Here is a 144,179-nt window from a genome sequence, read left to right as displayed (position 1 = left end):
TTTATCTTGTGGTCTTAATTCATAAAGTCATAACCCAACCTCAGTGGAAAAAGCCTGCTTGAATTTACCTTATCTATATCCCTCATAATTTTGCATACCTCTATCGTCTTCCCTCAAACTTCTTCATTCTAGGGAATAAAGTCCTAACTATTCAAACTTTCCCTCAAGACCCAGCAACATTCTTGTAAATTTTCTCTGAACTTTTTAAATCTTATTTACATTTTTCCTGTAGGTAGATGATCAATACTGCACAGAATACTTCAAAGTAGACCTCACCAATGTCTTAAACAATTTCAACATAACATTCCAACTCCTGTGCCAAAAGATTCCTTTGTGACCCTACTTATCAGTGATGCCATTTTCAAGAAATTATGGATCTGTATACTCAGATCTCTCTGTTCTACCACACCCCTCCGTGCTCTATCATTCATCATGCAAGTCCTACCCTAGTTGGTCCTCCCAAAGTGCGTCACCTCACAATTGTCTGCATTTTTCGAACCACTCCAGATCCCACTGCAAGCTTTGATAGTCTTCCTCCCTTTCCACTGCACCCCCAATCTCGGTGTCATCCACAAATTTGCTGATCCAGTTGACCACATTATAATCCAGATTATTGATAGATGACAAACAGACCCAGTACCGATCCCTGCAGCACACCACTAGTCACAGGCATGCAATCAGAGAGATAACCATCTACTACCACTCCATGGCTTCTCCCGCAAAGCCAATGTCTCATCCAATTTACTACCCCATCTTGAATGCTGAGTGACTGGACTTTCTTGACAAGGGGTTCCCAACCTTTTTATGCTATGGACCAATACCATTAAGCAAGGGATCCCCAGAGCATGTATTGGGGACCACTGATCTTGACCAGCCTCCCATGGAGGCTTGTCAAAGGCCTTGCTAAGGTCAATGTAGACAACATCCATTGCCTGCCTTCATCAACTGTCCTGGCAACTTCCTTGAAACTTCCTTGAAAAACTCTCTGATTGATTAGATGAAATTTAAACACGTGCATAAAGCCACGTGGACTATCCCTAATCAGTCCCTGTCTATCCAAATACTTATATATCCAGTCCATTAGTAATAGTACTATCTCTTCTTTCAGTTAGTCCTGATGAAGGGTCTCAGCTCAAAACATCAACTGTACATCTTCCTATAGGTGCTGCCTGGCCTGCTGTGTTCCACAAACATTTTGTGTGTTGCTTGAATTTCCAGCATCTGCATATTTCCTCATGTTTGCATTTTTAAATACCATCTGGGAATCTCGTTTGCATTCACAAACCTCCTTTCTGTTCCCCTAACCAAGAAATCTCCTATAATTGCATCTCACCTCTTCTTCTTCCATCCTCGCTCCTGAGCCACTGAGCCAGAGATCTGACTGCTGTGGCTTTCCTCCCCCACCTCCCCCCAACAGTATCCAAAGTAATACACCCTTTGTTGAGGAGGATGGCCATGGGGGTACTCTGCACTGGCTGCCTTCCCCTCTCCTGACAGTCACCCAGTTTCCTATGTCAGGCACCTTGTGTGTAACTACCTCCCTGTATGTCCTATCTATCAAGCCTTCAACCTCATGAATGATCTGGAGTTCATCCCAGTCCAGCTCCATCTCCTCAACATGGTTTGTTATCTGCAGTTCAATGCACTTCTAACAGGTGTAGACATCAGGAGTACTGGATGTCTCTCTGCCTTCCCACATCCCACAAGAGGAACATTCCACTATCCTGCCTCCCTACTGATCTAAATGTAAATAGAAAATAAAGAAAGAATAAATAATGAAAAATATCTATCTACATCATATCCTCTCCTAAGTCTCAAAGACCCAAAGCCCTGACTCCTGACTCCCCACTCTAACACTGCCCACTGCCCACTGCCCACTGCCCACTGCCCACTGCCCACTGCCCTCATCATACAATGGACTCTCCTACAATGGCTGCTCTGCATAAACCTAACTTCTTTTTATTGGCCCTTGCTAAGTGCCAATTATCCACAATCCAATAACTCCTCAGGAACTGTGGCATGCATAATATGCTGACTGCCTGCCTGCCTCTCACTTCTTTGAAACTCTCTCTCCCTCTATGCAATCCAATGTCTCCTCCTTTTGTCTCAGACTTGTTTCCATCAATTCCATTTCATACAGAAATCAGGCATGGATGTCACAAAATGGATATTGAGAGTCTCCATTCATTCAAAAGAAATACTCACAAGACTGCAAATGTCTCTGGATTTACCAAGCATCCTGTGGTGGAATGGCATTAAAACAAGTGTTTATGAATAATTCAGTTGTTTGAGTGAAGAGTCACATTTTGATAGATTTTATAGGCACTTTTGCACTCACTCTTAAGTGACTAAATAAAATATTCATATACAAATTGCAACTTTGCTTCCTGTACTAGCTTTGTGACACCACAGGATTCTGTTAAAATGGGCAGTCAAGAGCTGAGCCTTTAGACAGCAGATGCCAGCTCCACCTCATATTCCAGCCACTATCTTCTGAAACAGACCATCCACATTGCCCCATCGTGGGTCTAAATGTGCTGCTGGTGATAGACAGTCACTGAAGGCATTGAAGAAACGTGAGCAAACATGGACCAGCAAATTTACCCTGAGGCTGATCAGGCAATGATTATATATTGGCAGTGGTAACAAAGAAGTGAAGACTTTACTCTTTAAAGTTTAATATAACACTTTGTGCAATGGCAGCTCTTTGATAACGTCCTCGAGAGTTAGATCTCATTTGGTGAGCCTGTTCTAAATTGGAGTTTGCCATGAACATTAAGTTAGAATTTAAATTAAACAGAGAGTTTATTAAAAGTAGTTAAGAGAAATTTGTGATGCACAACTAGAGCTAACCCACCAAGTGTGTTTCAAGAAGGCCCTCAGCATGTACCTAGTACTGGCTGAATTCATGCCACTGATCAATAAAGTTATTTGTTAGTTCTACTTCAAACTTACCTGCAGCTCTGAACAGAAAGATAGATTGGTGTTCTGTATTTAATATTTCAGTGATATTTGTGTAATATTGTAAATATATCATTTGATTAATCATTCTTTGTTTAAATAATTCATTACAGGTTATGTGTAATAGTAAGTGAATGACATATGTAATCACACTGCGTGTCATAAGTGCATGCCTTGCTTAAAGTAAAATCAAAGTCAGACTCATATTCCTGGCTCCCCTGTTTTCCTTTCAATTAGCTCTATGTTTTGGAGTTATAAAATGTAACGTTGGTGCTGAGGAAGCTTTGAAATAAACATCAAAAAGCTACCTGTCTGCTGAAGTACAAAGAGACATTTGAGTTATAAAAAAGCACAGCGAGATAGTCAAGTTAAAAGAAAGCATCGTGCAACATTTGAGTTTAAAAAAGACAAAAAATGGAAGAATTCACAGGTTCATAAACAGAGAGTATCAAATGATAATAAATATAAATTTTTAAATAAACTGAAATGGCTGGCTACATCAGAAAGATGGAACAAATCAAGCAATATATTGAAGCAAATGAAATAGCCAATGGAAAATGAGTGTCAGTCTTGCTGAATATATTGGGTTAAAAGGCATACAGTTTGTTTAGAGGTTTGACTGGGTCAACCAAACCAGCCAAGGTGAGCTTTGTTGATATTGTGAAAGTAATTTTTGATTGATTCTTACCATTGATTAATAATTAAGCCAATATTGATTGCAAAAAGCTTCAGGTTTCACATGAAAAATCAAAAAGAAGTGGAGTCAATTTCAATGTACAAGGCTGAATTGAAGAAGTTGTCTGAGCATTGTCAATTTAATAATGGGCTTAATAATTCACTAAAAAAATTTTATAATTTGTGGAAGCTTACAAGAAAGTATTCAAAAAACAGTTCCTAACTGAAACACCATTTAAATTTAAAAGGGAAATTGAAATAACTGTTTCAATGAAAACAGCAGAAAGAGATGGCATTGAGTTGCAGTCAGGAATGGAAGTGAATGGGAACAAATTTGAAATGTCTAAACAGAAACAGAAACTGGCCAGAAACAAATTGTGTAAGTATTGTAGCATTGGCTTACATACACCTGACCAATGCAGATTTAAAGGCAAAATCTGCAGAAAATGCAGTAAAGTTGAACACATACTAAGAGAATCTCAGGCAGATAAAAATTGACTCCACAGGGAAGAGAAATAGACAAACAGTCAAGTTGCAGTTTCAGAAAGAGCATTAATCTGCATGCTATTAATGAAAAAATCTGATAATGATGAGGGTGACACAAGACTGAGTTGCCTTAAGAATTACTAAGTGAAAACTAACAATAGACAAGCAATATGCCTTACACCAGAAGTGAACAGCAAATTAATTAAAATGGAATTGGACACTGGCTCAGCTGTTTCAGTCATTCCACCAAATGAGTTTGAAAAGCATTTCAAAGATACTGAACTGAAGCCTGCAGATATCTAATTAAGAACTTATACTGGAGAAAAGACAACCCCTGTGAGAATGACATTTGTAACAATGAAATGTAATAACCAACAAGCCACATTAGGTCTGTTTTTGATAAAAGCAGGTGGTCCAGCTTGTGGGGACGTGAGTGGCTGAGACAACTACAACTTGACTGAAGACCCATCCACCATTTGCATGCAATAGAGTCAACCAAAAGTGAATTGAGAAAAGTACTGGATGATGCCACAGCAGCGTTCAAGGATGGCATTGGAAAACTCAAACATATCAAGGATAAATTATTGTTAAATGAAGATGCCACAACCAAGTTTTACAAAACCTGTCCAGTTCCTTATACCATTAGTGGTAAAGTAACCAGTGAGTTAAAGGCTAAAGGAATTCTTTCCAAAGCTGAGTGAAGCCCAGGAGCAACACCAGATATCCCAGTATCAAGAAGAATGAAGCTGTCAAGATCTGTGGAGATTTTAAGGTCACCATCAACCCAATACTGAAAATATATCAATGACCTCTACCCAGGATAGAGAAAGGCAGCGTCCATTATTAAGGACCTCCAGCACCCAGGCCATGCCCTTCTCTCACTTGTTACCATCAGGTAGGAGATATAGAAGCCTGAAGGCACACACTCAGCAATTTAGGAACAGCTTCTTCCCCTCTGCTATCTGATTCCTAAATGGACATTGAAGCTTTGGACACTACCTCACTTTTTTTTAATATATGGTATTTCTGTTTTTGTACATTTTAAAAAATCTATTCAATATACGTAACTGATTTACTTGTTTATTTATTATTGTTTTATTTCATTTATTTTTTTTCTCTCTCTTAGATTATATGTTGCATTGAACTGCTGCTGCTATATTAACAAGTTTCACTTCACATGCTGGTGATAATAAACCTGGTTCTGATATCTTTGCAAACCTTTCTGGAGGCAAATGCTTCAGCAAAGTGGAGTCAGCTGAGACCTATCTATAGATGGAGAAGGAAGAAGAATTGGAAGTGTTTCTCACTATAAACACTCACAATGGGCACCTGCACTCTGGCAGAAAGCTATGGACCAGATGCTACAAGGCAGCCCAGGAACTCCGTGTTATCTGGATGACATCATTGTTACTAAGGATGACCAGGAACATCTTCAAAATCTCAAAACAGTGTTCAAAAGATAAGGCACATTCTGAAGCACAAGGATTATACAAATGTGCTTGTATTTCAGGCAGTGGTGTATGCCCTAAGGCCAAGGGATGTGTCATAGTTGCAGTCATTTGTAGGATTTGTCAATTACTATAACAAGTTCCTGCCAAACCTGGCTTTTGTGCTTCACCCTTTCAACTCATGACTACAGACTGGGAAGAAATGGCAATGGACAAAGCAATGTGGGTTGACTTTCCAAAAGGTAAAGAGTGACATCAGACACTGTGCTCACACATTATGATCCACATTGTCCAGTGAAGTTTGCCACGCAGTGCTTGGGATGATAGCACTTCCAGAAGAAAGGTGTCCAGAGCTGTCAGAATCACTTCCGACAGTCCCAGAGTCAACTGCTACAACCACCATAGCTGAGGCCCCAAAACCTGAGACTGCTCCTTGTCAGCAAAGTTGACATCCCACAAGAGCAAGAAATCCTCCGCAGCAATTAAATCTTTAGGCCTGAGAGAGACAATATAAAATTTACTGTGCTGTGAAAGTGTATATTGTTTACACTTCCGGTCTTGACTTCTGGTCAAGATGGCATCTGATTAAATGGATAGATGATGAAACCATATATTTCACTTCTTTTATGTCTCTTATGTTTGTTTTTCAACTTGAATGTGATTCTGGAACTGTTGGATCCTCTGATTTGCAGTTTGGAGATAGCTTGGGTGTTTCAGCGCTCTGCAGCCTCTGAGGGGATTCCGAGGCACAGGCAATCTCGTGGTGAGGAGGCTGTAAGCTGATGTTAGACTCCATTTTGCCAATTAAAGTGTCCATTGTTCACCAATTAAAGCGACAAAGGAGATTGAAATGCTGGCTGCCTAACTGTTTATCACTGGTGAGATCGCTTTGCTATGGAGTAGAGAAATTGCCTTTTTAATTACTGATGAGATTGTTCTGCACGGAGAGGGAAAACTGCTTTTTAAATCACTGGTGAAATTGCTCTGCACAGAGAAGAAAATTGTCTTTTTATCACTGGTGAGATTGCTCTGCATGGAGAGGGAAGACTGCCTTTTTATCACTGGTGATATATATATATTATTGCTGGCCCTTTAAGTAACATGGTTTAGTGAAAATGGTTAGTCAAGTCTATCCTGTGAATAAAAGGGAAACAAATTTGAATTTTATGTCTTGTATAGTTGTATATTATTTATGGTTTTCTTACAACCATTATGTATTTAATGCTACGAGGGATGATTGATAAGTTAGTGGCCTAAGGTAGAAGGAGTCAATTTTAGAAAACCTAGCACATTTATTTTTCAACATAGTCCCCTCCTACATTTACACACTTAGTCCAGCGGTCATGGAGCATACAGATCCCTTCTTTGTAGAAGTGGTCCACAGCAGGGGTGATTGATAAGTCCGTGACCTAAGGAAGTAGGTGATGAGTTATACAGCTCTCGTTACTTGCACATGTAATTCAACTCTGAGTGATTATGCAGAAAGTTTGAAGTTATTAACTCATCTCCTTCTATCTTAGGCCATGAACTTATCAATCACTCCTGCTGTGGACCACATCTGGAGGTCCAAGATGCCAACTTCTACAAAGAAGGGATCCGCATGCTCCACGACCACTGGACTAAGTGTGTAAATGTAGGAAAAATAAATGTGCTAGGTTTTCTAAAAATTGACTCCTTCTACCTTAGGCCACGAACTTATCAATCACCCTTCCTATGTGCTTGTGATACTGATGCAAGTTAGTTTTTCATTGCAGCTGTGAATCCATGTATTTATGCAGGTGACAACTCGATTTTGTGAATTTCATTATTGTTAACATTACTTGGGCAAATTTCATGCGGCAAACAAAGAAACTGCTGACAAGTTAGAGGACAGTTATCTTCATGATGGTAACATACCCAAAGGTTATGCATTATTGTTCTACTTCAGCTTAAACATATTTATGACTGAAAGGCATCAGCCTTCTTAAAGTTGTGGAGAGGAATTTAGTGACACAGAAGTCTTCTTGAGTCTGCTCGCTCAAGTTTCATTTGATAATGGTTTGCACTCAGGTATGATGCATGAAACGCAAATCACAATAACAAATCATACCGGGAATCATCAGCCAATAGCAAGTTTCTGGTTTGTTGTGATGGCTGACTTATAACCAGCCGAGCAAACTGCCTTGGAATGAAGCCAAAATGGTAACTGCCAGGATGCACTAGGCACAGACTTGCAAGATCACATGAACAGAACTAGATCCATTTCTTCATTCAAGGGGTGGTGCTTCAGGATGCCTGCTGAACACGATCAACTTCCAGACAATGAATCTATATCCAAAGGGTACAAATATGAAATTGTTGGAATAGAGCCAGAAACAAAATGGAGAATCTTTTCTTTGACATTGAGCTCTTCTGATCTGATATTTGAAAGCATAATGGAAATAAATTCATTTGTAACTTTAAAAAATGAATGAAAAAAGCACATGAAGATGACTTGTTATAAATCTAGGAGGAAAGACCTGTGGGTACATTAATTGGATAATGCTACCCAGAACTCGTTTTGGCAGGCTTAATGACCTCCTGTCATTCATAATTCTATGATTCTATGAAATGTTTAATTTGTCCAGCTGTAATTGCTGCTATTGAGGGACATATTATTTAAAGAGTTCAGTGCTTTTGGGTCCAGAATAGATCAGTAGTCATACTTCATTAAAATAAAAACATGTATTGTAAGAAGAAGAATGTTGACTGGTAGATTGCTTGAGGCATGAGGTGTCAACAAGATTGCTCCTGCATTTTGTAGTTTCCCAAACCTCAACACTAGCAATTTGTTCAATGACATGGAAATTGTACTCTTGTTTGAAAAGGTGCATTTGGCTTGCTGTTCTCTTTTATTTTCAGATCCTGAGGAGCAGCCTCAGTAAAATGATCAAGTGCAGTTTCTTTATTTTTCTTTGCATGGCAATCAACACAGGTGAGGATAATTTTATTGGCAACTGTTAATCATTGTCAGAGCAGGGGTGATTTCATATTGAAGTTTTCTGGAAGTGTATATCCCAAATTGGTGGTAGGAATGGGATTCTGTGATACCGAACTGGGGATACCTGTCAAAATAATGGGTAACATACAAGCAATTGTACACCCAAGACATATCTACTTTCGAACGCTGCACCTGAGGTTGCAAGGGATGGGGGTTTTAGAGAAATAAATTAGTGCGTTACTGCAGCCACAGACATTGCGGGATAGACAGATGAGACCAGTAGTTTTGAAGGGAAGGCACAATGGGAAGAGGTGCGGATGGAGAAAGGTAAGGTCAACAGCCACCCCGAATGGGCAGTCTTTTGAGTTTTCCATAACACTCCCAAGCTGGTCTTCTTTCACATTATAACCCTGCCTCTCTCACTTTCCACCTCCGACGTTTACGCCACCCTGAGCAGGGTGAATGCACGGAAGGCAGCTGGTCCGGATGGAACACCTGGCCGTGTGCTCAGAGTCTGTGCAGGGCATTTGGCTGGGGTCTTCACGGACATTTTCAATCTGTCCCTGGCCCAGGCAGTTGTCCCCACAAGCTTCAAGATCGCTATCATCGTGCCAGTGCTGAAGCATTCCACTGCCACGGGCCTGAATGACTTCCGCCCAGTTGCACTCACCCTCATCATTGCAAAGTGCTTTGAGAGAGTGCTTCTATCACATCTGAAATCCTGTCTGCCACTACCCTGGACCCCCATCAATTTGCCTATCGCACCAAAAGGTCAACAGAGGACGCTATCTCCACGGCATTTCACTCTGCCCTGACCCACCTGGACAGCCCCAAATCTTATGTCAGAATGCTGTTCATTGACTTTAGTTCAGCATTCAATACTGTGATCCCCTCCAAGCTGATCGCCAAACTTCACCAGCTTGTTATCAGCTCATCCCTCCGTAATTGAACCTTGGACTTTCTGACTAACAGACCCCAGTCTGTTAAGTTAGACAACCTCTCCTCCACCCTGAATATTGGCATGCCTCAAGGCTGTGTTCTGAGCCCTCTTCTGTACTCCCTTTTCACCTATGACTGCGTTCCTGTACATGGTTCTAACTCCATAATCAAGTTCGCAGATGTCACCATGGTAGTTGGCCTGATCAGAGGGGATGATGAGACGGCCTACAGGGACAAGGTCCAGCACCTGGCCACGTGGTGTGCCGACAACAACCTGGCACTTAACACCCAGAAGACCAATGAGATTATTGTGGACTTCAGGCATGCTAGGAGCCACACTGATGTCCCCATCTACATTAACGGATCTGTAGTGGAGTGTGTATCAAGCCTCAAATTCCTTGGTGTCCACATTTCCGATGATCTCACCTGGTCCTTGGACTCCTCCATCCTGATCAAAAAGACGCAACAGCACCTTTATTTCCTGAGGACCATCAAGAAAGCTCACCTCTGTCCCAGGATACTGATGGACTTTTACCACTGTACCATTGAGAGCACACTCACCAACTGTATCTCAGTGTTGGACCGCAAAGCACTCCAGCAGGTGGTGAAAACTGCCCAGTGGATTATTGGCACCCAATTGCCCACCATTGAGAACATCTACCATGAACACTACCTGGGCAGGGCGAAAAGCATTATCAAGGATGCATCTCACCCTAACCATGGACTTTTTACTCTCCTCCCATCTGGTAGGCGCTACAGGAGCCTCCACTCCCGCACCAGCAGGCACAGGAAGAGCTTCTTCCCTGAGGCTGTGACCCTGCTGAACTTCATATCACAGCGCTAAACAGTACTGCACCCATATTGTACTGTCTCAGTACATTTATATTTGTATGCTGTAGCACTTACTTTTTGTTTGCAGTTATTTTGTAAATAATACTATTCTTTTGCACTTTTGGTTAGATGCTAATTACATTTCATTGGCTTTGCATCTGTACTAGGCACAATGACAATAAGGTTAAATCTAATTTAATCTAATCTAATAAATCAATGGAATTGCAAATGACATGAGCCTATTAATTTTCAACTAATGCATAGTGGTCAGTTACCTGGCCTGTATAAGCTTTGTTCATTTCAGTCTATACCAATATATTATCCTCTGCCTTTGTGAGCTTTGTCTGTGTACAGGACTACATTTGGAATCACACCAAAATATAGTTTTTGAGCGATGGCAATATTATAGTAGGTGATATGGAGATAACAATGGGCAATAAATGCTGGCCATGCTAATGATATACTGATTTTACAAAATAAATACAAAAGCAAATACATAAATCTGTTTAGCTGTGGCTAGTTTAAAGCAAGTTCTAATGGTCCCTGTAAGAACAGTTAAGAACAACATTTGTCCCAAGGAGTCCATGCAACAAGCAACACTCAGCTATTGCAGTATGTATTCTGCATTGGTGATAAAGATCTCTTCCTGTTGACAGGGTGATGTTGGATAAAGATAATCGGGAAAGGAGTATTAGATGAGAGGGTAAGGGCAGTGGCCTTGTAACAATCTCGACTACTTGAGAACTGCCCACATGGGATCTCACCATTGTTCAGCCGAGCATTTTGCCAAATTGAAGATATAGCTCAGTAATTAAAATAAAAAAATCTAATTTTTGGGAATGAGCATGAGAGTTCCAACATTTCTCAATTCCTTAGGACATTGATTCAATAGAAGGGACATAAAATGGAAATTTGGTGATTAACATAAACTAAGACAAATCATGAGACATCACCTTTGGTACACACCTTCCATTAACCTTTGACTCCAAACAACTATAAACCATATTGTTTTTAATCTTGGCATAACATTTAACATTAAGGTACCACAACTATAGACTCTGTTGCAGGGTCAATGCGACCTCATAGGCAATCTGCGCAGCAGATTCAGCAATTACACTTGTGAATGCAATGTCAGCTAATTACTATTTCAATATTATGATATTTAACTCCCTTCTTTTTGTTGTAGCACTTGTCGAGCAATGTTATGCTGCCTGTTTACATTCAGCCTTGCCTGATGCTGGAGACTAGCGGTATTCATTTTATACTTGATATTCCTTTCAGCCGTAGTGCTAGTTTTCTTTTTGAAAGTTTAGTTAACAGCCTTGTTTGTCCACAATTTGTTGTTTACCTCCCCTTAAAATCCTGTTGGCATTAAAAGTCTATGAACTATTGATCCACTTCCATGTGTCTCTCTCTGCACCCTGGCCAGTTCTGAATGGTGTGTCAGCAGAAACTGCAGACACTTGACATTGATTGTTTGTGGTGAGCTGCTGAATCGTTGCTGCGAGGGATGATACCTGTTTCTCCAGATGAGACCGGGCTTGTCACCACGAGATTATCTGCCTCATTGCTTCAATAACTTCACCCAGAACAGAATCAATCACCTGTAGCTTGTCCCCTGCCTGACCAATGATACTCAAGGCCAAGGTCAGCTGTTCTCTCTCTGCTGGGTCCATCTTTGTGTGGTGAAGATTTGCTGCCAGAGTTCGGATATGGCCCAAGTGTGGAGACTGAGATACTGAAGCAGGTTTAATGCAAACGGAAAGAAAAACATTAAACACTGGGTCAAACAGGGCCATTAACTAAATCTCTCAAGTGGAAAACTAGATGCCAAAACTGTGGCTGAAAGGAATAATTAAGTATCAAATGAATACCACTAGCCTCCAGTGTCAGTCAACTTAATAATCCACTTTCTCAGGCAAGGCCAAATGCAAGCAGGCAGCCCAACGTCGCTGTGCAATGCTCAAGTTTCAATAAGCGTTACAACAAAAAGGAGTTAAATACCACCATAATGAAATGGTAATTAGCTGACATGTGCATATTCACAAGTGCAATTGCTGAATCTGAATCTCCACTCACTCTCTCTCTCTCACACACACACACACACACACACACAACCTCCTGGTAAGACAGGGTGGTATGATGAAGGGGATACTTGATCAGTACTGATCATGTGACCTGGATTCATTAAAGTGGAAGTTAATAGATAGAAGTTGACGTGAAATGGTATGCATTAATAGTCAGAATCAAATCAGAATCAGGTTTAATATCTGTGGTAAACTATGTATACCTGTCTGGACACGCCCCTCTGCTGACTGCTCCTGTAACAGGAGCAGTTACCTTACCTCTAACAGGGACAAGTGTGTGTTTGGAGCCACCCGACTTGCTATCCTTAGGTGTGTCGTGGAAAACAGAGTCATTGGCCCTGACCCCGACCGTACGCGATCCCTGTTAGAACTCCCTCTTCCCACCACCCTCAGAGCCCTCAAACGGTGCCTGGGCTTCTTTTCCTATTACGCCCAATTGGTCCCTCACTACGCAGACAAGGCCCGCCCCCTGGTCAAGTCCACTGCATTTCCCCTCTCAGCTGAGGCCTGCGCGGCCTTCAGCCGTATTAAAGGGGACATTGCCAAAGCAACGATGCATGCGGTGGACGAGACCATTCCCTTCCAAGTAGAGAGTGACGCCTCCGACTTCGTGCTGGCTGCTACCCTCAATCAGGCAAGCAGGCCAGTAACATTCTTTTCTCGTACCCTTCAAGGCTCTGAAATTCAGCACTCCGCGGTGGAGAAAGAAGTCCAGGCCATAGTGGAAGCTATTAGGCACTGGAGGCACTATCTCACTGGCAAAAGGTTCACTTTGCTGACCGAACAGCACTCAATTGCGTTCATGTTTAGCAACCAACAGCGGGGCAAAATCAAAAATGATAAAATTTTGAGGTGGAGAATAGAACTCTCCACCTACAACTATGATATCCTGTACCAGCCTGGAAGGCTCAATGAGCCCACTGATGCCCTATCCTGGGGAACGTGTGCCAGCCCGCAGCTCGACCAGCTATATGCCCTCCATGCAGATCTTTGCCACTCGGGGGTCACCCGACTTTACCATTTTGTGAAAGCCCAGAGCCTGCCTTACTCCCTTGAGGAAATCAGGACAATGACCAAGGACTGTCAAGTCTGCGCTGAGTGCAAACCGCACTTCTACCGTTCTGAAAAGGTGCAACTTATCAAGGCCACCCTCCGCTTTGAGCGACTGAGTGTTGACTTTAAGGGCCCGCTTCCCTCCACCAACCGCAATGTCTACTTTCTCAACATTATCGACGAGTACTCACGGTTCCCCTTTGCCATCCCCTGCCCCGATACCACTGCCACGTCCGTCATAAAAGCCCTGCGCCAGCTCTTCACTCTGTTCGGATATCCCTGCTATATCCACAGTGATAGAGGGTCCTCGGCTGCGCCGGTACCTGCTAGCTAGGGGTATTGCTACTAGTAGGACCACAAGCTATAATCCCCGGAGGAATGGACAGGTGGAGAGGGAGAATGCCACTGCGTAGAAGGCCACACTCTTAGCCCTTAAGTCAAAGGGATTGCCAGTCTCTCAATGGCAGGAGGTCCTCCCCGAGGCACTCCACTCCATCCGCTCCCTGTTATGTACATCCACCAATGCCACCCCTCATGAGCGACTCTTTTCTTTTCCCAGGAATTCTGTCACTGGGACCACCCTACCGGCTTGGCTGACGTCCCCAGGGCCAGTGCTGCTCCAGAAACATGCGAGGAGCAATAAATACTCTCCGATGGTCGAGAGGGTTCACCTACTTCATGCGAACCCCCAGTATGCTTACGTGGTCTTACCTGATGGGCGGGAGGACACGGTCTATGTCTGCGACCTGGCGCCCACAGGAGAACCAGACCCCTACCCCGAACACTCCACAGTGACTATGAATCCCATACCCACCGATGTATATACCCATGAGACACCGCACATGCCAAGCCCTACACAGACTCCTCACGACACTCCCATACTGAGCGCCATGCACACGCATGAGGGATTACTGACACCTAACGGGCTGGCACCTCAAGTCAGGCCAGAGCCAGCACAACCATCATCACCAGTGCAATTACCACCGGCACTGGTGTAATCACCACCGGTGCTACGTAAATCGCAGCGACAGACTCGACTGCCTGATAGACTTAACCTATAAATATACTTGTAAGAAACTTCGCCCCTTGGGGACTCTCTTTTGAAGCACAGTGGGGGTGAATATGGTAAACTATGTATACCTGTCTGGACACGCCCCTCTGCTGACTGCTCCTGTGGCGCCTCCCACAGACCCCTGCATAAAGGCGATTGGAGGCATTGCTCCTCCCTCAGTCTCTGAGATGCCGTGCTCCCTTTTGCTGTTAATAAAAGCCTATTGTTCAACTCCCATCTCCGAGAGTTATTGATGGTGCATCAATATCACAGGCATATGTTGTGAAATATTGCTGTTTTACAGCAGTACAGTGCAATACATAATAAAAAAAACTGTACATTACAATAAAAACCATATAAAAATAGATGTACTAAGTATGTAGCGCAAAAAAGAAAAAAAAAGAGTAGTGAGGTACGTTACGTGGGTTCATTGTCCATTTGGAAATCTGAAGGTGAGGAGAGAAGCTGTACCTAAAATGTTGCGTGTGAGTCTTCAGGCTCCTGTATTTCCTTCTCGATGGTAGTAATGAGCAGAGGACATGGCCTAGGTGATGGGGTTCCTTAACGATAGATGTCACCTTTTGAATGTGCCCTCAGTGCTAAGGAGGCTCATGCTCGTGACCTAGCTTCCTGAGTTGGCAACTTTCTCCAGCTATTTCCAATTGTGTGCAGTAGCCCCTCTATACCAGATGGTGATGAAGCCCATTAGAATGCTCGCCATGGTACATTTGCAGAAACTTGGTGATATACCAAGTCTCTCAAATTCCTAATGAAATATAGGCACTGGCGTGCTTTCTTTCTGATTGCATCAATATGTTGGGTCCAGGATGGATCTTTAGAGATGCTAACACCCAGAAGCTTTGAACTGAGCAACATTTCCACTGCTGACCCATCGAAGAGGACTGGTGTGAGTTCCCTTCACTTTCCATTCCTGAAGTCCATAATCAATTTCTTGGTCTTACTGACCTCGAGTGCGATGTTGCATTTCATAACAAGATGTTCCCAAACGATTTTTAGCTAGTGGTAGTGAACTGGAAATTAATGCAGTCCTTGCCCCTCTAAGTCTGAAGAGGCGACAGAGGATGTGATGCGTCAGATCATGAAGATTGGAGATACTCTACTATAGAGCTACTTAGTCCTAGCAAAATTCGTGTGCGGAGCCACAACACATCTCTCTGTACAACAGATTCTGGAAGCAGCGCTACCTCAACAGGACAGACTGTCTCCAGTAATCAAAGACATCCTGTGAATTGTTATTAAGTAAGTAGAAGAGAAAGGAAATTATAATGGAATCTGCCATATATCCATCCTGAAATCTGAATGCACTTCGATAATCCTACAGTCATTGAAATATAACACAGAGGTAAACTATAAAGGAACACAAAACTGATCAATCTAAAAACATACATAAAGATGCAGTATTTATTTTAAGCTTCACACTTCCTTCCAGCCAGGCAATAAACATTTTCCACCCCCAAGTCAGGAAGCCGAACACAGTTCCTCCATGCCCATCCTTAATGGCCATTGTAATTTGCAACAATTGCTTTGTCTAGAAATGCTTCATGTGTATGAGCTTGACTCCATCAAGAGTCAAATCTGGGAAGGAGGCCAATGACTGCAAAAATAATTCACAGAATCTTCCAGGTATGTATTTATACTGATAGGTTAAAATTGCAGTTATTGTCAGCAAGAGACCTATACCATACCTCTCTGATATATATATATATCCTCATGTTATAGAGTAATAGATCAGAGCCATCTGTAACTGATTCTGTTATGGTGTAACAGAACCATGCTTACTAATAAATAGTAACAGTGTGTGTGTGTGTGTCTATAAGTACTGTTCCCATCAGTACTGTCAGTACTGTATTGAGTGGTACACAATGACAGACCTGTGAAGAGCAGTACTGTACCTCTGGATTAACGGTTCTGTACCCCAGTCGGATACAGTGGCAGACCTGCTATACCCAGTCTTATACTGTGACAGAACTGAACTGCAATTACCTCTCCTGTATCCCAGAGTTATAGTGTCAAATCTCAACAAACAACCCTGCCTGTGTTTTAAACATGGGCCAGTGTCTATCTGTACATTGCACTTGTGTCCAGAATTGGACATAGATGTAGCTTTGGAGTTGGGACCAGAGAATCACACCAGTCCCAGCAAGCTTTCTGGATCTTTGGCTCCACACCCAATCTGATTCTGGTTCTTGCTTTTTCTACAGAACTTCTCTAGTGCTTCCATCTTCCCAATGATATCACCTTTTAAAGGAATTATTCAACAATAATAATGCATGATGTGTTTTCAAATGACTACTGTTGTAGGAAATTCAGCAGACAGTTAAGAAGAAGTTTGTTCTATCATGTAATAAGATCATGGGTTTATTTCTGATTTCCCTGTGCAGAAATATCCATGGTAATTAATATGTCACTCTTTTGTTGAATAAAAATCTGTCTAACCTGCTTCAAAAATTCTTAAAGACTCTGCTTCCATTGCCCTTTGGGAAGGGGAGTTTAAAAAGAAATCACATTCCTTTGCCTTAACTTTATCTTAAAAGATGACCTCCTATTTTTAAGCAATAAGCTCTAGATCTTGATTTTCCACATCCTCCATAACCATCCTGTCAAGATCCCCCAGAATCTCTTCTTCTTAAACCATATCCAGAAGAACTGACACCAGGAAACAATGCTACCAAAGGCAACATCCTTGAGAGAGATCACAAAGCAATTCTTTTCATTTCTTTTACATCTTTTTATCTCAATATGGCTCTGCTACTGTTAGAGTCTGCAATCTACATTCTGCTGGGGTGATTTCGGGCAGATTGGGTGATCTGCCACTTTGCTGTCTTCAAGAATGTTCTGCGGGGCTGCGACCAAGGCTAGAAATTTAGTATCTCGCTGATTAAAGCGCTAAGGAAGATTGAAATTATTGAGGCAAGCAACATCCAGCACCATCTACTAGCCTCTCGCTCATTGCTGCCCGAGGAAGCAGTCTCCCACTAGCTGCTCCTGAGAGAAGGTCCTTACACTCGAATTCTCTCCTTCTCCCAGGATAATGTCAGCGGATGAGGCCAGAGCAAGGTTCAGTTGACGTGGATTGTAGATTTGAAATCCAATTCGGGTTTATGATGTGTTCTGATTTCTAGTTCTAGTCACCCTTTTTTGTTACTACTTTTGGTCAACTTTTGACTAGGGTGACCTGCAGATAATGAACACTGAGCTGTACTGTTCTGAAATATACCTTTTGGTTTTGTGTTTTTATATTCTCTGCTTTTGATCCTTTTTTTGTATGGAAGGATTGTTCTAGACAGAGTGAAGAAGAGATTCACCAGAGTATTCCCTGGACTGGAGAGCTTCAATTATGGGGAGAGGTTGGATAGACTGGGTTTGTTTTCTTCATAGCATCCTTACGTCCTCTTCATAGCTCATTACCTTTACTTAGATTTAGTTGTATTTTCAGAAAATTAAATAATCACATCTTGAGTACCTCCATCCAAGACATTATCTAGGTTCTTGTCCTGATGAAGGTCCTCAGCCCAAAATGTTGACTGTTTGTTCATCTCTATAGATACTACCTAACCTGCTGGTGTGTGTGTGTGTGTGTGTGTGTGTGTGTGTGTGTGTGTGTGTGTGTGTGTGTGTGTGTGTGTGTGTGTGTGTGTGTGCGTGTGTGTGTGTGTGCGTGCGCGTGCGCGTGCGTGTGTGTGTGTGTGTGTGTGTGTGCGCATGTGCGCGCCCCTGGCAGGTATGTTTCTGTTTATAATTTTCATCCATATTGGACATTTTCCTACATAAAATCCATTTGCCAGATCTTTTCCCACTTCTAACAAATTCCTATTACTTAGTAGCATCTTTCTGTCCTCTTTATAACTTATTTTCTTTTCCTTCTTTTTGCTGTGTTATTAGAAAATTAAATAATCAGATCCTCCATACCTTCAGCCAACTCCTAACCTGGTCCTTGTTAACAAATTTGTATTCCCATCCATTAGTCAATTCATCTGTCTATCCAGTTGTCAAACAAGACTCACTTCAGGGCATCTCCTGTTGCTCTGATAAAAGCTCCTTCATTGTCTGAAATTTAATGAATTTGTCACCTCAAACTCGATTCCCAACCATCTGTTCTCCAGCTCCCTATAATGACTGAGACCCAGCTAAAAGACCTGCTTCAGTGAAACAGTGGAGATGTCAGAATGGAGTGACTCAGCCCAGGCTGCCATTTAGGTACTGAATACTGATGACATCTAACAGAGTATTATGTTGGAAGAGATGGGAAGATTCAGTATGCCCTGGCCAGGATTTATCACTCAGACTATATCAAAGAACTTTGTAAGCTGGCTGCTTATTTCATTTTGGTTTATGGAAGATTGATCAACACACATTGGCTGCCTTGATAACAGGATTTATACCAGAAATACTTCAATACCTGTTAAAAGCAATTTGGATTGGAGAAGGTATGACAGAAAAGTTAGATAATTGCCTCTCTCCTATTATTGTTCTGTCAACAGTATTCTGGGGATCTTCAAAGCAACACTTGTTAATCCTCTTCATCAAAGGAAAAATGTATTCAGAGTGAACCAGGACAGATAACACAGGAATGCACAAGAAAGTAAATGAAGAGCATCTGCCTCTCAAGCATGCTGACCATCTGGTATAATCACAGTTGATTTTCCCTGGCTCTCTCCACATCTTTTGCTTCAGTTCTTAATATCACAATCTTTCAAAAAATATCTACCTTCACTTTAAATACCTCTACTTAGTTACCACTATGCTCTGAAAGAGAAACTTCCAGAGATTAACTACATTTTGAGAGAAGAAATTTCTGCATACCAGTCTTAAATGATTTTTCCCTTTTCTTGAACCTATGACTTTTAATTGAAGGTACCTCAACTAGTTCAAAGTACAAAGTAATTTTATTATTGAAGTACATATAAAACCCTGAGGTTCATTTTCTTGGGGGCACTTACAGTAAATCCAAGAAGCACAACAAAACCAGTGAAAGACCGCACTCAATAGGACAGTCAAACAACCAATGTGCAAGTGACAACAAACTGTACAAATACAAAAAATTATATAGATAAATAAACAAACAATAAATATCGATTAACATGGGATGAAGTGTCCTTGGAAGTGAGTCCATAGGTTGTGGTAACAGTTAGGCGATGGGGCTAGTGAAGTTGAGTGCAGCTATCCCCTCAAGAGCCTGAGTTTGAGGGATAATAAATGTTCCTGAAACTGATGGTGTTGGTCCTGAGGGCCCTGTACCTTATTCCTGATGGCAGCAGTGAGAGAAAAGCGTGGCTTGGGTGCTGGGGTCCTTGATGATGGATACTGCATTCCTGTGACAGTGCTCCATATAGATGTGCTCAGTGGTGGAGGGGGCTTTACCTATGGTGGAATGGGCAGTCTCCATTGCTTGTTGTAGGATTTTCCATTCAAAGGCAATTGTGTTTCTACATCAGGCTGTGATGCAACTGGTTAGTATACACTCCACCACAAATCTGACCCAGAAGTTTGTCAAGGTTTTAAATGTCATTCTGTGCTTTCTTCATAATTGCACTTATATACTGGGCCCAGGACAGATCCTCTGAAATGATAACACTGAGCAATTTAAATTTACTGATCCTTTCCACCGGTGATTTCCCTGATGAGGACTGGCTCATGGACCTCTTGTTTCACCCTCCTTAAGTCAATAATCAGCTCCTTGGTCTTGCTGATATTGAATGAGAGGTTATTAGAAACAGAAACAAAGAAAACCTCCAGCACAATACACTACAAAGCTGTGCTGAACATGTCCTTACCTTAGTAATTCCCTAAGGTTACCCATAGCCCTCTATTTTTCTAAGCTCCATGTACTTATCCAGGAGTCCCTTAAAAGACCCTGTTGTATCCGCTTACAACACCATCATTGGTAGCCCATTCCACGCACTCACCACTCTCTGCATAAAAAACTTACCCCTGACTACTTCGCTGTACCTACTTCCAAGCACTTAAAACTGTGCCCTCTCATGCTAGTCACTTCAGCCCTGGAAAAAAGCCTCTGATTACCCACATGACCAATGCCTCTCATCATCTTATACATATATATTGCTGTGGCACCACTCAGCTAGTTTTTCAATTTGGTTCCTATATGCTGATTCGTCACTACTTTTGATTTGGCTGATGACAGTGGTGTCATCAGCAAACTTGAATAAAGCCTTAGAGCTGTGCTTAACCCACAGCTGTAAATGTAAATTGAGTAGAGCTGGGGGCTAAACACATAGCCTCTGGAGCCCCTGTGCTGATGGAAATTGTGGAGAAGATGTTGTTGCCAATCTGAACTGAATGGGGTCTGCATGTGAGGAAATCAAGGATCCAATTGCACAAGGAGATATTGAGGCCAAGGTCTTGAGGCTTATTTGATTAATCTTGAAGGAATGGTGGTATTGAATGTTGAGCTGCTGTCAATAGAGATCATACTTATGTATGCACCTTTGCTGTCCAGTTATCCCAGGGTGGACAGAAGAACTAATGAAAACATCTTGATATGTAATCTGTAAAGCCCCTTTAGGATTTATTTAGTTCAACAAGATCACCCATCATTCCTTTAAAATTTCAAGAAATCAAAGGTTTGCAGCTTCTTTAAAGTTCTCCCACTGTATATTTGCTAATCACAGGAAGCTAGAACATGGATCCCGGCAGTGTAATTGGAAGGAAATTCCAAGAATCATAGATGGTGATGAACAATTGTTGTTGAGGTATTTTAAAGGAAGAGTGAATAAGCTTGCAGGTCATTTGTGAGTCCAAGTGAGAGAAGAGAGTAGATGGGTAGTGGTCAGGGGGAAATGATGTGAGAAGCTAGGAGGTGATAGGTGAAGAAACAAAGAGCTGAAGAACAATTCTGATAGGAGAGAACAGCAGGACAAAGGGCTAAAGAAGGAATCCCTCCTCCCCCAAACCCTACCCACCTGCCTTCCCCCTCTCACCTAGACTCACCTATTACATGCCAACTTGTCACCTCACCTTCACCCTACCCTTTTATTATGGCTTCTAGGCCTTCCCTTTCAAGTCCCGATGAAGGGACTCCGACAGAAACGTCAACTCCAACTTCCCTCCAAAAGATGGACCAAAGGGCCTATTTCTGTTCTGCAATGTCCCGTGGCTCTGTCTTTCCTCACTTGCTTAGTTCTTCCAGCATTTTTTGTGTTTTGCTCAATGTATTCAGTATCTGCAGAATCTATTGTACCTCAATTTATAAATCGAAAGTGCTGGCTGAGGTCAACTTACCTACAAATCCATTGGAAGAGGTGTTCTCAGTATATTAACATTCTGTTTGAAGGTACAAACCGTTAAGAAGTGAGAAAGATTTGGCTCATTCTCTTGACTCTCAGCTATCATGTTTCATCAACACGAGTCCACCACCATTTACAAATGTCTTTCACAGGGTAGTTGGGTCACAGTGACATTTACATTGTGAGGCACAGTGCTGGGTGACCATGACATCAAGCCTGCCAGAAATATCTGGCATGCCACTGGGGATAGGTGACATTGACAATGAGTGTCAGAAATTCCAGCCCACAGTACTGTAGCTGTGTGCTGTAGGAAATTTCATGTTTATTTTTCCAGTTGGCAAGCTAAGCATTCATTGATCATTCCTAAAAAATAAATTTTACAATTCTAACTAATGCCTGAAAAGAGTGACTTTTTGATAGTCAATCACATCAGTAACCTGCAATCATATATAACCCAGACCGGATAAGGACAGTGAGCTTCCTTGTCTGACAGACAAAGTTTAAAATTTAAAGTTTAAAGTAAATTTTTCAAAGTACATATATGTCACCATATACAATTCTGAGATTCATTTTCTTGCAGGCATTTACTGTAAGAACAAAGAAACACAATAGTATCGATGTAAACTGCACACAAGATGGACAAACCAGTGTGCAAAAGACAATAAGCTGTGCAAATATAAAAAGGACATGGATGTTTCCATAACAACCAGACGATAATGCAATCAGTCAGTGCTGAGGCCCAGGTCTTGAGCTTATTGATTAGTTTTGAGGGGATGATAGTATTAAATGCAAAGCTGTAGTCAACCAAGAAGTCCTGATGATGCATCTTCATCATCCAGATGGTGCAGGGTTGAGTGAAGAGCCAGTGAATTGGCATCTGCTGTTGATTGTGACAGAGGCAAAATGGAGCAGATACAAATCACTCCTTAGGCAGGAGTTGATATGCTTCATCATTAACCTCCCAATAGATGTAAATGCCACTGGATGACTGTCATTGAGGCAGGTTACCAAGCTCTCAATAGGCACCTGTACAATCGAAACCTGTTTGAAGCAGGTTGGTGCCTCAGGCTGCTGAAAAGAGAGGTTAACGTTATCAGTGAACACTCCAGCCAAGTTGATCAGCACAGGTCTTTAGTACTCAGCCAGGTAACCCATCTGGGCGGGATCATTTCCGAGGTTTCACCATCCTAAAAGACACTGTCACATCGGCCTCAGAGACTGAAATTGCACAGTCATCGGGGGCTGTGGCAGTTCATGAAGATGCCTCTATGTTTTATTGGTCAAAGCAAACATAAAGGGCATTGAGCTCATCTGGCAGTGAATCTTGTTGTTACATATGTTGCTTGGTTTTACTTTGTGGGAGGTGAGAGCATTCAAGCCCTGTCACCAAAGCCGAGCGTTTTTATGTGAGTCCAGTTTGGTCTGGATTTGCCACTTTGCCTCTGAGATGACTGTCTGAAGGTCACACCTCGATCTCTTGTACTTTACTTGGTCGCTAGACCTTAACGCCACTGATGTCACCCTCAGCAGATTGTCGATCTCTTGGTTCATCTAGGGTTTCTGTTTGGGGAAGACTAAATGATGTTGTGGGGACCCATTTGTTCACGACTGGCTTTATGAAGTCTGTGACAACTGGAACCTATTCGTCAGACCCTCTTGGCGAGTCCTTGCATGTGGCCCAGTCCACTGACTCAAAGCATTCCTGTAGCCGCTCCATTTCCTCCCCTGAGCACCTTTTTATTGTTCTTGCTTCTGGAGCCTTACAGTTAGCCTCTATGCAGGCAGAAGGAGGTCAGCCAGATGGGCAGATTTCCTGAAATGCCCTCTGGGGGTGGACAGTAGGCTTTCCGAATTCTACCATAACAGTGATCATGTGTGTTGGAACCTCTTGTGCTGCAGGTGATATGTTGATGATAATTGGGAAGAGATTTCTTCAAGCAAGCCTGATTGAAGTCCCCAGCAATGATTTGAAAGGTGGAGTAGGCTGTTTTTGGTCTCCTTATCGCTGCACAATACCTTGAGTGCCTGCTTAACATTGGCCATTGGCGATATGTAAACTGCAGTCAGGATCACAGAGGAGAACTCTCTTGGCAAGTAGAATGGGTACCACTTAGTCATTCCAGTTTGGGGAACAGAAGTGCAACAAGATCATTACATCTAAGCACCACCGGGATTTTCTCATCAAAGTGAGATCCCCCATCTTTTGTCCTCCTCGAATCGGCAGCCCAATCAATCTGGTGTATCAAGGAGGCCTCAGGTTTTACCAATGTATCTCAGTATCCAAAATGAGGCATGTCTTCATGAAATACAGAACACAGCAATCTTCCCTCTAGATCCTTTGCCCTTTTGTCCAGTGATGGTACATTTTCTAACAGATACTGGGTAGAGGAAGTTTTACAACTTGCCATTTTAGTCTGCTTGGAATCTCCTCTCCTCCCATTCTTCTGGCCATGGCAATATACAGTACCTTATCTGTATTCCTGAGTGTCAATTCCAACAAGTCATTTAGGATACAGTAAAATTGCTAGTTTGTTAATTCAGTTTAAAAGTATGTAACTTAAAGGGAAAATACTGGCTGCAGATTGCAGTGATAGTAGCTCAAAAGAGGTATATCGAGAAGTTTTACTTGGAGCCCACAAAATGTCACTGTGTCACCAGTGCCATCTTGACATGTAAGAATGAGGTAATTTTTTTTCCCCGGAATTAGTTAATTGCTGATTTTAAATGCAACCTTGGTCTCTATCATGTTCTGCCAGTTACCAGGTCTCCTAGACCTCCAACTTAACACAAGATGTAAGGCTTCAGAAACACCACCGGGCAACATCCTTGGTCATTGAGTGTCAGCTGGGTGCTGTTTGTAAGGAGTACTTCTGCCACCTCACATGGATTACCTCAACCAACTGGACAACAGGGCAAAGGATCTAGAGGGAAGATTGCTGTATTGGGGGGATATGAGAGATTGCTGTGTTCTGTATTTCATATATGGCATAAGAGAAATACAGATATATGGTAAATCTAAGGAAAATTGACCGGGACATTTGGTGAAATGTTTGGTGACAGTTTGGTGAAACACTTTGAAATGATAGAATTTTACCAGAAACATGGTGATAAACATAATCTGGTACTTTGTGCATGATACACTTCTGTAAGTTACCTATAATGTTTCCTTTCTGAGTGCGTGTATATATATATATATATACACACACACATACACATACACATATATGGATATATACAATATATATAAAAAATATAAATATATAAATCTATATATTGATACATCCTGGCCCAATTAAGCAGCTGTCCCAATTAGCTAATGTTTCATGGAAATAGTTTAAAAATTTTAAAAAATGACATGAGTAACAAATACAGAACCAATTAGACACTACTAATACTATTACAGTACTTTTAAAATGATAGTTATTGATGGAGCAATTCATCGAGTATACGCAATGAACAAAATCAGCACAGACACAGTGCAGATAATGGACTGCCTTCGTACAATGCTATTGACAATTGGATCCTCCAAATCATCACTTTCTTTGTAACATTCAAATTGATTGTCAACATCTACAAATTATTCATAGTTCCTAACCTGTAGAAAGAAAGACATCGTTTTATTTTCATTCACAGCATTTTTGGCATCTCCAATGCTTGAAACCACAGTGAGAAAAGCAGTTTTGAATTGTCTTATTGGTTATTTTTTGTCAGCTATCAATGACATAAATCACTGCTCTTTATACACACACACACACACACACACACACACACACACACACACACACACACACACACACACTATATGTAATTTACAGAAGTAAAATGTATTTCTATTTCTTAACAGAGCTTGCCAGGCAAACACATCTATAAAATTGTTAAGTATTTGAGTAAATTCTTTTTGCTGTTGATACTGACCTCACTGCAGAGACACATCTTGACTAAAGGATTAGACCTGTTGTCTTCATTATTTAGAATCTACTACTGTCTTGGTTAGAACATAGAAAATGGAACAATGTAGCATATTATGAGCCATTTGGCCCACAGCATTATGCCAGCCTTTTCATTCACTCCAAGATTAATCTAACTCTTCCCTCTTACATAGTCCATAACTCTCCTTTTTACTTTCATTTATAAAAATGTTCCTGATGCTCTAGCCTCTACCACCATCTCCCAACAGTGTATTCCAGGCAAATATCACTTGCTGTGTTAAAACCTACTTCTGACGTTTCTCTAAACTTTCCTCCACTCTTCTTGAATGTACGTCCCTTGGTAATAGCCATTGCTGGTCTGGGAAAAAGGAGAGCTATGTTTCTCTACCTCTCATGATCTTGTACACCTCCTCTATCAATTAAGATTTTACTTTCTATTCACATTTCAAACATAAGCTCACAGCTTCACTATCCTCACACGTTGTACCCCCACTCATGTGTGTTCATGCCCTTCCAATAGTTCCCATGGCTTTAGAATTTCACTTCACAGTACACAACATAAGATTCTTCTCTATGGAATCCCTTAAATCCATTCAATCTCCTTTCCCTTCAATCATCTCCCAGGCTCAATTCACATCAACTTGACTGAATAGGTCTTATGACAGGGCTGAAAAATCATTGTGACCAATTGAATTGGAGGGTGGGAGGTTAAAATAATTGAAAGGATGAAATTTGTCGTTGAGTTGCCAGTGCTATCGTTATGTGTGGGAGGATATCAATTAGATGGACTCAGCAGCATAAGTTTGGTTCCAGTGAGAGTTTATGATTTTGCACACATCCAAGATGGGGCTGCAGCAGAACTCAAGATCTTGTCTCTTTCTGACTGCCGATTCTACATCAGCACTCACTAAGTAAAACAGTGGAATGAGCTACAGAATGAATTGGTGGACAGGCATGTGAAGTAGAGAATCAGACAGCTTCCCCCCCCCCCGCCCCCCCCCCTCCCCCAGGTTACTGTGCAGAGAACAGCAGCTTTTATAACGAAGGGTAAAATCAAAGTGTCAGGTTTAAAAGAAATCTTGGATATACAGTGTTTGTGAGCTCTTTCAGATCCAACTGGTGGGTGGTACATACAGATATTACAATTAGTGCTGTTAATTCTGGTCTTCATTGTGGCAAGTTCTGTGCTATTTTAATGCAGGTATTAACACAGATTAATTTGTACAACAAGCCAACATCAATGGGGTGTTTTTCTTTAATATTCCAGGAAAGAGCCCAAATTTTAATAAACTTGGCCTGATCATATTGCCAAATGTGTACAGATACAGAAGGGAACTTAACTCTCCTCATGTTGGATTTAATTCTGAGCAGTTAAAGGTATTATGTAAACAGAGGTTTTGTAACACTGTTGTACCTGGTGGTTTCAGCCTGAAGGGTATCAAAGTAAACAGGGGGCACATTACCAATTATGAAAACTGACAGGCCTAAGAATTGCAGTCTACTGTGAACAACGTGCTGGGATGACAATGGAATCGAATAGTGGAACTGTCATTTTCGATATTGTGTTTGACTCATCAAAATTCGTCTGTAACTGCCTCGCCCATTGGCCATTTAGTACTGACAATTAATGAAGCAGGTAACTGAAGTGGAGCATTTACTGTTCTTATAAAAAGTATTCACCTCTCTTGGAAGTCTTCATGTTTTATTGTTTTACCACATTGAATCACAGTGAAGCAAAGTTAAGATGGCACTAAACAGCAACTCCTTTGCTTGCATCTTTGGAAACAGCTCTATTTCCATCTTTAATCTGTATTTTTCCCTTTTAGGGTTCTTCTGAAAACCCTGACTGGGAATTACATACTGACTTTGGTTCTTTGCAGGAATAGGACCCATTCTTGGGGTTTCAGGACTGGCCGTTGCTTGGCACTCCAAAGGTTCAGCCTAAGGTTCCAGCTCGGATTTGGAAGCCTAAGATCTCGGGGCTCTGGAGGCGGGTGGATCAAGGGTCAGTGTCATGGCAGGAGACGTGTGTGTCGTCGGGGAAGTTGGAAAATCTACTGCTGTATGCCTGAAGACCTGGGATCTTTATGATCTTCCAGCACAGAGCTCGAAAAAAGCAACATAATGGACTTTCTAACATCATAAACCAACAAGTTGTTTGTTATGTCTCCCCTCTCGCTGGGAAAATGGAGTCACCTCCTTCTCCCTTATTAGGGAGAGAGAGAACCTGTGGTATGTCGAATGCTGGGTGAAACGCGAATTCTTTAGGGTAACTGCAAGTAGGTGTCTTTGCTATTGCTTTGCTCACTCTTGAGTGCTTGGTGGCGGGTGCCGATGCTTTTTTTGCCAGTGGGGGCAGGGACAATTGTTGCTCAATGCCGCTTACACATGGGAGGGAGGGGAGCTGGGGGGACTTTGGGGTTCTTATGTTTAATTTTTGTTCATTATTTGGATCACTTCTCTGTTTTCGTGGATGTTTGCGAAGAAAAAGCATTTCAGGATATATATTGTATACATTTCTCTGATATTAAATTGAACCTTTGAACCGTGGACTTAATTTGGCGTTTTTCATACTGATCGACAGTAAAGACATGTCAAAGTGAAAACAAATTATTATAAATAGGTCTAAATTTATTACAGTTATTAAACTCAAGATAATTGATTGTATAATTACTCACCCCATTCAAGTCAGTATTTGGTAGATGCACCTTTGGCAGCAATTACAGCCCTGAGTCTGTGTGGATAGGTCTCTATCAGCTTTGCACATCTGTACACTGCAATTTCTCCCCTTTCTTCTTTACAAAACTGCTTAAGTGCTGTCAGATTACATGGGAATTGTGAGTGAACAGCCCTTTTCAAGTCCAGCTACAAATTCTCAATTGGATTGAGCTCTGGACTCTGACAGCCACTCCAGGACATTAACTTTGTTGTTTTTAAGCCATTCCTGTGCAGCTTTGTCCTTATGCTTGGGGTCATTGTCTTGCTGAAAAATAAATCTTCTCCCTAGTCATCGTTCTCTTAAGACTGCATCAGATTTTCCTCCAGGATTTCCCTGTATTTTGCTGCATTCATTTTACCCTCTGCCTTCACAGCCACCACCATTGCTTCACAGAAGGGATGGTGTGTTTTTGATGATGTACAGTATTTGGCTTATGCCAAACATAGCATTTATTTTGATGGCCTAAAAGTTCAATTTTGTTTTCATCAGACCATAGAACTTTCTTCCAGTTGACTTCAAAGTCTCCCACTAGGTTTTTCAAAAGTGGCTTTCTCTTTTGGGCAATCTCCTATAAAGCTGTGACTGGTGAAGCACCTGGGCAACTGTTGTTGCATGCGCAGTTGCTCCCATCTCAGCCACTGAAGCTTGTAACTCCTTCAGAGTTGTCATAGGTCTCCTGGTTGCCTCTCTCACTAGTCCCCTTCTCGCACGGTCACTCAATTTTTGAATATGGCCTGCTCTGAGCAGACTTACAGCTGTGCCATATGTTTTCCATTTCTTGAAGATTGAATTAACTGTACTCCAAGGAATAATCAGTGACTTGGAATTTTTCTTGTATCCATCTCCTAATTTGTGCTTTTCAATAACCTTTTCATGGAGTTGCTTGGAGTGTTCTTTTGTCTTCATGGCGTTGTTTTTGCCAGAATACTGACTCACCAGCAGTTGGACCTTCCAGATACAGGTGTATTTTTACTACAATCATTTGAAACACCTTGACTGCACACAGGTCTCCAAAAACAGATCTCCATTTAATTAATTATGTGACTTCTAAAACCAATTAGCTGCACCACTGATCATTTGGTGTATCATATTAAAGGGGGCAAATATTTATGCCATCAATTATTTTGTGTTTTATACTTGTAATTAATTTAGATCACTTTGTAGAGATCTGTTTTCACTTTAACATGAAAGAGTCTTTTTCAGCTGATCGGTATCAAAAACAGCCAAATCCAGTGTAATTCAATGTTGTAAAACAATAAAACATTAAAACATCCAAGGCTGAATACTTTTTATAGGCACTGTAACTAAACATCCTCTATTGAAGGCAGTCATGTCCCAACTATCAACTGTGGTCTTCATATCAATAGACCAACCATAATTTTATATGCTATTTAATTTTTAATAGCAGCAATAACACATTGAAATAAAATTTAGAATTAATTGTTGTATAATTGGGGTTATTAGCAAAGCCATTACTTGTTGTCTGTCCCTAATTGTCACTAAGAAGGTAGTCATGCGTCACCATCTTGAACTGCTATGGCCCTTTCATATCAAGGGGCTCCCACAGTACCGTAGTGCAGGAATACCCAACAATTAACTGCATCTTTTTAACGTAACACTATTATAGTACCAGCCACCCAAGTTCATTTCTACTGCAGTTTGTGGGGAGTTGGTGCTTTCTCCATGTGACTGCATGGATTTCCAACTGGTGCTCCGGTTTCCACTCACATTCCAAAGATGTATGGTTTAGTAGGTGAATTGGTCACATGGGTGTAACTGGATGATGTGGGCTCATTGAATGGCCTGTTACTCTAACTAAAATAGCTATAAATAAAAACAACATTGGAGGGCCACTGATACATTTCCAAGTCAGGGTAGTGTGGAGGGCAACCTGCAGGTGGTGCTGTTTCATTGCCCCCAGTTTTTTTAAAATATTGAATCGAATTGACTTTATTTCTTATGTCCTTCACATACACAAGTAAAAATCCTTATGTTACATCTCCATCTAAATGTGCCATTTGCAATCATAGTAATTTATAATGATTTATAATAAATAGAACAGTCAATGTAATGTAGAATACACTCAAGTCAGCGTGAGTTCATCAGTCTGATGGCCTGGTAGAAGAAGCTGTCCCGGAGCCTGTTGGTCCTGACTTTTATGCTGTGGTACTGTTTCCCAGAAGGTAGCTGCTGGAATAGGTTGTGGTTGGGTTGACTTGGGTCCCCAATGATCCTACGGGCCCTTTTTACGTACCTGTCCTTGTAAATGTCCTGAATCATGGGAAGTTCACAACTACAGACGTGCTGGGCTGTCCACACCACTCTCTGCAGAATCCTGCAATTTAGGGAGGTACAGTTCCCAAACCAGGCACTGATGGAGCCAGTCAGGATGTTCTTAATTGTGCCCCTGTAGAAAGTTCTTAAGATTTAGGGGCCCATACCAAACTTCCTCAACTGTCTGAGGTGAAAGAGGTGTTGTTGTGCCTTCTTCACCACACAGCTGGTGTGTACAGATCACGTGAGGTCCTTGGTGATGTGGATGCTGAGGAACTTGAAGCTGTTTACCCTCTCAACCCCAGATCTATTGATGTCAATAGGGGTTAGCCCATCTCCATTCCTCCTGTAGTCCACAACCAGCTCCTTTGTTTTTGTGATGTTGAGCGAGAGGTTGTTTTCATGACACTACTATGTCAAAGAGATGACTTCTTCCCTGTGGGCCACCTCGTTATTGTTTGAGATAAGGCCAATCAAAGTAGTGTTTTCGGCAAATTTAATTAGCAGGTGGAAGCTGTGGGTGGCGATAGAGTCATGGGTATACGGGGAGTAAAGGAGGGGAGCCCTGAGGCGCTCCTGTATTGAGATTCAGAGTGTTGGAGGTGAAGAAGCCCACACTTACAACCTGCTGGCAGTGTGCAGGAAGTCCAGGATCCAGCTGCACAAGGCAGGGTGAAGGCCGAGGTCTCTGAGCTCCAGGTGTCCTCCATGTGGCAGAGGTGGCGGGTTGGAAGGTGCTTTTGAAGTAACCTGGGCAAGTGACTGCAGCTCACTTTGTGGATGATTACACTACAGCAACTGTGGAGCCATTTAGGAGCATTGCATTGTCCTGCATGGTGCCAAGGTATTTGAGAATTTTTACTGTTATAAGTATGCAGGCAAGTGAAGGGTATTCCACCATGCATCTAACTTGCACCATGTGAAAAGGCCTTGGACTATCAGGAAGTGAGTCACTTGCTGCAGAATTTTCAGCCTCTGACCTGCACACGTAGCCATAATATTTATGAGGCCAGTCCAGTTAGGCTAACGATCAATCATGCTCCTCAAGATATTGATGATGGTAGTCTCAGGGATAGAAATGCCATTAAGTGACAAAGGTACACAGTTAGAAGTTCTCTTGCTGGTGATGGTCACTACCTTAGTTTTGCAAATGGTACTTGCTGTTCATCTGCCAAGGCTTGAATGCTATCAAGTTCTTACTACATGCGAGTGGCTTCATTTGCAGAGGAAGTGAACAGTGCACATTCGTCAGCGGACATCCCTATTTCTGACCATAAGATGGAAAGAAGGTCACCAGTGAAGCAGCTGAAGCTGGTTGCTCCCAGGAAGTTGCTCTGAAGACTCCTCTATTGTTATAGCTTAGCATGTTTGCCCTCTTAAAACTACAACTACATTACCTTTGTAAGACTCCAACCAATGGAGGGCTTTCACTGTGATGCCCATTGACTTGAGTTTTACTAGAGCTTCTTGCTAAAATGCTTGGTCAAACACTACCCTGGTGGCACTCTGGATTTCAACTCCTTAGTGTACGTTTGGACTTAGGCTATGATGAGACATGGAGCCAAGAGGGTCTGCAAACTCTCACCAGGCATTAATGGACAGAGACCATTACCTTTGACTTGAAGGCACTGTCTGCAACATCTTCCATTATTTTGCTAGTGATTTAGGGCAGTCTGTTTGGATGATAACTGGTTAAGGTGTATTAGCCCAACTTTTGTTTACACAACTTACTGGAAATTTTCCACTTGTTGGGTAGCTGTCACTGTCATTGCTCTACAGTAACAGCATGGCTGATGGCACGGTTAGTTCTGAAGAACAGTCTTCAATACATCAGCACCCTGCTTAAGCAATACTTCAGGAGGTCATCCTAGTGCTCTTGATCACAAAGAATGAACAACTAATCCAAAACCCTCCCCTCCGCAGATGTCGAGAGGCTACCTGTGTGGGTAGGAATGAATGGAGTAGCTGTTCATCACTGCAATATATATGTATCTCACACTAGAACATTTTCTTTACAAGAATGGCATTTATTTGTTCAAGCGTCATAACAGTTTGGTGACAGGGCCAGGCTGTCCTTTCACACAGTTAAATAAAGTGTGATTGAGGAACAAGTATAATTTTCAAGATTCCATTGAATCAATGATGGTGTCATCCTCTCCAATTTCTCCCAGCTCCTCCAGCTGGATGTGATGAATCTGCTATCTCTTCCTCTCTATGCTTGGCTACTCAACTTTTCCTAACCCAGGGATTCTATTTCAGTGGTCACAAGCTCAAATGAGAGGGGAAACAGTTCCGTTCCCCTGTGTCAAACGGCTGCACTGCAGAATGCTTCCTCATCAGGCCTCCCATGCAACTTTTCCATAACATAAGATCATAAGATATAAGAGCAGAAGCAGGCCATTTGGCCCATCAAGTCTGCTCCACCATTCAATCATGGGCTGATCCAATTCTTTCAGTCATCCCCACTCCCCTGCTTTCACCCCATACCCTTTGATGTCTTGACTAATCAAGAACCTATTTATCTCTGCCTTAAATAGACCCAATGACTTGGCCTCCACGGCGGCCCGTGGCAACAAATTCCACAGGTCTAGCACCCTCTGACTAAAGTAATTTCTCTGCATCTCAGTTATAAATGGAAATCCTTCAATCCTGAAGTTGTGCCCTCTTGTCTTATAACCCTCTACCATGGGAAATAACTTTGCCATACCAAATCTGTTCAGGCCTTTTAACATTCAGCATGTTTCTATGAGATCCCCCTCATTCTCCTGAACTCCAGGGAATACAGCCCAAGAGCTGTCACACATTCCTCATATGGTAACCCTTTCATTCCTGGATTCATTCTTGTGAATCTTCTCTGAACCCTCTCCAATGTCAGTATATTCTTTCTAAAATAAGGAGCCTAAAACTGCACACAATACTCCAAGTGTGATCTCACGTGCCTTATAGAGCCTCAACATCACACCCCTGCTCTCATATTTGAGACCTTGAGAAATGAATGCCAACATTGCATTTAGCTGGAGGCTAACCTGTAGGGCATCCTGCACAAGGAGTCACAAGTCCTTTTGCATCACTGCTATTTGAATTCTTCTCCAGCTAAATAATAGTCTGCCTGTTTATTTCTTCCACCAAAATTCATGACCATACATTGTCCAACATTGTATTTCATTTGCTACCTCTTTGCCCATTCCCCAAAACAATCTGAGTTTCTCTACAGGCTCTCTGTTTCAACATTACCTGCTTATCCACCTACCTTTGTATCATCGGCAAACTTAGCCACAAATCTATTAATCCCATAGTCCAAATCATTGACTTGCATCGGAAAAAGCAGTGGTCCCAACACCAAACTCTGTAACCAGCAGCCAGCCAAAATAGAATCCCTTTATTCCCACTCTGCTTTCAACTGACCAGCCAATACTCCACCCACACTAGTAACTTCCCTGTAATTCCATGGGCTCTTATCTTGCTAAGCAGCCTCATGTGCGGCACCTTGTCAAAGGCCTTCTGAAAATTCAAGTCCACTGCGTTTACAGGATCTCCTTTGTGTACACTGCTTGTAACTTCCTCAAAGATTGCAGTAGGTTTGTCAGGCAGGATTTTCGTTTCAGGAAACCATGCTGGCTTTGGCCTGTCTTGTTATGTGCCTCCAGGTACTCCATAATCTCATCCCTAACAATCAATTCCAACAACTTCCCAACCACTGATGTCAGGCTATCAGGTCTATAGTTTCCTCTCTGCTGCCTCCCACCCTTCTTAAATAACGGAGTAACATTTGCAATTTTCCAGTCATCCAGTACAATGCCAGAATCTTTTGAAAGATCATCATTAATGCCTCCACAATCTCTCCAGCTACATCCTTCAGAACCCGAGGGTGCATTCCATTAGGGCCAGGAGATTTATCCATCCTCAGACCATTAAGCTTCCTGAACACTTTCTCAGTCTTAATTTTCACTGTACATACTTCACTTCCCTGACACTCTTGAATATCTGGTATATTGCAGATGCCTTCTACTGTGAAGACTGATGCAAAATACACATTCAGATATTGTTCCTATATCTACCCTCGACTCTCTTTTACTCTTTATTTATACTTTTAAAAGCTTTTAGTATCTTCTTTGATATTAGATACCAACTTCAACTCATAATTCATCTTTTTCTTCTGAATGACCTTCTTAGTTTCCTTCTGCAAGTTTTTCAAAGTTCCCCAGTCCTCTGTCTTCCCACTAGTTCTGGCTTCCTTGCATGCCCTCTCGTTTGCTTTTACTTTGGCTCTGACTTCACTTGTCAGCCGCGGTAGTGTCCTTCTTCGCTTTGAAAATTTCTTCCTATTTGGAATATATCTCTCTTGCGCTTCCCTCACTTTTTGCAGAAACTCCAGCCATTGCTGCTCTGCTGTCCTTCCTGCAAATGTCCCTCTCCAATCAACTTTGACCTGTTCCCCTCTCATGCCATTGTAATTTCTTTTATTCCATTGAAATACTGACATACTGGATTTTATTTTTTCTCTCTCAAATTTCAAAGTGAACTCGATCATATTGTGATCACTGTTCCCCAAGGGTTCCTTAACCTTAAGCTCCCTTATCACTTCCAGATCATTTCACAACACCCAACCCAGCACAGCCAATTCCCTAGTAGGTTCAACAATGAGCTGTTCTAAAACACTATTCCTTAGGCATTCTACTCTCTCTCTTGAGGTCCAGTACTGACCTGGTTTTCCTGATCCACTTTCATGTTAAAATCCCCAACAATTATCATGACATTGCCCTTCTGACATGCCTTTTCTGTCTCCTGCTGTAATTTGTAATCCACATCCCATCTGCTGTTTGGAGGCCTGTATACAACTGCCATTAGGGTCCTTTTACCCTTGCCATTTCTTAACTCAGCCCATAGAGACTCGACACCTTCCAATCCTATGTCTCTCTTTCTAATGATTTAATATTATTACTTATACACAGAGCCCACCACCCCCTCTGTCTACTAACCTATCTTTCTGATATACCTTATATCCTTGGACTTTCAACTCCCAATTGCAGCCGACCTTTAGCCAAATTTGAGAGATAGCCACAGTCATATTTGCCAATCTGTAGCTGAATTTCAAGATCACCCATTTTATTCCTTATGCTGTGATCTTTCAAATACAGCACTCTCAGTCCAGTATTTGTTGCTTTCTGTTTTAACTGCATCACACCTCTATTGCCCTGTAACTCATACCGCTGGCTTTGATCAAGCCTCATCTCCTGCCTGTTCTTTCTATAATCGCTGTTGCTTGCTATCTTTGATTTACTTATGTTTTCCCCTTCCTCAGCCCTATCATTCCAGTTCCCATCCCCCTGCCAAATTAACTTAAACCCTCCCTAACAGCTCTATTAAATGTGCCCGCTAGGATATTAGACCCCTTTGGGTTCAGGTGTAACCCATGCTTTTTGTATAGGTCGTACCTCCTCCAGAAGAGGCCCCAGTGATCCAGGAATCTGAAGCCCTTCCCCCTGCACCAGTCTCTCAGCCACACGTTAATGCACCTGATCATGCTATTTTTGCACCCGCTAGCATGCGGTGCAGGCAGCAATTCTGAGATTACTACCAAAGAGGTCCTGCTTTTCAGCTTCCTACCTAACTCCCTGAATTCTCTCTTCGGGACCTCTTCCCTTTTTCTACCTATGTCATTGGTACCAACATGTACCAAGACTTCTGGCTGCTCACCCTCTCCCTTCGGAATACTCTGCACCTGATCTGAGACATCCTGTACCCTGGCACCTGGGAGGCAACACACCACACAGGTATCTCTGTCAAGCTGACAGAACCTCCTATCTGTTCTCCTCACTATGAAATTCCCTATGACTACTGCATTCCTCATCTTCCTCTTCCCCTTCTGCTCCACAGAACCAGGCTCAGTGCCAGAGACTCGATGACTGTGGTCGTCCTCTGTCAGGTCATCCCTTGAACAAGTCATGTGTGATCTTGTTTTTACCAGGTCTCAGCATAGCAAAGCTGTTGACATCCTAGATCTCTCTATAAAATTTTCCAAAAATCCTGATAAGTGTCTATTCCATTTGGATTCCTGTTCCTGGGAATAGACCCTCAACACTAAGCACATTACTAGTGTGCACAGCTGGGATGTCATCTCATCCCATAGCCTCGATTGTAGCCACTTTTTCATATTTTATGGAGTGAGTCAATTTTGGTGACGGTGGGGATGTCAGGAGGAAGTTGATCCTTCTGACTGTGGTTGGAAACATTTCAGCCTTTTCTTTCTCATTCTTATGCTGGGCCCTGTCATCACTGAGCATGGAATGGCCTTTGAGCCCCCTCCTCTTATTAGATGTTTAATAGTCCACCAGTATTCACTACTAGATGTGGCAGGACTGGAGTGCTTCATTCTGACCTATTGGTTGTGAGATCACTCAGCTCTGTGCACTGCATGCTGTTTTTGTTGTTTGGTGCTCATGTAGTGCAGTGCTGTAGTTTTACCAGACTAGCACCTCTTTGCTTGTAGATATTGGTCATGGTCATGGGGCTGTTCAGTGTAGAAACTGGCTCTTTAGCCTCTGTCTATCTGAACCATCTACACTAATCCCACTTTTCATCGCACTACACCCTACTCATTCATGTACCTGTCCAGGTGCCTGTTAAGTGTTGTTTCTGTCTGCCTCCACTAAGTTCTCTAGCAGCTCATTCCATGACATCATTATCGGCTTGTAAAGACAAGTCTAAGTTTATCCCTTGTGTCAATTTGCTTGCTACTTGCCACAGACACCGTGGTCAGGTAACTATGTCCTTAAAGGATTTGGCGAACTTGGTCATGGTGCAACTAAGCCCTCTTTTGAAGAAATTTTATTCTGCACACCACTGTTGTAACACACAGTTACTTGAGCTGCCGTCAGCTTGAGCTGATCCAGCTGTTCCCCTTTGACCTCTCTCATTAACAAGGCTCATAGAACTGCATCTCCATTGTTTTTTCTTTGTTTATCACACCATTCTCTGAAAATTCTAAAAACTATTATGCACGAAAATCTCAGGAGATCAGCAGTTACTGAGATACCCAACCACCTCATCTGGCATCAACCAGCAGTTCATGTTCCAAGTCACTTAGACCACACTTCTTCCCCATTTTGATATTTGGTTTGAACGACAAGTAAATCTCCTTTTGCATGTTTTTGTGCAATGAGTTGCTGCCACATGATTGGCTAATAGGTATTTGCATTAATGCGCAGATGTACCTAATAAAGTGGCCATTGACTCTATATAAAGTAATGAGAAACACTGACAGAGTAGACTGTCATGGACTTTTATCCTGGAGGGAAGCTGTCAAGTAATGGAGTTTAAAGATTTGCTAGGAATTTGATTACATACAAAAGTGGTAGGTGTCTAGAATATCCTGCCAGGAGATAGCCTACAGGGGTTTGTGAGTATGTGCCTTTTGGAGCATCCGCGCCCACGGGGACGGGTTGAGGGAGGCTTTAAAGCAAGGCTGTTTAGTTCGAATAAAGTTACCTTGACTGCAGTGTCTTTATTTTAGCGCTGCGTGTAGCACATCGCTACAACGTGATTTTTATCGCTATTAATATACATCACCACTGCCACTGCCTGACACCCGCCAGTGCGCGCTTTCTTTTAATTCTTCGATCCAAGATAGGCTAACTATGGAGTAACCTTCAACCCAACGTCTTTTTTTCGGAGTTCAAAATGTTTTTGTTGCATGCAGAAATGTAATTTTGTTTTCTCTGCAGAAGTTCATCAATTTCATAAATGCAACACATTATAGTTTGTTTATACATGGCATAAAGGCAAAAAAAACCGTTGTATGCAGTGTTATTTCATTTTAAATGTCAAACGGGTTTCTTTGCTCCCAGTGTTTTCTTTTCTGTGGGAAATGGGTCCATATTGGCTCTTTCAGTGGTAAACGTTACCGACCCCTGGTCTGGACTCTCTCATTATAGGAAACATCTTCTCCACATCCACTCTATCTATGCCTTTCAATATTCAATACAAATTATTGACTATAATGTGAAAGAACACTAATAGTCACTATCAGCCAACCAGAAAAGTCCCCCTTTATTCCCACTCATTGCCTCCTGGCTGTCAGCCAACCTTCCATCCATACTAGTATGTTTCTTGTAATACCATGGGCTCTATCTTGCTAAGCAGCCTCATGTGTAACACCTTGTCAAAGGCTTTGTGAAAATCCATGTAAACAACATCCACTGACTACCCGTATCCATCTTGCTTGTTATTTCCTCAAAGGATTCCAACAGATTTCTCATGCAAGATTCCCCCTAAAGGAAACCATACTGACTGGCCTATTTTATCATGTGCCTCCAGGTACCCCAAAACCTCATCCTTAATATTGGATTTCAACATTTTCCCAACCAGTGAAATCAGGCTAATCCTATCTTCTGCCTCCCTCCCTTTCTAAAGAATGGAGTGACATTTGCAATTTTCCAGTACTCTAAAACCATTCCAGAATCCAGTGATTCTTGAAAAATCATTACTAATGCCTCCATAATCTCTTCAGCTACCTCTTTCAGAACCCTGGACTGCATTCCTTCTGGCCCAGGTAACTTATCTACCTTCAACCCTTTCACTTTCCCAAGCACTTTCTCCTTAGTAATAGCAACTACTCTCACTTCTGCCCCCTGAGACCTGCAAATGTCTGGCGTAGTGTTGGTGTCTTCTACAGTGAAGACAGATGCAAAATTCCTATTAAGTTCATCTGCTATTTCTTTGTCCCCCATTACTACCTCTCCAGCATCATTTACCAGTGATCCAATATCCACTCTTGCCTCTCTCTTTCTCTTTATATAGCTGGAAAAAAGCTTTGGAATTCTCTTTTATATTATTAACTAGCTTACCTTCATATTTCATCTTTTCTCTTCTTACAGCTTTTTTAGTTGCCTTCTGTTGGTTTTTAAAAGCTTCCCAATCTATTAACTTCTCACTAATTTTTGCCACATTATATGTCTCATATTTCCTTTAGAGTATTTCTTCTTTGGGATATATCTATCCTGCGCCTTTTGAATTGCCCCCAGAAACTCCAGCCATTGCTGTTCTGCCATCATCCTTGATAGTATGCCTTTCCAATCAACCTTGGCCATCTCCCTTCTCATACCTCTAATTCCCTTTACTCCACTGTAATATTGATACACCTGCCTTCATCTTCTCCCTCTCCAACTGCAAGGTGAATCCTATCATATTATGATCACTGTCTCCAAAAGGGCTTCTGTACCTTAAGCTCCATAATCAAATCTGTTTCATTAAAAAACACCCAACTCCTAGTTAGTTCAACCATACACTCTAAAAAGTCATCTCATAGCTATTCTACAAATTCCCTCTCTTGGGATCCAGCACCAACCTACCATATCCACATACGTAATGAAATCCTCCATGACTATTGTAACATTGCCTTTTCTATTTCCCCATAATATTCATTGACTACTGTTCAGAGGTCTGTATATAACTCCCATCAGAGTCTTTCGCCATGTAATTTCTTAACAGTACCCACAGGGATTCTATACCTCCCGATCTGATGTCACCTCTTTCTAAGGATTTGATTTAATTTTTTACCTACAGGGCCACCCCACCCTCAATGCCTACCTGCCTGCCATTTTCATACAATGTGTATCCCTGTATGTTAAGCTCCCAGCTATGATCTTCCTTCATCCACGACACAGTGATACCTGCAACATCATACCTGCTAATTGCATTACAAGATCATCAACTTTATTCTAAATATTGTGTGCATTCAAATATAACACCTCAGTCCTATATTCATCACCCTTTTCAATTTTGCCCCCACTTTGCACTTCATCTTATCCCACTGACTGCAATTTTGCCCTCAAATTTGCATCTCCTTTCTCGCAGTCCCATTACACAATGCATCGGCTTGTAAAGCAACTACCCTGTCCTCAGTCCTAATACTCTGGTTCCCATCCCCCTAAGTAGTTCAAACTCTCCCCAACAGTTCTAACAAACCTGCCCATTGGTCCCCATTGGGTTCAGTTGTAACCCATCCTTTTTGTACAGGTCATAACTTCCCCAGAGGAGATCCCAATGATCCAGAAATCTGAAACCTTTACCCCTGCACCAGTTCCACAGCCACTCATTCATCTGTACTATTATTCTATTCCTGCCCTGAATATCATGCGGTGCTGGGAGTAATCCAGAAATTGTTGTCTTGGATGTCCTGCTCTTCAGCCTCTTTCATGACCCCTACACCCATCGTGTAGGATCTGTTCCTGCTTTCTGTTTATATAATTGGTGCCAAAGAGCACTACAACCTCTGGCTGTTCACCACCACGCCTTGCCCCACCCCACGAGAATCTTCTGTAGCTTTGGGATATATCTATCCTGCGCTTTCTCAATTTACCCCAGAAAATTTAGCACCCTAGCACCTGTGAGACAACACACCATCCTGGTATCTTTTTCACAACCGCATAATCTCTTGTTCATTCATGTAACTATGGAGTTTCACTCTACCTGACTTTACTCTTCCCCGCTGAACCTTAGAACTGGTAACAGTGCCACTGGCCTGGCTGCTACTGCTGTGCCCCGATAGGTCATCACATCCCCACCCTGCCAGCAAAATCCAAAGGGGTATACTTGTTGCTATGGGGAACTTTACACTGACTATATCTCCCTCTAATTGTCCTGGTTGTCACCCATCTACCATCTGAAGCCTGCACTTTGGGTGTGACCACCTCCATAAAAGTCTCATCTATGATGTTTTCTGCCTCATGAGTGGTCATGAGTACATTCATCTCCAGCTTTATTTCCTTGACTTGTCAGTTGGATGCACTTCCTGCAGATGTAGTCAAGGGAGACTGTCAGGTATTCTGAAATCCTACATCTTACAGGAGGAGCATTCCATTGCCTGAACTACCATCCTGTCTATACTTGTTATGCTGTACATCTAACTTCTCAAGCTTAACATTATCTCTCTGTTCTTGAACTCAATCCCACGGTTGATGAAGGCCAATATATCGTATGCCTTTTTAACCACACAGTCAAGCTGTGCAGCAGCTTTGAGTATCCTATGGACTCAGATCCCAAAATCCCTCTGATCCTCCACACTGCCAAGAGTCTTACAATTAATACTAAATTCTGCCATCATATCTGACCTACCAAAATGAACCACTTCACACTTATCTGGGTTGAACTCCATCTGCCACTTCTCAGCCCAGTTTTGCATCCTATCAATGTCCCACTGTAACCTCTGACAGCCCTCCACACTATCCACAACACCTCCAACCTTTGTGTCATCAGCAAATTTACTAACCCATCCCTTCACTTCCTCATCCAGGTCATTTATAAAAATCAAGAGGGAAGAATCTAGAACAGATCCCTGAGGCACTCCACTGGTCACCGACCTGGGTGAGGTTGATCCCGTGCTGTATTGTTCTATGTTTTATGAACTGTGGGAAGGTAATAGTTAATGATGAAGAAGAGGTGTCCTTGTCCATGATTGACCTGATGCCATGATTATTTAATAGGAACTAGATTCAAGATTGAGGGACTGTATGGCTTAACTTTCTGTTTGCGTAACACTGTGCCTTCTGCCTCTAGTACCTCTTGGTATGACAAAATGGAACTAGGAGTATGATGGAGGATCTGGCATGCTGTCTGTCAGGTATGTATTTGCAAGTACATCAGTCTATTGCTTGACTGATCAGTGGGGCAATTCTCTCACTTTATGCAGTATACACCAATGGCCAGATATTTATGATGAAGATAGTGCTGGTTTGGCTAGGCAGAAGCAACCTTATAACATTGTCAAGTTTGAATTTGGAGCTTAGGTTAATCCCTGGTTGTTCATCAAGTCTTGTTCTTTGTGCATGGTGATGATGGAACAATAGAGTGGTTCCCTAGCCACATTGTAGAACTATAGGTATAGGTAGAAGCAGGCCTTTTGGCCCATCTAGTCCATGCTGAAAAGTCAATCAGAAGGGATGGTCTAGAATCACAATAAGCCAGAGCAGATAAAGAAGAGATTTCCATTTTTGAAGGCTATTGTTGATCACCTTTAATGCAATTTGGTAATATAGGAGCAGAATTAGGCCATTCAACCCATCAAGTCTGCTCTGTGATTTCATTATGGCTGATTCATTTTCCTTTCAACCCCATTCTCTTGCCTTCTCCTTTTCACTCCCTGACTAATTAAGAACCTAACAACCTCCACCTTAAATACACCCAATCACATGGCTTCAATAGCCACCAGTGGCAACAATTTCCACAGGTTCACCACCTCTGGTTAAAGGAATTCCTCCTCATCTCCATTCTAAATGTAAGTCCCTCTATTCTGAGGTTGTGCCCTCTGGTCCTAGACTCACCCTCAATCCACTCTACCTAGGCCTTTCAACATTTGATAGGTTTCACTGATAGGTGTGATATCTCCTCCTCAGTCTTCTAAGTTCCAGCGAGTAAGATTCCTAATGGAAAGGATTCTTAAGGATAGGATCTACAAGCATTTGGAGAAGTACAGTCTACTCATGAATAATCAACATGGCTTTGTGAAGGGAAGATCGTACCTCACGAGCCTGATTGAGTTTTTTGAAGAGGTAACACAAGAAATTGATGAGGGTAGGGCAGTGGATGTGGTCTACATGGACTTTAGCAAAGCATTTGACGAAGTCCCTCATGAGAGACTCATCCAGAAAGTCATGAGATAAGTGGATCCTTGGCTGTTTGGATAAAAAATTGGCTTAAAGGAAGAAAGCAAAGGGTCGTTGTGGAAGGTAAGTATTCTGCCTGGAGGTCAGTGACTAGTGGAGTGCCGCAGGGATCTATCCTGGGACCCCTGCTATTTGTGATTTTTATAAATGACCTGGATGTAGAGGTGGAAGGATGGGTGAGTAAATTTGCAGATGACACGAAGATTGGAGGAGTTGTGGATGGAGCTGTAGGTGGTCGAAAGCTACAAGAGGAAATAGACAGGCTGCAGAGTTGGGCAGAAAAATGGCAGATGGAGTTCAATCCGATCTGGACAAGTGTGAGGTGATGCATTTTGGAAGGACAAACCAGAAGACTGACTACAGGATTAATAGTCAGTTACTTAACAGTGTTGATGAACAAAGGGACCTTGGGGTTCAAATCCATACATCCCTCAAGGTCGCTGCACAGGTTGATAGGGTAGTTAAGACGTCCTATGGGATGCTATGCTTCATTAGCAGGGGGATTGAGTTCAAGAGTAGAGAGGTCATATTGCAACTCTACAAATCTCTGGTGAGACCGCACTTAGAGTATTGTGTTCAATTCTGGTCACCTCATTATAGGAAGGATGTGGAAGCTATGGAGAGGGTGCAGAGGAGATTTACCAGGATGTTGCCTGGAATGGAGAACAAGTCAAATGAAGCAAGGTTAGCAGAGCTGGGACTTTTCTCTTTGGAGCGTAGAAGAATGAGAGGGGACTTGATAGAGATCTACAAGATTATGAGAGGCATAGATAGGGTGGATAGTCATTACCTGTTTCCCAGGGCACCAATAGCAAACACCAGAGGGCACATGTACAAAATTAAGGGAGGGAAGTTTAGGAGAGTCATCAGTGGTAAGCTTTTTTTACACAGAGGGTTGTGAGTGCCTGGAATGACTTGCCAGGGATGGTAGTAGAGGCTAAAAACATTAGGGGTATTTAAGAGCCTCTTGGACAGGCACATGGATGAAAGAAAAATGGAGGGTTATGGGATAGTGTGGGTTTAGTACTTTTTTAAGGATTATATGGGTCAGCACAACATGGAGGGCTGAAGGGCCTGTACTGTGCCGTAGCGTTCTATGGTTCTATAGTACAGGCCAGAGCTGTCAAATGCTCATCAAACGATAACACATTACTTCCCAGAATAATTCTTGTGAACTTCTCGAGAGGCAGCACATCCTTTCATAGATAAGGGGCCCAAAGCTGCTCACAATACTCCAAGTGAGGCTTCACCAGCACTTTATAAATCCTCAGCATTACATCCTCAGTTTTTCTGAAACTAGCTGTTTTTCCTCCACAGTTCTAGATAGTTAGCTGAACTTATATTTCACAATTGCTGTGATGGGATTTGATTTCAGTCTTGGGTTACTAATCCAATAATTTTGGCACTGCACTACCCTACTACATGGACTCTAAGAAGTGATGGGCCCATGGAAACCATCACTTATATAGATTAAATTATATTATCAGTTTTCTTTTATTTACTGTATCTAACTAACACACAATTACGTCTTTTCAAGTAAAAATTCCATCCTATGCTTTAAACTTAACATCTCTACAGAATCCGCTGCAATTGCTAATACTTACCAGGATTTTCTTCTACAAATACATTTCATATACATCTAGTTCTATATATTCTATACCACACTTCTTATTTCAACATAATTGTTGCAATAACTCTACATAATTCAAATGCATCAAAATCAATTCATCTCTAAATTTCAACTGTAAATGATAGACTTAATACAGGCTCATGGTTTCCCCTTCATTGGGATTAAGGATGACTCATTTGCACTCTGGTTCTGTGAGATTTAAGTGACTGACGAGGAACTCAGGATCTGTGGGAACTGCAGACTCTTCCACAGACAGGGAGAAATCCAAAGGTTGAATCAGTGGGTGGTTTAGACAATAGACAATAGACAGTAGGTGCAGGAGTAGGCCATTTGGCCCTTCTAGCCAGCACCGCCATTTACTGTGATCATGGCTGATCATACACAATCAGTACCCCGTTCATGCCCTCTCCCCATATCACTTGACTCGCTATCTATAAGAGCTCTATCTAACTCTCTCTTGAATGCATCCAGAGACTTGGCCTCCACTGCCTTATGGGGGAGAGCATTCCACATATCCACCATCCTCTTGGTGAAAAAGTTTTTCCACATCTCTGTTTTAAATGACCTACCCTTTATTCTCAAACTGTGCTCTAGTTCTGCACTCACCCATCAGCGGGAACATGCTTCCTGCCTCCAGTGTGTCCAATTCCTTAATAATCTTATATGTTTCAATCAGAGCCCCTCTCATCCTTCTAAATTCCAGTGTATACAAGCCCAGTCGTTCCAATCGTTCAACATATGACAGTCCCGGGAATTAACCTTGTGAACCTACGCTGCACTCCCTCAATAGCAAGAATGTCCTTCCTCAAATTTGGAGACCAAAACTGCACACAATATTCCAGGTGTGGTCTCACCAGGGTCCTGTACAGCTGCAGAAGGACCTCTTTACTCCTATACTCAATTCCTCTTGTTATAAATGCCAGCATGCCATTAGCTTTCTTCACTGCCTGCTGTACCTGCATGCTTGCTTTCATTGACTGATGTACAAGAACACCTAGATCTCGTTGTACTTCCCCTTTTCCTAACTTGACTCCATTTAGATAGTAATCTGCCTTCCTGTTCTTGCCACCGAAGTGGATAACCTCACATTTATCCACATTAAACTACATCTGCCATACATTTGCCCACTCACCCAACCTGTCCAAGTCACCCTGCATTCTCATAACTTCCTCCTGACATTTCACACTGCCACCCAGCTTTGTGTCAAATTTGCTAATGTTACTTTTAATCCCTTCATCTAAATCATTAATGTGTATTGTAAACAGCTTTGGTCCCAGCACTGAACCTTGCGGTACCCCGCTAGTCACAGCCTGCCATTCTGAAAGGGACCTGTTAATCACTACTCTTTGTTTCCTGTCAGCCAGCCAATTTTCAATCCATGTCAGTATTCTGCCCCCAATACCATGTGCCCTAATTTTGCCCACTAATCTCCTATGTGGGACTTTATCAAAGGCTTTCTGGAAGTCCAGATACACTACATCCACTGGCTCTCCCTTGTCCATTTTCATAGTTACATCCTCAAAAAATTGCAGAAGGTTAGTCAAGCATTTCCTTTGTAAATCCATGCCGACTCGGACTGATCCTTCTACTGCTATCCAAATGTGTTGTAATTTCCTCTTTTATAATTGACTCCAGCATCTTTCCCACCACTGACATCAGGCTAACCGGACTATAATTCCCTGTTTTGTCTCTCCCTCCTTTCTTGAAAAGTGGGACAACATTAGCCACCCTCCGCAGGAACTGATCCTGAATCTATAGAACATTGGAAAATGATTACCAATGCATCCACGATTTCTAGAGACACCTCCTTAAGTACCCTGGGATGCAGACCATCAGGTCCCAGGGACTTATCAGCCTTCAGACCCAACAGTCTATCCAACACTGTTTCTTGCCTAATATAAATTTCCTTCAGTTCATCCTTTACCCTAGTTCCTTTGGCCACTATTACATCTGGGAGATTGTTTGTGTCTTCCCTTGTGCAGACAGATCCAAAGTACCTGTTCAACTCATCTGCCATTTCCTTGTTCACCATAATAAATTCACCCATTTCTGTCTTCAGTGGCCCAATTTTGGTCTTAACTATTTTTTTTTTCTTTTCACATACCTAAAGAAGCTTTTACTATCTCTTCCCACCTATGTTCGTGACACTTCTCACGCTTTGAATTTTTTCAATGATTTTAAGTTCCCTGGCCCCACCGCCTTATTTTCACCATGGACTTGCAGTCCCTATATCAAAGCTCTTTGCTTCTTTTTGGATTCCAGACCTAATCAATTCCCCTCTACCACCACTCTCCTCCATCTAGTGGAATTCATTCTTACTCTCAATAATTTCTCCTTTGGCTTCTCCCAATTCCTCCAAACCAAGGGTGTAGCCATGGGCACCCGTATGGGTCCCAGTTATGCCTGCCTTTTTGTTGGCTTTGTGGAACAGTCCATGTTCCAAGTCTATACGGGTATCCGTCCCCCTCTTTTCCTTCGCTACATTGACATCTGCATTGGCGCTGCCTCCTGCACACATGCTGAGCTTGTTTACTTCATTAACTTTGCCTCCAACTTCCACCCTGCCCTCAAATTTACCTGGTCCATTTCTGACACCTCCCTCCCCTTTCTTGATCTTTCTGTCTCCATCTCTGGAGACGGCTTATCTACTGATATCTACTATAAGCCTACAGACTCTCACAGCTACCTGGACTATTCCTCTTCCCACCCTGTCTCTTGCAAAAATGCTATCCCCTTCTCACAATTCTTCTGTCTCTGCCGCATCTGCTCTCAGGATGAGGCTTTTCATTCCAGGATGAAGGAGATGTCTTCCTTTTTTAAGCAAAGGGGCTTCCCTTCTTCCACCATCAACTCTGCTCTCAAACGCATCTCTCCCATTTCCTGCACATCTGCCCTCACCCCATCCGCCCGCCACCCCACTCGGGATAGGGTTCCCCTTGTCCTCACCTACCACCCCACCAGCCTCCATGTCCAACGTATAATTCTTCGTAACTTCCGCCACCTCCAACAGGATCCCATTACAAAGCACATCTTTCCCTCCCCCCTTCTGCTTTCCACAGGGATCACTCCCTATGCGACTCCCTTGTCCACTCGTCCCCCCCCATCCCTTCCCACCAATCTCCCTCCTGGCACTTATCCTTGTAAAGGGAACAAGTGCTACATCTGCCCTTACACTTCCTCCATCACCACCATTCACGGCCCCAGACAGTCCTTTCAGGTGAGGCGACACTTCACCTGTGAGTCGGCTGGTGTGGTATACTGCGTCCGGTGCTCCCGGTGTGGTCTTTTATATATTGGTGAGATGCAACGCAGACTGGGAGACCGTTTCGCTGAACACCTACGCTCGGTCCGCCAGAGAAAGCAGGATCTCCTGGTGGCCACACATTTTAATTCTGCGTCCCATTCCCATTCTGATATGTCTATCCATGGTCTCCTCTACTGTCAAAATGAATCCAAACTCAGGTTGGAGGAACAACACCTTATATACCGGCTGGGTAGCCTCCAACCTGATGGCATGAACATTGACTTCTCTAACTTCTGTTAATGCCCCTCCTCCCCTTATTACCCTATCCCTGACATATTTAGTTGTTTGCCTGTTCTCCATCTCCCTCTGTTGCTCCCCCCCCCCCTTTCTTTCTCCTGAGGCCTCCCGTCCCATGATCCTTTCCCTTCTCCAGCTCTGTATCACTTCCACCAATCACCTTTCCAGCTCTTAACTTCATCCCACCCCCTCTGGTCTTCCCCTATCATTTTGCATTTCCCCCTCCCCCCACTACTTTCAAATCTCTTACTATCTTTCCTTTCAGTTAGTCCTGACGAAGGGTCTCAGACCAAAACGTCGACTGTGATTTTCCTTATAGATGCTGCCTGGCCTGCTGTGATCCACCAGCATTTTGTGTGTGTTGCTTGAATTTCTAGCATATGCAGATTTCCTCGTGTTTGAAGCTTTTACTATCCTCCTTTATATTCTTGGCTAGTTTACCTTCGCACCTCATTTTTCTCTCCGCGTATTGCCTTTTTTGTTATCTTCTGTTGCTCTTTAAATGCTTCCTAGTCCTCTGGCTTCCCACTCACCTTTGCTATGTTATACTGCTCTTTTATTTTTATATACTGTCCTTTACTTCCCTCGTCAGCCATGACCGCCCCTTACTCCCCTTAGGATCTGGGAGGTTTCTGGGATGGTGAGCTCTTTAAACTATGAACACAAGGCTTCCGTGTGTTCTAAATGCATGGCTACAAGGCTTTCAATACCATCTAGAATGCTGTTTCTCTATTTTGTGTTGTCATGCACTGGTGATTCTCTGGAATCAATGAGAATGTTGCATGGTTTCAACACTGGCTTTAAACAGTCCTCAACTCTTTTGAGTTGTCTGCCTGGTCTTGCCTTCCTCTGACAGGGCCTGTAGACTGGAGTTTCTCTTTCAAGAGTCTAGTGTCACACAGAAGGACAATAGAGCAATGACTGTACTAGGGATAGCAGGTAGGAGAGATTGCTGATGTTGGTTTAATTTTATTCCTGTGAAGTTGAAGGATTTTGCAGGGATGTTATGGGAGAAAGACTGATAACTTTTAAGTTCTTTGAAGTACATGTTGGAGGGAGTTCAGGCCTCATTTATCAAAGTGGGAAATACTTGCTAATTTGGACACCAGTAAGTTGAACAAGAACTTGAGAAGAAAAAAGCAGAATCAAGTTGCTTGTCCCCTCATGCCGGCCCGGTCATTCAGTATAATCCTAGCTGATCTTCACCAGGTCTTACTTCCTCATCTGTGTCAATTCATTATCATAAGGTGGGCCTTGAGAGCAGATTCAAATGCAAGACACAAACACTGAAGTACTAGGAACAGGACTAGGTGTGTCAAGAAAGCAAGGGAAGTAGGGAAGAAACAACACGGGACAAGACTAGGATACAGGGCCTGGGCTAGAACTAGACTAGGAAAGCAGGACCTGGACGAGGAACTAGGAACCTGGACAAGGACTCTGAGTCAGAGACTGGACAGGGACACGGAACCTGGATCTTGACTCGGGCTCGGGCTCCGGATCTAGGTGAGGACAAATGTGGCAAGGCAACAGGACTGTGTGTGGGGGCAGGATGCGGGACTCCTGGGCTGGATGAGGACATGAAGCTCAGACGTTGTCTTGGGAGGCAGGGATCGCGGAACACTGAGCCGTGGTCTTGGGAGGCAGGGATCGTGGAACACGGAGCCCTGGTCTTGGGAGGCAGGGATCGCGGAACACGCAGCCCTGGTCTTGGGAGGCAGGGATCGCGGAACACGCAGCCCTGGTCTTGGGAGGCAGGGATCGCGGAACACGGAGCCCTGGTCTTGGGAGGCAGGGATCGCGGAACACGGAGCCCTGGTCTTGGGAGGCAGGGATCGCGGAACACGGAGCCCTGGTCTTGGGAGGCAGGGATCGCGGAACACGGAGCCCTGGTCTTGGGAGGCAGGGATCGCGGAACACGGAGCCCTGGTCTTGGGAGGCAGGGATCGCGGAACACGGAGCCCTGGTCTTGGGAGGCAGGGATCGCGGAACACGGAGCCCTGGTCTTGGGAGGCAGGGATCGCGGAACACGGAGCCCTGGTCTTGGGAGGCAGGGATCGCGGAACACGGAGCCCTGGTCTTGGGAGGCAGGGATCGCGGAACACGGAGCCCTGGTCTTGGGAGGCAGGGATCGCGGAACACGGAGCCCTGGTCTTGGGAGGCAGGGATCGCGGAACACGGAGCCCTGGTCTTGGGAGGCAGGGATCGCGGAACACGGAGCCCTGGTCTTGGGAGGCAGGGATCGCGGAACACGGAGCCCTGGTCTTGGGAGGCAGGGATCGCGGAACACGGAGCCCTGGTCTTGGGAGGCAGGGATCGCGGAACACGGAGCCCTGGTCTTGGGAGGCAGGGATCGCGGAACACGGAGCCCTGGTCTTGGGAGGCAGGCATCGCAGAACAGTCAGACCTACCTAGCAAAGGCAAGGACACAAAGAGACAGTTCCAAACAACAAAAGACAGTTTCTTATCTGGACACAGCAAGGCTCCAGTCTTGCTCCACCAGTAGAACTTGACAGCAAGAATAGGCAATGCCCCAGGCAAAAGGAAGCAGGCAAGGGCTACAAAAAGAAGGGGAAGGGGAGGGAACAGTCCACCCCAAGGGTAACAGCAAAGACAGCCTGACTTACCCAATGGAGACAAGGACAGGAAGGGACAGGTCCAACCACAGGGTAACAGCAAAGACAGCAAAGACAGCCTGGCTTACCCCACAGAGGCAGGGACAGATCCAACCACAGGGTAACAGCAAAGACAGCCTGGTTTACCCCACAGAGGCAAGGACAGGAAGGGACAGATCCAACCACAGGGTAACAGCAAAGACAGCCTGGCTTACCCCACAGAGGCAAGGACAGGATACTGACAAGACAAACCAGCACCTACACTCAAATCCAGGGCCAATTATATTTCCAGCCCCAAGACGAGCATCAGGTGCCTATGATCAAGCTCAATTGAAATAAGGGACAGCCAGAAGACCCGTAGTCTGGAATCCATGGACCGGACTGTGAACTGGAACACAGACTTTACAGACCAGACCAGACCAGATCAGACCAGACCAGACCATGACATTCATAATAGATTCAATTCCTCGTTCCTTCAAAAATCTATCAACTTTTGGATTAAATACCCTCAATGACACAGCCTCCACAATGTTCTAGGGTAGACAATTCCAGAGATTCAGCACCTACTCCAAATAGAAGCTTTAAATGACCAGCTGCTAATCTTATCCCATGTCTCCTTGTTTGAGATTCTTTCACAGGTAGAAATGTCTTGACATCTATCCTGTCATCTTATATATGTCAATGACATCATCACTCATCTTGCTCAGTGGTCAAGGTGGTGCAGTAAATTGGATTGGACATTGATTTTGTGGAAGGAGCCAGATATTGGTAGTAGATCACTGTCTCTCTGACTGGAGGCCTGTGACTTGTGGTGTGCTGCAGGGATCAGTGCTGGATCATGTGTTGTTTGTCATCTATACCAATGATCTAGATGATAATGTGGTTAACTAAATCAGCAAATTTGCAGATGACACCAAGATTGGGAGTGCAGTTGAGAACAAGGAAGACTATCATGGCTTGCAGAGGAATCTGGTCCAGCTGGGAAAATGGGCTGGAAAAAAAGGCAGAAGGATTTTAATGCAGATAACTGCAAGGTGTTGTACTTCAGTAAGACAAACCAGGGTAGGTGTTACACAATGAGAAGTGTTCTGGAACAAAAGGATCTCAGAATAACAGATCCATAATTCATTGCAAATGATGTCACAAGTTGGGTCATAAAGAAAGCTTTTGACAGATTGGCCTTCATAAATAAAAGTATTGGGTGCAGGAGATGGGATGTTATGTTGAAGTTGTATAAGACACTGGAAAAGACACTTGGAGTCTTGTGCTGTTTTGGTTACCCGCCTACAGGAAAGATGTAAATAACGTTGAAAGAGAACAGAGAAAATGTCGAAGGATGTTGCCAGGTCTAGGGGGCCAGAGTTATAAGGAAAAATTGAATAGGTTAGGATTTATTCCTTGCAATGTAGAAGATTGAGGGAGATTCAACAGAGGTAAGCAAAATTATGAGCGGTATAGATAGGGTAACTGCAGGCAGGCTTTTTCCAAAGTTTGGGTGGGATTACAACTAAAGTCATGGGTTAAGGGTGATAGGTGAAAAGTTTGAGGTGAACATGGGAGGAAACTTTTTTACTCAAGAGTGTTGTGAGTATAGAACCAGCTGTCAGCACAAGCGGTGCATGTGAGTTCGATTTTAATGTTTAAGAGAACTTTGGATAGGTACATGGATAGTAAGGGTATGGATGACTATGATGCTGGTGCAAATCAATGGGAAAGGCAGTTTAAATTGGAATGGATGAGGTGAAGGGCCTGTTGCTGTGCTGTACTTTTCTATGACTCTATGTTTCTAAACACTAAAGAATGTAGATTTCATCTCTTTAGCCACTTGTGATGGCTCAATACTCTCATCCCAGCAATTAGCCTTGTGAAACTTTCTCAGACTGTTCCTAATCCCCACACATTTTGTAAATAAAGGAACCAAATCTGTGCACAGCATTCCAGGTGTGTCCTGCCCTGTTCCTGTACAATTGCAAATTCCAGTCATCTTGCAATAAAAGTGAAAATGGCATTTGAATTCTTAACCTTTCATTGTATCACCATGCTAACTTTTTTGATGCATGCAGAAGAAAAGAAAGATCCCATGTAACGTATCTGTAGGCACCCTTTTCCCTTGTAGATACTATACTCAATTCCTCTTGCTGAAGTGCATGACTTCACACTTTCCCAAATTAAACTCCACTTACCATGTTCTCAGCACTGTTCAAATCTATCTATGTCAAGTTGCACAATCCTAATATTTTCGTTATTTGTGTCTCAAGATCTTATTCATGCACTGACATATTTGGTGCTGATTGTCTCTTGAAACAAAACAACATAAAACATTCGAAGTTCCTCTCTATTATTCCCCTCTATCTCTGCTTGTTATGTTCTTAAAGCATTGTAGCAAACAGGCCTGTAGTTACCTTGTTTTGTCTGGCCTCCCTTTTTGAAGACTCATTGGAAGTTTTGCAATCTGTTTGCACCTTCCAGGAACTCCAGGAGGTTTGAAAAATCCTCAAGCAATTATTCTACTGTTTCTGCAAACACTTTCTTTACAAGACTCAGATGCTGGTCATGAGGACAAGGCAGCTGGCCTATCTTTACTCTCAGTAGATTTTTCTGTACCTTCACCCCACAATTGTGATAGCTACATATATGTATAGTATTGTGTACCATGAGACAGACACTAAGTGCTGATTGACTTATCTGCCAGGCATTTCATGTTATTAATAGCTCTTTCGGGCTACACACACTCCCTTTAGCTACCTTCTTCCTTTTGTTGTATTCATGGAAGCTGTTCCTAATTGCTTTGACATTGCTAGTTTATGTTCATAATCAATCCCCTCCTTTATGTCTATTTCTGCTAGTTCTTGTAGAATTTCTATTCCTCTATTCCTTTGATCTACCAGTAGCTCTTCAAATGTCCTCTGCAATTTATTGTCCTTTCCTTTGGAAGCAAACATTTCAATGTTGAGTTGAGGAACAGCATCACACATTCCATCTTAGTTGGTTCCAATCTGACAGCATCAACATCAGTTTCTCTAACTTCAGGTAATCACTTCCCTCTGTTCTTCCCCAACTCCCTTTTGTTTTCTTTTATCTTTCTAATCCCTTTTGCCTTTGTCTTTCCTCTCTCCTATAACCATATATAACCATATAACAATCACAGCACGGAAACAGGCCATCTTGGCCCTCCTAGTCCGTGCCAAACCCTTAATCTCACCTAGTCCCACCTACCCGCACTCAGCCCATAACCCTCCACTCCTTTCCTGTCCATATACCTATCCAATTTTACCTTAAATGACACAACTGAACTGGCCTCTACTACTTCTACAGGAAGCTCATTCCACACAGCTATCACTCTTTGAGTAAAGAAATACCCCCTCGTGTTTCCCTTAAACTTCTGCCCCCTAACTCTCAAATCATGTCCTCTAGTTTGAATCTCCCCTACTCTCAATGGAAACAGCCTGTTCACGTCAACTCTATCTATCCCTCTCAAAATTTTAAATACCTCGATCAAATCCCCCCTCAACCTTCTATGCTCCAATGAATAGAGACCTAACTTGTTCAAACTTTCTTTGTAACTTAATTGCTGAAACCCAGGTAACATCCTAGTAAATCGTCTCTGCACTCTCTCTAATTTATTGATATCTTTCCTATAATTCGGTGACCAGAACTGCACACAATATTCCAAATTTGGCCTTACCAATGCCTTGTACAACTTTAACTTTAGCATTACATCCCTGCCCTGCTCTCCTGCCCTCACAAAATACCCATCACCCACACCTTCCTCTTCTGGTTCCCCACATCCTTACTTTTCTTCATTTTCAACTCCCCTTTCCTTTCAGAATCCAACTTTGCCTTTTCTACCTATCTACCTCACAACTTCTCACATCATTCCCATTTCCTCCTCCTGCCACTTGAATTCACTCATGACCCTCCAACTCATGCTCCTCTCCTTCACCTCATCCTTTTATTCTGGATCTATCCTCTTTCTTTCCAGTCCAGATGGAGAGTCAACATGAAACATTGACTGTTCATTTCTCTCCGTAGATAATATTTGATCTGCTGAGTTCCTCCACCATTTTTTGTTTGTTGTTCCAGATTTCCAGCATCTGCAGTCTCTCTTGTCTCCAATGTGCTATGCTGCTTCTATGAGCTTGCATTATCCTGAAGACTTTGTGGATTGATGAAAGATTAAGCAACAGGTTTATGGAAAGTATAACATGAGTCATGATATGCAGTTATCAAAGGCAAACAGAAAGGCTTGCCATTTAAGGCTTCTTTGTCATCATATACATAATTATCTGCATAAGCTGAAAGTATTAGGATACATTCATTAAATTATTAACATTTTATTGTAATGTTTCATATACATTCAAAAGGTGACATGTTTTAGCCAGGTATGTACAGTATTTACAGATTCTGTAGATTTATCAATTCTTAAACATTATATAACTACACATGTTAATCTGTAGCTTCCATTTTACTACATTGGCAGTTTTCTTGACAGTATCAGAACCTTGATGTTTGTCTCGCTGCAGAAAAAACTTTCCCTCAATTAAATTACATCTAATATAACACATTGGAAAATCGTTCTATTTTTGCAAAAAGAATGATAGCTAAAAATCTCTGGTAGTTCATGTTTATTAAGAATAATAGAAAGTAGGCTTAATCCATGGTTTATACAATTTAAATTCAGCAGAGCAAGAAATCAAGAAAAATATTACTTTTATGCTACACTGATTTATTTTTCACAATCAAACAAGTGCAAGCATATATTCTTGAGAAAAAATATAATACATTCAATTGAAACTCTTTATTTCCTCAGAAAAATAAGTATGTGCAGGAGGGGGAACAGGCCATAAAGTAAATAGTCAAGGCAGGTATAAAATATAATATGAACTGTTAACTTCTTATGAAAGTTCATTGATCTAAAATGTTAACTTATCGATTATTGAATATTTCATATTTTCCAGCATCCTCAGTAACTCTGTAAACCATTGATTCTCTATAATCTCTTTTAAGATACCATTGGAAATAAGTTTTTTTTGTCATGGATATGTGCTTTTTAGTTACTAAATTGTATGATTGATCACCATACTTGTGGAGATATGGTTCATTGCGATGAAGAGAAAACTATGTTTTGCCATGTATAAAGCTATGATGTGAAAACATTGGCATTCCTATTGTAATGCACTGTAAGGTTTCACTGCTAGTGTAATGGTTTCTCTGTCGCAGCAATGTTTGGGTTATGACTAGTGATAATGGGACTTTGGATCTATGCAATGAGAAGGATGTTGTTCTTTATTATGTGTCTGGGAGCAGGGATTTCATGTTCTTTTGCCGGGGAGAGATGAGGAGAGAAGACACGAATGAGAGAGTTGGTAGACTGCAGGACGGAGTGGACTTGGTATGACAGTCCAAGGGTCAGCTATGCTCAGAGGAGGTCTGTGGACTGAACTGAACTGTGAGCTCCATCGTTGTGCATTAAACTGTTTCATGTAAATGGGCCCTGTTCTTTTTTTGTTTCTTTACTAACCATATAGTCAAATTAAGAATTATAAAGCTCAATTGTTTAATTGCATATTGTGTACTGTTTGTTATTTCTTGGTACTGATTTGTAACAAGGGACACATTGTGCAGCATACATCTAAACAAGATTTTTTAAGTTTGGCTGGGCCAAGGGCTGTCTTCCCCTAGATTAATCGGCTAGCCAAACCGGGAGTTACACTATCAGTCTTTACCCTTAAAGCCTTTAGTAACATCTCAGCATATTCTGTAGATATCTACAGGAACCCACAAAATATAAAGGATGAATTAGAAATTCAAAAATTAAAAGCTTCTCTCTTGAAAGAAAACAACCTGCTCTGCTTCACATCCAATTATTCCAGCATTAAAGTTATTTTACAATGTAGCTTTAAAAAAACAAATTATCTGAGGCTTATTGATTGCAAAACTACACATTCACTTAAGTAAATTATGAACTCTTGTTTGAAAAGGGCAATATCAGGAATGCTAGATCAATACATGCAAAATGTAGGAAGTCAGCAGTCAGTCAAGCAGTATCTATGGAGGAGAATGAGCAGTCAACGTTTTGGGCTGAGACCCTTCATTAGGATGGGTTTTGGCCTGAAATGTTGACTGTCTGTTCCCCCAGCCTTTTTAATGTGTTCCCCCAGATTTTGAGCATCTATATTCTCCTTTATGTACTAAGAATGCTAAATGGTTTACAGTTATTAGTCACATTTCATCAAAATTTATAAATACTTTGTCTGAATATTGTCGTTATGTTTTACCAGTGTTTTGCTTTAAGCTAAGACATTGTGAAATGAAGCAGCTCAAGCTTGGTTTTAATCAAAAGTGGGAACTGATGTTGAGGCAGGAGGACCCTTTGGCTTATTTGGGAGAATCTGATTCCTGAGACTTCATTGTGATGCTGTGTACTGATTTACAGCCTTTCAGAGTGAATAAAGACAATGCCAAATGACTTAACCAGGTTTTCATGGAGTGAAGTCCAGCTGACAACAGGAAAGCTGAGAAATAGTGCCTAGTTTGCTAAATAGTGAGAAGAGTGATTTCTTAGATTTATGATTAAGGGAAACATGGGGACGTAGAATGCAGGATTTCCTGGATGTTTGTATCACAAGGTACGAAAAACTTCTAATAAAATTAAAAATTGGAGATTGCTGAGCCTCCTTTGATGATGTGTGCTACCTTTCTGCAAGTGTAAGCCTAAAACTAAGCTCTATGAGCTGGATGATCATGTTGCAGTGCACATCTTGTGCATATTTAAGCTCGGTGTGTACCATGCGGAATGGATTTTGATGCACTGTTATAGCAACCGCTGTTGTTAGTTGAATGCTGTTTGTCCTCATAAAGCATGTTTAATACAAAGGTGTATCCTTTTTACTTGTCCTTCTTGGAAAAAACTTACAAAGTGTGCATTGGCAGTAAGTTTAGGATGTTGCTGTTGGGAAAGTAGTAGGGAAGTAGTCAAGGGTGAGAGAAAAAAGGACAGGGCTTCTCAGCCAGAGCATTGGGGATGGACAAGAAGCATATGCTGGTAACATGCAACAGTATGAGAGGCCACAGCAATTTACTCCGTACAAGAATGTGGTGGAGAGGCTCTGAGAGCAAACAATAATGTTGGAGTCCTGATGAAAATCTGAGGACAGAAGAATTCATTCATACACGAGAAGAGGAATGCAAAATGATTATTTATAGTAGAGACAGGGATGTAAAATAAAGCATATGGATTTATGAATATCAAGAATCGCAGAAAAGATCTATCATGAGGATTTGGTTAAATTCTTTAGAGGACATTTTAATTCAAATCTTTCTGTTACACATTTAGCATCTTCAACCAAGACCAGAAAAAAAGTCAATGGGTATGATTCTAGATAAGAGACATTGATTGAAAGGTGCAACTTTTAGTCCTGTTGGATAATTGAATAGGCAGAGTGCAGGATAATGCAGGCCCCTGAAGAAGGCTACTGTCGGACAGTTGGTTTTGATCACATCAAGTGAAGAAGGCATGGAGAAAGGAAACGGCTGTGGAGATAACTTCCGTGCATTGAAATCAGAGAGCAAAGTGATGGAATGTTAAATTGGATTTACTGTCCTATGATTATTGTCAGTAGTTTAACAGTCTCCTTATTCAGCATACACATTGATACTGCTGCAAACCAGTCGTTATTATGCAGGATGTGTAACACAGTTACCTCAAGCACTTCTCTTTGCGGTGGATTCAGATGGATGTTGAGGAACAATGCAGGAAGGATTTCCAGATTAAGGGAGTGATGAATTGCTGGGTTACCAGTGCCAACAGATGGGTCTAGTTGTCTTTTCTTCAAGCACCAAAAGCAGGCACTTGCAATAATTGGCATCCATTGCACTGAGTCACATTGAAAGAGTGTGTCACAAAGAGCTGCTTATTTGCGCACACGTTGGGAACAGGAATAGAGCATATTGCATTTGAATTTGCTGCAAAATCACAGCTAATCTGATGATTTTGATGAAAACGGAGATGAATGTGTTAGTTAGTTTCCAGATGATACAAAGATTGGTTATGTTGTAGATAATGTAAAAGATTATCAAAGAATATAGCTGAATTGCATATTTGGGCAGAAAATGGCAGAAAGAGTTTAATCCAACCAAGTGTGAGGTGTGGCACTTCAGGATATCAAATGTAAAGGGCTTATGCACAGTTAATGGCAGAACCCTGAACAGTATTGATGTACAAAGGGATCTTGGGACCAAGTGCATTAGTTTCTGAAAGTGGCCAGTATGTAAGGCATATGGCATGCCTGCTTTTGTTAGTTGAGGCATTGAGATCATGAAACTAACATTGAAGCTTTCTAAAGCACTACCTAAGTTGTATCTGGAGTATTGCCTTCATTTCTGGTCATCCAGTTATTGGAAGAATGTAGAGGCTTTGGAGAGGATGCAGAAGGGGTCTGTGTGATGCTGCCTAGAATAGAGGCCATGTGCTACAATAGGAGGTTGCACAAACTTGGGTTGTTTTCTCTGGAATGCAACGACTGAAGGGAATCTTGATAGAGATTATACAATAATGAGAGGCATAGAATGACTAGGTCTTCAGTATCTTTACCCCAAGCTTAAAATATCTAATACCAGTGGCATACATTTAAGATGAGAATGAGAAAGCTTGAAATATATGTGGAGCAAGTTCTTTTATACAGAGAGTGGAATTTCTGCCAGGAGTGCTGGTGGAGGCAAATACAATAAAGGCATTTGAAATGGGCACATGAATATGCAGAGAATTGAGGGAGATTGGTATTTTGTAGACAGAGGAAATTAGTTTAGTTAGGCATTTAATTACTAGTTGAATTAATTTGGCACAACATCCTGTAGGGTGTACAGGTCCCACCCAAAAAGACCACTTATCAGGTGGATAACAGACACAGAAAAGTCTGGAACTCATGGGCACAGCTACACTGAGAGCAATGACAATAAGATAATTTAATAAAACAAAAATTTTCCAGCTACTTTTTCACCTATCAGCTATCAGCCTTCACAGCAGCTGCAGGACCTGCTGAGATCTTCCAGTATTCTGTTTGTTGATTTGTGGTATCTTTTATCTGTGGGAAGTCATGCACCTATCTTTCGCAAAGAACCAGAACTTGTATATTGAAAGCATATGGACCTGAAAGACCCAGATGTAGCTTATGGTATAAACTTAATATCTTGTTGCGTCAGCCTCTATGGTTAGTTGAGTATATTTCACCTTCAAAGAAGGATGTTGCTCAGAAGCTATTTTCTTGATAATCCCCTTTCTTGACAGTGATATGATGCCAAAGGGTGCCATACGTCCACTGTCCTCTTTCAGGTAAATGACGATGTTCAGAAGGGTTTGGCTGGGGATTGGATAGAATAGTGGAGGCTGTTAGGGGCTTGCTGCCTACCACTTCCAACCAAATTTCACAGCAAGAATGTAAAACAGGTATAAGCTCCATTCTTTGCATTTTAAAATGTACAATTATCTGCTTTGTATGTTGGAAAAGGGCACTAAATCACTATGGTATAGGGTGTAGTGTACTGAGCCCCAAATATTTGCCTCTAACATAGCATTAAGGAAATATGTTACATGGTATAGATAAAAGGACAATAATTAAAGCAATTTATTTATTTATCCATCAAAGAACACCAGAATTAAAAGTCTGGATGCATTCATGGATGTAAAAATCTGATTCATTTAGAAAAAAAAGCATATTCATATTTTCATGTTCATTTCAAATTCAATGTGTTGTTCACAGAATAAACTCATCTGCCAAATGTTCCAAAGCATGTGCTGTAACACTGTACAGAAGTCAAATTACTACATATGTCTGGAGGACATCAGTTTTTCCTTCGTCAGCAAGATGATATATTCACATAACATCAGTTCCAAAGATTCACAGTCCATCAGAGGGTGGAGAAGCACCCACAGCAAAAGTATTTTCATTTGCTTCCAAACTCCTTCTGCAGCAAGGTCACTGGGACGACAAACTGAATCTGGTTTTTCATCATACAAATATATACAAATGCAAAAATGATTAAATACAAAAACTCTGTAATCATATTGGACGCATGCTTCTTTGAGAGGACAAAGCACTCTTTCTGGTGGTTTAGGGATAGAACTTTTGACAGCATTAGAGGCTGACGTCAGAAAGGGCTTGGAAATAATTGTGGCTGGTGTGTTTAGTTTCTGAATGATAAAAAGGAGAAGGAGTTAATGTACACAACAAAAAAACTGCAGATGCTTGAAATCTGAGTTAAAGACTAATTGTCCTGGAAACGTAACAGATATCTGTGGAGAGAAAAATAAGAGTAATATTTTGGTCTAATGACCTTTCTACAGGGCTTTTATTTTCCAAGTCATCATCCCAAACAATACCTGTTTGCCAAAAATATGGACTGGTGTACTGAGTATACAAACGGTTTTACTAGGCAGCTCATTATGTCTTCCTTTCTAATTAATAAGAACTCTTAAATGGGAATCTTTTAAATGGGAACTTGACACCTACTTGGAAACAAAGACTATGAAATGCCAGAGCACAAGATCACACAATATTAGTGTAATAGATTGTCAAACCATCCTTTAAATGACTGGTCATATTTTGACTGAAACCGTCTATGCCTGTATGAGATGGAACATTGACATTTTTATTGTCATTTTTGTTTGTTTAAGATGGGTCTCTGCTGAACTCCAGTAGGCACAAGTGGCGACATGGTGGCTTTTCAAAAGACTTGCACTTGATATTTAAAGAACACTCAAAAGTCTTTACATTTGAAGGTCTGGGAAGAGTAGGAAGTCTCCCCGTTGATGGATAGGGGAAAGAAAACAACAAGCTGCTGTATCAGAGTCACATTCCAGCTCCACTGAGGCTCAGCTAGTTTCCCGTCTCTCAGACTGCACTGTCAAATGACTTGATAGCGCTGCCTCCCAAATAATGTGGCTTCAGAGAAATGAGCAAATATTGTCTTATAAAACAAAAATAATGAATTCAGAACATATTAAATGGCCCACATGGCAACTTACCTTTACCAAAATGAGCAATTTAAAAATTCTCCACATTATATTCCTATTTGATGGTGTGATGGAAAATGGGAAATGTTCGGCAAACCAAGTAGCATCTGTGGAAGAGGAAGCTGGCCTAGTACTTTGGGAAAAGAATATTAAGTTCTGATGAGGGATCTCAGACATAAAATAGAGCCTTTTTTATTTTTTGCGCAGATGCTGTCTGACTAGCTAAGTAAGCCCAGCATTTTCTGTTAACGTTTCAAACCCCCAACCTTATTACCCATACTTGTTATCCTCCCCCACTTGTTTCTATCTGCATATCACCCACAAACCTATCCACCTGGGCTTTTCCCTTGGCTTACCTTCCCTATCTATCCTCAGCCTGATCCATCATCCCTTCCTTATCTCATTTCATTCATTGCACCTTTGTCCCTCCTCACCACCCATCTGAAGAACAATTTTTTTTTACTTTATCTGCTCCCACCTGTCACCTAGCAGTCTCTGTGGTTCCTTACCTCCTCCTCCTTCACCTGGCTTCATCTGTTCGGTATCCCTACCCTTTGCCTGGTTCCACCTAATACCTACCGGTTCCTCTCTCAACCCCCCTTCTCATTTCTTAATGCTAGCTATTTCCTGGCTGCACTCTCAACCCTAATGCAGAGCCTCAACCTGAAACGCTTACTGTCTCTTTAACTGTAAAGGTGCTGCTTGACCTTCTGAATTCCTCCAGCAGAGTTTCAGTTTGCCCTGGATTCCAGAATCTGTTATGTCTCTGCCTTCTGTTACTCTCTCAGGTTTCCAGCATCTGTAGTTTCTGTTGATTTTTATTTATGTTGAGGGGTGTTACTGACAGTATAAATAGCTTAGTATATTCTGATTTTTACAAGGCAAGGTTTTGCACTGTTTTTTTTTTTGCATATTTGGGGATCACAGGATGAGAGCAGAGATAACAGGATGGTTTGATCATTGGTTAAAGAACAGAACGGAAGAAAAAAACAAATGCATCATTTCCTGATGGCAGATCAGAAGGGAACTATCCTGCAATGATCAGTGTTTGGGCTTCAGTTATTTATAAGGGAAGGGCTTGTGCTATAAATTCAAGTTGATCAAGAAACGAATATGAAAGTAAAAATCAGCTGTCGATCAGACCTGTATAAAAAGGATGGGTTCCACCTGAACTCTGGGGGGACCAATATCCTCGCTAGAGCTTTTAGGAGGGTTTAAACTAATTTGGCAGGAGGAGGGGAACTGGAATGATAGAGCTGAGGATGGAGTAGTTGACATACAAGTAGGTGCAGTGTGTAGTGAGACTGTGAGGTAGGACAGGCTGATGATAGGGCAAAATTACAGTCAGTGAGATGGATTGAAGAGTACCTTTAAACTAAGTAGTACATTCAACAGTTCACCAATTTGGAAAAGTGAGGACAAAGTAAAAGAGAATGGAAGTGAAGGAAAGATTATGGAAGTCTTCAGGATGAATAAAAAGACAAAAAATTTAGGAAGGGATAAGACAGGGGCAAATTGAAGAGGGTGATGAATACAGGACTGAAGGTGTTATATTTGAAAGCATGTGGTTTACAGAATAAGGTAAATGAGCTTGTAGTGGAGTTAGAGACTAGCCGGTATGACGTTGAGGGTATCACTAAGTCGTGGCTGAAAGGAGATCACCGTTGGGATCTGAACATCCAAGGCTACATATTGTATCAAAATATGTGGGTAGGCAGAGGGACAAACACCAGAAAATCTGTAGATACTGGAAATCCAAGCAACACGCACAAAATGCTAGAGCAACTCAGTAGGCCGGGCAGCATCTATGGAAAAGAGTAACCAGTTGACATTACGGGCCGAGACTTATCAGTTAGGGTGGATAGGGTAGATTTGTTGGTAAAAATTAAAATCAAATCCTTAGAAAGAAGATGACATAAGATCAGAAGATGTTGAATCCTTGTGGATTGAGTTAAAAAGCTACAAGGGTAAAAATATCCTGATGGGAGTTATATACAGACCTTTAAAATAGTAGCCTGGATGTGGAATATAAGATACAATGGGAGACAAAAAAGGCATGTAAAAAGGGCATTATTATGATAGTAATGAGAGATTTCAATAAGCAGATAGATTTGGAAAATTAAATTGGTGCAGGATCCCAAGAGAGGAAGTTTGTAGAATGCCTGTGAGATGGTGTTTAGAGCAACTTATGGCTGAGGCCAATCGGGAAAAAGCAATTCTGGAGCAGGTGTTGTGTAATGAACCAAATTTGATTAGGCAGCTTAAGGTAAAGTAACACTTAGGAGTTAGTCATCATAATAGGAGGGAGAAGATGCAGTTGGATGTATCAGTATTACAGTGAAGTAAAAGGAATTTACTGAGAGGCCTGAGAGAAGAACTGGCCAAAATTGATTGAAAGGGGCACTAGCTGGGATGATGCCAGAAGAGCAATGACTGGAGTAGCTGGGTATAATTTGGAAGGCACAGGATAGATATATCAAGAAGAAAATGTAGTATTCTAAAGAGAAGATGAGGCAACTATGGCTGACAAAAATTAGTGTGAAACTGAAGGATTAGGAAGCTTTTCAAAACCAACAGAAGGCAACTAGATCTTTCAGACAGATAAAGAGTAAAAGAACGGTGAGGGTGGATATCGGACTGATTCTGGAGGACTGGAAAATTGCAAATGTCACTCCACTCTTTAAAAAGGCAGAAAGGCAGAATAATTATAGGTCTGTTCACCTGGGTTCTGTGGTTGGTAAGGCGTTGGAGTCCATTATTAAGGCTGAGGATTCGGGTTATATAATAAAATAGGAAAAAGTCAGCATGTGGAAATCTTGCAAATCTGTTGGAATTCTTTGAGGATATAACCAGCAGAGTAGGCAAAGGGGAGCCAGTGGATGTTGTGTATTTGGATTTTCAGAAGGCATTTGACAAGGTGCCACACACAAGGATGCTAAACTAGAGCCCCTAGTATTGCAGGAAAGATACTACCATCAATAGATGATTGGCTGATGGGCAGGAAGCAAGTAAATTTCTCAAAAAGGGTGCAGGAAAGGCTCAGGATAATTCCTGGGATGAAGTAGTTGTTCTAAGACTCACAGAACTGTATTGTCATGAGAGATGTTGTTATTGAAACAATTGAAATTTTTGCAGGAAATTATGGTTATTTGGTAAAAGGCTTTCCCTGGCCTAAGTGCCTAAAGCTTGGAGTCATAATCTCAAGATGACACTGAAAACATACAAATGAATATGGACAGAACCTCTTCATTTAGAAAGGTGTGAATATTTGGAGTTCCTTAACCAAGTAGGTGCTTGGTCATTGAGTTTGTTCCTTGTTGGGAGAGATACATTTTCAGGTACTAAGGGTCTTAAAGCATATACAATGGGGCAGTGTGTGGAGCTGAAGAGGAGCACCATTAATGACCCGCTTGAATGGCAGAGAGAGCTCGAGGGATAGCTTGGTCTTCTGTTCCTTTTCCTCATATCCTTATGTATTGGCTGCTATGATTGGCAGTGCCACTGGCGAATGAGATTGTTCTTCCTAACTAGTAAAATAAGATAAAACCAAATGCCAACAACTTGCAGGAACCGCTTTGGAATTTAACAGATGGGGGAAAATTATTTTTGAGCATGAAGGTCATATTTATAATTATTGCAGCAGAAAGGACACTGAAATTGAAATAGATTTGGGGGCAGATATTCCTTGGGGCATTTCTACATTTCTGTACACAGTGTATAAAATGTGTTAGACATTCATGTTCATGAACTCTTGACTTTCAGAATAAATTGCACTGTGCAAACAATACTGAACTTTGCTTATGATTGCACAAAAGCCAAACATATCATGTCAAATGCTGCTAAAGCATGATCAGTTAAATTAAATACATCTTTGAATTTAAGAAAATCATACAATCTATCCAAAATCTGCACAAAATTTGTGCAATTGCCTACTTTTTAAAAAATATACTAGTTATTCTTCTGACGCAGTTTTACGTCAACCCAAAGGAAGTTGAGGCAGATAACAAAGGTTGGAGTAAATGGTGGAATCCTCTTTAGATTTATTTTCAATCCATCTCCCCAGGCATCTTATCCATTTAATAAAACAGGAGACATGTCAGTTGCTTTGTTGGGATCTATTGAACTTCATATCTGACACTCTAACAGATTGCTGTTCATTTTGTTCACATGACTCCTGACCTGAATTAAAATAGTGGCAATTAGCCCCATGCCAGAGGCAAACTTGGTTTCACCTCATACCAATGCCTTTCTGTGAAAAGTGAAAAAGAATATGTGCTGAATGTTTGGAGACAGAGTTCACTTGTGAATTCATCAACATATACTTAAAACAAGATAAAAAATGGCTGGCCACTTAGTTGAAACCTACAACTTAGCATATTTTTAGGTCAACCTTACTATTCATAAATTAACAAATCATAATATCTCCCTTTTAATAATTGAATGGATAAGAAAGACACAATCCCATATGTACTGAGCCACTTATTCTAGAAACATAGGTGTATACTGCACAGTAAATATAATCCTAATGATGTGTAATTGGATATTTGTTTACCCAGTGTAAAGTAAATAATGAGTATCATGGGTACACAAGATACCAATGAAAACAACTACAATTTTAGTCACAATGCGCCTGGTTGAAAACAATGCACACAAGACTATCTGTCCTCCAATGAGGGAAACAAAGTTGTTTTACCTGAGAAGAAAATTGGACAATGCTACTTATCTCTAGTGGGTTTTATGATGCCACTTGATGATAACAACTTGAACAAAAATGTTAGTGTGATATGCATAATTAAGGCAATGTGTACTGCATTTAATATTATCCAAGTTCAGTGAGTAAATAACTTTAAAATATGAAAACCATTTGTGTAATATTATTTCAAATGCAAATAAATCACTAGGGATGCTGGAATTCTGAAACAAAATCAAAAAAGAAATTCTGGTCATGCTGAGGTGTTTTGGTAGCAACTGTATGTAATATTTCTGGTCAAAATGCTTTGATCACAACAAATCATCCTGAATCAATTCAAACCGCTGAACTCTGTTTTTGTTTCCGCAGATGCTACCTGTTGCACATAGTATATTCAGCTTTATATGATCTTATTATAGTGTAATTTTACTTTTTCTGTAACAGCGTTATTTCTATTGATAATTCTAAATAAATGACATTGGTTTGTAAAAGTAAGACATGACAAATGCCCCGTAATTTGTCCTATGGATACACAATGCTGATTTTAAAGCATTGGACTCTAAGCATGACTAAATCACTTTTTAGATTTATAAATGGAAGAAAAAATTGTTCTGGCGCAGTGCAGATCTGTGTCCTACTGGGTGACTTTGGAGCACTTGCATAGAATCAGTTTTCATCTTTATTCTACTCCTTAGTTGTAAGTTTGGCTATAATGAAATACTTAATAGGCATGTCTAGAGGTACAGCCAAACCATTGTAGAATTAACTGCTTAGGAAACAAAACCAGAGCTCTCATCGAGGAAAAGTTCCTGCCTGTGCTAATGAGCTTCCAATCCGACATGAAGTGAATCACTTTACACTGCTAGACTTTCAGTTCTTATTGGAGTTGAAGATCTATGGATGCACGTTTCCCTTCTGACTGGAAGAAACCTCAGAATTTTAACTTACTCTTTAGAGTAAGAGTAGTTATTTATCTAATAGAGAAGCCTCAGATCCACCTTCAAGGTCGTGGTTATAATTCACACCTGCTGATGCAGCAATTCTTCAATATGGGAGAGGGCAGCTACCTTACAATGTGATAAACTTCAAAGAGAACACTGCTGATTTTTTATCCTGCACGTTTCTAATTAAATGAAGAACAGTTAATCTCTTTGTGACAATGTTTGTGGTTTGACAAGTTTGACAAGCAGATTAGTTGAAAATAATTTGACATAATTACCATAAGTACTGGTAAAATATCATTAAGCAAAGTGATATATTCAGGATGATTCACACATAAAAAGCAAAGTTCTAATCTTGCACAACATAGACACAAATTCTGCCAATCATTCAATTATCCATATAATTAACTTCTGAATTAAATGCCTTAGCTCAATTGTTACACATGGGATAAGTTGATCTGTAAACATTCACATTCATAAACTCTTGATTTTCAAAATCAATAGCATTATGCAAATTGTAGGACTTCACATACCTTTACATTGAAATGAAAGCTGCCATACCAAGCACCGTGAAAGCACTGTTAGAAAAATAATTTTGAATTTGTATATAAGGAGAGCATGCACCCTATCTAAGATAATGTATAGTCCACCCTATGTGCTAGGGCTAAGCAATTTACCTTTTCAAGTTTCTTTAAGGATACTGTATACTTTGCCAGTAAAATATTACCTCATTTTCATTTTTAAAATTAGTAAATTGTCAAATGTCATATTTCAAGTTCCATTACATGCAGGCTAAGCCTGTTTAAGGATTTGTTAGTTATTAAAACTAATTTTTCTCCTTATATACAGTATTTCTGTAGGAATAGGACTATAGTCAAATGAAGACTTTCTCTTGAATATTAGTTATGTGTATAAATGAATTGTTTTCTTCATACTTTAACATGCTTGATAAACACAATCCTATGTTTAGCAACTTTGAATATACATTTTATATGTTCCATCGATTCTATATAATGTGCTTTTCTCTGTAGCTTCTTTGACTGGCACATAGAGTGAATGCAAAAACCATTCAGACAGAATCTACTTTCACTTGATTATTGTTTGTCATTAAAGGAGAAGGTTTACTTTTAATTCTGTCAGGAGCATCATTGGAACTCTCAAGGAAGAAAATCCGTGCTGTGCACACTGAGATAATAATCCTCTTGTACTCTCTCCTGAAATTCTGATTCAAAAGTCCATAGATAATCGCGTTAAGGCAGCTGTTGAAATATGCCATGAAATAACTGGCAACAAATAGCCATTCTGGAATTCTTGGGGCAATTGTATCTGGATTCACGGCAACTGCAAGACCAATAATATTAAGCGGTGCCCAACAGACAGCAAAGAGCACAAAAACCACAAACATTGTCACAAAATTTCGCAAATCATGAGGCTTCAGTTTTGGTCTCATGTCCGGCTTCACTCGTCTTCTAACCTGGATGACGAGGACCCATATTCTCAGGTAGCAAAAGGTGACAATAGAGATGGGAAGAATGAAGTGAAAGAACACCACTGACACAGTATAGGCAGAGCTCACAGATTGCACAAAAGTGCAAGAGTAGACTCTCGGGTCATATTGTAAAGATTCCACAAATAGATTTGGGACGATAGCTATAAACGTCAGGGCCCAGATGAGGATTACAAAGCACAAAGAATTCTTATCACTGTAGAGCTTGTCGTACTTCAGGCTGTGACAAATGTAGCAATATCGATTGATGGCAATGCCGGTGATGTTAAAAATTGATCCAATCACACTTAAACCCATCAGGAAACCACTGATTTGGCAATGCAGATAGCCCAGGTTCCAGCCGTTATGAAATATTGATGTCAAGACCATGGGATATGGATAAATTGCCACTACAAGATCTGCAATGGCCAGGCTGACAACAAATATATTTCCTGTTTAAACAAAGAAAGAGATTTATGTAAGGATGTAAACAGTTATTCATTTGATAGTTCTACGTACTGTTAGAATATCACAAATTAATTAACTAAATGAAATACCAAAGTTGTGGGAGATACACAGCATGTCAGATAGCAACTTAAAAGTGAGAAACTGATAAACAATTTTGATAAAAGGTCATCACTCCAAAACTTCTGTCTTGTTCCCCGGAGGCTAAATAGTTCCACTGTTTTTACTTTACTGACATCCACTGTATTTTGCGTTTATATTAAACCAAAGCAGATTTGATGAACATTTCTTTTTTTTTATTAAACTTTTTTATTGAGTTTTCAAATAATTACAGAAATAAAAGAAAATATATGAGAAAAAAATATATATGTATATACCCTACCCCCCTCCCCTTAACATCCCTATATAAAAAAGAAAGAAAGAAAGGAAAAAAAAGAAAGAAAGAATGCCTGGATATCGGAAGATCCCCACATGCTCCATGGAGTTCATAATAGCTTTAGTATATATATTTATTTCTTTCCCCAAATAACCAATTATTTCATCTTCTTAGACATTTCTTAAAAAATGTCTATGATTGATTTTATATGATTAAACACAAATGAATGAGAAATATTTTTATTTTGCATCCCAATAAACTTTACAGCCAATAAAATCCATTTTTAAACTCTAATCACTGTTATAATCTTGAAAACACAGCAGGCAATGGCAATTTACAAACAGAAAGTTCCACACGTAGCAAAGTGATAATGTCCAGTTAATCTTATTATTGATATTGATTCAGGCTTAAATACTCAATGGATACTAGAGAATACTCTATTTGGAATAAAATCTTAGAACCAAGTTCTAATGGGGTTATTAAACCAGATGTCAATCAATTTTTCTCTTTCAGTTGATGATCAATATTCTATGCATTTCAAATATTAAACTGTCAGAAATTGCAATTTACAACAACAGAAGGTGAAAATAGAATGGGTTAGACAATCCATTTAGAGCTTGTATTTTAAACCTCCATATTGGGTCAAACATCACACAGACCAAGTGAAAACAGTATCCTTGCATGGCTTCCTAAAATCTTACTGACACTTGCCTGTCCCGGCTACAAACGACCATGCAGTGCTCCTTTCCCACCCTCCCCGTGAAATTCTATCATGTATTTCTCCCAAATGAAAGGTCAGGAACTATTCACAGGCCCTGAATTTGCAATGGATCCCGAGCTACCCGTGTGATGGAGTTCACATTCATTTAATGCAGTTCTCAAGCTGAAGCTGCTTGAAGCAAACTTGATTCTGTTTCGAAGACATTGACACTGTCTTCCCCAAAATTGCTGGGGGCAGAGCAATTCATGCCTGCAGGAAGCTGAAAGGAAGTCACTACTTTTTCAGATCTTCAGAAACATTTATTAAAAGGATAAAACTAAGCTATTGAAACAGTTGAGACAATTAAAACATTCAGATTTATATTAAACTCATGGTTGAAATGAATGGTAACCTCTTGGACCTGGTGTAAGTTGTTTGTGTAGATTCCCCATTGTACGTGTTTATGAATTATTACAGCTCCTGTTCCATTGATGGATGCTATGAGGAACCCAATGTTGGAGTAGAGTTGGGAACAAGTAACAACTGTCTGTAACTTCAAAACTGTTCATAAAGATTGTTGTTGTTGCTAAATGTTAGAGGTTGCTGACATCTCCCTGCCAATGTTAAGGCAATATACTCACATTAAATGAATCATTGTACCTGCCTTGAGGAGTCAGGCACAAGAGATTTTGGATGCATGGGCACGGTGGTGTAGCAGCAACTAGTTTCAGAACTAGTTAAAGGATATGTGGTAACCTTGATTTAATATCGGTGCTGTGATAGGTTCATGTTTGGTCCCTCTACATGACCAAGAACAAGAAAGGACCCCAGGGAGGGTAGACTGGCCAAAGGGTTCAAAAGGGAAGAGAATTGCTCCTTTCCTGAAAACCTAGTCTACCAATAGGATTCCAGGGTATTACAATCCAGATTATGATGGAGAGCACTCTTTACTCACACGCACAAAAACATTGCCCCGTCATTCTGCTGTCATTGTGGTGAGTGGACAAACTTCAATGTCTTCCCCGATATATTCTCATAATTAAGCCACTGTTTTCACCCCGCTCCCCAACCCCACTGCACTGCTACATACATTCAGAGTCAGACACCAAAGTTTAGTTTGATTTCATTCTTAATTTGTCCCTGAGCTCTCTGCTCTTTCATGCTATGGAATCCTGGCAGTTTTGTGGCTATCGCTGGGTCCTAGACTGAGCTAATGTGCTCAGGTTGGTTTTAAGGTGCCTTTCTTGCCATACTTGGTGGAATATTCCTTTTCTTTAGTGATGGGGATCTGTAAATGCACATATGTTGTTTGTATACTGTATTTAATGTAGATACTTCTTTTTATTTTGTTATAGGATTATAATTATATTGTAGGCGCACCATATTCTATTTCATGTTAAGTCTTGTTAACTTTGTTGCTAATTAAAAATGGTATGACCTAATGTCTATAAAAGCATCTCAGTATGAAGGAGAGATAGGGGCTGTGAAGAGTTCTCACTGGACAAGAATAGGTACAGTGCTATAGTAGATACCATATATAACCTGTAGATACCATATATAACCATATAACAATTACAGCATGGAAACAGGCCATCTCGGCCCTTATAGTCCATGCCCAGCGCTGACTCTCACCTAGTCCCACCGACCCACACTCAGCCCATAACCCTCCATTCCTTTCCTGTCCATATACCTATCCAATTTTACTTTAAATGACGATATCAAACCTGCTTCTACCACCTGTACTGGAAGCTCATTCCACACAGCTACCACTCTCTGAGTAAAGAAGTTTCCCCTCATGTTACCCCTAAAATTTTGCCCCCTAACTCTCAACACATGAACTCTTGTTTGATTCTCCCCTACTTTCAATGGAAAAGCCCTATCCACGTCAATTCTATCTATCACCCTCATAATTTTAAATACCTCTATCAAGTCCCCCCTCAACCTTCTACGCTCCAAAGAAAAAGACCGAACTTTTCCAACCTTTCTCTCTAACTTAGGTGCTGAAACTCAGGTAACATTCTAGTAAATCCTCTTTATACTCTCTCTATTTTGTTGACATTCTTTCTATAACTTGGTGACCAAAACTGTACACAATACTCCAAATTTGGCCTTACCAATGCCTTGTACAATTTTAACATTACATCCCAACTCTTATACTCAATACTCTGATTTATAAAGGCCAGCATACCAAACGCTTTCATCACCACCCTATCCACATGAGATTCTACCTTCAGGGAACTATGCATCATTATTCCTAGATCACTCTGTTCTACTGCATTCTTCAATGCCCTACCATTTACCATGTATGTCCTATTTTGATTAGTCCTACCAAAATGTAGCACCTCACACTTATCAGCATTAAACTCCATCTGTCATTGCTCAGCCCACTCTTATAACTGGTCTAAATCTCTCTGCAAATTTTGAAAACCTACTTCATTATCCACAACACCACCTACCTTAGTATCATCTGCATACTTACTAATCCAATTTACCACCCCATCCTCCAGATCATTAATAACAAACAACATTGGACGCAGTACAGATCCCGGAGGCACACCACTAGTCACTGACCTCCAACCTCACAAACAGTTATCCGCCACTACTCTCTGGCATCTCCCATCCAGCCACTGTTGAATTCATTTCACTACTTCAATATTAATAACTAACGATTGAATCTTGCTAACTAACCTTCTGTGTGGAACCTTGTCAAAGGTCTTACTGAAGTCCATATAGACAACATCCACTGCTTTACCCTCGTCAACTTTCCTCATAACCTCTTCAAAAAATTCAATAAGATTTGTCAAACATGACCTTTCATGCACAAATCCATGCTGACTGTTCCCAATCAGATTCTGTCAATCCAGATAATTATATATACCATCTCTAAGAATACTTTCCATTAATTTACCCACCACTGACATTAAACTTACAGGCCTATAAATGTTAGGTTTACTCTTAGAACCCTTTTTAAACAATGGAACCATATGAGCAATACGCCAATCCTCCCTGTTTCTAATGACATTTGAAATATTTCTGTCAGAGCCCCTGCTATTTCTAGACTAACTTCCCTCAAGGCCCTAGGGAATATCCTGTCAGGATCCGGAGATTTATCCACTTTCATATTCCTTTAAAGTGCCAATACTTCCTCCACTTTAATCATCATAGTTTCCATAGCTCCCTACTTGTTTCCCTTACCTTACAAAATTCAATATCCTTCTCCTTAGTGAATACCGAAGAAAATAAATGGTTCAAAATCTCCCCCATCTCTTTTGGTTCCACACATAGCCGTCCACTCTGATTCTCTAAGGGACCAATTTTATCCTTCACTATCCTTTTGCTATTAATATAACTGTAGAAACCCTTCGGATTTATTTTCACTTTACTTGCCAAAGCAACCTCGTATCTTCTTTTAGCTTTTCTAATTTCTTTCGTAAGATTCTTTTTACATTCTTTATATTCGTCCAGCACCTCATTTACTCCATGCTGCCTATATTTATTGCAGATATCGCTCTTTTCCCGAACCAAGTTTCCAATATCCCTTGAAAACCATGGCTCTCACAAACTTTTAACTTTTCCTTTCAACCTAACAGGAACATAAAGATTCTGTACCCTCAAAATTTCACCTTTAAGTGACCTCCATTTCTCTATTAAATCCTTCCCATAAAACAAATTGTCCCAATCCACTCATTCTAAATCCTTTTGCATCTCCTCAAAGTTAACCTTTCTCCAATCAAAAATCTCAACCCTGGGTCCAGTCCTATCTTTCTCCATAATTATATTGAAACTAATGGCATTGTGATCACTGGACCCGAAGTGCTCCCCAACACATACCTCCGTCACCTGACCTATTTCATTCCCTAATAGAAGATCCAACACTGTCCCTTCACTAGTTGGTACCTCTATGTATTGCTGCAAAAAATATCCTGCATACATTTTACAAACTCCAAACCATCCAGCCCTTTTACAGTATCATCTTCCCAGTCTATGTGTGGAAAATTAAAATCTCCCATTATCACAATCCCGTGCTTACTACAAATATCTGCTATCTCCTTACAAATTTGCTCCTCCAATTCTCGCTCCCCATTAGGTGGTCTATAATACACCCCTATAACTGTTACTAAACCATTCTCTTTCCTCAGTTCCACCCAAATAGTCCCCCTGGATGAGCCCTCTAATCTATCCTGCCAGAGCACCGCTGCAATATTTCTTCTGACAAGCAATGCAACACCTCCCCCTCCTGTCCCTCTGATTATATCACACCTGAAGCAACGAAATCCAGGAATATTTAGTTGCAAATCACACCCCTCCTGCAACCATGTTTCACTAATTGCTACAATATCATATTTCCAGGTATCAATCCTTGCTCTAAGCTCATCCACCTTTCTTACAATGTTCCTAGCATTAAAATAAAGGCATTTAAGAAATTTTCCACCTCGTACTCTCTGTTTATCACCAACGGTGCAAACAACTTTACTGACTTCTTTTACCTCCTTTTCCCATACATCTGTTCCTACAGTCTGGTTCCCCTCCCCCCTTGTATCTGGTTTAAATTCACTGGAGCCTGTCTAGCAAAACTACCTGCAAGAATATTTACCATTTTGTAAATGTTGCCATTTTTTCACTATTTTCACAAATTTTTGTAAGTTTGATTTCTGACACATCTATTAAACACCCTAGTATGAAAGAGCTAAGTAACTGCAGCCAATTTTTTTGGTAAAATTAAAGGTCATAACCCACCTTTTTAACATCTGGTGGCAGCAGTGAGATGGCCAATTGCAAAGGGGTGCATTCAATATGAGGAAGAGTGGGATTGAAATCCCAAGTCAGGAAACCTCCCAGGCTAAAAGTGAAGCAGAATTTTCATCCTGCCGGTCCCATCCTCAATCTACAAAACTATGAGTAGGCAAAAAAGGGAAACCAAATATCTTGGCTACATGGACGTGGAGAGGTTTGAGCACAGCTGGACAAAGTGGAAGTGATCCGCAACAGTCCTCGAACTCAAAGCAAGAAGGAAGTGAAGTGCTTCCTGGGTCTGGTAGGTTGGTGTCACAGGCTCATTCCCCAATTCACCACTCTGGCCACACCTTTGACAAACCTTACTGGGAAGCTTGTAAGCAGCCCAGTGACATGGAGAAGAGAATGTGACAGGGTTTTTCAAGCCCTGAAAGCCCACATGTGTTCTTCACCTGTCCTTCCAAGCCAGACTTGTCTGGGCTTGCCAAGCCAGACTTGTCTGGGCGGATGCTCAGGAGCAGGTACTGGAGCAGTGCTGGCCCAAGGAGAACATGGAGTTGAGGTCCTGTCCTTTACCTGAGCTAAACACTCCTCCCAAGGGAAATCTGGTATTCCACTATTGAAAGGGAGTGTCTGGACACTAAATGGGGTTTTGACAGCCTCCCATAATATCTCATTGGCAGGGAGTTTTAACCTTTATACCAACCGCTGACGCTGACATACAATGAAGGACTATAATGCCAAAGTGACACAGTGGTACCAGGAGCTCCAGCCTTCAAATACCATGTCCAGCTAAAAAGCAGAAATGTCATTACAGACTGTTACTATGTCTTGGCTGTTGAACATGATCACCACATGAGAGGAAGGTGGTAATGTGACCGAGAGCACTTGGTAAAAGCACTCTTTATTCACACACATTTTCTCTCTCTCTCTCTCTCTCTCTCACACACACACACACACACACACACAATTGCGGGGAGTGGATGCATTTCAATGTCTTCCCTGGTGTATTCATAATTAACCTACTGTTTTCACTCTACATTGCTACTTACATTCAGTCAAACACCAAAGTTTATTTTAATTTCATTCTATATTTGTACTTAACTGTAAGTTAAACAATTGTGTTGAGCATTCTGCTGTTTCATGCAATTCCGTGACATTTGCTTGGTCTAAAACTGAGCTAATGCACTCGGGATGCTCTGTGGTACCTCTCCCACGGTATATGGCACAATATTCCATTTCTTTAGTAATGGGGATATGTAAGTGTGCATATATTGTTTTGTATATTATATTTAATGTAGACATGAGATTGTAATTATATTGTGGGGGGCATCATATTCTAAATCATGTGCAAAGTTAACTTTTATGGTAACTAAAGACAATTTGCGCTAGTGCCTATAAAAGGATCTCATCACCCTCAGTGACGGAGAGACATAGGGGCTATCAGGAGTTCACACTGGGCAAGAAAAGTACAGAGCTATTACTGTGTTTCTTGTAGAAAACCTTTTGTAAATATTGGCATTTTTTCATTATTTCTGCTAATTTTTGTAAGTTTGATTTCTGATAAACACTAATGAACACTCTTGTACTAAAGTTCTAAGCATCTCCAGCAATTTCTTTTTCTTTGGTTAAATTAAAGTTCATAGCCCACATTTTTAGCAATTTTCCTGCTCTCCAAGAAACAACATAGCCAGAGCTTAATACTTCCATTGTCCTCTGAAAGCAGAATTCCCAAGACTCATGATCCACTAAGTGATAATAATTTCACCTTTTCTCTGACCATCCTACTGAAGTCCTTCTGTTCATCTTTTTGTGTGACGAGAGTACTTAAGGTCCTCACAAGATTTATGCCATGAGTTAGTCTTCTTAATCCAGCCTGCATCAAAGTCAAATCTATTTCTCTACTAATCCAATCTGAATGTTAGCAGTAGAAATCCCGTGTATTTGCTTCAGTGAACTCTCAGCTCAAATGCAATTCATTTCGTTGGTCTGAAACTTGCCAACATCCTGTTAATAATATCCACAGAAATGTCCGCAGCACAGAATTCAGGAGCTTGCTGGAGGTTAGATAACACTGTTGGTCTCTGGCACTCATCATTTGGTCTACGGATGTTCCTAACTGAGAGAATGGATTTGCCTTGTATCAGAACCTTCAGCTTTACCAAAGTCATAGATGGTACAATAATGCAGCCTCATCAAATTGACTATCACCAACGTTCAAGGTAAGAGGTCAAAGGTTACAGAGAAGGTCCGAATAAGTCAGTCATGATTGAATGGTGGACAGTCTCAGTGCACCAGATTTCTCTAGTTCCCCTATGTCATATGGCTGAATTCAGCTTTCCTTAATTTCACTTTTTGTTTTTGTTTTTCAATTAATTTGCAGAGGTTTTATGTGCTTTTATGTAAGTGTATCATTTAAAAGTTATTTTTCAATATCTCTGATGACCAGAGACATATAGAACCAGTGAAAAGACCTGGAATGGCACAGTCAGTTAGAAGGTCAGCACAAGGTAGACGTGGCCTTTATTTCTGCTGCGTGAATCCAGGCTGTCGCTTGCTACCTGCTGAACCTCACCGAAGGGTCACAGCAGCTCTGCAGCTCTGCGCTTAAAGCCATGTGGTCACACAACTTCAGCATGACAGTGGGGCTAATAGGGAGAGGACCATAAGGCAGAGCCAGGGTCAGGGCATTGACGTCAATGTAATGAGCATTAAAGGGAGTGTATAATGCAGAAATGCAACAACATAGAGCTTTCAACGCTATCAATGGAGGTTGAATTTGTAGGCAGATTTGACTTTACTCCCTGCTTGTGCATTTTTGAACCTTATAGCTGCTATAGAAGTCCAGACACAATTTTTTGCTCTCGTGTTAAATATTTCTAAAATTCTATATTTACAAGTATTTTTGTCTGCTGGTCCCTTTTATTCTCCCTCAACAATGATGCCATTTTATCGTCAAATCTATCATACATAGGAATACAAGAAAATAGGAGCAGGACTAGACCACTCAGCTGGTCAAGTCTGCATCACTATGAATTATGATTATGAGTGATCTGCCCCAAACCTCATATCCTCTTTGGTGCTAATTACACATTGTCTCAATTCATTCATCTTTCAAAACTTGATCTACTTCCTTCTTAAATGCGCTCAATGGTCTAGGCTTTACAATTCTCTAGGATAGAGAATTCCAGAGATTTATCATCTTCTGTGAGATGTTCCTGCAAGCCTCATTTTAAATGACCACCCTCTAATTTGTGATCATGTCTCCTCGTTCATGACTCTCCCAATGGTGGAAACAGCTTGACATCAACCCTATCATGCCCCATCTGGATCTTACATGTTTCAATGAGATCACCCCTCATTCCTTTTTAATTCCAAAGAATATAGATCTAATTTCCTTGGCCACTTATGATTGGACTACAAGTACATTGGTAACAGTAATGCTTAGTTAGAAAGCTGTAAGTAGTACATCTCAGAATGCATTGCTTTCTTCAGGAATAATTTAAATTTAGTGCTTTTGTTACCTAGATATTTCTTATTTTTCTTTCAAAATTTAATTATATTGGATTACATAGTAGGATTGAAGGAAACCAACCAGCCCATATTGTGTTTATGCTTCACCCAAGTCTCCTTCCACTTGAATCTATCGGCATAAACCTCTAATCTATTCTCCCTCATGTGCTTGACAGTGTGCTGTTATGTGCTGTTATGTCCCATTCAGTATTATTTTCACAAAAGACTTGCCTTTTGATATTTTCCTGAAGAGCATAATTCACATTTCTTAAAATTATCCCTGTACTCTGTACTTTGTAGTTAACTCTTTATCTGCAGTGCCTGGAGTATAAATTTTACTTCCCCTTTGTTTGCTTTAGATTGATTATTAATGTAATCTTTATTTTACTTGCCTTTCCATCCCATTAAGTCACGGTGTGTCCTAATGCCCATGAGATTTTCATTTTTTTAAATAATTTATTTTCAGGACTGTTATGTTGCAAGCAAGGGCAAATATATCGACATACCTAATTGCCCTTGAGAAGGTGGTAATAAATCTCAATCAGATCCAAACCTCTGCAATTATTGTGGTGAAGAACCATTGGATTGGGAGCTCCAGGATTTAGATGCAGTGATGATGAAAGAAACAAATTTCTAAGTCAAAATAATATGAGACTTGAATAGGCTGTAAGTGGTAATGTTCCAATAGTTTTTTTGCCCTTGTCCTTCTTGGTGGTAAAGTGTGTGGACTTGAGATGTGCTGTGGGAATAGCAGCATATTTCATAAATGGTACATACAGCAGCCATTCCACAAGAATGGCATTTCCATTTTAGCTATTGAAATAATGAGACCAGAAGGGGTTATGCTGATATTCTAGGGTATGTTGATACCAAGAAAGAGATGTTGGATCTCTTGAAGAACATTAAAATGGACCAATTCCCAGCCACTGATGGAATCTATCCCAGCTTAATGAAAGAGGCAAAAGAAGAGATTAGACAGTGGCCACAGATGAATTCCAGAGGACTGGAGAATAGCTGATGTTGCTTCTCCGTGTAAAAAGGGCAATAGAGGCAAACCAAGAAATTATAAGCCAGTAAGTCTTACATCTATAGTAGGGAAGTTATTGGAGATGATTTGACTCATATTTCAATAGATTTATTACATAGTCAACCTGGAACTGTGCAGGAAAGGTCATGTCCTACAAAATTGTTTGAGTTTTTGAAAAGGTGACCAGGATGATGAAATAAGGCACTGGAAATTGTAAATACAAACTTTAGTAAAGCTTTTGCCAGGTCCTTCATGGTAGGCTAATCCAGAAAATTCAATATATTGAACCCATGGTGACAATAGATGTGATTCAATAACTAGTTTGGTCATAGAAGACAGGGGCTAGCAGTGGAGGGGCATTATTCTCTTGGAAGATCTGTGACCAGTGGTTCTGGGATTTCTGTTGCTTGTGATATAACTTAGATAAAAATGCAGGTATGGTATTTGTAAGTTTTCAGATGACAGAACTATTTGTGGAATTGTGTAGAGAAAAGGTAGAGGCAGTTTAAGCAGAATAAGTGAAAGGTCTTGAACTTCAGGAGATCAAATGCATGACAAAACTATACAAAAAGGCAGAATTCTTAGAAACACTGACATATAGAGGGATCTTGCAGTACAAATCCAGGGCTTCCTTCAATAGATGGAATATTGAGTCTAAAAGATGGCATGTTGCAGCTGTATAAAATTTTGGTTAGGTGACATTTGCAGTACTGTATGGAGTTCTAGTTGCAACTTCACATGAAGAATGTTATGGTTTTGGAGAAGTTACAGAAGAGGTTCACCAGCATGTTGCCTGGATGAGAGAGTATTCACAATAAGGAGAGTTTGAACAAAATTGGATTATGTTTTCGGAGGCTCCAGATGCTAGAGAAAATCTTAGAAGATTTATGAGGCATTTATGAGTATTTATATTTTCTTTTTCTTTGACAGAGAATGGCACAGCCAGTGAATGTGTTAGATGCAGTTACAATAGCAACATTTAAAAGGCATTTAGAAAGATGCCTGGACAGCCAGGGAATAGAAGAATGTAGACCATTCGTTCCCTTAACAACTTTGCTGAAAGGTTTTCCTGAGAATCCATCTCTTTGACCAAGCTTTTGATGAGGCCTCCTAATTTTGCAGTTTTTTTTGTCTGCTCAATGCAGTATACCAACATGAAGTATTTGGACTTGTTATTAGAATTCAATGCATGGTCCACTGAATACAATTTCTAAAGACCCTATGCAAAATGAATTACTACAGTCTTTGCATCCTTATGGCACACAATTTTCCCAGGGACTAAAGATAATCATTAAAGGGAAATTAAATAATGCTCCACCAATGCATTAAGATCAGGGTAAAAGGGAAATCAATTTCTTCCAGATTTCATTGAGCATCACCAGAGATGTGAAGTTCGAGTTATGTGTTGAGTGACATATGCAACAAAATATCCCTTTCACAGCTATCTATCCAGAGAAAAGTATTTGACTCTGTTTGAACATCATGTACATTATGGCTTTTTATATTTAAAGCTCTGGATTATTTATGTGACAACAGGAGAACTGATGGATTGGCTCTATTCTGGGTCCTTTCTGTAGAAACCTTTGGGCTTTGTTGTACTCTGGTCAGCACAGATATCACAGTCACAACAGCACATAACTCTTCCCACCAGATGCATTACTCAGCAAGGCCCACACCAGACATGGACTGCAAGTGCTTCTTATTGAGGTATTACTTTCTCACATTGACTTCCCCTTACTTGAAATAAGAGGTAAAAAATAGTAGAATTAATACTTTATAATGAGTTGGGTGGATTGCGTTCCTGGGAAGGGTGCTGATAACAAGGAGAGAAGGGAGTTAATGAGTTGCCTTAAGAGACTGTATTTGCTGTTGAATAGGGAACATTAGTGGGAAAAGAGGTGAGATTGTGAGTTGAGGCGGTTCAATTCAGAAGAGGAAGTCTGATCCTCAGTCCCTGAGAGATAAGGTAACAGTGTGGTAATATAGCTGGAACTGGGTGGTGTTGTAAAGTGATCTTTGAATGCCAAGGAATGTTTAGGAGTTAGGTTAAAGCACTCTTGCTCCTCTAGTTCATGTATTGCCTTAAAGGTGTTTACCCTTTCCCAAGAGTGGGCCCAGGAAGCCTAGCCAATCAGGGTTATATCTGTACAAGGCAGGCAGGGTTAGGAATGCCGTTTCATCATATTATTTAAATAGCCAATTACTGTAGGGGTGACTAGATCTTAAACTGACCCACACCCATTAATACTCATGTGATTTCAAACTTTGAAAAGACAAATTGTTGAAGGAGAGGACATTTTCAAAATCACCTACAATAGTCTACCTGTAAGCCAGCTTCTTTTATTCAATGTAAATCTGGCAGTGATGGAGAAAGTACAGGGAAGAGGACATCAAGAGAAATGCAAAGACGTTCTTTCCGAATTGATCGTGTGGAGCACCATTTAACGTAAAATGCTGTGTAAGCGGGATATCTCGGACTGAAAGCAATGACTAAACAAAAATAAGATGAAAACAATTTATCCGTAAATTACGTGGTCCATGACTTTCATAAATTCTTTTAAAAAGAGCGAAGTCATTCTTATCAGTAACAGAAGAAATTTACTAAAGGAGGTATGTATCAAAGTAATGGAAATGGGCCAAGATCAATCTCAAAGAAGACAACTATGAATAAATTGATTAATATAAAGCAAAGCCTAGGTAATTAGCAAGAGAAAATGAAAATTCTGGGATTACGCGACATCAGGCTGCACCTGCAGAGTGTGAGGCAGAGCTAAGTGTTCAGGTTGATGACTTTGCACCAGAATTAGGGGACAATAGAAAGTTTCGATGCGATGTTGAGTTGCAGCAGGGGCTGGGGTCATGCGGGAATGGGTTTTTGGAGAGAACAAAGAGAATATCTGTGACATAACTATTTAATAGACATATGTATATTTAAAGAAACTCAGTTTTTTTCTCTATTTATTTATCCATTGTAAGACCAAGAAGAAAATACCTGATACATGTGGCAATATGTAAGTGTGTGAAGATTTATTAATTATTAATGATCGGACTGGAGGAGATAAAAACAGATAAAAATGACTGACAACAAAAGAAAGAAAATTTTTGAAAATGCTGTGACAGAATAACGGAAAACAGCACAATTGCTAGAAATCTGAAATATAAATAAGTGCTGGAGATATTCAACAGTTCATGAAGAATCTGTGGAGAGAGTGAAGTGATTGTTGATCTGCTGTCTGTAACGGTTGGCGGTACTGGAAAAGCTGCTTATCTGAAATCGCTGAATTCAATAGAGGAACATGAGGACTGAGATGATGAAAATTCTGAGTAAATTTATTATCAAAGTACAGACATGTCACCATAGACAGCCCTGGGATTCATTTTCTTGTGGGCATACTCAATAAGTCCATAGAATAATAACAATAAAAGAATCAGTCAAAAAGCACAACAACTTGGGTGTTCAACCAGTGTGCAAAATATAACAAAATGTGCAAATATAAAAGAAAGGAATTATAATAATGAATTATTAAGCAATAACGATCAAGAACATGAGATGAAGAGACCTTGAAAGTAAATCTATAGGTTGTGGGAACATTTCAATGATAGGGCAAGTGAAATTGAGTGAAGCTATCCCCTTTGGCTCAAGAGCCTGATGGCTGAGGGGTCATAACTACTCCTGAACCTGGTGTCGTCAGTCCTGAGGCTCCTGTACCTTCTTGCCCATGGCAGCAGTGAGAAGAAAACATGTCCTGGGTGGTGGGGGTCTCTGATGATGGATGCTGCTTTCCTGAGGCAGCATTTCGCATAGATATTCTCAATGGTGGGGAGGGCTTTACCCAAGATAACTGGAGCTGTATCTGCTACATTTTGGAGAAATTCCCATTCAAGGGCATTGGTGTTTCCATAGCAGGGTGCGATGCAGCCTGTCAATATACTCACCATTACGCATCTATAGAAGTCTGCCAAAGTGTTAGATGTCATGCTGAACCTTTGCAACTCCTAAGGAAGTAGGGGTACTGCTGTGCTTTCTTCGTAATTGCACTTATGTGTTGGGCCCAGCACAGGTTCTCCAAAATGATAACATCAAGGAATTTAAAGTTGCTGACCTTCTCCACCTTTGATGAGAACTGGCTCATGGACCTCTGGTTTCCTTCTCCTAAAGTCAATAATCAGCTCTCTGGTTTTGCGGACATTGAGTGAGAGGTCGTTGCTGTGGCACCACTCAGCCAGATTGTCAATCTCTCTCCTACCTGCTGATTTATCACCACCTTTGATTCAGCCTATGACAGTGGTGGCATCAGCAAATCTGAACATGGTATTGGAGGAGATGGTGATGAGGAGACTGAAGAAAATGATGAGGAAAAGGAGTAGCGTAGAGAAGCCGAGGCTGGTAGGTGATAGGTGGAAACGGGAAAATGAGTAATGTTGGGCAGATCAAACAAGAGGGGGAAGAGAATAGGAAAGGTAGTTCAGATAGGAGGAAACCCTGTTGGATATGTATATGGGTGATGGTGATGTGAAACCAGATGAATGACAGTAATGAGTGTTGTTAACGAGGTTGGGGGATGGATGATAGATGTGACTTGTGAATTCGGCTGGACTGATGGAAGTGGGAAAAACACAGAGAACCTGACTTATCTGAAACTGGAAATCACAATGGTTACACCATGGCTTGTAGGCTACCCATGTGCAGCAGCTATCAGGAATAAATTGAAATATTTGAACAAAGAAAATCCATTTTCTGGATCTTCAATTTAAACAAACTTGAATAAATATTTTACTAATTTTTTTTCTTAAATAATGTTTGTCTAAAAGAGTCATGCTAGAAAAGTTTGAAACTGTGGGAATTAATGTCAAAACACATTCATCGCAAATAAGGTTAGCGGTGGCACCAGGCGTATGTCAATTCTGATAGGATTTTCAGGCCATTACCTTGTTCAAAGCAAAATCTACCATCATGAATGGAAGCAATGCTTCACTACCAGACAAGTTCAATGCCTTCTATGCTCACTTTGAAAGGGAGAATAAAACCACAGCTATGCGGTTCCCTGCAGCATCTGTTGACCCTGTGATCTGTCTTGGAAGCTGACATCAAATTGTCTCTTAAGAGGGTGAACCCTTGCAAGGCTGCAAGCCCCAATGAAGTACCTGGTAAGGCTCTGAAAACCTGTGCCAACCAACTGGCAGGAGTATTCAAGGACATTTTTAACCTCTCACTGCTATAGTCAGAAGATCCCACCAGCTACAAAAAGGCAATTATACTAGTGCCCAAGATCAGCATGAGCTGCCTCGATGAATAATGTCCAGTAGTACTCACATCGACAGTGATAAAATGCTTTGAGAGGTTTGTCATGGCTAGAATCAACAGCTGTCTTAGGAAGAAACTGGACACATTGCAATTTGCCTATCACCACAATAGGTCTACAGCAGACACGACATCAGTGGCTCTCCATGCAGTCTTGGATCACCAGTTATGTCAGGATGCTGTTTATTAACTATAGCTCAGCATTGAACACAGTCTTTCTTACAGTCCTGATCAAAAAACTACAAAATCTGGGTTCTGTACCTCCAAGCAATTTGATCCTCAACTTCCTAACTGGAGGACCACAATCTGTGTGGATTGGAAATAACATCTCCACCTCTCTGGCAATCGGCAGCATCCCTGGTGCTCACAGGGGTGTGTGCTTAGTCTACTGCACTACTCTCTCTACACCCATAACACTGTGGCTAGGTATAGCTCAAACAGCATCTATAAATTTGCTGATGATACAACTACTCTTGGCAGAATTTCAGATGGTGACAAGTGGGAATACACGAGTGAGATATACCAATTAGTTGAGTGGTGTCGCAGCAACAACCTTACACTCAACATCAGCAAGACCAACAAGCTGATTACGAACTCCAGAAAGGGTAGGATGAAGGAACAGAAACCAATCCTCAGAGGGATCAGAAGTGGAGAAAGTGAGCAATTTCAAGTTCCTGGGTGTCAGTATCTCTGAGGATCTAACCTGATGCAACATATTGATGAGGCTATAAAGAAGGCAAGGCAGTGGCTATATTTCACTCAGGGTTTGAGGAGATTTGGTATTTCAACTAAGACCCTCTAAGAAAACTTCTATAAATTTACCATGGAGAGCATTCTGCTTGGCTATATTCTCATCTGGTATGAGGTGGGGGGGGGGAGGGGGTGGTTTGCTACTACACAAGATTGAAATAAGTTGAATAAACTTGTAAAATTAGCCAACTCTATCATGGGTATCAGCTTCCGTTGTATCAAACATCCTCAAGGAGTAGTGCCTCAGAAAGGCACTGTTCATTATCGAGAACGTCCAACACCCAGGCCATGCCCTCTTCATGCTGCTACCACACACACACACACACACACACACACACTTTTTGCTATATTTATTTATCATGTATTTCAGTGTACTGCTTCCATAAAGTTACCAAGTTTCATGACATATGTCAGTGATATTAAATCAGATTCTGATAGTTTAAATAATATTTATTCTTTAGGTAACTTAAGTGTAACCCTTAGGTTTGGCCAGCATGCTTTTGTCTCAGGTAAAACAGCCTCTGGCCCAGCTAAACTGAGGAATCTTCTTCGTGTGGATGCTGCATGATGTGTTGCCGGGATACAAATCCGAACCACAAAATATCACCGTATGCCATTAAACGACTGAACTTTATAAATCTTAATCTAACTATAGGGTTAGTAGAGAAAATAAAAAGTCAAAGGGCCCATTTTAATGAAACAGTCTAATTTGCACGTCAGAGCTCACAGATTCATCCATTCATTCCCCATCAACCTCCTCCAAGCGTTGCTGACCGTCAAACCCTCACTCCAAGTCCACTCCATCTGCCGGCCTACCAACTCTTTCCATTTGCATTTTCTCTTTTCATCTCTTGCTGACAAATCCCTGCTCCCAACCCCACAAGAAAGAACATGTCTCTCGTTGGATAGCATACATTCCAAAGGCCCCCTTATCTCTAGTCAAAACCCAAACGTTGCTGCTACAGAGAAACCGTTACCTTAGCGGTGAAACCTTACAGCGTATTACACTCTAAACCCACCAAATTTAGTCATGTCCTCATGATGTTGAGATAATTTACCAACCCTTCCTGAAAAACACAAAGTCCAACCCAGGTGTAAAAGAAAGTGACAGAGCTTCCCAAAACAGTAGGGGTCACATTTTGCTCCCCTGGTGCTACGTAGGCTAGCCTATCTGATGGTCTCCTAATTCTCCACAGACCTCTGTACCCCCTCACCTAATATTTCAGGTCTACCTGGTGATGCCTCCCCTGACCTCTCACTCATGTCCACCTGCAACTCAGACCCCCCTGTCACATGGCCAAGCCCCGCTTCATCCCTTGCAGGGTCCTGCTGCAACCCAGGCTGTCCCCCCCATTTCACCTGACTCAGCGGGTGAAGAGCGGGAAGCCTCTTCCTAAATCAATGGGAAGTTAGCAAAAGGCAGCATATACCACTCATCCAGGTCCTCATCCTCTAAATCGGTAACCCTCTAAAGGCTGAGGGTTAGCCCGGCCTGTCCCGCTGTGGGCCCTTCAGTCGCCCCACATTTTCGAAGAGTCCTCTTGCTAGTTGTAGGCTCAAAGTTGGGCGCTGGGCCTACCTGCACCTCTCGTCCAGGGGCAGCAGGTGGTTCCGATGGAGAATCTTGACAGGCCCTTTCCCATCCTTTGATTTCACCCAGAAAACTGGTAGGTTTGGCATTTGTCTCTCCACCACATAGGGCTTAGCTGCCCAACGGTTCACCAACTTATGTTTCCCAGGTAGCCCCAGATTCTTTGAGGATCCGGTCTCCTGGCAGGAGTTGGGAAAATCATTCCTCCTCTCTGTGACCCCAGCTAATTCATAAGCCCTTTTCAGCTCTCTTCTCATGTTGGACACATACTTCAGATAAGTCTTCAGTGGTAGGTCATCCTCGTCAGTCCCAAAACAAAAGTAAATGGGAAACTTCGCCTCGAGCTCAAACATCAGATAATATGGTGAGTACCCAGTAGCATCATTTTGAGTACAGCAGTAACTATGAACCAAATGTCCAAAATGTTGACTCCACCCGCTCTTCTTGCTGATCTCCAGGGTCCTGAGCATGTCTAGTAGGGTCCAATTAATCCTCTCGGGCTGGAGATCACTCTGCAGATGATAGGGCATGGTCCTCGTCTTCTCAACTCCAAGCATATCCAGTAACTCACAGTTGAGTCTGCTCTTGAAATCCCGCCCCTGGTCACTATATATCTGCCTGGGAAGGCCATAATAAATGAAACACTTGTCCCATAACACTTTGGCCACTGTGGACACCCTCTGGTCCTTGGCATATCTGGTGTAGAGGTCCGTGATGACTAAGATATTTGCCGAGTTGCTGGCATTGGGTACTATTGACAGGAAATCCATGTCCAGAGGCCCTGCACTCTGAAGGTAGAACAAGGGAGCTGCCCGGATCTTCCACCGGATGCATCAAATGCATGACTTGCAGTATTCTTCGACCTCCGACTTCATTTGGGGCCAACAAAACCAGCCTCTGAGCAATCCATAGGTCTTTTTCATCCCTAAATATCCAGAATCATCATGAAGTGACTTGTACTTCTCCGGCAGAACCAGCTGGCGACGCTGAGGTCAGTCTGGGGTTGACATGACCCAGTATAAGATCTGGTTCCACAACTCAACTGTGGCCATTCTTTCAGTAATGGAGGCACCGACACACGTTTCATCTTCTCTGCCTGAGCCATGTCTCCCTTTTGGACTGCTGACCAAATCATACGATGCCCAGATCATCTCGCTGAGCAACTGCTTTTTCCCCAGGACTCAATTCTGGCAGCTGATTTGTCTTCAGAGCAGTCAGGTAAACTTGGGGGATGGCGTCATCAGAAGTTCCCACTTGATCCACCGCTTGATCCTGCCCCTCCTTTCCTCCTGCCCTCACGGTGATGGCAAACTGACACATGACCTTCACCCCCAGGGCAGGAACATTCTCCCATTCCTCATTCCTGACCAGTCCCTCATCAGGACAAAGCATCAAGTCAAGTTTATTGTCATTTCAACCATAAGCTGCTGGTACAGTACACAGTAAAAACAAAACAACGTTCCTCCGGGACCCTGGTGCTACATGAAACACAAAACTACATTAGACTATGTGAGACAGCACAATGCTACACTAGACTATATAAGTCAACATAAAAACTGCACTAGACTACATAAGGTGCACAAAACAATGCAGGTCAGTACAATATTAATAAACAAGACAATAGGCACAATAGAGGACAAATTACAATATAATAATAATAATAATGATGATGTAGCTGTCAGTCTAGACTCTTGAGTATTGAGGAGTCTGATGGAAGGGGGAAGAAACTGTTACATAATCTGGTTGTGAGAGCCTGAATGCTTCGTTACCTTTTGCCATATGGCAGGAGGGAGAAGAGTTTGTGTGAGGGGTGTGTGGGGTCCTTCACAATACTGTTAGCTTTGTGGGTGCAGCGTGTGGTGTAAATGTCTGAAGTAGTGGGAAGAGAGACCCCGATGATCTTCGCAGCTATTTCCCTTTTTTCAATTGTTTCGTGGTACTAGGCAAGGCTGTATTCTTAGTCCTTTATTATTTGACATTGCTTTGGAACCTTTAGCTATTGCAATTCATAATTCACCCAACATTTCTGGTATTACCCGTGGAATGGGACATACAAGTTATCATTATATGCAGTTGATTTGTTACTATACATTTCCAATCCTGAGAAATCCATTCCTGCAATTTTTTCTCTGCTTGCTCAGTTTAGTAGCTTTTCTGGCTACAAACTGAATCTTATTAAGAGTCAACTACTCCCATTAAATATGCAAGTTCCAATTTATAAATATTTAACATTCAAATTGGTCACAGACAATTTTACTGATTTAGGTGTTAAAATTACTAAGAAGCATAAGGACTTATTTAAGGTTAATTTTTTACCTTTAGTTGATCAGGTTAAACAATTGCTTACTAAATCGTGCCCATTGTCTTTATCACTGATTGGTCAAATCAATGTTATTAAGATGATAATTTTACCTAAATTTTTATACTTATTTCAAGCGCTACCAATTTTTATTTCTAAATCCTTTTTTGATATTGTTGACTCTTAAAATTTCTTCATATATATGGCAGAATAAAAATCCTAGGTTAAGTCAAAAATATTTACAGAATTCTAAAAAGGATGATGGTTTGGCATTGCCAAATTTAAGATTTTATTGCTGAGCAATTAATATTTGATAGTTAATATTTTGGACACAGGACTCAGATGTAAGTCAAAGCCCACAATGGATAAACCTTGAATGTAAATCTGTACAAAGGTTTTCATTGGTTTCTATCTTAGGGACCTTGCTTCTCTTTGTTCTTTCTAAATTGAATAAATAAATGATTAATCCAATAATTAAATATACATTACAAATATGGTTTCAATTTTGTAAATTTTTTGGCTTGAATGTTTATTCTATCAAGCCCTATTGTATCTAATTTCTTTTTTCAACCCTCTATTATGGACCAAGCCTTTTTGATATGGAAAATGAAGGATATAACTTGTTTTTGTGACTTATTTTTGGATAACTGTTTCATGTCTATTGAAGAGTTGTCTAATAAATATAATTTACCTGGGTCCCATTTTTAGATAGTTATAAATTAGAAATTTTCTGAATAATATGTTACAGACTTTTCCTAATTCATACCCAACTGATATCACAGAAAATTTTTTAGGTTTAAATCCTTATCAGAAGGGTTTAATAGCAACTATTTATGATATGATTATGAAAATACAGCCAAGTATATCAGATAAAATTAAGAATGAATGGGAAAAAGAACTTCAATTTTCCTTACCTACAGAGAAATAGGAGAAATGTTTTCAATTAGTTAACTCCTCCTTTATATGTGCTAAACATGCACTGATACAATTCAAGGTGGTGCATAGGGCCCACATGTCTAAAGACCAGCTTGCTTGTTTTTACTCCCACATAAATCCTATCTGTGATAGATGTCATTTGGAAGATAGCCTCTTTGACTCATATGTTCTGGTCTTGACCTTTTTTTGGATAAATATTGGAAAGGTAGTTTTGATGTTATTTCAACAGTTTTGACTATTGATTTACATCCTCATCCTAGGACTGCAGTTTTTGGCTTACCAATGGTGGAAAGTAGTTAATTATTCCTTTCAGCTCATCAGATGATTGCATTTGTTACAATGGCCAGAAGATCCATTCTATTGAACTGGAAAGAGATTAATCGTCCAATTACGTTCCAATGGTTTTCCCAAACTATATCTTGTTTAAATTTAGAAAAAATCATAAGTGTCATTTTTGACGCTTTGGTTAAATTCAAGGAAACCTGGAGACCATTTATTCAGCACTTGCATACGAGGTAACTCGACCTTTTCCGATTCCTTTTTATTACTCTTAAATATTTGGATAGAGGAGTGGAGTTAGTTACATTACTGATAATATCAGTTGTAATACAATAGCCCAGCTTTGTTTAGTTTAGTTTAGTTTTTTTTATTTCTAATATGTGGGGTTTTTTTGGTCTGTTTTTTTTCTATCATATTAAATACATCATGAGTTTGGGAGGTTTAGTACATTTGTGTTGTCTACAGCTTATACTTGTATATGCTGTTTATTAACTAAGTATTCCCAATCTCTCTGTATTACTTTTGTTATTATGCCTAAGCTTGAAAATTAATAAGAAGATCTAAAGAGAAAGAAAGATCTTTGCAGCTGACCTCACTATCTGCTGCAGGGTCTTGCGATCTGAGACGGTGCAATTCCTGAACCAGGCAGTGATGCAGCTGCTCAGGATGCTCTCCATACCTCCTCTGTAGAATGTGGTGAGGATGGGGAGAGGGAGATGGACTTTCCTCAGCCTTCACAGAAAGTAGAGATGCTGCTGGGCTTTCTTTGCTATGGAGCTGGTGTTGAGGGACCAGGTGAGATCCTCTGCCAGGTGAACTCCAAGAAATTCAGTGCTCTTAATAACCTCGACAGAGGAACCATCAATGTTCAGCAGAGAGTGGTTGCTCCATACTCTCCTGAAGTCAACAACCATCTCTTTTGTTTTGTTCTTATTCAGAGACAGGTTATTGGCTCTACACCAGTCCGTTAGCCTTCTCTCTGTATGCTGACTCATCATTCTTGCTGATGAGACCCACCACGGTCATCAACGTTTCTGCTTCCCAGCCAGTACTTCAGGCTGAAATTGTAGGCAGACAATGCCATTAACCACCAATGACCTGTTGCATCCAGTTTCGTTGATGTCAGGATATAAGATCAGGGATTGTTTTCCGTCCTCACCTTAAACTTGGCCCCTTAGAGGTGGTCACTCAGTTTATCCACCACCGCCCATTTCAATGCCAGGGATTCCAACTTGTGCATGGGATAGTTTTTCTCAGAGGGCAACAGACTCCAGTTGACAAACACAATGGGTCTCAACCCAGTGCCCTGACCCCGATACAGGATGCCCCCCTAGGCCCTCTCGACTGGCGTCTGTGTGCAGTACACAAGGCAATCGGGGGTCCGCAAAAGCTAGCACCGGCGCCTGGGTCAGCAACTCCTTCAGCAACTGAAAGACCTCTTCACATTTTGCATCCACGTTGGTCCAAATTGCTCCTACAGGCCAAGATACTTTTCACCTCCTGCCCGTTTCTCCCCCAAGGGAGGATAACCACACAGAAGCTGATTCAACGGGTGACTCACAGGAACCTCCAATAGTAACCATAAAACCCAAAGAACAAGCACAGAGCACACACAGTCTGGTGTCTTAGCCAAGTGGTCACTGCCTCTATCTTAATCAGATCTGTAACTACTCCAACCATGAGACTATGTGCCCAACGTAACTAACAGATGTTTTGCAGACCTGGCACTTGTCTGGGGAAAGGTTTAACCCTTCAGCTTTCAGGTGACTGAGCACCTTCAGTAGCCTCACTTCATGTTCTTCCAAGGTGAATCCAAATGCTATGAGGTCATCCAGATATGCCAATACCTCAAGCAAGTTCATATCTCCCACTGTCTTCTCCATAACCCACTGGAAGGTTGTGGGAGCTCCCAATATGCTCTGGGGTGTCCTTTCTAGCTGGAAGAATCATATAAATGCCATCTTCTCTTGATCGGCCTCACTCATGGGGATCTGGTAATATCCACTCCTCAAGTCCAGCACACTGAACCACTCAGACAGGCCAGCACGTCTTTGATCCTCGGGACCATACACTGGTCAGGGACGGTGCACCTGTTCAGAGTCCTATAGTCCACACACATCTGTATCTTCCCATTCTTCTTCCTGGCCACCACTATTGGGGAGGCATAGGGGCTTCAGGACTTGGTGATGATCCCAGCTTCCTTCAACTTACACAAATGCTGCCAAACATCTTCCACGTCTGCAGAGGCCAGTCGCTGCAACCTCTCTCATCCAGATAGTGTGACGAGTGCTCTTGGAACAACCCACATCAAACTCGTCAATGGAAAAGACACCTTCCAGCTTAAACGTCTTCTCTACCAACCTCCTCTTGCAACTTGCAGGAACCGGGGAGTCCGTGAAGTTGAATGACTCAGCAGTCAACTTTCCCCCTTTTTCTAATAGTTTCTCTTCGGCTTGTCTCAGAGGGACACTAAACATTACCGTCACCGGGAACAGATGCGACAGGGCATCCCTCATTTGAAGCAGGCCCCCCCTCTTTGTAGTGTTCCTGACAATCACTCTCATCCTGCTCGCCTGTACAACCAAGGGCTTCTGCAGTTCAGACCTCACCAGTACCCCAGCAGGAAATCCCGACTGCCCCTTATGGTCTTCCAGTGAGTCCACTAAGAGGGCCTTGTCCTCAGGCACTCTGGGAAACTTGGGGGTCCCCATCATTCTTGCTACTTCCCCAGCCCATACCATATTGACTTCGAATGGGTGAACCACATAGTCCCTAGTCTAAATTCAGTTTCTGACCCGGTGCAGCCACACTCTTCCTCAAAAGAAGCTCAAAACACTGGATGCATGGACAATGTTCCCAAAAAGCTCTCAACAGCCTTCTCCTTACAGGCCCCCATGAGCCTTCTCAAGAGGAGTGTTGGTCCCCACCAGTATTGAAATGCAGCCCTTCTCTGTGGGGTCTGGACAAACCAGCACTAACGTCTCAAGAACCTCAGACACTCCCAACATTGGCCTCCGAGAACTCCAGTTTCACTGACAAATAACCATCGTATGGATAATCACCGGCACTGAGACCCCAGATCTCCAGTGCATTGAATGGTGTCAATGGTAAATGCTTCAGATACTGGTTGTAAAACAAACAGTACAACAACATGACCTGTGACCCTGTGTCGAGTATGGCTTTAGCATAAGTGCCCTCTATCTGTAGCGACACAGTGGAGCATGGTCCCACTAGGCCTTCAGGAATAGGGTCTTTCACTTTTGGGAGTTCCTTGGTGTATTGCTGGGAACGTTTTTCCCCAGAGATACCAGGTCATTCCCTCACTGGGCCTCCTCTAGGTTTTCCCAACGACTCTCTCTGCTGAGGTACCCAGGGATTCACTCTCCTCGCGTGACACTGGCTGCTAGCAGCCCTCCACATTGTTTGTCCCTTTGGGGGATCCGCACACCCATCAGCTTCATCGTATGGGGGTCACACCCGCTGATAACAGCCGACATATTTCTGTTCTCAACTCTGCCACAATCCCCTCTACCGCTCCCTGGGGTAGGCTATCCGTAGTCACTTCACCGCAGGGGGACCACTACAGAGAGCTCTACCCTGCTGACAGAACCCTCCCGCACCTCCAACGTGTTCTCCTCCTCCCGTTCCTCTCTGATCAGCTTAACAATAGAAGGAGGGCAGCGCGTCTTACAAGACCCCAAGCGATCAGGTCCTGGGACTGGGCACCCTTTGCTATCTGGCCCATTCTTAACTGATCTTCCTCAGCCGCCTGAATGACCCCTCTGCGCTGCAAGCAATTTAGCTGCCTCTCTAGCCGAAAAATGTAAGCAGAAAACTTCTCCCCTTCTCCTGATGCATATTCTGAAACCCCATCATGAGCTCCATTGGGCTCCCTGTCGTACCGAAGGCTCTCTCTAATGTGCCCAGATGATTGGCAAGGTTAGCTAAAGGCTTTCACTGCTCTCACCACACCAGCGGCCTGCCCACTCAAACTCTCAACCAATCTGTGTCGCTTTACATCAAAGCACTGCCACTCATCTAACAACTAAGAGGTCTGCTCTGCCCAAGTGTCATACTCCTTTTCCCTTTTATGGGTGGCTGTTATTTCAAAGAATAGGTGGAGCCTACCACAGCAGAGACTTTGAACCTGGGCATTTTTTCCATTTATTTGCCAGAGAGGTAAGGGTAAATACTACCCCAGAATTCTCACTCTTCACTGGGGAATATGGACTAATTAAACATTTCAAATCCGACCACTCCTTCCTCAGAAACAATAGAACCCTGTCTTTGAAGTCTCTGCCCCCAGCTACGGGAAATTTGACTTCTGACTCAGCCCGTTCCACTATATTCCCCTCCTCCCTGAGAGTATGGACAGCCCATGGCTCTGCCTCACCTGGAGAACTGATAGACGCTGGCAGTTCCACTACCATTACGTCAGCACTAATATGAACTAAAACAAGGTCTGAGCCTGCCATTTTATCAAACCTCTGGGCTACAACTGCAGCTTTGCCAACAGCTTTAACAGTACTCAAAAATCGAATTAACAAGTCATCTGAGATACAAATATCCACCCCACTCGACACATACACATAAGTTACTGGTAACCCAATGGAGGCACACCACCACTCCACCCAGCAGCATTCATACCAGCATAGATTTAAACACACAACCCTCTGGTTCAATACTCAGGGCGATCACACAGCATCCATTGGAATTGATCCCGGACAAGCCCCCACAATTGTAACCTTCAGGTTCACCCAGCATGCATTTGTCTAGGGTAAGACAGCCTCTGGCCCAGCCAGACTGAGAAATCTCTTTGTGTGGATGCTGTGTGATGTGTTGCCTGGTTACAAATCCGAACAACAAAATATCAGACAGTACACCCTAAGCAATTAAATGATTGAACTTTATTAATCTTAATCTGACTATAGGGTTAGTAAAGAAAAGAAAAAGAAAAAGGGCCCATTTTAATGAAACAATCTAATGTGCACATTGCAGCTCAGATTTGTCCACTCATTCCCCATCGTCCTCCGAGTATCGCTGACCGTTGGACCCTTGCTCCGAGTCCACTTCATCCACCAGTCTACCAACTCTTTCCATTCGTGTCTCCTCTCTTCATCTCTCATCAACAAAAGACCACCAAATTCCTGCTCCCAGCCCCACAAGAGAGAACAACATGACTCTCATTGGTTAGCATACATTCCAAAGCCACTGTTATCTCTAGTTATAACCCAAACATTGTTGCTATAGAGAAACCATTACCTTAGCAGTGAAACATTACAGAGAGGCCATTATGTTAGCTGTGAAACCTTACAGCACATTACATAAGTTATACTCAAAATTGAGATGGCGTCCAGAGGAGAAGGTGCAAGGGAAATGGTCGACCATTACGTGAGTGCGACACTCAGGAACCATTCTGGTTTCCACAAAAACACTCAAGAAACTAGCCATCCTCCATAACAAAGCAGCCAATTTGACTGGCACCCAATGCTAAACCCTGAAACAATCATTTTCTCCACAATTGTCACTGTATGTACCTGTTACAACTCGTACTGATTTACCTGCTCATGTCAGTTCAACAGAGTCTCAACCAACACCATAAAGTTGTTTTTACACATAAGTTACTGCCTTCTCCCATTTCCTCCCAGTCACGTTACATCCTTAATTAGAAATATATCACCAGTCCTTCACCAGATGAAATCAACTACCCTGCCAGCACAATGGGAGCAGATTCATCAGAAGAGTTACAATAGTTCAAGGAAGTAGTACATCACTATCTTCTTCCACTAAATATAATGGAAAGTAAAAACTGACTGTGTATATTCCACAAGGCTGTTGACATGCTTGGAGATAAAAGGAGAAATCAAACAATTCTGATGGGTTCAATTATGTAATCTTTGCTCTAGTTGAATGATATTGAATTGATTGCCATATTTCATCTATTTTTTCCCTTTTCTGGTGATTTCCATAAGACCATAAGACATAGGAACAGAATTAGGCCATTCAGCCCATTGAGTCTGCTCTTCCATTTGATCACAGCTGATTTATTTTTCTTCTCCACTCCATTTTCCTAGCTTCTCCCTGTAACCTGTGACACCTTTAAAAATAAAACCATAATACCATAATTCATAGGAGCTGAATTAGGCTATTTGGCCTATCAAGTCTGCTCTGACATTTCATAATGGCTGATTTATTATCCAAATCAAATTCTTCTGCCTTCTCCCCACAACCTTTGACCACCTGACTAATCAAAAAGCTTTTGACTTCTGCTTTAAGTATACTCAATGACTTGGACCCACAGCCACCTGTGGTAATGAATTCCAGAGATGCACAACTGTCTGATTAATTCCTCCTCATCTCAGTACCACAGGAATATCCTATTCTGAGGCTGTGCCCTTTGATTCAAGCCTCTCCCACTGCTGGAAACATCCTCTGCAAGTCCACTAATCTACGCCTTTCACTGTTTGTTAAGTTTCAAATACATATCCTCTCATTCTTCTAAATTCTTGTCAGTACAAGTCCAGAGCCATCAAATGCTCCTCATATGTTAACCCTTTTTATGCCCAGCATTATTTTCATAATTTCCCTCTGGACCCTCTCCAATACCAGCAAATTATTTCTTAGATATGGGGCCCAACCTGCTCATAATATTCCAAAGATGGTCTAACCAAAGCCTTAAGCCCTCAGCATTAGATAGATCCCACTCATTCTTCTAAACTTCAGCATGTACAGTCTCAGAGCCATCAAACGCTCCTCATACATTAACCCTTACATTCCCAGCATTATCTGTGTAATCGTTCACTGGACCCTCTCCAATACCAGTATATTCTTTCTTAGATATGGGGCCCAAAATTTCTAAGCCCTTACCATTATGTCCTTGCTTTCATATTCTCATCCTCTTGAAATGAATACTAACATTGCATTTGACTTCCTTATTGCCAGCTCAACCTGCAAGTTAACCTTTAGGGAATACTGCGTCTTGATTCCCAAGTCCCTTTGCACATCCAATTTCTGAATTAATTCCCCAATTAGAAAATACTCTACACTTTTATTCCTTCTACCGAAGTGCACAACAATACTTCCCTACACTAAGGAAGAACAATATACCATAGAACAACTCCGTGAATTTGGATCTAAGGACTTCATTTGGTGCAGGATGCTGCTGTTTTTGCATGCTTATATTGCTTGCATGATTTGTGTTAATTTTTCTCTATCTCTGTGTGCATCGGGGCTGGTCTTTTTTTAAAAAAATTGGATTCTTTCAGGTTTCTTGCTTTGTGGCTGTCTGTAAGCAAACCAATCTCAAGGTTGCATAATTTATACACTCTTTGATAATAAATGTAGTTTCAGTCTTTAAATCTGGCAGCTATCTACATTGATGATGCATATTACACTCCATTGTAAACGACACCCCTTGAAAGTTCAATAGCAAGATACTGCCAGACTAGAATCATTGACATTAACAGTACAGCTGGTCTCTGTTCAGTTTTGTATGTCTGTGTCAGCAAAGAAATACAGACCAGCCGAGAGCACTGAGCTCTGACTCCTTGTCGAGTAATTCACAGGACTTCAAATGCGTGTCCAAGTACTTTGCAATTGTAGGGCACGTTTCTGTCTCTACTGGTCTTCCAGACAATGAATTCCACTCACTTTGTCCTTTCTTTCAGTGAAATGTTTCTCTTGGGTTCCTGATAATTGTTGTGCCCATGACCTTGCAGTAAATCTGTTCTCCCTAGTTACTAACTTAACTATGAAAGGTTAATCACTGAATCCATGCCCTCATAAATTAATATTCCTTTGTTAAGCCTTACCCTAACTTCTTCAGCTTCAAGTAAAACATCCCTTGCCTTCCAAAGCATTGTCACAATTAACATTTTCTAATCCTTATAATATCTTTGCAAATCCCCTTCGATTTCTCTCTTGTGCAGTTACAACTTTCTTGTAATGAGTAGATTTAAACACTTATTATTCTCTCCGCAAATGGACTGGGGATTGAGAAGAGGTATAGATTAACAAGCAAACTTTAAAAAAATGCAGATGGTGAAAAACTTAAGTAAAAATAAAAATGCTGGAACTCTCAGCTGGACAGGCAGTGCCCAAGAAACTCTTGATATTTCAGGTTCAAAAGCCTTCATATTAACACTGGGACTAAACTTTGGAACTGTCACCCCAGCAGCTCTATAGGAGTACGCTTGCAGATGCACAAGAGATGGGACCTTGAGAACTGGTGCAGTTCTGCTCATCATACTATAGGAAGAATATGACTTAGCTAGAGAGGATGCAGAGATGATACAGAAGGTTGTTGCTGGGCCAGGAGACTGAGTTGTAAGGGGAAACTGGGTTCTCATTCCCCAGGAATGAAGGAGGCTGAGGGGTGAACTCACAGAGGCTGATAAAATGATGAGAAGCAAAGATAAAATGGATGGTCACTGTCATTTTCATAGGGTAGGGCAGCCTAAAACTAGAGAACAAAGGTTTCAGATGAGAGAGGAATAGTTTAAAAATGGCCTGAGGGAAAGGTTTTCTATACAGTAGGTTGTGGGTAATTGCCAAGGGAAGTGTTTGGACAGGTACAATTATGACACTTAAAAGTCACTTAGACATAGGTACAGGGATAGGGAAGATTTAGAGGGGTGTGGGCCAAATGCCGGCAAATGGGACTAGACTGTATGGAGGCTGAGGGAATTCTTTCCAAGGTTGAGTAGAGCCAATGTGCAATGCCAGTGGTCCCAGTAACCAAGAAGGATGGGGTTGTCAGGATCTGTGTTGATTTTAAGGTCACCATGAACCCAGTTCTGAGAGTAGATCAATACTCTCTGCCCATCCCGGGCAGAGATATCTTCTATCTGGGATATCTTCTATCCCAGAAGCTATCTTTGCAACCCTTTCTGCAGGGAAAGATGTCAGTGATGTGTACTTAGCTGAGACCTACCTACAGAAGAGTCCAAAGTGCTTTTTTTAAAAAAAAAAAACCACAAATACTCACACTATAACAGGCTTATTTTTGGAGTTGCTTTCTGGCAGAAAGTTATGGACCCGGTGCTCAGGCACTCAGTATTACCTGGATGACATAATTGTTACCGTGTCAATGACAAAGAATTTCTTCAAAATCTTAAAACAGTGTTGAAAAGATTAGAAGATTATGGGCTCAGAGCACAATGTGATTAAGTGTGAATTATTTAAATCAAGCATCGCTTACTGTGGTCACACCATTGACACTCAAGAATTACACAAGTGTGCTGAGAAAATTCAAGGAGTGGTGGATGCCCCTAGCCCAAAGGACATGTCCTTTTTAGGATTTGTCTATTATTATAACAGGCTCCTGCCACCCCTTGAACTCAGTACTTCAGACTGGGAAGAAATGGCAATGAAAAAGCATTGAGATGTGGCTTTATAAAAGGTAAGGAAAATGGTGACATCAGACACTGTACACTCACATTATGATCCATATCATCCAGTGAAGCTTGCCTGTGATTTATTGCATATGTGCAGTCATGTCTCATGTTATGAGTAATGGAAGTGAATCCCCCATAGCCTTTGCGCCATGTTCCCTTACCACTGCAGAGAAAAATTATGCACAGGTTGACAGGAAGGGCTTGAGCCTGGTTTGAAGTGTAAAACGCTTCAACCAGTACCTGTGTGGGAGAGAGTTTACCCTCATTACTGATCATCAACCTCTGGTATCCATTTTCAATGCACAGAAGGGTATTCCACTAATAGCAGGAGGATGAATACAAAGATGGGCTCTATTTCTTGGAGGACACAATTACAAGATTGAATTCAAAACAGCAACTAATCATGGAAGTGCTGATGGATTATTGCAACAACCCTTGGAAAAAGAAATAACTGAAAACTTCAAAGGTGGACACTCCTCTTAATCTATTCTCCATAATGCAACTTGAAAGTCTCCCTATTATGGCAAAGATAATCCAAAGGGAACCCAGAAAAGATACCACACTATCTCAGGTCCACATGGCAACACAAAATGACTGGAATGTGCAGCAGTAATTCCAGTTCCCCCATTTATACCAGCACTGAGATGAAATTGCCCTTGTGGTGGCCTTATGTGGGGATTGAGAGTTGTTGTATTATCCAAGCTGAGAGTTAAAGTGTCGAAGGAGCTATATGTTGGTCATCTGTTAGGCATGTTCAAGATGAAAGCATTAGCTTGAAGCTTTGTATAGTGGCCTGGCTTCGGTTAGCAGATTGAGCAGCCAGCCCTGGCAAGAGCAGTGCCTCTCCATCTTTAGGAATGGCCTGCGTTGACTTGGCAGAGGATTCACATAGACTTTGCTGGACTCCTTATGGGCACAAATTTCTTGATGGTAGTGGATGTAGCTGCACAGTGCCCAGAAGTGCTCCCGATAGCCTTCACTACAGCCTCGGATATTCCTGATGCGTTGAGAAGCCTCTTCTCAAGGACTGGTTTTCCAGAACACCTAGTCAGTGACAATGGACCACCGTTTGTTACAGAACATTTTCAGTTATGCCTGAAAATGAATAGGATGAAACATTTTCCATCTGCACTGTACCATCCTACTGCAAATGGTTTGGTGACAAGCTTTGTCCAGAGTTTGAAGGATCTACTGTGAGCAATGTCAGCAGAACACACTACAGTGGATCAGAAGCTTGCCAATTTCCTTTCTGCATTTCACAACGAAACACACTGCACAACCAACAACTCACCAGCTATGTTGTTCCTGGGTCATCCCTTGTGCTCCTGCTTGGATCTCCTGAAACCCAATATCAGGACAAACAGCCGAGACAAATTGAGGGCTCCTCAAACAAGGAGGTTTGATGTTTCACTCCTGGACAAGCAGTCCCTGCGAGGCACTACAGAGATGATCAAAAGTGGGTACTTGGTAAGATTAAGGACAGAACTGGACCACTTTCCTACACAGTGGAGATTGCATCTGATGTCACCTGTAGACAACACATCGATCAGTTGAGGAGAGCAGAGTCAATACTTGGAAAGAAAGGTGGCCAGAGCTGTCAGAACCACTTCCCGCAGTCCCAGACTTCTTGAATTTCCAGTAATGCCCCCCCCCCCACATTTCCCAATTCCCATTCTCTTTTCCCTCTCTCATCTCATCTCCTTACCTGCCCATCACCTCCCACTGGTGCTCCTCCCCTTTTTCATTCTTCCATTGCCTTATGTCCTCTAATATCAGATTCCTCCTTCTCCAGCCCCATGGCCTTTCACCAGTCAACTTTCCAGCTCTTTACTTCACCCCTCCTCTCTTCCCAGTTCCACCTATCGCTTTGCATCTCTTCCTCCCCTCCCCCACCTTCTAACTCTGACTCCTCTTCTTATTTTCCTCCAGTCCTGATAAAGGGTCTCAGCCCAAGAAGTCCTCTATACTCTTTTCCATAGATGCTGCCTGTTCTTTGTGTGTTGCTTAGACAAGTTTATCCTAGCTGCTGTGTTTTTCTTTCATTTAATTTCTGGAAGTAAAAAAAAATGTCTTCGTACTTAAAATATTTTGTTTGATCCTGAGACTCCTATTCCATCTTTGGACAATGAAAATAATCAAGGTTCTATCGTGGGAGTGCTATCTTTTTGCTGCATCAGAAGAAGCTTTCTCAGTGTCGGGGAAAGTGCTTCGGTCGACTGACAGCTGTTTTACAATTTGCTAAGATTTCTAAGTGCTTTCAAAATACAGATGACATAGCTTTCACTGGGAGACGGACTTCTTATGCTCTATTTAACAACTTCCTGCATTTATCGAAGATCTACCAATCACGGGAGCAGTGTAAGTCATTCTGCCCTACAAACCACCATCAGTCAGATAGTGATTGATCAATACTTGGGTATTTAATTGTGCTTGCACCATAGGGACCTTGCTGGATAGAAATTTATGATTCTAAACCTTGAATGCTTTCCCATCAATAACAATGTATTGGTGGAAATAATTTTAAAATTCTATTATGATTTTTATGACAAAACACTTTCTGATTTCCCATCTAAATCAAAGTTCAAAGTAAATTTATTATGACAGCACATACACTACCTTGAGATTCATTTTCTTGAAGGAATTTATCGGATAGAATTCAATAGTTTTTAATGAAAACTATTAAAAACTTCTTGAATTTCAGAATAAAAACTATACAAAAACAGACAAAAGCTAGCAAACAAGCATTGTGCAAAAGAAGATAATCTGTGCAAATAAAAATAATACTGATAACATAAGATTAAAAAATCCTCGAAAGTGAGTAGGCAAGTGAATGAAGCTATCCATACCGGTTCAGGAGTCTGATGGTTGCAGGGTAGTAACTGTTCCTGAATCTGGTGATGTGGAAGATAATGGCTTCTGAATCTATTGCTCAATGGTAGCAGCAAGAAGAGGGCATGGCTTGGATTGTGGTGGTCTTTTGTGATAGATGCTGTTTATATAGTATTCCATGTAAATGTACTCAGTGGTGGGGAGGGCTTTGCCTGTGATGGACTAAGCTGTGTCCTGTACTTTCTGTAGCCTTTTCTGTTCCCAGCTATTGGTGTTTCCATACCAGGCTGTGATGTTAACCAGTTAGGATATTCTTCACTGTGCACCTATAGGAGCTTGTCAAAATTTCTGGTGACATGCTGAATCTACACAAACTTCCAAGAAAATAAAGGTTCTCTTGTGCCTTCTTTGTGATGACACTTACGTGCCAGTCCTAGGACAAATCCTTTGGAATGCTAACGCCATGGAATTTAAAACTAAGGACCCTCTCCACCTTCATTCCCATAATCTGCTAAATCTAAATGTCCTAGTTCCCATTTTATTAAGTTCCCTCATTTTTGTTCCCCCCTGAGAATAAGCACTTTCCTTATATCTACCTTAATAGTTTGATATTTAATCAGTATTAACAAAAAAAAACAAAAAGGTTTCTTTATTGATAATGCTTATGGTACAAGAAACTTGCCAACATTGTTTGTATAAGCATTCATAGTGGACCACTATTTAACTTCTTTGTATGACATTGCTCATAGCAATTGCTCATAGCTATTTGAAGTGAATTAATACTAAACTGAAATAATAAACAAGTAATGTTAGTTAATGATTAAATTATTCAACCATTAGTGCAGATGAAGTAGTTTCTCGGTTATGATCTAGAAAGAAGAACTCAAGCAGAATGTTCAGTCATTATTTAATTTGGAAACAATTCAGAAGTTTCCAGTTGATGAAATCAAAATATGGCTTATAACAAAATTTCAATGTGAGGATTCACTTTCCATTGAGAACTGATGGCACATGAAGTGCTCTTCAAATCATTGTGAAATATAAATTATTCAATCTAAGTACATCAAGCACATAATAAATATAACATGGTTAGCACATGCAGCTGTTGAATAGATGAGTGTGTGCAGTGACTTAAGGTGACAGAATACTCAGTCAACATTTCAGCTGGAAGGGATTCAACTGGGGAAAGGGAAATGGGAGAATCAATAATTTGAACATAAACAAATACTCTAAATGGTTGAAAGCTGAGGCTTGGAGATGCAAGGGCATTGATCATTGAAGTGTCATGGACAAGTCAAGAGAACAATAAAAATATAAATAGACTTGAAATTTTTGAAAAGCTAAAATAGTAGAACTTTAATATCAACTTCCTAATCAACAGACTGCAATCCTTAAGGATAGGCAGCAACATCTTCACCAAAATTATTCTAAAGCCAGTGCTTCTCAAGGCTGCATCTTCAGTCCCGAACTCTGATCCCTGTGAACTCATGACTGTGTGGTCAGATTCCGCTCTATCACCATTTACGTAATTGCAGATGGTATCACCGTAATGGTGGAAATCCCAAATAACAATGAATTTGTGTGCAGAAAGGAAGAGACCTTAGTCTCATGGTGTCATGATGAGAATGTTTCCCTCAAGGGCAGCAAAGCAAAAGAGCTGGTTGCTGACTCCAGGAAGTGGAGGCAGTGCGCACCCTCCTGTCTACAACAACGTTGCTGAGGTTGGGAGATTCCAGTTCTTGAGTGCGAACCTCACCAATAGTCTGTCAGCCCAACCACACTGATGTCACAACCATGCAAGCCTCTATTTCTTCAGGCGGCAAAAGAAACTTGGCATGTCCCCCTTGACTCTTACCAATTTTTATCAATATACCGTAGAAAGCATTCTGTCTGGATGCAAAATGGTTTAGTATAGCAACTCTTCTGGAAATGAACAAAAGAAACTGCAGAGTGCTGTGAACACAGAAAACATCCTCCCCTCCACGGACTCTTTCTATGCTTCTCACTGCCTCAGTAGGGTAGCCAGCATAATCAATGACTCCACCCTCGCTGGATACTCTCTCTGAGAGTGCGTACCAGCAGGCGCAAGAACAGCTTCTATGCCACTGTTATAAGACAAACAGGTACTCGATGGGCTTTTGACATCACAATCTACCATGTTATGATCTTACCTTAAATTTTATCTATATTGCACTTTCTAGCTGTTACACTTTCTTCTGTATTCTGTTATTGTTTTACCTTCTTCTGTCTCAACACATTGCTTAATAATTGAATCTGTATGAACAGTAGGCAAGGCAAGCTTTTAACTGTGATAATACAACATGTGACAACAGTAATAAAAATGAACCAAAAAATAAAAAGTTGAGAGCATGATATCAACAGAGGTTATGATAATTATGCAACAAGCAAAGGGAAGAGAGCAAGTTAATAGTTTGAATTAATTATTTAATTACTATAATTAATAGGGATCAGAAGTGAAGAGAGTGAGCAATTTCAAGCACCTGGGTGTCTTCTGGTATGGGGGAAGAGGTGAGTTAGTGGGAGGAGTCTACTGCATAGGATTGAAGTAAACTGCAGAGAGTGGTAAAATTAGTCAGCTCTATCATATGTACTAGCCTTCGTAGTATCCAAGATATTTTCAAGGAGTGGTGCGTCCTTAAGGATGTACACCACCCAGGACATAACCTCTTCTTATTGTTGCTGTCAGGAAGGAGATAGGTAGATACTTTATTGATCCCAAAGGAAATTACAGTGTCATGGTAGAATTACAAGTGCACAGATATACAAATATTAGAAAAGAAGAAAGAAAGAATTTAAAAAAATGTTACCTCAAACAGTCTAACAGGAGGGGGGCCATCACTTCCTTGGCTATAGCTTGACTCATTATAGAGCCTAATGGCTGACGGTAAGAATGGCCTCTATAGCATTCCTTGGAGCAGAGCAGTTGTCTTAGTCTATCACTGAAAGTACTCTTCTGTCCAGCCATGGTGGCATGCAGAGGGTGAGAAAATATACTAACCTACCATTAAATTTTAAGGAGAGAACTCACAGACGAGGATTACAGTCCCTGAATAATGGTGCTGTTTGAACTTTAAGATATTAAGGGAATTGTCAGGATAAATATAAATCAGATGGAGGATGGTCTAATAATTAGGTCAAGGCTTCAGAAAGTGAGGTTAGCTAGTGTTCTTAAACATACAGGCCAACTCAATGCCTTGCAGCCAGAAGTGTGAACCATCAGCACATAGCCCAGCAATTCCAGTGACTGCTCAGCCAGTAAAATACCTTGAATGTAACTTTATCAGCTATCAGGAAGTTACTGTAACCCAAACAGCTAGAATTAATCAAAGATAATCAATGAAACACCATGCATCAATTGGTAATAATTCATTTTCCCATAAAATTGCACAACATAAGACCATAAGATACAGGAGCAGAATTAGGCCATTTCACCATAGCTGACCCAATTTTCCTTTAGTCCCTATCTCCTGCCTTCTCCTTGTATCCTGTTATGGCCTGACCCATCAAGAATCTATCAACTTCTGCCTTAAATATACACTCACTTGTGGCAAAGAATTACAGATTCACCATGCTCTGGCTAAAGAAGTTACTCCTCATCTCCACTCTAAAAGCCCCTCTATTCTGAGCTTATGTCCTCGGGTCTTAGACTCTCCCACCATTGGAAACGTCCTCTCCACATCCACTCTATCGAGGTCTTTCACCAATCCACAGATTTTTATGAGGAATTCTTCTGAATTCCAGTGAATACAGGCCCAGTGCTATCAAACGGTCTTTATACGAGAAGCCATTCAATCCTGGAATCATTTTCAGGAACCTTCTCCAGTTTCAGCACATCCAATATACTTGGATACAATATGGACTTTTAGGAGCCTCTTAGATAGATACTGGGAGCTTAGAAAATTAGAGGGCTATGTGCCAGGGAAATTCTAGGCAGTCTCTGAAGTAAATTACATGGTTGGCACAACATTGTGGGTTGAAGGGCCTGTAATGTGCTGTAAATTTCTATATTCTATGTTCTATCCTTTCTAAAATAAGGGGCCCAAAACTGCTCACAATACTCCAAGCGAGGCCTCACCAGTGCTTTATATTGTCTCAACATTAGATCCTTGCTTTTATATTCTAGTACTCTTGAAATGAATGCTGGCATCACATTCACCTTCCTCACCACAGACTCAACCTTCAAATTAACTTTAGGGAATCCTGCACAAGAACTCCCAAGTCCCTTTGCACCTCAGTTTTTTTATATATTTTTTCTCCATTCAGAAAATAGTCAACTCATTCATTTCCTCTACCAACGTGTATGACCATACACTTCCCAACACTGTATTCCATCTACCACTTCGTTGCCATTCTCCTAATCTGTCCAAGTCCTTCTGCAGCTTTGCTACTTCCTCATAACTAACTTCCCCTTCATATTATCTGCAAACTTACAAAAAAAAAATAAATTCTATCATTCAAACTATAGATATATAATGTAAAAAAATTGGTTCCAACACAAACCCCTGTGGATCACCCCTAGTCACTGGTAGTCAACCAGAAAAAGCTCTTTTTATTCCTTCTCTTTGCTTCCCGCCAATCACCCCCTACTTTATCCTTCCTAGAATATTTGCTGTAATGCTATGGAATCATAGTTTGTTAAGCAACCTCATGTGTGGCATCTTGTCAAAGATCTTCTGAAAATCTAAGTACGCAACATCAATTGATTCCTTTGTCTATGCTGCTTGTTATTTTTTCAAAAAATTCAGATCTGTCAGGCAAGATTTTCCCTTGAGGAAACCATGCTGACTACAGCCTATTTTATCAGGTGCCTCCAAGTACCCTGAGACCTTATACTTGATAATCAACTCCAACGTATTCCCAACCACAGTCTAACTGGCCTATAGTTTTCTTTCTTCAGCTCCTCTCCTTTCTTGAAGAGTGGAGTGACATCTGCAATTTTCCAGTCTTCTGGAAACATTTCAGAATTTAGTACTTCTTGAAAAAGCATTACTAATGCCTTAAATCTCTTCAGCCACCTCTTTTGGAACCCTGGAGTGTACACCACCTGATCCAGGTGACTTATAGATCTTCACACCTTTCAGTTTCCCAAGAACCGTCTCCCTAGTAATGGTAACTTCAGTAGAGCTACTAGGACATGATGCTTCAATCCCAATGATAAAGTCGGCACTCTTGATGTTGGCAGTAGGCTTGGAGTGGTGACGAGGAGGGTAACTACGTCATCGGGGTCATCAGGTGGGCACCCTCCTTTGATGTTTTGTTGATAAGCCATGACGTCTCCAGAGGGCTCAACGGTGCTACCTGGTGTCCCAGATACACCCCCCTCAGTTCCGTACCCTCCTGTCTTCATCTTGCAGCGCAATTGTTGTCTTTCCTTTTAATCCAAATCCAGTCGCTGCTTTCTTCTGCTGTATTTGACAAGGACTTGACTGCTTGTTGGAGGGAGACACCCCTCACCCCCACATTCTTCAATAGACTGGTTGTAGATGTAGCAACAAATCCCTTGCATCCCACTTCTACAAGAAAAATCTTGGTCTTCCAGACATTCTGAGCAGTTTCAGTTGCCAGTTCAGAGTACTTGGTCTTTTCCCTCTCATAAGCTTCTTCAACACCATCTTCCCATGGTACTGTTAATTCCACAACACATGCCAGCTTGGCTGTTGTGGACCACAGGACTATGTCTGGCCAGAGTGTTGTAGCCGCAATAGATAATAGACAGTAGGTGCAGGTGAAGGCCATTCGGCCCTTCTAGCCAGCACCGCCATTCATTGTGATCATGGCTGATCATACACAATCAGTACCCCGTTCCTGCACTCTCCCCATATCACAATCAGTACCCCACTATCTATAAGAGCTCTATCTAACTCTCTCTTGAAAGCATCCAGAGACTTGGCCTCCACTGCCTTCTGGGGCAGAGCATTCCACATATCCACCACTCTCTGGGTGAAAAAGTTTTTCCGCATCTTTGTTCTAAATGGCCTACCCCTTATTCTTAAGCTGTGGCCACTAGTTCTGGACTTCAGCGGGAACATGCTTCCTGCCTCCAGTGTGTCCAATCCCTTAATAATCTTATATATTTCAATCAGATCCCCTCTCATCCTTCTAAATTCCAGTGTATACAAGCCCAGTCGCTCCAATCTTTCAACATATGACAGTCCCGCCATTCCGGGAATTAACCTTGTGAACCTACGCTGCACTCCCGCAATAGCAAGAATGTCCTTCCTCAAATTTGGAGACCAAAACTGCGCACAATACTCCAGGTGGGGTCTCACCAGGGCCCGGTACAGCTGCAGAAGGACCTCTTTACTCCTATACTCAATTCCTCTTGTTATAAAAGCCAGCATGCCTTTAGCTTTCTTCACTGCCTGCTGTACCTGCATGCTTGCTTTCATTGACTGATGTACAAGAACACCTAGATCTCGTTGTACTTCCCCTTTTCCTAACTTGACTCCACTTAGATAGTAATCTGCCTTCCTGTTCTTGCCACTGAAGTGGATAACCTCACATTTATCTACATTAAACTGGATCTGCCATATATTTGCCCACTCACCCAACCTGTCCAAGTCACCCTGCATTCTCATAACATCCACCTGACATTTCACACTGCCACCCAGCTTTGTGTCATCAGCAAATTTGCCAATGTTATTTTTAATCCCTTCATCTAAATCATTAATGTACATTGTAAACAATTGTGGTCCCTGCCATTCCAAAAGGGACCCATTAATCACAACTCTTTGTTTCCTGTCAGCCAGCCAATTTTCAATCCATGTCAGCACTCTGCCCCCAATACCATATGCCCTAATTTTGCCCACTAATCTCCTATGCGGACTTTATCAAAAGCTTTCTGGAAGTCCAGGTACACTACATCCACTGGCTCTCCCTTGTCCATTTTCATAGTTACATCCCCAAAAAACTCCAGAAGATTAGTCAAGCACGATTTTCCCTTCATAAATCTATGCTGACTCGGACTGACCCTTCTACTGCTATCCAAATGTGTCATCATTTCCTCTTTTATAATTGATTCTAGCATCTTTCCCACCACTGATGTCAGGCTAACCAGTCTATAATTCCCTGTTTTCTTTCTCCCTCCTTTCTTGAAAAGTGGGACAACATTAGCCACCCTCCAATCAGCATGAACTGTTCCTGAATCTATAGAACATTGGAAAATGATTACCAATGTGTCCATAATTTCTAGAGCCACCTCTTTAAGTACCCTGGGATGCAGACCATCAGGTCCCGGGGAATTATCAGCCTTCAGACTCAACAGTCTATCCAACACCATTTCTTGCCTAATACAAATTTCCTTCAGTTCATCCTCTACCCTAGTTCCTTTGGCCACTATTACATCTGGGAGATTGTTTGTGTCTTCCCTAGTGAAGACAGATCCAAAGTACCTGTTCAACTCATCTGCCATTTCCTTGTTCCCCATAATAAATTCACCTATTTCTGTCCTTAATGGGCCAATTTTGGTCTTAACTATTTTTTTGCTATTCACATACCTAAAGAAGCTTTTACTATCCTCCTTTATATTCTTGGCTAGTTTACCTTCGTACCTCATTTCTTCTTGGTGTATTGCCTTTTTTGTTATCTTCTGTTGCTCCTTAAAAGCTTCTCAGTCCTCCGGTTTCCCGCTCATCTTTGCAATGTTATACCTCTTCTCTTTTATTTTTATACTGCCCTTTACTTCCCTCATCAGCCATGGCCACCCCTTACTCCCCTTAGGATCTTTCTTCCTCTTTGGAATGAAGCGATCCTGCACCTTCTGCACTATTCCCAGAAATACCTGCCATTTTTGTTCCACTGTCTTCCCTGCTAGGGTATTGTTCCATTGAACTTTGGCCAGCTCCTCCCTCATAGCTCCATACAGTTTGTTCAACTGTAATACTGACACATCCGATTTTCTCTTCTCCTTCTCAAATTGTAGGTTAAAACATATCATATTATGGTCACTACCTCCTAATGGTTCCTTTACCTCGAGGTCCCTGATCTAATCTGGTTCATTGCACAACACTAAATCTAGAATTACCTTCTCCCTGGTAGGCTCCAGTACAAGCTGTTCTAAGAATCCATCTCGGAGGCACTCCACAAACTCCCTTTCTTGGGGTCCAGTACCATTCTGATTCTCCCAGTCTACCTGCATGTTGAAATCCCCCATGACAACTGTATCATTACCTTTGCCACATGCCAATTTTAACTCTTCATACACCCTGCATCCAGACTGCAGTTTGAGGGCCTGTAGATAACTCCCATTAGAGTCTTTCTACCCTTAGAATTTCTCAGTTCTATCCATACTGACTCTACATCCCCTGATTCTATGTCCCCCCTCGCAAGGGACTGAATATCATTCCTCACCAACAGAGCCACCCCACCCCTTCTGCCAGTCAGTCTGTCCTTTCGGTAAGATGTATATCCTTGAACATTCATTTCCCAGTCCCTGTCCGCTTGAAGCCATGTCTCTGTTATTTCCACAACATCGTACTTGCCAATTTCCAACTGAGCCTCAAGCTCATCTACTTTATTCCTTCGTGCATTCACATATAATACTTTTAATTCAGTACTCCCCTCTCCTTTCATAACAATTTCTATTTCACTTGGCCATACTGTATGATCTCTTCTTGAGCTTTCTACTCCATTGATTCTGTTGTCCTTTTTAACTTCACTTTCCCTTTAACTCCGTCCTTATATTTCCAGTTCATCACCTCCCCCCACCCCCCCACTACTTAGTTTAAACACATCCCTGTTGCAGTAGCAAACCTGTCTGCCAGAATGCTGGTCCCCCACCTATTAATGTGCAACAATGTCTGGGGGAAACACAAGCTTTTTTCTCCAAGTCCACGTCCATTTTCCAATCCCGAGCAGCATGCAGAATGCTTATATCCTTTGATGTTACTTGGTGCTCTGGAGGTTGGCCTGCTGGTACAAATCGTGTAATGTGGATACTTCCTGCCGATGTTTGTGGGAGAGCGTTTATGGTGGTTTGCCTCTGTTCCAAGATTGATGCCAGCTGTCTGAGAACTTGGTTATGGCGCCAAGTATACCGCCCCCGGCTAAGGTTCATGTTGCACCCTGTTAAAATGTACTTTAGTGATCCAGGTGCTTGACAAAGAGAGCAAGTGGGGTCTTCTCTCCACCACTGGGTCAGGATTTGAGGTGTTAATAGGAGGTCATAAGTGGCTCTGATGACAAAACGTAGCCGAGATCCCTCCATCTCCCACATGTCATGCCAACTGAGCTTCCTCTTTTCCAGGCTCTCCCAATTAGCCCATTGGCCCTGCTTGGCCATTGAAACAGCTCTGGCGTGTCGCTCTGCCTCCTCCTGTCTCCTCACCTCCTCCACCACGAGCCGTCTCTTCTGCACTGCTATTGCCTTGTACCATTGAGGAGCCTTTGGGATGAGCCCGAGACCGGCTCTCCCATGTTGGACTTGGCCAACCACATCCCTGAAGTGAAGAGCAGACTTAGCACTCTGAACGGCTTCAGATGGGGTCCACTTCCTCCCCATTGCCACATCGGGGGCCGCTGTTCGAATAACAGTATCTTCCAATTCAGTGAGGGTAATGATCAACCTTGCTTTGGTGCATTTGTATTCTTTCACGAGACCTGTAATTGGTAATTTCAATTTGCCGTTCCCGTACAGTCCAACAGGACTTAAGCATCGTGGAAGTCCAAGCCACTGTTTCGCGTGTGTGCTGATCACTCTTTCGAGCTTTTCCACCTTTTTGATGGGGATTTCATACACTGTTAAAGGCCACATGAGTCTTGGGAGTATGCCGAACTGGAAACACCACAGCTTGAGTTTTCCTTGCAGCCAGGTCTTGTTGATGCGAGCTATGTACGTGATGATATCCTTTTTGAGTTGTTTAAACTGCTCGGTGTCCTTGAGCTTAGCATCGACCCAAGCTCTTCACCTGCATCTCTGACACAGTTGGGACAGGTGTTCTGTCAGTATGAAATCTTTGATCTGTGACTTGGCCTTTGGCAATGGAGATGCTTCTGCACTTGCTGGGCTTGATCTTCATCCTCGCCTATGTGATGTTTTGATGAAGCTTTTGCAAAAGTCTCTTGATGCAGGGGACAGTTGTCGTCAGTATTGTTATATCGTCCATATAGGCTCGTATCGGTGGTAATCAGTGACCAAACTGTAGCCGTTTTCCTCCTGCAACCCATTTTGAGGCTCTGATAATGAGTTCCATTGCCACAGTGAAGGCCAATGGGGAGATGGTCCACCCCACCATGATGCCTACTTCCAGTGGTTGCCAAGCTGTGGTGAAGTCTGATCTTGTGAGACAAACTTGCAGATCCTGGAAGTAGTGTTTTACCAGATTTGTTATTGTTGCAGGCACCTGAAAGAATTCAAAAGCAGTTGATGCACCATCAATAACTCACTCTGAGACGTAAAGGCGAGATATCGGCTTTTATTGACTGGAGGAAGGAACAAGCAGTGAGTTACCACCATACTATATCCTGGAGACTGAGAGGCCGGGCTCAGGCCTTGATCGCCTTTGTACAGGGGTCTGTGGGAGGAGCCACAGGAGCAGTCATCAGGGGGCATGTCCAGATAGGTATATGTAGTTCACCACAGGAGTGCACAGCAGGGAATGAGGAACTGATCCGTAGGCATTGGCCAGGTCGAGGAACAAGACATGCAAATCTTTTCCTTCTTTCTTTGCTGTCTGGATTTGATACCGTAAGATGCTGGTATGTTCAAGGCATCCCGAGAAACCTACTATGCCAGCCTTTTGGATTGATGTATCAATGAAATGGTTTTGGTAAGTCTTTGTGCCAACATGCTGAAAAAGATCTTGCCTTCTATGTTCAGAAGGTTTATTTGGCGAAACTGTTCAATGGTGGACGAATTCTTTTCTTTTGGGATCAGAACTCCCCCTGCTCTTCTCCAGGCTTTGAGATAACTTGCTTTTCCCACGCAACCCTCATGTTTCTCCAGAGGAATCTCAGAACATCCGGGGTGTTCTTGTAGACACAATACAGAACACCGTTAGGGCCAGGTGCTGATGCTGATCTTGCCTTCTTCACCTCACTCAGCTGGGGAGGGCTGATGTTAAATAGATGTTGTGGGGGTGAGATTGGTGGCATGTCGGCTGGGACATTTCAGAAACATTTCAGAATTTAGTACTTCTTGAAAAAGCATTACTAATACCTTTAATCCCTTCAGCCACCTCTTTTGGAACCCCAGGGTGTACACCATCTGGTCCAGGTGACTAATAGATCTTCACACCTTTTAGTTTCCCAAGAACTGTCTCCCTAGTAATGGTAACTTCACACATTAAGTGACTCCTGCCACCTGGACCTTCCACCATACTCCCAGCGTCTTCTACAGTGAACACTGATGCAAAATACTTATTCAGTTCATCCACCATTTCCTTGTCCCCCATTACTACCTCTCCTGCATTCTTTTCCTGTGGTCCAATAGCTACCTTTGCCTCTCTTTTACACATTATGTATCTGAAGAAACTTATGGCATCCTCTTTTATATTATTGGCCAGCTTACTTTCATATTCCATCATTTCATTCTTAATGACTTTTTTAGTTGCCTTTTGTTGGTTTTTAAAAGCTTCCCAATCCTCTAACTTCCCACTAATTTCTGTTCTATTATATGCCCTCTCCTTGGCTTTTATGTTGGCTTTGACTTCTATTGTTAGCCACAGTTGTGTCTTCTTGCCTTTAGTATACTTCTTCCTCTTTGGGATGTGTATATCCTGTGCCTTCTGAATTAATTTTAGAAATTCCAGCCATTGTCACTCTGATGTCACCCCCACCAGTGTTCTTTTCCAGTCAATTCTGACCAGCTCTTCTCTCATGCCTCTGTAATTCCCCTTACCCCACTGTAATACTGATACATCTGACTAGCTTCTCCTTCTCAAATTTCAGGGTGAATTTGATCATATTATGATCACTTGACCCTGAGAGTTCTTTTAGCTTAAGCTCTCTAATCAATTCTGATTCATTGCTCAACACCCAATCTGGAATAGCTGATCCCCTAGTGGGCTCAATCACGAGCTGCTCTAAAAAGCCATCACATAGGCATTTTAGAAATTCTCCCTCCTGGAATCCAGCACCAACCTGATCTTCCTAATCTACCTGCATCTTGAAGTCCCCCATGACTATTGTAACATTGCCCTTTTGGCATGCATTCTCTATCTCCTGTTGTAATTTGTAGGCCACATCCTTCCTACTGTTTGGGGGTCTGTATACAACTCCCATCAGGGAGATTTTACTCTTGCATTTCATTTGCTCTATCTACAATGTTTCAGCACTTTCTGACCCTATGTCACCTCTTTCTAATGATCTGATTTAATTTTTTTCCAACCGAGCCAAGCCACTCCCTCTGCCTATCCTTTCATTGCAATGTGTATCCTTGGACATTAAGCTCCAAGCTATAATCTTTTAGCCATGATTCAGTGTTGCATACAGCATCAGACCTGCCCATCTGTAACTGTACTACAAGTTCATCTACCTTATTCTATATACTGTGCACATTCAGATACAACACCTTTAGTCCTGTGTTCACTCTTTTCGATTTTGCCCACCTTTTACTTTGCAACTTATCCTTTTGATCTCAATTTTCCGCTATCAACAGCCTCTCATCACTACACATTGACTCTGTTTGTAAACAAGGTACCTCATCTTCACCACGATCACTCCAATTCCCATTTCCCTGTCAAATTAGTTTAAACCCACCCAAACAACTCTAGCCAACCCACCCGCAAGGATTGGATATTGTATATTTATTATTGAGGGTAATGGCCACAGGTGTACTCTGCACTGGGTGTGCATTTCCCCTCCTTCTCCTGACAGTCACCTAGTTACCAATCTCCTACAAGTTAGGGTGTAATCAATCCCTTTTGTTCAGCTGATATCTTCCCCAGAAGAGATCCCAGTGATCCATAAATCTGAACCTGTTTCCTGCACCAGTTCCTCAGCTATGTATTCACCTGGCAAATCATCCTATTCCTACCCTCTGGGGCATGTTGGCACAGGCAACAATCCAGAGATTACTACCTGAGGTCCTGTTTCTCAGCTTTCTACCTAGTTTCCTAAAATCTCTCTTTAGGACGTCTTCACCTTTTCTACCTATGTTATTGGTGCCAACATGCATCAAGACATCTGGCAGATCACCCTCCCTCTTGAGAATGCAAGACATCCTGATCCTGGCACTAAGGAGAAACATACCATACGACTGTCTCTATTACACCCTCATAACTTTGTCTCTGTTCCTCCTGCTAGGGAATCTTCTATCAGCCAACACTGCAGTCCTCTTCACCTCTCTGTTCCTCTGCACCATTGCTCCAGTCTCAATGCCAAAGACCTAGTGTCTGTGACTGTCTCCTGATAGGTCGTGTCCCTCAATGGCATCCAAAGTTGAATCATTATTATTGAGAGCATTGGTCACAGGTTTACTCTGCACTGGCTGTGTATTTCTCCTCCTTATCTTAACAGTCACCTAATTCCCTAGATTGTAGGAGACAGGTGTGACTACCTCCCTGTAGCTCCTGTCTATCACCTTTTCATTCTCCCGTATGAGTCAAAGGTCCAGTTCCTGAATTCGTTCTCTCAGGAGCTGCAGCTTGGTGCACCTGGTGCAGGTGTGCTCATCTGGGAGACTGGACATACGACATTCCACTCACAGTACAAAACTGCCTCTGGACCATTCTCACTAGAGTACTACACCCTAACAGATAATGATGAACAAATAAGAATAGAAAGAGAGAAACCTACCTCACCAAAGCCTGATGAGCCAAGGCCTGCTCCACTTGCACTTGTGCTATTTTTATTGGCCCTTTCTAATGAATCCTACTCATTGATTGGTTGCTGTTCAGCTCAGTAAAACTGCCGGGATGCTCTGCCTTTAAAATCTCGATCACTGCCCTGATCAAAAGCAAGCTCTTTTTATGCACTTCCTGATATCGATTTTCCAACTCAATCTGCCTCGATGCTCTGCTTATTAAACCTTGAGTGTGGACCTGACTGAAAGGCAGCTCTTTTTATGCACTACTTCCTGCTGATTGGTTGCTCCTCAACTCAGAGAAACTGCTGTGATGCTCTGCCTTTAAAATCTCAGTCATCCTCCTGATCGAAAGCAAGCTCTTTTTACGCACTCCCTGGTGTCGACTGTCCAACCTGGAGATATCTGCCACAAAGCTCTGTTTCTTCTGCTTGCAAGCCAGAGGTCCATGAGCCAGTAATCTTTGGAGGATCAGAGGCGGAGAGGGTCTGTAACTTTAAATTGCTGGGTGTCACTATCTCAGAGGACCTGTCCTGGACCCATCATATAAATATAATTGTGAAGAAAGCACAACAGCACCTCAGGAGTCTGTGGAGATTCAGCAAACATCTGCTTCTCCATGTTAATATTTCAAATTGTAGAATATTTCTCAGAAAAGGGACAGAGGTCGAAAAGAGTGATAGTTTTAAGTTGGTGAGAAGGCTGAATAGGAAAAAAAGAGCATCTATGATAGGGTAAGACCGAGGCTACCATAGTGATGAATCGCATTGATCACCCAATCAAATGGATTAATAGTGGCAGATAGAAAGTGATAAAACCAAAAATCATAATGTGTTGCTATTGAGGAACATGCCAACAGATCAGGTATTAATGGAGAGAGTAAAACTGAGTCAATGATACAGATGTATGAGTCAGAGCAGAAAAGGAGCAGGTCTGACACAGACAGAGAAAGCGATTTAACTGAATTTGGAAATGGCTGCAGTATACCCAGACAATAGATGAGTTATTGTTCCCTTGGCCTGCATGGAAGCCAGGTCACAGGGTATATTTAAGGCAGAGATTGAATGGTTCTTGATTGGTGAGAGGAATAGGAGTAATGGGGAGAAGGCAGGAGAACAGAGTTAATTAAAGAAAAGCCATAATTGAATGGTTGTGCAGATCTGGGTAGAATTGCCTCATCCTGCTCCTGTATCCTCTGGTCTCATGGGCCACATTGTAAAGAACCCGCACTCGATCCACAGCAACGACCCTGCATGTCCAGGTGCCTGCCACTTTGATACACCAACCAAATCTTACTCCGAACTGCCTGCCTGTGGCCTCTTCCACTGTAACAGTAAGGGCAAACCAAAGTTCAAGAGTGGCAACTCACTTACCGTCTGGTCACATTACGAGCTGTATCAGAACTGTCCATTCCTGCTATGTCTTCCATCGGTGATATTGACTCGGTTTTTCATGTCCATTATCATAGAATGATTTGCTAGGTATGTCCCACCTCCTACTCCCATGAACCCAATGACCAAACAGTCCTTATAGCTTGTCTCTCTACAACAGTGATCTGATACTATCACTGCTTAATTACCTAATTCAATAACACATATCAACCCCCATCCCATCTCTCAGTTCACTGTGTCCCACTTCCATCCCACAATGCTAATCGTGAAGTAAATTTTCTTGATATTGACGGTAAATCTCTCATTTTCATGCAGGAACTCATTGTGGGAATAACACATATTCCTTTGACTAGTTACTGTGCCGCTTATTCTGGCTTTAAGGATGAGATGGGTACATTTTTTGGACTATAACAAAAGCAATCTTTGGAGGGATTAAGAAGGAAGTCAAGGGAGCCAACCTTATGATCAGTTGTGATATTGGTTGGTTGGTGGGGTTGCTGTTGGCAAAATCTTGCTCCTAATTCTCACATTCTTTCAAGCTGACATTTAAATAGCTCAGTTTTCATTTATTGAGGATCAGTCTTGTAAACCGCCTTTGCTGTCTTAGTCTTGAACCTTTGCCTTTTAAATAGTGTACTTTGCTTATGTTTCAGAAATAGTTATATTCTGCAGCACTGAGAAAATATTTATCCAACCAAAGAGACACAACATCCAAGATATTTTAATATCTCATCTGCATTTATTTAGTGCAAGATATCCTAAGATATTCTTGCAAAGCTCTGGCATTTCACCAGGATTTGTTAGCCCTTCCGAGTGTAATTAGTACTCATTCTAAGATTGACAGTCCAATCTCATCATCAGGATTATTTCTGGCTGCTGAAGTTGCACTTGTTATCACATGCTATAATGTGACTCGTAATGACCTATCACTTGGAGAAGATATCAGAGGGTATCTTATGAACAGTAATATGAAACATTACATTCAGTAGAGGCAGAAAAGTTTGGGAAGGAAGAATATGGCATTAATTTCCATAGGGAAATCTTCTGTACCCTTGACAAAAGAATAGCAGAAACCATGGCTGAATGGATTAAATCAAAAAGAAGCTTTTAGCTTGTTCTTTTAAATTACAACAGATAAGCAGAAAAATCCACATGGAAGTTTACCTGCTGAGTTTAAATACAGATGCATGAACAATTATTCCCAGAATGGCATGACTAGGAAACTGGAGAAACTGCAGATTAGACGAGCAATTATGAACATTGCTGATGAAGTACTGGAGGGCACAATGTCATATTGTGCCAGCAATGGTTCTGTCTGCTTCTGTGACTAAAGGTTGTGAATTCAAGTCCCAGACCAAAAAGCAGTGCAGAAAAATCTAGACTGATAGAGTGCAGCATTGAATAAGCATATTAATGGAAACGCGATCGTAATCTTTGTGCTTTCTCAGGTGGATGTAAATGATCCCAGGGTTCTAACTCAAAGAAAAGCAGGAGAAGTATCTACAGTATCCAGCAAATGTTTATTCCTCGTTCAATATCGCACAGATGTTTTATCTGCTCATTATCATTAAGCTAGGAATTTGCTTTGTGCAATTCAGCTACTGATGTTCCATCACAACAGTATTATGCCCCAAAAGATCTTCACTGGGTGTACATTGCATTGGAATAACCCAAGGTGATAAAAGACATTGTATATATGCAAATTCTTGCTCTTTGTGATTAAAGTAGTCTCTCTAACATTGCAGCTCTGAGGAATCCAATATCTGCAGTAATACTTCCAAAGTATTTGTCTGTTCTTACAGTGAAAATTTCTTTCCAAGATAGTTCAGAAGGCCCTTGGACCCCAAGAGAGGTAGAGCTCCATTGTGGATGACATGTACAAAATATAATTCAGTTACTCCTCTTGCCTAGTCTAACTGCATATTTCAACCCACCAAGAAGGGCAGCAGGCATATGGGATACCACCATGTGCTGGTTAGCCTTGAAGTTAATAATAATGATAACAAAATAAATTATTGTTCCTCTCTTGGTGGTCTGTGTAAATCCTGGAACAGCCTGCCCACTGTGGAACGATGATCACCAAAAGATACAGCAGTTCAAGAAGAAAGTTCATCACTTTATAAGGAGTAAGTGGGAATAGACAAGAAATGATGGTCTTACCAGCAACGCCTGTACATCATAAATAAATTAAGAAAGGGTTTTTGTATCAGAACTTTCAGTGTGTTCATTTATCCCAAAGTTAAGAATTTGCATTTTTATAGCAAACAAGACCTCATCTGAGTCACTACCATCACCTGTGCTTCCTTCTTCATGTGTTCTTGCTGAGTGTCCTCCCACTATTTACTGTACCATCAGCCACCAAATTTATTTCTCCTCTTTACTTAGGTGTCCCAAGCAACCTTAATTTTATGATGATTTAGCCTTCTGTCAACATTCCCAATGGCATTTTCTGATGCAAACACAAAAATGTTCAGTTTCGTAATATACAGAACAAATCCACGACCGTTGGGATGTTGTCCTCCTTTACAGGGTGGTCAGCCTCGTCTCAGGTGATTGTGTTGCGAAGTAGCTCTTTCCTGTCTCTGAGCATGATACTGAACTTTGGATCATTGTGATTCTCTGTCCTATTCTGAATTTGATCTGCCTACATCTGGATTTCACTGCTAATCAAATTATGTGAAATTCAAGCTTCAGAAAATATCCATGAACTTTTTCCAATAACGTCCTAATGCCTTCTAGCATTATCAATAACAAACAGGCCTGAATTAAAGATTCCATTTTCTCTCTCTGGAAATAGTTTTTGAAATGCAGACTGGAGGTGCTGACATTTCCAGGTCAGTGCTTGGAAAGAGGAACTTGCATTGTATGCTTTTGAAGTTTCTCCTTAGCTTTATCAAGCTTTTATGCTCCCCTTCAACTTATCAGTTTTCAAATGCTTAAGTTGTTTAAAAATTCTGGTTCATAATTTCTTTTTTTCCTTTTTTAAGTCTTGTTAGCTCATATTTACATTATGTCTGTTCTGTAACACCACACTCAAGCATATAGCAAATATTCTATTCTTAACCTGCCTTTTGTTTGTCCTTTTCCTTCCCTCATGTTCTACTTTTAAGATGGTGTATGTGTTAGGATTATTGTTTGTTCAGTTTTGAAGTTGAGTGCTCAGATACAGTATATTGCCAGTTGCCTCCACAGATGCTGCCTAAACTGGCAATCATTTCCAGGGTTATTCACCTTTGTTTCCAGAACAAATTATTTTATACTGCAGCAGTACTGGGCTCAAGTCACCGTGCATCACTTCAAATGATGCCATGGTCGCCAAATGTGTGCAGAAGCTCAGAACTCACTGCCTTACTCAAAGCAATGTTTGCATACTTTCCCTGAGGTATTTCCTTAAACAGCTCTCACACCAACAACATTTTCAATCTGTTGTTTGTCCAATTATTGAAAATAAATGTCAAGTTATCCACTGGAGCTTAATAGTTCATGCTGTGGATATCTTTTTGGATTCGATTAACTTTGTGCATTTCCACCATCGCAAGAAAATAAATTACTTTAAGGCCTGATGAAGGGTCTCAGCCTGAAATCTTGACTGTTCATTCCGTCCGTAGATGCTGCCTGATTTGCTGAGATTGTGAAACATTTAGTGTGCTTTGCACAAGCATCAGCAGAATCTCTTGTGTTTAATATTTTATCCAGTCCTTCCAGACCACCCCTACTCTAGAGAGCTAGAAGTGAAAGAAAGATATTCTAACCAGTTTTCCCTTATATGCTTTCATTCCCCAAGACATGTTCAGAATGTTCATTTTATGTAATCAGACATCAGGAGTTACTAGAGAATCAGGCAGATTTTCTCTGGCATAACAATTTTATCCTGAAGTACCTTTACTCATGTTCACGTTAAGCATTTTAAATTATATATACTTCTCCATCCAATTTTCACAGACTAAAATACCCTAGAATAATATCTCAAAAACACCTGCAGGAGTTATCTTTTTCTTCAGCTCTCCATTGATTGTGCTGAAAGTTTAGTCTCTGCAGGCATGTTTATGGGCCACACACAACATCCAGAAACTCTGCTCCAACACGGCTTGCACAGTAGTAAGACAGACGATGTCATGCCCCCACCATACAGTCTCTCTGGGCTTCCAAATCTGATGGTAAGTAGTACACAGGAGTGTAACAGAACTAGCGGATAAGGAAGCTGCCCCGCAGTGACAACTAGCAATCAAAGTGACCAGCACTCCGGTTCCTCCGCATGCCACCAAGGTGGCTGTACCATTGACCCTTTGCAGGAGGTATGGTGTGTGAGGAACATTGCTTATGTTTGGTACACAATAAGGAAAATAACATGACTTTATTGCATTGAGCTTATGATGATCTATGGTTGTTATCCTGGAGAATAGAAGGCTGCTTGTAAAAACACCAAAAAAATTGTGGCTAATTGAAGGTATACAATAGCAACCTGATAATTCCACATGATAAATAGGACTCAAAATAGGACCAAAGAGAGCTGAGATGGAAGAGCAATGGCAAAACTCAATGTCAATAAATGCATGGTGGCCAGTCAGTCATTATGTGCTGTGTCTTTTGATGTGGGTGATCACGGTCTTCCATCTGTCTTTAATCTGAAAAGTTCTAATAAGCTCTTCAAACTTCTGCCTGTCCATCCCTTAATGTAACTCATGAATGCCATGTGCTGTTGACCGCGACTTATTCTTCCATCAGTTTTTCCCATCACCGCATGATGTTTGTGATTCCCTCTCCTCAGTACATGCCCCAGAAATTCCAGCTGCCATTTCCTGATTGATGATATCAGCCCTCTTCCTCATTTTTTACTCTGTCCTTCCACAACATTTTCATCATTCTTTTCAAAAACAACATTTTGGCAGCTTTGTGTCTTCCCTCATTTTGCTTTGATATTGTCCAACATTCGCTTCCATATGTTAGTGTGGAATGAACATAGCACCACATCTCTCTGAGTCTTCTACCCTTAGAAATTATGTTATACTTTGGTATCTTGTTCAAAAAGTTCAAATGTGCGTGTTGCATGAGGGTATGTTATTTTATTAAAAATAGTGTTTAACAAGAAGAATAATATTGTAAAATAACTGAAAATTTGGCTTCTAATTCATATGAAGTACTGTTGGGGTTCTCATAATTCTCTGGAGTTTCAGAAAATCAGAACTTCCTCACATCGCTGCTAAGCAATTAAGATGAGTTGCTTCTATAACGTACCTTACCATAATAATTTACGTTGAAGTAAGGAAAGATTAAGTGGAACAGCATACAGAAATACTGGTTTTGTGTCGTCAGGGCAGAGATTTAGCTTTGTTCCAAAGAGCTGTACATCTGCTGGAGACCAAAGTGAAATGAGTTTCAATGCACTTTTGTTTCTGACATCAAGTCTAGTAGAGTACTAACAGCTCAGGAAGGCTAGTGGAGAAAATGAGATAGTAAATATTCTACAGAGTTTGATAGCAGACTGAAGAGACTACATAGAAATTACAGCACGGAAGCAAATTATTTAAATACACTATCATGGTTAGTGTTTGATGCTTATCCTTCATCAAGTAACCTGAACACTATGAGCTACTCTGTTTCCAAATCTTTTTATTTTCTTTGCTTTCAGCTAGCTGCCTTAAATTATTGTTTTTTTTTATGGTAACAAGCTTCAATCAATTGAGGTGGTCATGTACTTCAGAGCCTTGTGACATATTTGCTCTGGTATCCTGAAGCTTAGGAAAATTTTAAGCAGCCTTAAATAACAGTAGCTTAAGAAATATAATTATCAATTTAGTCAACAAAAATTGATTGCATATCCATTTTTTAAAAGTGTAACATTCACTTTCATGCAGAGTTTCCTTTTCAGTCATGCTAACTCAACATGTTACCAGGCCCTTCTGCTTTGATCCATATTTGTACACCCGACCTGTTCCTGGTGGGTCAGACATGCACTGAGTAATATTGTGGCTTAGTCCACCCCTGCCATATACAGTACATCATAAATTGGAGGCTAAATTCCACACTATGATTGCCATCAATTCACTCACAACTATTAGGAACACATAGTTCTAGTTTTTTGCTTTTTAAATCTCAGTCTGCTGATAGCTAGAGACTCAGGGAAATATTGCAACAAGTATTTTCTCCACGATTTACTGCTGAGATACTCCTCAATAATGACTCTGCCGGTTCATTGCATTACTGGAAATGATGTTATGAATTTGAAGGGATGGACCCTGGCTTTGACCTCCTCATCTTACACCACAGCTGCCAAGCAGAAATACAATGAGATCAAGGAGCCCAATCATGGTAGAAAATGTCTTTGGTCTCTTTAAAATAAGACTTCATTGTCTGCATCATTCTGGAGGTGCCTACCTAGCAGGTGACAAGACTTTAACTTTCACGTTGCATGTCCAGACAGTGGTTAGTGCCATGCAAGGGCCACATGCAGATCCTGAGCTTGAGGGTTATACAGCACTGCATGAAGGCTTCAGCGGCAGAAGGATGAGCGAAACCCAGCTGACTATCCACAGGCTAATTTCTGTACAAAGTGAAGGAGCAGGGGAAACCTCCGCAAGGGCTACGAGAGAGACAATTTTCATCAGGAACCTACTGAATCATCCTATAAGCAGCATACTCGGGTAGTGAAAGTATCCCAGAGGAAAAAAACAGAATTTCCTCTACATTTTGCTGTGTAGTCCAACTGTTCAGAATATACACAGCATTGAATTATTTTCCAATCTTTTAATTTAAATGGCTTGTTACAAGATCCCTTTCTTCCCTAATGAGTGCAACTAGTTGCAGTATTCTGGTGGCCACTTAGAATACAGATTTCACATCAGTTCCACTCTGGTTGGCCAAAAGACTTTGAATGGCTTGGGATGCTGCTCAATATCAATTATAACCAGCCTCTATTTCAGCTACAAAGCAGGCAGGAATACACATAAAAATATTGATTGAATTGTTGTTAAATGAACAAAGATGCTTGAGGGACTAACATTAAGGAAATTAAGTTCATAATCATTCAACCTTGTAAAATACCTCATGAGACATTTATTGAGATCCATTTTAAACCATTGCAGTAACTGACTATTTCAAGGTTTTCAATGGGCCATAACTAATGAAGGCTCAGAAGTAGCAGTGGCAATTTTCACTCAACTTATAACACATAGATAGGTTGATGTTGCATTCTCTATTCTTTCAGAAGCAATTATCTTTCCCCTATTTCTGTTGCTTTCAGCTTCTTGTGCAATAAATGCTCTGAGAGAAAGGCAACATAGAGCAGAAATCCTACCTCATTCTCAACCTCCATCATAAATATAACCCATCTCAGAAATACCATGGTAAGAGGCCAGCATAACTCTAAGCAAAACATCTGGTGGACGAGAGCCCAGACGTACAAATGAACTTTACACTCAATCAGGACAAGATGAATATTGCAGCAAAGGAATTAGTCAAATTAATGCACAATTGTGGTCTTAGGGATAGTACTTATGCAGGTAGCATCATTCTGTTTAGTGACACTGAAAGATTATTTAATTACACTAGCCTGACATACATGACATGAGCACCATTCCAGGCAAAACCGAGTAGGGTCTGCAACAATGACAGCAGCTGCCCCACACTGGTGCAACTTATCCTTCACAATATAACTATTTGCCCCAAAGGAAAATGCACTTGAAAGAGCTTGTAATTGGATTTTATTTTTATAACAAAGCAATATGAAGTAATACATTAATTGTAAATCATATCCCTAGAATTTCACACCCTGATGAACTAGTACTAGATTCTCTGTGTAGCTGCTATCTGGCTGCTAGAAAGCTGCTCCTTTTGTCTTCTGAGTCCAAGGACAGTAGATGTCTCTTTCGTCAGATATGATAGCTTAAGGAGGCTGCTAGGAGCAACTTGCAGTACAAAAATCTCAATTCTGCAATGGTCCCGTTAGGCTTTATTTAAAAACAAAACCAGGGTGACAACTCTGTCTTCTGCTACAGTTGTCACAGAGTGTAGTATTTTGATACACAGAGACAAGAAAAAATCTAATTAAATTTCTCATGAGTTGCAATATGTTTCTCCCTTCTCCAGCCCTTTATCCGTTTCACCAATCGACCTCCCAACTCTTTACTTAACCCCTTCCCCTTCCCCTATCACCTACCACCTTGCACTTCTTCCTCCCCCTCCACCCCTCCACATTCTTACTGTGACTTCCCATCTTCTTTCTCCAGTCCTGATGAAGGGTCTCGGCCTGAAAAGTCAACTGTTTACTCTTTTCCATAGATGCTGCCTGGCTTGCTGAGTTCCTCCAGCATTTCGTGTGCGTTACTTGTTTCATATCGGACTGCGTTTACTGCAGCATTGACTAACAAACTTCCATTAGAGTTGCTGGATGCAAAGGAATATATATTAAAGAAAACACAGTAGTTGTCAAAGCAATGACAATACAATCATATGCGATACAGTCACATACAGAAAAATAACCAAATGAACTCTGACAATAAGCTATATTCCCACCATTGCCAGAGTATATAGCCAACTGAATTTTAAAAATTGATATAACATGCTATTATAATTCTTTAAGATTATCCTAACAAATGACCAAAACGAGTAGGATTTTACAATGGGAACAGTTTGTGATTATCACTTGTGAGATTGGGGTGGTCAGTTATAAAAATCCATTGCACGAGAGTCAAATGTGTAAAATCTGAAGTCCCACTCTAATAATCTCAACAGGCCACAGTATAATTGAACCTTTCTAATGGTCTTGACATTGTAATACATGTAACAGCATTGAGTTACAGTACTGACATACTGGTTACCCATTTATGAAATGAGAAAATGGTTTATTTAATGTGTGATATTTTTAACCTTTACATCTATATTACTGTTACATTAAAATGTGGTTTAACTATTGTTGCAGATTAATATTCAAAGAACATGGAATTTCATCCTAAATTTCTTTCTGTCTGTGTCTTGTAAACCCATTTCTTATGTTTCTCTCTATATTGATTTAAATATTCCAATTTCCATTTCTTTTTTGGTATAGATTCATCTTTGAATTACTAAAAATGTCATATATAGTGAGATCAGTGGAAATAAATTTCAGAAGCAAAGTACAAAATATGTACAGTACTTTTTCTTTATTATTCAATCTGCACATCTGCCTGAGATTGAATGTCTGTTCATTATATATTTTCAAATCAGACTGATTGGGAAAAAATGTCTTGTCATGTATGGACACACACACACACACACACACACACCCTGAGCAACCGTGAACTGTTGCTTGAAAGACTGGGCAATTCCATGCAAGATAAATAAACTCTCAGTGCCCATCACAGGCTGGTGAATCTGTGGAATTCATTGCCACAGACAGCTGTGGAGACTAAGTCATTGGGTATATTTAAAATCAAAGTTGATAGGTTCTTGATTAGTAAGGGTGCTCAGATTATGAGAAGAGGCAGGAGAATGGGGTTGAGAGGGATAATAGATCAGCCAAGATGGAATGGCAGAGCAGACTCGATGGTCCGAAATCCTAATTCTGCTTCTATGTCTTATGGTCTATAAAATAGGATGATCACCTGGAATGTGCATGGGTAGTAATATTTTTGCTATGTTTTCTTCCCCAGATCTAGTTCATTCTAAAATTATATTGTTATATATTGTAAGCAAAATGCTTTGCTAAAAGAGATTTGTTGAGTAAGACCTGGCTGAGATGTATATCTGATACTTCCTGAATTGGTACTTAATAGATAAACAGATTGATCTGAAGGAAACTAGCTGAAAAAGTAACTTACAACTGCAAAAATCAAGGTGCCTTACTTTAAGGAGCTTTTAAAAGAAGTGTTAATCCATTAGAATGAATTATTTTAATCATAAACACAAGGAAATCTGCAGATGCTGGAAATCCAAAGGAAAACACATGAATTGTTGAAGGAACTCAGCAGGTCAGGCAATATCTATGAAAAAGAGTGCATTCGACTTTTCGGGCCGAGACCCTTCATCAGGCTGATATATGGTCTCGCCTTGAGGCATTGACTGTTCCCTCTTTTCCATACAGGTTGCCTGACCTGTTGAGTTCCCCCACATCATTTTAAAGTTCTGCAACACATCATACTTAATTTTGTGGATTTCAATGGGCACAGTAAGAAAACATGTACTAAACAGGAAAAATAAATTTCATGTTAGTTTTCATATCTGCAAGGTATTCTGAAGTGTTTTATAAATGGAGAAGTGCATTTTGATGTTGTAAAATAGAATGAAGAATCAAAATTTAATATAGCAATGACTCACAAACAACAAGGTGATAATAACCTGTTCTACTATTTACTTTTAATAATGTTGTTGGAGGGATAAATATTGGCTAGGGTGCTGAAGTGAACTCTCCCTGCTGTCTATTAAAATAGTGTTACGATTCTTTTACGTCTTCCTGAAAAACTGGATGGAGCCTTTGTTTAACAACTTTGCTAACTCATATCAACTCCCAATAGTCATAAGAATGATTGACATTAACCATATTGTGTTTGATATTAATACAGAATCTTAGAATAATAATCTAGAGATGTGGGTCTATATTCCATCACTGGATGTTGGGAGTTCATTAAATGTGAAATGCAGAACAAACACCTATATATTCTTATGGAGATAAAAATTAAGGAGATCTGGTGCCCTTATCCAGCAATGTGGGTGTTGCATTAATGTCCTGTGGCCCAGAAAATCACACAGTTCAAAGGAAATAGAAAAGGCAATAAATGCCAGCAATCAGTTTGTTACTAAGAAAACAGGAAAAGTACATGAAATATTCTTTGAAATTCTTTTCAATACCATCTGTCAAAGGAAGCAGAAAAGAAAAATGTGAACTGTTATATTTACATTTCAGTTTAACAGCTTACTTGATTATACTAACAATACTGATACCCTTTGGATGAATTTTGTTTTGTAAAATAAGTGGAATCAGAACTATTACGTTGATTGTCGATACAACATGTGTAAGAAAAAAGTCAAATTGCCCATGTTTTCAAATACAATATTCTATAAGCACAGCAAGATAATCTGGTAAATATTAAATGCATTAATTAATAGGATTTACATTTAGCAAACTTCTTTTGAAATGCCATTGACAGCATTATTAAAGAAAGTCTGCAAAGCAATCAAGAATCTGATAAGGTATTTTGACAACCCTGGATGCTTAAATATTAAGTCCTGACGAAGGGTCTTGGCCCGAAACGTCGACAGCGCTTCTCCCTATAGATGCTGCCTAGCCGGTTGTGTTCTACCAGCACTTTGTGTGTGTTGATGCTTATATTAATCTCTTTTTTTATGAATTCTTCCAAGGACAACATTGTATTTTGTATATTAAATTTGCTGTTAAACTACAATTACAGCATTGTCTTGAAGATACAAGAATTTTGAATAAAAGCCATAGAACTAAATTCAGTGAACTCACTTTGTTCGATTTCCTGGATACTTATCCTGAGACTTAATAGAAAGCCTCTTAAAATTATTCAGATGAAATTAATACTGCCTTTTGCCATCTGCAGATATTAAAAAATAGTCTCTTGCTGTGATGGAAATTCGCTTTCCAGGGCCTGAGAGGCTTATTGCTAACCTCAGCTTTCTGAATGACCTTTCCAAAGGGTCAGAATTGTTTGTGACAAAGTTAAACTTCTTGTCGTAAATAAGAATCAGTCTTCAGTACTAACGTAACTCTAAATTGTAAACAGAAATCTGTTTGAGGTTAAAAGGACACCTGGGCTAGCTGCTAAGAGATGCGGCTTACTGTGTCATATTAACATTCGTAAAACATTGGTTGAATGTCTGGAGGATAAAATGACAATTTAGCTCTTTCTGTTCTTGCTGCATGTGGGGTCTGTTAGTGGGTAATGTTTGTGAAGTGTCTGTACAAGGTAAACACAGTAGTGTAGCGATGTGCTACACACAGCGCTGAAATAACGACATGCAGTTGGTAAGTCATTTGGAGCCTAGTTTATTCAAACTTCGCAGCGCTGGCATTTAATCCCTAGCGTCCGCCCTCTCCGGGCGGAAATAACATCAGAGGTTCATTACCAAAGTCTCCCCCGTGTGCTGGCTATTTGTGAGCCAGTTCGCCTGCGCAGAAAGTGGGTCACCACATAAACCCCTCCCCCCCCACCCACAGAACCAGCGACACATCCCCCAATGTCCACAGTCTGGATCAGCCTCTGTATGGGAGGTCTGCCTCTGCACCACAGCGTCTGAAGCTCGACCAGCTGCGCCAAGTCCACATGGGCTGGTTTGAGTTGGTCCACCGTGAAAACCTCCTCTCCCCCCCCAATGTCCAGAACGTACATGGACCCGTTGTTGTTGATCACCTTGAATGGCCCCTCGTACGGCCACTGTAGCGGTGCCCGGTGTCCGTACAAACCCAAACTTACAGTCCTGCAGGTCTTTGGGTACATGGGTCGGGGTCCGTCTGTGCTGTGAAGTTGGTACGGGGGCCAGGTTGCCGAGCCTTTCACATAGCCTGTCCAGGACTGCTGCGGGTTCTTCCTCTTTCCCCCTTGGGGCTGGTATGAACTCTCCCAGGACAGCCGGGGTGCACCGTACACCAACTCGGCTGACGAGGCGTGTAGATCCTCTTTGGGCGCTGTGCGGATTCCAAGCAGGACCCAGGGAAGCTCGTCCACCCAGTTAGGTCCTCTCAGGCAGGCTATGAGAACCGACTTCAAGTGATGGTGGAAGCATTCCACTAGTCTGTTCGACTCTGGGTGGTAGGCAGTAGTGTGGTGTAGCTGCATTCCCAACAGGCTGGCCACAGCCAACCACAGGCTGGAGGTGAACAGGGTGCCTCTGTCGGAGGTAATGTGGGCCGGTACCCCAGGTTGTGATCAGTGCTCGGGCGCATGAATCGGATGATGTGTCAGTGAGCATCTGGCCACCTTGTGAACCGGTCTACCATAGTTAGGAGGTACCGCGCTCCTCAGGACACCGGTAGGGGACCCACGATATCCACATGAATGTGGTCGAACCTCCATTGGGTGGGTTCGAACTGCTGTGGCGGGGCTTTAGTGTGCCGCTGCGCCTTGGCTGTTTGGCACTGCTTGCGCATTCTGGCCCATTCACTGACCTGCTTGCGAAGTCCGTGCCACGCGAACTTGCTGGAGACTAGCCAGACGGTTGTCCTGATAGAAGGGTGCGCCAAACCATGTATGGAGTTGAAAACTCACCGCCCCCAGGCTGCTGGAACGATGGGGCGAGGTTGGCCGGTAGCCACGTTGCACAGGAGGGTCCTCTCAACTGGGCCTACGAGAAAGTCCTGCAGCTGCAAACCCGAGACTGTGGTCCTGCAGCTGGGCATCTCGTCGTCTGCCTGCTGCACCTCCACCAGTGCTGCATAGTCCACCCCCAGGGACAGGGCCTGGACAGCTGGTCTGGAGAATGCGTCCGCCACAACATTGACTTTACCCAAGACATACTGGATGTCCGTCATGTACTCCGAGATGTAGGACAGATGTCGCTGCTGGCGAGCCGACCAGGGATTGGACACCTTCGTGAACGCAATGGTCAACGGTTTGTGGTCCGTGAACGTGGTGAACAGCCTGCCTTCTAAGAAGTACCTGAAATGCCGGATTGCCAGATACAGTGCCAACAGCTCCCGGTCGAAGGCACTGTACTTGAGTTCAGGTGGTCGTAGGTGCTTGCTGAAGAATGCCAAGGTTGCCAGCGCCTCTCGATGAGCTGCTCCAGCACCCCACCGACTGCTGTGTCAGATGCGTCCACCGTGAGGGCGGTCGGAACGTCCGTTCCGGGGTGCACCAGCATCGCGGCATCTGCCAAGGCTTCCTTGGCTTTAACGAAAGCGGACATGGCCTCCTCGTCCCAAGTAATGTCCTTCCCTTTACCCGACATCAGGGTGTACGAAGGGCACATGATACGAGCTGCTGAGGGGAGGAAACGGTGGTAGAAGTTCACCATACCAACGAACTCCTGCAGGCCTCTGACCGTGTTGGGCCGGGCAATGTGACAGATCACATCTACCTTGGCGGGCAGAGGCATTGCCCTGTCTTTGGTAATCCTGTGGCCCAGGAAGTCGATGGTATCGAGACTGAACTGGCATTTGGCCAGGTTGATCATGAAGCCAAAATCACTCAGGCGGGAGTAGAACTGGCGGAGGTGGGACAGATGCTCCTGATGACTGCTGCTGGCTATAAGGATGTCGTCCAAATAGATGAACTCGAAGTCCAGGTCGCGTCCCACCACGTCCATTAGCCGCTGGAACGTCTGTGCGGCATTCTTCAGGCCGAACGGCATTCAGAGGAACTCGAACAGGCCGAATGGGGTGATGAGTGCTGTTTTGGGAATGTCTTCAGGGTGCACCGGGATTTGATAGTATCCCCAGACGAGGTCTACTTTGAAAAAGATTCTTGCCCCGTGCAGGTTTGCTGCAAAGTCCTGTATGTGTGGCAAGGGATAGCAGTCTGGAATCGTAGCCTCGTTCAGTCTACGGTAGTCGCCACATGGTCTCCAACCCCCGGCTGCTTTGGGCACCATGTGCAGGGGGGAGGCCCATGGGCTGTTGGACCTCCGTATGATCCCCAATTCCTCCATCCTCTTGAACTCCTCCTTCGCCAGGCGGAGCTTTTCCAGGGGGCGCCTTCGTGTGCGGGCGTGGAGGGGTTATCCCTGGGTCGGAATGTGGTGCTGTACCCCGTGTCTAGGCATGGCTGCTGTGAACTGCGGTGCCAGATTCGATGGAAAGTCCGCCAGGATTCTGGTGAATTCATTGTCCAACAGTGTGATGGAGTCCAGGTGTGGGGCCGGCAACTTGGCTTCACCCAGAGAGAACATCTGGAAAGTCTCGGCATGTACCAGTCTTTTCCCTTGCAAGTCGACCAGCAGGCTGTGAGCTCGCAAGAAGTCTGCCCCCAGGAGTGGTTGGGCCACGGCGGCCAGTGTGAAGTCCCACGTGAACCAGCCGGCGCCAAACTGCAGCTGCACTGTGCGGGTGCTGTAGGTCTGTATCGTGCTGCTGTTTGCGGCCCTCAGGATGGGTCCTGGCTTCCTGTTGCGGGTGTCGTACCCCGTCAGGGGCAAGATGCTGATCTCCGCTCCGGTGTCGACCAAGAAGCGGCGTCCCGACTGTTTTTCCCAGATGCACAAGAGGATATCCTGGTGGCCAGCCGCCATTGTCATTAGCGGCAGTTGGCCCTTGCAGGGCGGGTGACAATGGCAGGCTTTTGTGCCCCACCGCTGGTGGTAGAAACACCACTGTTCACTGGCCTCCTCACTCCTGCCCCTGTTTTGTGTGCGCCCCCCGCCGGGCCTGGTCTGGTCTGCTGTTGGGCGCGTGGCTTGGTAATCTGATCGACGGATGCCACACTCTCCCTCTTGGCTTTCCACAGCACGTCTGCCCAGGCCACCACCTTCCGGGGGTCACTGAAATCTGCATCGGCCAGCAGCAGATGTATGTCCTCGGGCAGTCGCTCTAGGAACGCTTGCTCGAACATAAGGCAGGGCTTGTGTCCGTCAGCCAGGGACAGCATCTCGTTCATCAATGCTGACGGCAGTCTGTCTCCCAAACCGTCCAGGTGAAGCAGGCGGGCACCCCACTCACGCCGTGAGAGGCCAAAGGTCCCAATGAGCAGGGCTTTGAATGCTTCATATTTGCCTTCTTCCAGGGGCAACTGTATGAAATCTGCAACCTGGGCGACCGTCTCCTGGTCAAGGGCGCTCACCACATGGTAATAACACGTGGAATCAGAGGATATCTGCCGAATCTGGAACTGGGCTTCTGCTTGGCTAAACCACACGCGTGGTCGCAGCGTCCAGAAAGTCGGCAGTTTTAGCGAAACTGCGTGAACAGATGAAGAGTCAGTCATCTTTGGTTCAAATCCCATTTGGACCGTCGGGGTCACCAATGTAGCGATGTGCTACACACAGCGCTGAAATAACGACACGCAGTCGGTAAGTCGTTTCGAGACTAGTTTACTCAAACTTTGCGGGACTGGCATTTAATCCCTAGCACCCACCCTCTCTGGGTGGAAGTGACATCAGAGGTGCATTACCAAAGTCTCTCCCCACATGCTGGCTATCTGTGAGCCAGTTCGCCTGCGCAGAAAGTGGGTCGCCACAGTAGGTCCATTATTGTCCATCTGTAAATAACTGTCTGTTGGTCACTTTGAGAGCTGGGTTAATGGATTCTTTCTTAGTGTCTGCATTTGAACTTATTTTTTATGTGTGTAGATGTTAATGTCCTTTTATAAGTGCAAAGCAATGCTGTGTTCTGGCGGACAATGTGTAATTGATTCATGAGGGTATGCTGAACACTGTCTTAATGGACATGGGATGTATTTGAAAAAGTACAGGCTGTATTGGGACAAAAGATCAAAGTGTTTGCCTGTTCCATGGGTGCTCTGTGCTTGACAAACTTGTATTTATTAGGGTGCCTTTCCTGGTTTCACCTGCCTTCAACCAACAAAAGACACACTTGTGGTTTCACAGTGAGTCAGAATTCTGAGTCCCCCCAACAACAGCGACAATCAAACGGTGACTAAGAATCGTGAGTTTTGAAATCTTTGTGACTTGCTATGTGAGTGGTTTATTATTTTACAGATGTGAGCTTCCTACGGTAGATTAGTATTAATATGAATATTTGCATTGATACAAAATGTGTTTTTGATCTTGCAAAGGATCACATTCATTTATAAAGTTTTATCATTTAATTATGTGAAAAGTACAAAATTACAGGAAGCTGCTCTACAGGCAGATTTACAGATATTTTTATCCTTGCTTATTTGAAATCTCATCTGTCTAGCCTGTTGCTGGGCAGATGACAATTATAGTGATAGCTGAAATTGGAGCTCATTCACCAAAAGGTGAAGATACATAATTAAAATTCTCTCCCTCACTTTGAAACAATCATTCATAATAGTAGATGCTATCCAATTTGGAAAACAAATGAAAACATCCTTTTTCACTAATCCATCTTAAAGAGGGGACACTTAGTTCAAATAATCAAGAAATACTATCACAAAGAAAGATCATTTCAAAACAGGATACGGAGTGCATTGAGGTGTTTTTTATTGTGATATAATACAAAGAAAGCTTCTTAGAAGCTGGAGAGGTCTAAAGTTCAGGGTAAATTTATCATCCAAGTACATATATGTCACTATAATCAACCCTCAGATTCATTTTCTTGCAGGCATACTTAATAAGTCCTGGATAGAATAATAACCATAACAGAATCAGTGAAAAATCACACCATCTTGGGAGTTCTACAAGCTTGCAAAAGAAAACAAACTGTGCGAGTACAAAAAGAAAGAAACAATAATAATAAATAAATAAGCAATAAATATTGAGAACATGAAATGAGAAGTTCTTGAATGTGAGTCAGTAGGTTGTGGAAACATTGCAATGATGGAGCAAGTGATGTAGAGTGACATTATCCCCTTTGGATCAAGATTCTGATTGTTGAGTGGCAGGTAATACCTGGTGGTGTAAGTCCTGAGGCTCCTGTACCTTCTTCCTATTGGCAGCAGTGAGAAGAGAGCGTGTCCTGGATAATGGGTGTCCCTGATGATGGATGCTACTTTCCTGCGACAATACTTTACGTAGATGTTATGGCACCACTCAGCCAGATTTTCAATCTCCTTTCTATATGCTGATTCATCACCACCTTTGATTTGGCCCATGACAGTAGCATTGTCAGCAAGCTGGAATATGGCACTGGAGCTGTGCTTGCCCACACAGTCACTAGTGTAAAGTGAGTAGAGCAGGGGACTAAGCACACAGCCTTGTGGTACATCTGTGCTGATGAAGACCATGGAGGAGATGTTGTTGTAAATCCAAATGGACTGGGGTCTACAAGTGAGGAAATTGAGGATCCAATTGCAGAAGGATATATAGACACAAAAGGTCTTGAAGTTTATTGATCAGTTTTAAGGGGATGATGGTATTGAATGGCAAGTTGTGTTCAGTAAAGAGGATCCTAGTGTATGCATCTTTGTGACCCAGGTCTTCCAGGACTGAATGATGAGCCAATGAGATGACATCTGTTGTGGACCTGTTGCTCCGGTAGGCAAATTGGAGCAAGTGCAAGTTGCTCCTTGGGTAGGAGTGGTATGTTTCATCACCAACCTCTCAAAATGCTTTATCACTGTGGATGTAAGTGCTACTGGTCATTGAAGAAAGTTACTAAGTTCTTCTTCGGCATCAGTATAATTGGAGCCTACTTGAAGCGGCTGGGTACCTCAGACTGATGAAGCATGAGGTTAAAGATCTTAGTGAACACTCTAGCAGGGGTCTTCAATACTTGGCCAAAAACCCTGTGGGCTCACCCTCCTCCTGTAGGCTGCTCGCACGTTGGTCTCAGAGACTGAAATCACAGGAACATCAGAGGGTGCGGGAGTTTTCGTGACGGTTCCTCCATATTTTGATGGTCAAAGCGAGCATAGAAGGCATTCAGCTCATCTGGAAGTGAAGCCCTGTTGTTGCCCATGTCACTTGATTTTACTGCATAAGAAGTGATAATATTCAAGCCCAGCCACAACTGTTGACCATCATTCACTGATTCAAGTTCAGTTGTGGAATTGCCACTTCACCCATGACAGGACTTTCTGAAGACTGAACCTGGATCTCTTGTAACTTTAACACCTCTGATTGTGGATCTCATGGTTCATCCAGGGCTTCAGTTTGGGGAAGACTGAATGATTTTGTGAGACACACTCAACTACAACTGTTTTAACGTTACATGACAACCATGGTGCATTCATATAGATTCACAGAGGAGTCCTTGAACACGGCCCAGCCCACCAACTTGAAGCAATCCCATAGCTGCTCATCGGCCTCCCATTACCACACCTTTGTTGTCCTAATTTCTAGCACTTTGCTTTTTAGCCTCTGCCTGTATGCAGATAGAAGGACCGCCAAGTGATCAGGTCCATGTATCAGAAAGTTGCTTGAACTTCTGTTCTTTCATCATGGGATGCATTGTTTTTTTTTTGGCTTCACTGTATCTTCCACATAGACTTCAGAATTCCCTACTTTGCTGGGCTTATTGTGTATGGTCATGCACTTTGGTGGAAGAAATAAATGAGCAGACTATTTTTTAGATGGGGAGAGAATTAAAAATGCAAAGATGCAAGGGGACTTGGCACTCCTTGCGAAGGATACCCTAAAGGTTAACCTCCAGGTTGAGTCAGTGGTGAAAAAGGCAAATGCAATGTTGGTATTCATTTCTAGAGGTATAGAGTATAAGAGCAGGGATGTGATATTGAGGCTTATAAGGCACTCATGAGACCACACTTGGAGTTTTGTGTACAGTTTTGGGCTCCTTATTTCAGAAAGGATATACTGACATTGGAGAGGGTTCAGAGAAGATTCACAAAAATGATTCCTGGAGTGAAAGGGTTATCATATGAGGAACGTCTGACAACTCTTGGGCTGTATTCTCTGGAGCTCAAGAGAATGAGGGGGGATCTCATAGAAACGTTCTGAATGTTAAAAGGCCTGAACAGATTAGATATGACAGTTATTTCCCATGGTAGGGGTTTCTAGGCCAAGAAGGCACAACGTCAGGATTAAAGGATGTCCGTTTAGAACTGAGATGTGGAGAAATTACTTTAGTCAGAAGGTGATAAATCTGTGGAATTTGTTGCCACAACTGGTTGTGGAGGCCAAATCATTGGGTGTACTTAAGGCAGAGATAGATAGGTTCTTGATGAGCCAGGGCACCAAAGGGTGTGGGGTGAAGGCAGGGGAGTGGGGATGACTGGAAGAATTGGAACAGCCCATGATTGAATGGCAGAGCAGACTCGATGGGCTAAATTGCTCACTTCTGCTCCTATATTTTATGGTCTTATGGTCTATTCTTCCAGTCATTGTTCTTTGCCACATTACTTTGAAGGTGTTTGAACCCTGAGAGGTGATTTATGTGAAGCTTTCAAACTGATGAACTGAATACAACAGTTATGGGTGGTTATCCAATTACAAAGGATATGATACTTGTATTCTAATTCAGAATCAGAATCAGGTTTAATATCACCAGCATGCTACATCTTGTGAAATGTGATATCTTAGCAGCAGCAGTACAATGCACTACAGGATAAACATAGAAAAAATAAATAAATGCATTATAGTAAGTATGTATTTGTATAATAAATAGTTAAAAATAGAAGTGAAAAAGCAGAATAAAAAAAAGTGAGGTAGTGTTCACGGGTTCAAAGTCCATTTAGAAATCAGATGGCAGAGAGGAAGAAGCTGCTCCTGAATCACTGAGTGTGTGCCCCCAGGCTTCTGTACCTCCTATCTGATGGTAGCAATGAGAAGAGGGCATCTCCTAGGTGATGGGAGTCCTTAATAGTGGACACCACCTTTCTAAGGCATTGCTCCCTTGAAGATGTCTTGGATATTATGGAGAATAGCACCCATGGTGGAGCTGACTAAGTTTACAACTTTCTGTTGCTTCTTTTGATCCTGTGCAGTCGCCTCCCAACACTCTCCCCACTGCCACTTAATAAAGTAGCCACTGAGTGAGGTAGTGAAATAGTATAATTGCATCTCTTTCAATTAAAGATTCTAATCAGATAGATTATTTCCTTGATTGTTCCCCAGTACTGTAACATTCTCCTTAATCTACAATGCCTTTCACACTGCGTACTCCCTTTCTCAACCCTCCCTGGACAAATTGCATCCATTACTATTTTATATAACTTGTCATCCCCATTTTTAGCTGGTTGCTATTATTACACCTTCTTAATACCATTTGGTCAATTCCATTTGCAGCTTACCAACCTAGTTTAGTATGCTTCCCACATTTACCTGCATGCACAGTAAGCACACCCTATACTGCCTTGTACTCTTTACTCAGTTCAGCCCTATCCAAAAACTTCCTGCTTTGTCTTTGGGTGTTAGTTATCTCTCCTGATGATTGTTTGCAGTATTTTTCTCCTTTTCAGTTCTACTTTCTTCTGTCCATTTCCCTGGCAAATTTGCCTAAATCTCCCTCCTTTGCACTACAAGCCTCACCCTCAACAACTCTATTTCTAAAATCACTGGTGCTTGGCACAATGAGTAATCTGGATATTGCTATGTTTGAGATGCTGATTTTTTAATCATTTTCATAATTCCATAAAATCTACTTGCAGGGTAGGTTTCGTTATCTACTCTTGTCATTTGTGGTGATGTAGACCATGATTTTTGGCTGCTCATCCTTCCTCCACTGCCCACCAAAGATTTTCCCTAATGACTCTGTGATATCCTTAACCATGTTACCAGGCAAGGAACATAACAAAGTTTAAAGTTCCCATTTCAAAGTAAATTTATTACCAAAGTGCATAAATGTCACCATATACTAACCTGAGATTCATTTTTTACATACTATCCCAGTAAGTACAAAGAAACAGAATAAAATCAATGAAAAACCATATGCAACTAGATGGACAAATGACCAATGTGGAATAGACAACAAACTAAGAAAATGTAAAGATAATAAAAAACAAACAAAATAATAATAACAAATAAACAGCAATAAATATCAAGGACATGAAATGGAGAGTTCTTGAAAGTAAGTTCTTAGGTTGTGGGATTGGCGCAATGTTAACATGATTGAATTTATCCCCTCTGGTTCAAGAGCCTTATGGTTGAAGCATAATAGCCATGCCAGGATTATTTCTGCAGCCACAGAAACACTTATGTGTTCCATTTACTATACTACCCTCTGTATCCATCAATCTCTTGACCCTTTTCTCTTCCATTCATGCCAAGGATTTAATATATGATGCCCTCAGAAGTCTCCAGGAGTACCGGCCCGTCCTTTCTTTTTTAATCTTTCTGGGGATTAACCGTTATTTCTCCATCTGCATTCACTTGAGCTGTGGCAGGAATATCTCTTATAAAGCTCCATCTATGAAAGATTCTGCATCAAAGGTAAACAGTGCTAATGTCACCTGGCATCTAAACTCCTCTAGGTGCTTAAACTTGTCCAGAACACAGAATGCTTTCAAAGTCAAGGCAGGCATTCCCCTGATATGATATGCTCTGCTACACCTCTGATTACTGGATGAGCTCAAGCAGGATATAGAATATACTTCAAATAATAATATTGGTCGTTTACTTAGTTCTTTTCCATGCCTTCATGAACTTTTCAATCTCCTGGGTCTCTGATTAAATCTTACACTTGTTTCTCATCATTCTTTCAAATTCATGAAGAGTTTTCAAAGCTCCTTTCAAATGCACATTATATTAAACATTAATGTCCAATCTATGGATAGTTATTCCTTGCATTAACAAAAAAATGTATCTCATTTTTATTGTATACTTTGAAGTACCCATAGGAAAATTAAAATGAAATCTATATTCATAGCTTGCTCAAATATATCTGTGAATTTAATTATCAATTAATTGCCTTTACTATAACTTTAAAGGAAATATTAATTTTTTAAAAAAATTGCCTTTTTCTTTACAGTATTAACGTTTGACATTTTAACTGCACTTCCAAAGCCTGTGAATATTTCTCTTTCATAAGTTGCTTAGAGAACTCTATGGTAAGCCACGTTCTTGAGTTAATTGGTTTGGTTTAGCAGTGAATTTGGAAAATTCATCAGACATTTTTATTACAAATATATTAAATTAGAAGAATTCTAATTCTTAAAATTAGATCGTTCTGGGGATGTTTAATAACTTCCTGACATCATACTTTGCCCATCAAGATATTCATACTACTCAGAGGGAAGAATTGTGAAATGATGCTCACATACTGTATTTGGAAATGCCTTCAAGAAGCTTACGGATTCATCTTGGTCAAGCTTAGACTCTTCTGACATCCTTCATTTGATTACCCTTTTTACTGGATAATTTGCAGAAATAAATCCCCATCCCTTCAAACGAATAATTGTATAAAAATTGAAGTGTCAGGGCTAATCCAGATGTATTTCATGTCCTTATATTGTACAGCTTAATATCTTAGAGGTACTTGTTTACTAATTGTACCAAAAATTGAATTAAAGACAGCATTGGGTGCAGACTACAGCATTTACAAGAAACGGTCGGCTGAAATAAGCCAGAGGCAGTGCTCCTTAACAGCAGTATTGTTTTTACCGATGAATTCTTTACAAACTTCACTAAGGATTAGCATCACCACAGGGAAGAATTTTATTCAAGAAATATTTATAGCTGCACTGAAAAAGTAAAAATAGTACCATCAACATTCATTATCTGTGAATAAAAACGGAACAGTTATAGATGTGGATAAACCCGCAAAAACTTTGCAAGGCTGCGGGAAGACACGCTGCTTGTGATGCTCCCTGAGCAAACTGTGGATCCGGGGAGAACGGCTCATTAAACTTTTCTGCCGTAGGATTCCGAAATATGTGCGCTAATTTTCTTTAAATTTCCCACAAATTGTTCTAATGAAAACGATAACACGGTGAGAGAAATATATTAGTATCGCTTCCAACCGGATCCAAAGCTGACTGTGCACTCTAACAGTTTTTTCTCTTTAGGAAGTGCAGGAGATATAAGGGCAGCAGAACATCACTCATACCATCCCGAACATCTCACTCTCAAACTCGTCCTTGATGCTAGCATGGGCATTAACACAACCCTCTACTATTGATACCTTCTTCCTGTTCCATCAATGCAAACACTTCTGTCATGGGATTAACTGAAATCAACTGTTCTCGTCAGCATCAACAGGTGTTTCATTCACCTGGAGCCGAACCGCGGCACTACACACCACGTCCGGTGTACTGTTGTGTGCTTAACACGGTGAAACGACAGGTCTCATTCATCATTTATCAGGCAGTGCTAAAAGTCTGCGCTACTATGCCTTGACTGACTGGGGTGTAAAGGTGCAAAGTCAGGCTCAGCTGCAACCTCAACTTTAAGATCAATCTAATCGCCTCTAAAAAAAAAGGGGGGGGGGATATTATGGAGAAGGGAGCAACTCCAGGGCTGCCATCTAATGCAATCACTACCCTAACCTTTCTATTTCACTCTCACAGATAGATAGTTAGATGGAAAGATAGATAAATAGATAGAAAGAGAGCGAGGGAGGGAGTGGTTCAATAGCCCCTCACACAGGAAGTTTGGAATGAAAGGGTCACTTTAAAAACGGACGACATCTGAAATATCCCGCTCGAAAACATGGTGGAAATCGACTCTCATAACTTTCAAGAGGATAAGGAGGGGAGGGGAGAATTCCAGAGAATTGGTGGTACCGGCACCAGTTGCTTCTTTCTGTGCATGTTTCCCTGATATCTGAGTGGGTCAGCGGGATAATCCTTCCTATGCCGTTTCACTGCATGTTTCCCTGATGTCGGAATGGGTCAGCGGGATGATCCGCTCACCAAGCTGTTACATCAGTTGGCTGCTACCATTTCTGTAATGGTCTGTGGTATTTCAATGTATAAAACACTGCTTCCGTTCCCAGTACCTGGGGACACGCGCACTTCAAGCATCAACCCCAACTATCTACACCCACTTCCCCGTCCAAAAAAGCCTGCACAGTTTTGATCAAACAACATACGGGGCTCTTTTAAAATAGAAATTAAAACTTAAAATAGAAAACGCATTAATAACTTTCGGACTCACCGGCGTTCCTCAGTTTTTTGTTCCTGTAAACTGACAAAATGACGAGTAGGTTCCCCAAGATATCAATCACGATGGTAAATATGAGCAGTCCGGCTAGAGTGTTCGCCACCCAGGCAGGGCGATCGAAATTGAACGCATCGGGTCCCGAGCCAGAACTGTTAAAACGGCTTATGTTCCGATTCATTTTGGTTGGATTCTGACTTGGCACGACGATTTCAGATTCTAGGAGGAAAATGATCAACCATGCAATCTGAAGCCTGTCCGGCTCAGATTCACAATTGGTCACCAGCACTGAAATTGATCAAGGTAACCTCCATCTGTTTCTATTATGATTCATCTTCACATTTTTTCATTGAAAAACTAGAGCTATCTAACTTTTTTTGTGGAAGTGTCTAATCTTTAAGACGCTGGACTTTTATATCACTCGGTCTCCCCATTACAATGTTAGTTAGTGGAATTTCGCGTTTGCTGCCCGCTCTGTCATCCCGTGACGCGTTCTTGCGGCGAGGCGGTGTGGAAGGCCGCCTCTTGGTGGTGGAGGGAAGGAGCAGCTTCGATTTATGGTCACATTGCACGATTCACAGATCACAGCCCGGCGCTTCCCCAGCCTGCAGCCTTCGTTATTCATTCATTTCACTTGCTGTTCATTCATACATGTACATACATATAAAAATGCCTTTGTTCCATTGCCACTCATTTAATCTTTTCATTCATCTCTGCCGATTTATCGAGGCAATAATATAACACAAACACAAGAAATTCCGAAGAAATCTTGAGCAACACAAAAAATATCGGAGGGACATCAGCAAGTCAAACAACATCTCTCTGGACGCTTTAGATAAGGTTCTAACATCAGAGGTGCAGGGGGACTTAGGAGTCCTTGTGCAAGACTCCCAGAAGTTTAATTTACAGGTTGAGTCTGTGGGCAAAAAAAGAGCAAATGCAATGTTGCCATTTATTTCAAGGGGAATAGAATATAAAAGCAAAGAGATAATGCTGAGCCTTGAGAAGACACT

General features: G+C 41.6%; 1 protein-coding gene across 1 annotated transcript; it reads right to left on the bottom strand.

Annotated features, from left to right (window-relative positions):
* Positions 1 to 68,769: 68,769 nt before the first annotated feature.
* On the bottom strand, positions 68,770 to 143,347 carry LOC132404483 (melatonin receptor type 1A-like). Its single transcript, XM_059988639.1, has 2 exons — positions 143,164 to 143,347; positions 68,770 to 69,702 (listed from the first exon to the last, which is right to left on the bottom strand). The coding sequence occupies exons 1-2, from the start codon at positions 143,345 to 143,347 to the stop codon at positions 68,834 to 68,836; spliced, it is 1,053 nt and encodes a 350-aa protein (XP_059844622.1). The 3' UTR covers positions 68,770 to 68,833.
* Between the last annotated feature and the right edge of the window lie 832 nt (positions 143,348 to 144,179).

This window comes from Hypanus sabinus, chromosome 14, assembly GCF_030144855.1.
Source record: "Hypanus sabinus isolate sHypSab1 chromosome 14, sHypSab1.hap1, whole genome shotgun sequence".
Taxonomy (NCBI): Eukaryota; Metazoa; Chordata; class Chondrichthyes; order Myliobatiformes; family Dasyatidae; genus Hypanus; species Hypanus sabinus.
The sequence above is the reverse complement of the archived record's forward strand: the minus strand, read 5'-3'. Positions and strand labels throughout refer to the sequence as shown.

Bases quoted from the DNA above. Each gene is read 5' to 3' on its own strand.
- LOC132404483 (XM_059988639.1), bottom strand. From the start codon at position 143,347: ATGAATCGGAACATAAGCCGTTTTAACAGTTCTGGCTCGGGACCCGAT. The intron at 69,703-143,163 runs GTGAGTCCGAAA...TTGTTTAAACAG, and splicing joins CAAAAAACTGAGGAACGCCG to GAAATATATTTGTTGTCAGC.